This window comes from Triticum aestivum, chromosome 5B (assembly GCF_018294505.1).
Source record: "Triticum aestivum cultivar Chinese Spring chromosome 5B, IWGSC CS RefSeq v2.1, whole genome shotgun sequence".
In the NCBI taxonomy this organism is placed as follows: Eukaryota; Viridiplantae; Streptophyta; class Magnoliopsida; order Poales; family Poaceae; genus Triticum; species Triticum aestivum.
In genome coordinates, this window is record NC_057807.1 from 648,048,810 (window position 1) to 648,192,988 (window position 144,179).

General features: G+C 44.6%; 4 protein-coding genes and 3 long non-coding RNA genes across 24 annotated transcripts; 2 read left to right on the forward strand and 5 right to left on the reverse strand.

Moving 5' to 3' along the window:
* Positions 1–40,868: 40,868 nt before the first annotated feature.
* Positions 40,869–41,477, reverse strand: LOC123115172 (SKP1-like protein 1). Its single transcript, XM_044536410.1, has one exon. It carries the CDS (start codon positions 41,475–41,477, stop codon positions 40,869–40,871), a length of 609 nt encoding a protein of 202 aa, XP_044392345.1.
* Positions 41,478–45,268: 3,791 nt separating this feature from the next.
* LOC123113878 (basic blue protein-like) lies at positions 45,269–45,894 on the reverse strand. The gene is made up of 2 exons (XM_044535202.1): positions 45,726–45,894; positions 45,269–45,468 (listed from the first exon to the last, which is right to left on the reverse strand). The coding sequence occupies exons 1-2, from the start codon at positions 45,892–45,894 to the stop codon at positions 45,269–45,271; spliced, it is 369 nt and encodes a 122-aa protein (XP_044391137.1).
* A 2,093-nt stretch (positions 45,895–47,987) lies between these two features.
* On the forward strand, positions 47,988–59,241 carry LOC123113879 (uncharacterized). 6 transcript variants are annotated; one of them, XR_006456265.1, is made up of 13 exons: positions 47,988–48,463; positions 49,353–49,383; positions 50,761–50,917; positions 51,585–51,753; positions 52,287–52,441; positions 52,813–52,905; positions 55,541–55,754; positions 56,439–56,558; positions 56,767–56,968; positions 57,844–57,914; positions 58,317–58,444; positions 58,543–58,700; positions 58,834–59,241. It is a non-coding gene; the product is annotated as an uncharacterized lncRNA (long non-coding RNA). The 6 variants fall into 6 exon arrangements; XR_006456262.1 differs by having other exon boundaries at positions 47,989–48,463; positions 52,813–52,909; positions 57,839–57,914; XR_006456260.1 differs by having other exon boundaries at positions 47,990–48,463; positions 57,839–57,914.
* Positions 59,242–73,742: 14,501 nt separating this feature from the next.
* LOC123117380 (uncharacterized) lies at positions 73,743–75,264 on the forward strand. Of its 2 annotated transcripts, none has more exons than XM_044538148.1 (3): positions 73,743–73,965; positions 74,077–74,326; positions 74,408–75,264. In XM_044538148.1, the coding sequence occupies exons 2-3, from the start codon at positions 74,171–74,173 to the stop codon at positions 74,912–74,914; spliced, it is 663 nt and encodes a 220-aa protein (XP_044394083.1). In that variant the 5' UTR covers positions 73,743–73,965; positions 74,077–74,170; the 3' UTR covers positions 74,915–75,264. The 2 variants fall into 2 exon arrangements, with proteins under 2 accessions (XP_044394083.1, XP_044394084.1); XM_044538149.1 differs by having other exon boundaries at positions 73,775–73,843.
* Positions 75,265–83,227: 7,963 nt separating this feature from the next.
* On the reverse strand, positions 83,228–93,154 carry LOC123113880 (uncharacterized). 12 transcript variants are annotated; one of them, XR_006456267.1, is made up of 10 exons: positions 92,574–93,154; positions 92,226–92,470; positions 91,908–92,002; positions 90,263–90,357; positions 89,190–89,330; positions 88,915–89,096; positions 88,266–88,376; positions 86,593–86,679; positions 86,100–86,218; positions 85,449–85,978 (listed from the first exon to the last, which is right to left on the reverse strand). It is a non-coding gene; the product is annotated as an uncharacterized lncRNA (long non-coding RNA). The 12 variants fall into 12 exon arrangements; XR_006456274.1 differs by having other exon boundaries at positions 90,263–90,312; positions 90,415–92,002; XR_006456272.1 differs by adding an exon at positions 88,496–88,594 and having other exon boundaries at positions 90,263–92,002.
* A 9,354-nt stretch (positions 93,155–102,508) lies between these two features.
* LOC123113881 (calcium-dependent protein kinase 8) lies at positions 102,509–106,746 on the reverse strand. The gene is made up of 8 exons (XM_044535204.1): positions 105,789–106,746; positions 105,203–105,326; positions 104,801–104,944; positions 104,566–104,718; positions 104,273–104,388; positions 103,959–104,126; positions 103,635–103,868; positions 102,509–103,000 (listed from the first exon to the last, which is right to left on the reverse strand). Exons 1-8 carry the CDS (start codon positions 106,305–106,307, stop codon positions 102,851–102,853), a joined length of 1,608 nt encoding a protein of 535 aa, XP_044391139.1. The 5' UTR covers positions 106,308–106,746; the 3' UTR covers positions 102,509–102,850.
* A 3,623-nt stretch (positions 106,747–110,369) lies between these two features.
* Positions 110,370–114,021, reverse strand: LOC123113882 (uncharacterized). Its single transcript, XR_006456278.1, has 4 exons — positions 113,488–114,021; positions 113,123–113,205; positions 111,852–112,006; positions 110,370–110,745 (listed from the first exon to the last, which is right to left on the reverse strand). It is a non-coding gene; the product is annotated as an uncharacterized lncRNA (long non-coding RNA).
* Positions 114,022–144,179: the final 30,158 nt, after the last annotated feature.

Consider the following 144,179-nt stretch of genomic DNA (forward strand, 5'->3'; position numbering starts at 1 on the left):
TCTTTGGAGCCCAGCTGAACGGTCGGTGCAGGGGTCTGAGCTATTTGTTGTATTGGGGTGACGAGTGGAGAATTGGGATGCTGACTTTCCCAAAAGTCATCATTCATCACAGGCGTCGTGCATCCAATATCCACGTCTTCATCTTCAATTTCTTCAACACCAGCCTCTTCGGCTGTGAACTGAGGCATTGGCTAGGAAACAAGAGGCGTTGAAGGGATCGCATCCACTTCAATTTCTTCATCAATCTGCTCTGACGAAGCAGCGGAATGATTTTCTTCATCAGATCCGCTAGGGATCACATATTCTTCGCCAAAAGGAACAAGGTCCTTTGATGGCATGATGGAAATCGGAACAACATCAATCAGATTGTCAAACGAGCTTGTCATAGGCTTCATGTTCTTTGGAGCTGACGATTCTGAAGCAGCTGATGCTTTCCTTTTCTTCACTGCAGCTTGCTCTATAGCCTTGGTCTTCTTCACATCTGATGCAGATGGAAGGATAGGAGTTGGTGTAGGCGCGGGAGGAGCTGAGGAATCTGTTTGAATTTCCTCAGGTGCAACTGATGCAGTTGTCCTGACTTCTTCAGTTTCTTCAGGCGCACCACTAGTGGATGCCCCGGCAATTTCTTCAGCGGCTGGAATGGAGTCATCAGTCCTGGAACTAGCATTTTCTTCAGCAGGCTAAAAATCATCAGTGGTGCTGGCATGTTCTTCAGTAGGCTGAGCAGAGGCTCCAGCCTGAGGAACTTCTTGTTGCGTTGGAGCTGCAACATTGGTGAGCTTCTTAGACAGGTTGACAAATCTGACTTTGGTTCCTTGCCAATCAGAATAATAAGCATCGAAGTCATCGCTGAGGGCTTTGATTTCATACTGGATCTTGAGGAGTTCATCAGTTGTCATTTTGACAACATTTTTCCTCGGGAACTTCTCTTTCCTGAACTGAGCCTTCTTGATCTGCCTAGCCTTCTCAAATTTTCATTTTTCTTCAGTGATGAAATGGGTCAGCATGTGACTTTGGCCAGGAGTCAAATGAAAATCAGGCATAGGGGTGTCTGGATCCTTGTGCCAGAGATCAATGTAATCGAGGATCGCCCTTGGATCCAAAAGAAGTGGCACAGGTGTGCTTTTGGCTCTAGCGGCCCTTTCTTGTTTGTCTCTGATGATTTCTATAAGTTCATCATCATCAGCTTCATCGTCAGATGGCACTTGGAAGGCAACATGTTTCTTCTTCGGACTTGGCCGAGGACCTCGACCAGCCGTTGCCTTTGTCTTCAGCAGAGTGGGGCCTGATGAAGAGTTTGGTGCAGCTGAGGAACTCGCTAAGACACCAGAGGCAATAGAGATGTCTGCAGTCCTTTGGCACGTGGCCAGATGTACAGGTGCTGAGGACTTTACCGGAGCAGCTGAGGACTTTGGGGGAGGAGCTGAGGATTTTGGAGGAGCAGGAGCAGCATGAGGAATTGGCCGTGAGGGCTTTGAAGAATCTGGCCGTGAGGGCATTGCTGAGGAACTTGGCCGTGAGGGCACCGTTGGTGAAGCACTTGGCTTGTGAGCGGGTTTCTTTGCCATTGATTTTCTAGGCTTGACAGAGGCCTCAGTGGCAGCAGCAGTAGCAGAGTCTTCATTGAATTTCCTCACTGCTTCTTTGGCTTGTCGTGCCAACTTGGCTTGGCGTTTGGCCCATTCTTCAGGAAAATCCTCACCACGCTTGATGCTGGTGGGGTCAGCTTCTTGGACAGGTGCCAATAGAGCTCTTGGGCATGGAGGATTTAGTGCGAATTTCTTCATATACTTTGGAGTTACATACATGTACTCCCTCCATTCTCTTGCCCATCTCCTTTCAATCCTCTGTATGCGCACCTTGCGCTGATTTTTGTTTTCCTTTCCAAACATAGCCTCATCAGGTGTGCAATAGTCAGCATAGATGTCCTCAGATATTTCAAACACAGTCATGACCTCAGGCCTCTTTCCTCCTTTCTGTGGCTTCTTACCGCCTGCCATATTCTTCAGTTGAGGAATTTGAACAATCGAATTCTCTGAAGAAGTATGCAACTTTTCTTCGAGGAACGCTGCAAATGAGTTAAGTTGATGAGAACCTAGTGATTCAGCAGCGGACATGAGTACCTGTGAACAGAGTATAGTTGCGAGGAATTTGGAGAGGTCATATGCGTTCTCAAAAAGTTTTTCAAAAAGAACAAGTTTGAGGAATTTGACCAGATGAGCCTTGAAGAATTTCACTAAGCGTTCTTTGTCTTAGGTTCCAGAGTTGTATAGATCGAGGATCCACACAATTGAGGAATCTTGAAGAAAAATGATGCTTAGAGAAAGAATCAAGAACAGATGACTAGTGAGGTGTTTTGTGTGTGGGGATTTGAAGAATCAAACACCTTTGAAGATTTTGTAGAGAAAATTTGAATCAAAGAGGGCAGTAAAAGTAACTTTTAATTACCCTGGATGAAGAACACGACGAACTGAGAAGTGTAGATTTGAAGCTCGTCAGTTCAGATCTTCCACGCCCTAACTCGGCGGAGGAAGACAGCTACGGCGGCGGCGGAGTGAAGATTTCCGTGGCCGGCGCGAGTACAACGGCAACGAGGTCGAGGCAGTGAAGCTCTTCCTCACCGGCGATGATGGAGTAGCGGCGGCGCTAGGGTTTGAGAAGCTCGAGTGAGAGAGCGAACGGTCGAGCGGAGTAAAGGAAGTGAGGAAGGGAAGAGAGGTAATTATAGTCGCAGTGAAAAACTATTCGCCCAAAGATTTAGGACGAACGTGCCCCTGACCCTTCTCATTCGCTTGACATGTGTCACCCACGTACTGAAAAGTGGAGACCGTGTTAGATCATGGGTGAATAGATAAGTCTATCGTGGGATACGGAACGGTTTGAGCGGCAAAGCCGAAAATTTGGATAAGATAAGTTAAAAGTTTCGTTCACAATTTCTTCAGCTAAAAAGGACACAGTGAAGATTTTGAACGAGTTTCAAATAGAATGCACATGAAGAATTTGTGAATAGATTGGGTTGAGTATAGCATAGAGAGGGAAGGGTCCGATCACATTCACTTAGCAAAAAAAACAACTTGAAGAAATAGCCATAAGTGAATGTTGTAGATGACATAAACCCATATATATATATATATATATATATATATATAGCCAATGAAAAAACGACGGAAACACTGAAGATTTTGCAAAGTTGAAGAATTTTAAAAAAACTGAAGAATTTCAAAACTGAGGAAAAACTCAAATTGAAGATTTTTAAATTTGGTGGTGGCGTGTCCCACCGTATAAGAATGATGATTTCAGACACCACGTACAATTGTCGTACGGTTCTGAGAATCAAATTCTTCATTAATTTCTTCACACTTAGAGTGTTATTCTTCATTGATTGAAGAAAAACGTTTCTTCATGTGTTGCACATCTAAGTCATCAATTTTGCAAGTGTCAGGATGTGTGTCCTTTTCAAAGAACATTCGAAGATTCTAAGATATTTAGCTCACACCGCAACTTGCTAAATCTCTTCTCATCCAAGGGCTTTGTGAAGATATCGGCTAGCTGTTCTTCAGTCTTCACATGATCAATAAAGATGTCACCCTTCAACACATGATCGCAAAGAAAATGATGACGAATCTTAATGTGCTTCGTCTTCGAGTGCTGAACTGGGTTGTGAGCAATCTTGATGGCACTCTCATTGTCACAGTAGAGAGACACATTCTTCATGTTGATGTCGTAGTCCTTGAGAGTTTGCTTCATCCACAGCAATTGAGCACAGCAAGAACCAGCAGCAATGTACTCAGCTTCCGTAGTAGACAGTGATACGCAGTTTTGTTTCTTCGAGGACCAACAGACCAAATATCGTCCGAGGAAATGACAAGTACTAGATGTTGACTTGCGGTCCACACGATCACCAGCATAGTCAGTGTCAAAATATCCAATGAGATCAAAAGTAGAGCCCTTGGGGTACCATAATCCTAGTGTTGCTGTGTGAGCTAGATATCGAAGAATATGCTTCATAGCCTTATGGTGTGATTCCTTCGGTGTAGCTTGAAATCGGGCACACATGCAAACACTAAGCATTATATCTGGCCTGGATGCACATAAGTACAATAAAGAACCAATCATGGAGTGGTATACCTTGTGATCGAAGCCAATACCATTTTCATCAGTGCATACATGGCCATTTGTGGGCATAGGAATTTTGACGCCTTTGCAATCTTGCATGCCGAATTTCCTCAGAACATCCTTGAGGTATTTCTCCTGAGATATGAATATGCCATTGTGCTTTGACGAATTTGAAGACCTAAGAAGAATTTCAACTCTCCCATCATAGACATTTGATATTCTTCACTCATCATATAGGCAAATTCATCACTATAACGTTGGTCAGTACAGCAAAACATAATATCATCAACGTATATTTAGCACACAAACAGTTCACCATCATAAGATTTAGTAAAGAGAGTAGGGTCGAGTGAACCGGGTGTGAAGCCATTATTCATGAAGAATTCCTTCAAAGTATCATACCATGCTCGAGGGGCCTGCTTGAGTCCATAGAGGGCCTTGTTGAGTCTGAAGACTTTGTCAGGATTCTTTGGATCTTCAAAACCTGGGGGTTGAGCAACATATACTTCTTCCTCAAGCTTACCATTGAGGAATGCACTTTTCACATCTATTTGATATAAAGTGATATTATGATGGTTAGCATAAGCAAGTAATATGCGAATAGCCTCAAGTCTAGCAAGAGGTGCAAAAGTTTCATCGAAATCAATTCCTTCAACCTATGTGTAGCCTTGAGCTACAAGTCGTGCCTTATTCCTCACCACAAGGCCATTTTCATCTTGCTTGTTGCGGTAGATCCACTTTGTGCCAATGATATTATATTTGCGAGGATCTGGACGTTTGACCAGTTCCCAGACATTGTTGAGCTCGAACTGATGTAATTCTTCTTGCATGGCCTGAATCCACTCAGGCTCCAGAAATGCTTCATCTACCTTAGTGGGCTCTGTGATGGAGACAAAAGCATAGTGCCCACAAAAGTTAGATAAATGTGAAGCTTTTGAGCGTGTGAGAGGACCTGGTGCTTCAATGTCATCGATGATCTTATCAACTTGCACTTCTTTTGCAACACGAGGATGAGCTGGTTGTCGTCGAGGAACTTGATCAGCATTTTCTTCAGCACCATTTTCTTCAGCATTGTCTTTAGGTGCATTAGCTCAACGTTCTTCGCGTTCTGGAATGAATTCTTCAGCAGATTCTTCAGTAGGAATGACATCCTCAGTCACCTGGAACTTGATAGAATCCTCAGGTGCTGGTTCATCTATCACAGAAGGTAGGTGCTCTCTTTGCGAGCCATTAGTTTCATCGAACCGCACATCTACAGTTTCAACAACCTTGTGAAGAGCGTTGTTGAAGACTTTGTAGGTGTGCGAGTCCTTTACGTAACCAAGCATAAAACCTTCATGTGCTTTCGGTGCAAATTTAGCATTGTGATGAGGATCTCTAATCCAACATTTAGCACCGAAGACTTTGAAATAACTCACATTGGGTTTCTTGTTAGTGAGGAGTTCATAGGCAGTCTTCTTGAAGAATTTTTGAAGATATACTCTGTTGATGATGTGGCACGCGGTATCAATTGCATCAATACAAAAACGATGAGGCGTTTTGTATTTGAAAGTGCTAGTTATCGACTAGAGGGGGGTGAATAGGCGATTTTTATGAAAGTCTTCAAAACATGGAAGTTTCGAAGACAAACAATAGAAACGACCTAATTGATATGCAGCGGAAGATAAACTACAACAAGCAAGCCATAATCAAGTATGCAATAGCATTAACGTACGAAGACTAATAGTAGCTAGGTAGTAGGATCAGGATGGAAGATAGTATGAAGCCAATCAACAATAGTAGTCAAGCAATGAAGTCAATCAGATAAGAAGATAAGCAATGACTTCACGAAGACAAACTCAAAGTAAAGGAGGGAAGAGATAGAACCAGTTGCTTGTTGAAGACACAGAATTTGTTGGACCAGTTCCAGTTGTTGTGACAACTGTACGTCTCGTTAGGGAGGCTGAGATTCAACTCAGAAGACCGTGTCTTCACCTTATTCCCCTTGAGCTAAGGTCACTTAGTCCTCGCCCAATCACTCTGGTAAGTCTTCAAGGTAGACTTCCAAACCTTCACAGACTCCGTTCACCCGGCAATCCACAATGACTCTTTGATGCTTAGAACGAGAAGCCTAACCGGCTGGAGGATACACAGACCTCAAGTGTAATAAGTCTTCAGGTCACACAGACAGAAAGACTTCAGTGATGCCTAACACTCTTTGGCTCTAGGTGTTTGGGCTTTGTCCTCGCAAGGATTTCTCTCTCTCAAATGCTTCGAGGTGGGTTGCTCTCAAACGATAAAAACCGTATATTAACTCTGAGCAGCCACCAATTTATGGTGTAGGGGGTGGGCTATTTATAGCCACTAGGCAACCCGACCTGATTTGTCCGAAATGACCCTGGGTCACTAAGGAACTGACACGTGTTCCAACGGTCAGATTTCAAACACACACGGCAACTTTACTTGGGCTACAAGCAAAGCTGACTCATCCAACTCTGGATAAGATTTGCTCTCATTGTCTTCGCTCGAAGACATAGGATTTGGGTTGAGCATCACTTCAGTCACTTTGACTTAGTTCACTTGGACCCCACTTAACAGTACGGTGGTTCCTATGACTCAACAAAGAAGAAAAGGAAACAACGAAACCACACAGTCTTCGTGCTCCATAGTCTTCACGCAATGTCTTCTCGTGTCATAGTCTTCAATATGAATATCTTCTCATACCACCATTGTCGTCAATGTCTTCATACATTTTTAGGGGTCATCTTCGGTAGGTAAACCGAATCAATGAGGAACACTACCTGCGTTATCCTGCAATTCTCACAAACGCATTAGTCCCTCAACCAACTTTGTCGTCAATACTCCAAAACCAACTAGGGGTGGCACTAGATGCACTTACAATCTCCCCCTTTTTGGTGATTGATGACAAACTGGTTGAAGTTTTCAACGGGGATAAAGTATGTGAAATTGTAAATGATAGGAATTTGTCTTCATAAGTAGCAAGGGCTCCCCCTGAAGATGTGCATATAAATAATTTTGCTTTTGGAATGCAAATGCACATGGCAGGTTGTACTTGTGGAGATCCACTTCAACTTATGAAGATAATTCATCATGCATGAAATGATATAGCATATAGGATGACATGCATAATGAAACATGGACGTCTGCAGGATGATTTAAGTGTGGAAGTTATCATTGCATGTGGAAATGCAAATAAGTAGCAGACGACCATCAAGTTTAAGTGTTACAACTCAGAGAACCAAATGTTTCAAAACGCAAGAGTTGTAAGCACGAGGCAAAATATAACGCAACCGCCCATATGAACCCGCTTGAAGACTATCAACTCATACGCTTCTCCCCCTTTTGTCAGTAATGACCAAAAAGGTTTGAAGACATAGAGCATCTACTCGTCTTCTTGATGAGTAGGTAAAGCAGTAGGGTTGTCGTCGTTGGGTGGCGGTGCAAATGAACTTGGTGCAGTGTCGATGCGCGCAGTATTAGTAGGAGGTGGTGAAGTAGCATCATCTTCATCATTGATCACTCTGGCATTTACCGTTGCCGCGGAGGAAGAATATTCAGAGTCTTCAAGAGATGGAGTTCTTTGTAAGACAGCATTCCATGGAGGAGTGGAGTCAAACTGAAATCTTTCATTGAAGCCATCGTCTTGAAGATCTGCTTCAGCACTAAGCAGGGTCAAACTCTTCCATGATCACCGGCAAGTTTCGTGAGCAACAAAGGCATTCTTGGTGGCAAGGTTGCGAATGCGATTGACATCCACCAAGAGGCTTTGCATCTGTCTCTTGAGCCAAAAGTGATGTTTATCCTGTTTCTGATGAAGGGCCACAAGAAGTTCTCGATCATTGAGAACGTGAGAATGCTTCCGAGGCTTTGGGCAATGGTGCTTTCAGTGGCTTCAGTAGGTGCTCGATGAGGCAGACGAGTATTTCCAGCCAATGGATAGATTCGTGTAGCTGCTTGAACACCTTCAATGGGTTGAGTGAAGCTTTGGTGCTCGGCATTCTGAAGACAAAGAGGCTTCTTGGCAGGGTCAGGATAGATAGCTTCAACTGACATATCAACCTCAGGTAGAAAAATCACATGATTGGGAGCAGAAGGTTGATAGTTGATAGTAGAGTGTCGCTTTATGAGGCGCATGACCCATGGAGCATAAAACTTCAGACCAAAGAGATCAGAGCCGGAGGCAGCAAGTTGTCTGATGAAGAAATCTTGTGCATTGAAGCTGATGCCATTGAAAATGTAGAAGACCAAAGTCTTCATAGCTCCTCCAAGCTTTGCCGCTGATGAATGTCCTTTGATAGGCCATAGAGTCTGCCTGATGATGTGATATATGGTGCGAGGCAGATACTCAAGGTCTTCAACAAAGAACTCTGTTGGATATTCAGCATCACGAGGCAAAGGCTTCATCATGCTCAGCATCTGACTCATATTGGGTTCAGGCCTATGAAAGATGCTTTCCAGGGCATTGCGATGATGTTGACAGTCAGGTTCATAGAGTTCTCCGGGAGTGGACAGGCCTGTAAGCTCGATGATATCCATAGCTTTGGCTTCATGATGAACGTTTCTGGTCATCCACTCGAGAACCCAAGTCTTCGTATCTCTGTTGTAGCCGCGAATGTGCAGTGTGGCATAGAATTGAAGCAATAGTTCTTCATTCTAGTGTTCTTTATCTGTGACAAAACTGAGCAGCCCAGCATCACGAAAGCAGTTAAGTGCTTCTTCTAAGCAGGGGAGTCCAGTAATGGCTTCAGTGTCGAGGTGCATATGAGGGAAGATGCGCCCTTGATCATACAGAACACAGGAGTAATAGCTTCGCTGCGGATGGCTCCAGAACCGATCTGATGATATTCTTGGCTTCGTGTAGGGGTTCTTTGAGCTGTCAAAGAATGTGTTGTGGCTCTTGAAGCCATTTGCATTGAAAGACCCGACAGCGGTGGCAGTACCAGGAAACCTTGGCAGTCTTGGCTTGGGCTTCTAGACCTGAGGCCTATGCTCAATGTGATAGTCAAACTGAGGACCAGAGACATTAGGCGGAGGGACCAGAACGGGCCATCTTACTGTGATGAGCTCGCCATGGTTGTATGCTTGCTCAATTGTATAGGGCCTTGGGGGCGGAACAGGAGCAGTGGCAGCAACTGAGGCTTCAGGCTGCACAACAGGTGCTTCAGAAGCAGTAGCCTCACTAGCTTCAGGTGCAGTGGCCGCATTAGCTTTAGGCACACTGGTTGTTGCAAGCTCCACATTAGCTTCAGCCATGACAATGTCATCGGCTTCACTTGCGTTGGTTGTGGCAGCTTCAGGATTTTCAACCTCCACTTGAGGAGCTGGAGGGTCAGGCATTGACACGTTCACTTCATGAACTATTTCTTCAGGAATGGGAGGAGTAGAGACACGTTCTTCTTGACGTTCTTCATCGGCTGATGCAGCCGGATTGTCTTCAGCAGCAGGTGCTTCAGACGCAGAGACATTCACGGTAGGAGTGGCTTCTGAAAACACTTGACGTGCAACAGGTTGATGATGCACTTCTCCTTCTGGAACGCTCGGAAGAGGAGCTTGAGGCCTTGGTCCTTTGCGAAGCCTTTGAAGTACTGGCGACGCTTTTGGAGATGGAGTGGGCAGGCCCTCATCCTCTTCAGCTTGGACGGATGTTGTGACTTGTTGTTGTTGGGGAGTGTTGGGGGAGTCTTGTTCTTGCGGGCGATCAGCCCATGAATCATCCTGTGCAATTGGCATCAGAGGACGACCAATGCTGATGAGTTCGCTGTTCGTACGAACAGGCGATGATACCACATTGTATTCGATCTGAGGAAGAACTTCATCATCTTCAACATTGTCATGATGACCAATGTCTTCAGCAGCGGTGGGTTCAGCTGCTGGAATATCTTCAGCTTCAGGAGCCTCTGTGGAAGCAGGCTCATGAACAGTCATGTGAAGTTCTTGGGATGCAGATGCAGGATGAATTACTGAGATGGGTTCAACAAAAAGGGGCTCTGTGGGAGCAGCCCGATTCTTCTTGGTCTTGCGCTTCTTCTTGGAGGGCGTGGCATCAGAGGCTTCGGTATTCTTCCTCTTTCTGGCTTCTACCTCTGCAGCCCTCGTCTTCTTCTGTTCTGAAGCGGTTGTGGTGACCTTTGGCTTCGAGCCAGTCATGCTACTTGGGAAGATAATACGTGGAGCTTCTTGGCTTGAAGGCGTAGGCTGATCAGCAGGAAGCTTCTTCTTTTTCTTTGCTGCCATCCTCGAGTCAATGCCATGACGGCCAAGTGACTTGCGCTTCTCAGCCTCATTGTAGGCAAGCACACACTTATCAGCCAAACTCTTCATGCGCTCACGAGAGCCTTGAGCTTCTTGGCGCTTCTTCAGAAAATCTTCTTTAAGCTCATGCAGCATGACCTTAAAGTTCCTGACGTCTTGAACACTCAGCTTGGCCATATGCTTCTTGAATTGAGCCTTTTCATAATCAATCTTGTGCTTGAGCTCAATGATTCGTTGAGCGAGAGCCAGCTCAGAAGCAATGGCGCCATTGAAAGAGACGTTGAGGCCAATTGGAAGTTGTAAGTCTTCAAAGCTGACGTTTGGGGTGTCGAACCACTCATCAATGAAATTGTGGATGATGGCCACATCAAAGAGAGGCAAGTTGTTGAAGATTTCTGCTTCTTCCTTGCTCTTTATCAGCTGCTCAAGAGCATCATCCGCAAGATCTTCATCACTTGATATATCAATGGGTTCTTCACGCAGAATAGCAGCAGGAGTCAGAGCTTGATCAGTATGCCTGACAAGTTGTCTTTTCTTCTCCGTCTTCTTGGAGATACGAGATTGATCTTCAGACTGCACACTGGCTTCAGGAGGTGCAGTGGCCAATGGCTTCACACGAGAAGCTTTTGGAGGTGCGGCTGATGATGAAACCTTAACCTTCTTTGGCTTCTTCGGCCTTGGAGTAGGAGCAGGGGCTTCATCAGAATCAGCATCATTGTTGGAATGATCCACTCTGGCACCATGAACCAAGACGTAGGAGATGAGACCATCAAGGTTTGCAAAGGGGCCAATTCTATTCTCTTCAGCTTCACATGTCCCATCCTCACGGGGGGCAGAGGGACCAGGATTGAAGTCTAATCCCCATGACTTCTTGTTTTCCTTTGCTGAAGACATAGCAAACTGGAAGTTGCGCTTGAAGAGATTGTCGTCGCGACACCAGAGCAATGATGATGGGTCGGCTTCTTCAGGCTATGGCCCACGAACCATGCAAGGATAGAATTCTTGCGCAATGGCTTCAGCTTTGTTCTTGGGGGGAAGGCCTCGATAGAGAATATCACCCCAAGGGCTCTTGATATCATTTTTCTCTGCGTACTCCTGGGTGATGAACTTGTACTTGTACCACTGTTCAGCCCAATAGCATCGAATCCATTGGATTCGAGTCTTGCGCTGATTGTAATCTTCTTCGGGATCTATTTTATACATTTCTGCCAGATCCTCAGGCAGATCCTTCGAAGTTCCCCCACGACGCTGTCTGCCACCCTTCCTTACTGATTTTTCTGCAGCCATGAACTTCAAGCTGAATGGCTTCAATACGTTCAGAGGCTTCAGAGATTTACGCTTGCTGGTCAAGCAGGAACTGGCTTCAGGAGAATTGATATGATGCTGTAAGTATTCTACAAACGAATGCAGACTATGAGAACCAAGGGATTCTCCCACGGACATGTACCTGTGATAGCATTAGAGATGCGAGGGAAGGGGAAGAGGTCATATGCATTCTCAGAAGATTTTGAAGATAAATCAGTTTGAAGACATTGACCTCATGATGCGAAGACATTCACTTATATGTGGTGAGTTGGTTCCAGATTTGTACCAATCCATGAATAAGTACAAGTGAGGAATCAAACTAGATAGGAAATCTAAGTGAATAGACTAGGCATTATGAGATGCAAATAGAATAGATCTAACATTGAGTAGGCAGAAACCACTTTCGGTAAGTAGGATGAATCTATGAAGATCAAAAAGGTGGTAAAAATAGAGTTATAATTACCGCACGACGAACTGCTAGATGGGAAGAATGAGAGACCGAGCAGTTCAGCCCATTGTGCCCTAACTTGGCGACGGAGGACACCTACGGCGACGGCGGAGAGGACGATGTCCGCGGCCGGCGTGAGGATGGCGTCGGAGAAGTCGCGGCAGCTAAGCGCTTCGTCGCCGGCGTCGTCACGAGCTAGCGGTGGCGCTAGGGTTTTGACGGAGGTGGAGAGGTGGAAGAAGGATTTCTTTACCGCAGGGGACAAGTATTTATAAGTAGGTGAGAGACACAGCGCAATTACGCTGGTGCCCCTGGCGGTTCACATCTGAGGGGTACGTGGCAAGCATGCAACATACTTAGAATTGTCCCACGTTCCCACGCCCGCCAAGTATGTCGGATGTTCGTTCCAGCTTCTCCGGATATCGGCAATTTAGATGATTCATTTAAATAGGACTTGATGTTTTGTCTCTGTGTCTTCTGCTGACAAGGATGCAGAGAAGACATTCGACAGTTTCAATAGAATGCATATGATTTGGACAGATAGAGTTTGAGATAGTAAGCATAGAGAGATTAGGGTCCGATCACATTCACTTAGTTCAAAGTATTCAACAGTGAGGACATAGCTATAAGTGAATGTTGTAGAGGACAGAACACTAGTATATATATATGCAATCAAATCATTATAGCGCAGAAAAATCACGAAGATGAATTGAAACTGAAGACAAACCAAATGCGAAATCTTTGCAAAATAACGCCATGAGTGAAACACTTCAAACAGAGAAATTAGGTGGTGGCGTTACCCACCGTATAGGAAGTATTAGACCCAGACACGACGCACAATTATCGTGGCGCTCCGAAGTCAAATTCCATGTTAATGTATTCACACTCAGAGTGTAAATCTTCATTGATTGAAGATATACATTACTTTGTGTGTTGCACATCTAAGTCATCAACATGCATAAGTGTTAGGATGTGTGCCTGATCACAGGACATTCGAGGATTCCAAGATATTTAGCTCACACCGTAACTTGCAAAACCTTTTCTCATCCAAGGGCTTTGTGAAGATATCTGCCAGTTGCTCTTCAGTGTTGACATGCATGATATCTATATCTTTCTTCATAACATGATCTCTAAGAAAGTGATGACGTATTTCAATGTGCTTTGTCTTCGAGTGCTGGACTGGATTGTTGGCAATCTTGATGGCACTTTCGTTGTTGCAGAAGAGAGGGACTTGCTTCAGATCGATGCCATAGTCCTTGAGAGTTTGCTTCATCCACAGAAGCTGAGCACAACAGGATCTAGCAGCAATGTATTCAGATTCAGCAGTTGAGAGTGATACATAGTTCTGCTTCTTTGAAGACCAACAGACAAGTGATCGACCAAGAAAATGACATGTGCCTGATGTAGACTTGCGATCCACTTTGTCACCAGCATAATCAGCATCCGAGAATCCAACCAGATCAAACCTTGAGCCCTTTGGATACCATAATCTGAGTGTTGGGGTGTAAGCCAAATATCGAAGAATTCGCTTCACAGCTAAGTGATGCGATTCCTTTGGTGCCGCTTGGAATCGAGCACACATGCAAACACTAAGCATAATATCTGGCCTAGATGCACATAAATAAAGCAAAGAACCAATCATGGAGCGGTATACCTTTTGATCGAACTCTTAACCATTGTCGTCGAGACCAAGATGATGTTTGGCTGGCATTGGCGTCGTGTAACCTTTGCAGTCTTCCATTCCAAACTTCTTCAGACAATCTTTGAGGTATTTTTCTTGAGATATGAAGATGCCATTTCGTTGCTGACGAATTTGAAGACCAAGGAAAAACTTCAGCTCTCCCATCATGGACATTTGATATTGCTCTTGCATCATGTACCCAAACTCATCACTATACTTCTGGTTGGTGCAGCCGAAGATTATGTCATCCACATATATTTGGCACACAAACAGTTCACCATCATATGTCTTCGTGAAGAGTGTGGGATCGAGGGATCCAGGTTTGAAGCCTTTGCTCTTCAGGAAGTCTTTGATTGTATCATACCAGGCACGAGGAGCTTGTTTGAGGCCATATAGTGCTTTGTTCAGTTTGTACACCATATCAGGATGTTTTGGATCTTCAAAGCCAGGTGGTTGTGCAACATATACTTCTTCTTCAATCTTACCATTGAGAAATGCACTCTTTACATCCATTTGATATAGCAAGATGTTGTGATGATTAGCATAGGCTAGCAGTACGCGAATAGCTTCAAGCCTAGCAACAGGAGCAAATGTTTCATCGAAGTCAATTCCTTCAACTTGAGTATATCCTTGAGCCACAAGACGTGCTTTGTTTTTGACGACTTGACCATGCTCATCTTGCTTGTTTCGATATATCCACTTTGTTCCAATAATGTTATGCTTGCGAGGGTCAGGTCGCTTGACAAGTTCCCAAACATTATTCAGCTTGAACTGTTGAAGTTCCTCTTGCATGGCTTGAATCCATTCAGGTTCCATAAAAGCTTCAGCAATTTTCTTGGGTTCTGATATTGACACAAATGAAAAATGCCCACAGAAATTTTCTAGTTGTGTTGCTCTTGAGCGAGTAAGCGGACCAGGCGCATTGATGTTGTCAATTATCTTCTCAATTTGTACTTCATTTGCAACATGAGGATGAACTGGATGAAGAACTTGCTCATGTTGATCATTGTCATCATTGGAAGTATTGTCTTCGGTCTGAGCATTGTCTTCAGGTTGGTTTGGTGCAGAAATGATAAGTTCCTCTTCAGGCTATGCTTCAGAGGGCATGATCTCACCAGTTCCCATCAACTTGATAGATTCACAGGAAGGAGCTTCATCAAGTGTACTTGGCAGAATTTCTCTTTGTGAACCATTGGTTTCATCAAATCGCACATCCACTGTTTCAACGATTTTGTAGTGGAAGAGGTTGAAGACTATATAAGAGTGTGAATCCTTTCCATAGCCAAGCATGAAGCCTTCGTGAGCTTTGGGTTCAAATTTTTACTTGTGATGGGGATCCTTGATCCAACATCTAGCACCAAAGACTCTGAAGTAGCTGACATTTGGCTTCTTGCCAGTGAGGAGCTCATAGAATGTTTTGCCCAGAAGCTTATGGATGTAGACACGGTTGATGATGTGACAAGCTGTATCAATGGCTTCAGGCCAGAACTTTCTTGGTGTCTTGTACTCATCAAGCATTGTTCGAGCCATCTCAATGAGGGTTCTATTCTTGCGCTCTACAATGCTGTTTTGCTGAGGTGTGTATGAAGCAGAAAATTCATGAGTGATTCCCATTGTATCCAGATAAAGATCAAGCCCGGTGTTCTTGAATTCAGGGCCGTTATCACTTCTGATATGCTTGATCTTGATGCCATAGTTGTTCATTGCTCGATTGGCGAATCGTCTGAAGACATCTTGTACTTTAGTCTTGTAGAGAATTATGTGCACCCATGTGTATCTTGAGTAGTCATCAACAATGACGAAGCCATAGAGACACACCGTTGTTGTGAGGGTGGAATAGTGGGTATGTCCAAATAAGTCCATGTGTAGCAGCTCGAAGGGTTGAGATGTTGTCATGATGGTCTTCGAAGGATGCTTGGCCCTTGTCATCTTTCCAGCTTCGCAGGCACCACATAGATGATCTTTCTTGAACTTGACACCTTCGATGCCTATGACATGCTTCTTTTTGACGAGAGTCTGCAAGTTCCTCATGCCAGCGTGCCCCAGCCTTCGATGCCAGAGCCAGCATTCTTCTTCTTCTTCTTCTTCTTCTTCTTCTTCTTGTCCCACTGAGGACACTCAGAGATGTAGTGCCCAGGCTTCTTACACTTGTGACATGTTCTCTTCTTGTTGTCTTGAGTGGAAGCTTCATCGTTTCTTGAACTGGATCGTGAAGACTTTCTGAAGCCCTTCTTCTTGGTGAATTTCTGGAACTTCTTCACAAGCATAGCAAGCTCCCTTCCAATGTCTTCAGGATCGTCAGAATCGCAGTCAGATTCTTCTTCTTCAGATGAGGAAACAACTATTGCCTTCAAAGCACGAGTTCGGCCATAGTTGGGGCCATAGATATCTCTTTTCTCAGAAAGCTGGAACTCATGTGTGTTGAGCCTCTCAAGTATATCAGACGGATCGAGTGTCTTGAAGTCAGCACGTTCTTGTATCATGAGGGCAAGGGTGTCAAAGCAGGTGTCAAGTGATCTCAGCAGTGTCTTGACAATTTCATGCTTGGTGATCTCAGTGGCGCCGAGAGCCTGAAGCTCATTTATGATGTCGGTGAGGCGATCAAACGTGAGCTGGACATTTTCATTGTCGTTTCTCTTGAAGCGATTGAAGAGATTGCGAAGAACACTGATCCTCTGGTCTCTCTGTGTAGAGACACCTTCATTGACCTTGGACAGCCAGTCCCAGACTAGCTTTGACGTTTCCAGAGCACTCACACGGCCATACTGTCCTTTGGTCAGATGACCACAGATGATGTTCTTTGCAGTCGAGTCTAGTTGAATGAACTTCTTGACATCAGTAGGGGTGACACCTTCACCAGTTTTGGGAACGCCATTCTTGACGACATACCAGAGGTCGACATCAATGGCTTCAAGATGCATGCGCATCTTATTCTTCCAGTAGGGATATTCTGTTCCATCGAACACGGGGCAAGCAGCGGAGACTTTGATTATCCCTGCAGTCGACATAGCTAAACTCCAGGTGGTTAAACCGAATCACACAGAACAAGGGAGTACCTTGCTCTGATACCAATTGAAAGTGCTAGTTATCGACTAGAGGGGGGTGAATAGGCGATTTTTATGGAAGTCTTCAAAACATGGAAGTTCCGAAGACAAACAATAGAAACGACCTAATTGATATGCAGCGGAAGATAAACTACAACAAGCAAGCCATAATCAAGTATGCAATAGCATTAACATACGAAGACTAATAGCAGCTAGGTAGTAGGATCAGGATGGAAGATAGTATGAAGCCAATCAACAATAGTAGTCAAGCAATGAAGTCAATCAGATAAGAAGATAAGCAATGACTTCACGAAGACAAACTCAAAGTAAAGGAGGGAAGAGATAGAACCAGTTGCTTGTTGTAGACACAGGATTTGTTGGACCGGTTCCAGTTGCTGTGACAACTGTACGTCTAGTTAGGGAGGCTGAGATTCAACTCAGAAGACCGTGTCTTCACCTTATTCCCCTTGAGCTAAGGTCACTTAGTCCTCACCCAATCACTCTGGTAAGTCTTCAAGGTAGACTTCCAAACCTTCACAGACTCCGTTCACCCGGCAATCCACAATGACTCTTGGATGCTCAAAACGAGACGTCTAACCGGCTGGAGGATACACAGTCCTCAAGTGTAATAAGTCTTCAGGTCACACAGACAGAAAGACTTCAGTGATGCCTAACACTCTTTGGCTCTGGGTGTTTGGGCTTTGTCCTCGCAAGGATTTCTCTCTCTCAAATGCTTCGAGGTGGGTTGCTCTCAAACGACAAAAGCCATATATTAACTCTGAGCAGCCACCAATTTATGGTGTAGGGGTGGGCTATTTATAGCCACTAGGCAACCCAACCTGATTTGTCCGAAATGACCCTAGGTCACTAACAAACTGACATGTGTTCCAACGGTCAGATTTCAAACACACACGGCAACTTTACTTGGGCTACAAGCAAAGCTGACTCATCCAACTCTGGATAAGATTTGCTCTCATTGTCTTCGCTCGAAGACATAGGATTTGGGTTGAGCATCACTTTATTCACTCTGACTTAGTTCACTTGGACCCCACTTAACAGTACGGTGGTTCCTATGACTCAACAAAGAAGAAAAGGAAACAACGAAACCACACAGTCTTCGTGCTCCATAGTCTTCACACAATGTCTTCTCATGTGATAGTCTTCAATATGAATATCTTCTCATACCACCATTGTCTTCAATGTCTTCATACATTTTTAGGGGTCATCTCCGGTAGGTAAACCGAATCAATGAGGGACACTACCTGCGTTATCCTGCAATTCTCACAAACGCATTAGTCCCTCAACCAACTTTGTCATCAATACTCCAAAACCAACTAGGGGTGGCACTAGATGCACTTACAGTATTCATCAAGCATAGTGCGATCCATCTCAACAAGATTTCTGTTCTTGCGCTCCACGACGCCATTTTTCTAAGGAGTATAAGGAGCAGATAACTCATGAGTAATACCAAGGTCAACAAGATAGTCATCAAGACCAGAATTCTTGAACTCAGTTCCATTGTCACTCCTGAGGTGCTTGATCTTCACACCAAAGTTAGTTGAAGCCCTCGAGGAGAATCGTTTGAAGACTTCCTGCACTTCATGTTTGTAAGTGACAATGTGTACCCATGTGTAACGAGAGTAATCATCAACAATAACAAAGCCATATAGAGATGCATCATTAATGACTACTGAGTAATGATTAGGACCAAATAGGTCCATGTGAAGCAATTCGAATGGACGAGTAGTGGTCATGATAGTCTTCGCTGGATGCTTGGCCTTGGTCATTTTTCCAGCTTCACAGGCTCCACACAAGTGATCCTTGAGGAATTCGACATTCTCAATGCCAATGACATGCTTCTTCTTCGCAAGCGTGTGCAAATTCCTCATGCCTGCGTAACCAATTCGTCGATGCCATAGCCAGCCTTCTGAAGCTTTTGCAAGAAGGCACACGGCTGGTTGTGGTCCTGTAGAGAAATCAAGAATATACAAGTCTCCTCTCCTAAAGCCTTCGAAGACTTTGGAATTGTCAGCTTCCATAATCACAACACAATACTTGCCAAAGACAACAACCATATCAAGATCACAGAGCATTGAGACTGACATGAGGTTGTATCCTAAGGACTCAACAAGCATGACTTTGTCCATGTGTATGTCCTTAGAGATCACAACCTTACCTAGACCCAATACCTGACTTTTGCCTTTGTCAGCAAAGATGATATGCTTCAGATGTGATGGTGATAAGGGAGCATCCATCAATAGGTTCTTGCCACCAGTCATGTGATTTGTACATCCACTATCGAGGACCCACTCAGTGGCTTTGGGTTGATCATCCTGCAGACGAATTAGTGCAACTTACAAACTCATATACTTCATCAGTGAAGAATATGATATCAAATTCATCAGATGAATTTCATCAAAGAGTAAAATAGATATAGCAGTATGAGGACGTGTGAAATGAAAGTTCATTTCATCATGATTTGCCTGCGTCCTTTCAGGCAATTTTTGTCAGGCCCCCAGCAAATTCTTCAGACGTTAAAGCACGTCTGGAGACCTGACCCTGCGGAAGAAATTAGTTCTTTTTCTTCACCACCCACATCTGAAAGGGTGGCAAAGAGTTCATCACTCTACAAGCTCCATATGATAATGGTGGCATAGAAGCCAATCCATTTTGTTTCACATAAGAGGGGTTAGGGTAAGCATATGAATAAGCAGAGAAATTCTTTGAGGACCTATGAACATAATGGATTGAAGAATAATGCACATATTCATAGCCCTTAGCTCTACCCTGCGAGACAGAGTTGTTAGCACGATGATAATCATATGAGGACTTTGATCCTTTTGAGGAATTTGATCCACGTGAGGAATTTGGTCCGTATGAGGACTTGGATCCATATGAAGAATTTGGTCCATATGAAGAGTTTGATCTGGGGTTCCTATTCTTCACAGGTGGTGTCATGAGGACATTCACCTGAAGACTTTCAAGGCACTTCTTGGGAACCCAGATTTTCTTCATAGGAGAACCGTTCCTACAGTTAGTGCCAACATATCTAGCAAATACTTCACCATTCTGATTTTTGAACAGTTTATAGTTGGAGTCAAATGACTCATCAGAAGAATGAGGAGATTCACATGTAAAGCCAGATAAGTTAGATGGATCAATTGGAGGTCCCTTTGCAGCAACCCATGAGGTTTTGGGGTACTGCTCAGGCTTCCAATATGTTCCATCAGCATTGAGTTTCCTCTCAAAGGCAATACCCTCTTTCCTAGGGTTCCTCTTGAGGATCTGCTTTTTAAGCACATCACAAAGAGTCTGATGCCCTTTGAGGCTTTTGTGCATGCCTGTCATGTACAATTCCTTCAGCCCTGCATAGTCAGTGATACTAGCAATGTCCTCACATGAGGAATTAGTGATAGCAGAGGCAGGTGAAGAATTTGTAACAGTTGAAGCATTTGAACATTTAGGTGAAGAATTACGAGATTCACGTTCAATGCACTTTAAGCATGGAGGAACAAATTCTTCCTGAGAAGCACTGATTTGTTGAGCTAGCAATGAATCGCGCTCCTTCTGAAGATCTTCATAACTCACTCTTAGCTTCTCAAGATCTTTCTTTCTTTGAAGAAATTCATAAGAAAGCTTCTCATGATCAGATAAGAGAGTGTTATGATGACCTTGAAGGCTGTCAAACCTGGACTGAAGTCTCTGAAGATTTTCAGTCAGGGCTTTAGTGCGATCCATTTCTTCACCCAACATATCATCACTTTTGTCTAGCATGTTTTGGACCTTTTCAAAAGCCCTTTGTTGTTTTACAGCAATCTTAGCAAGTTTAGAGTAGCTGGGCTTGAGATCTTCATCAGATTCATTCTCACTAGATTCAGAGGAGGTATATTTGAGTACCTTTGCACCCTTTGCCATGAAGCAATAGGTGGGAGCGTCAGCCTTGTTGGTGAGGTCAATTTCTTCAGAGTTGAATATGGACTTGCTGACGAATGCAGTAGCGAGAGCCAGACTCGCCACACCAGACTCGGACTCCTCAGATGCCTCCTCTTCCTCATGTTCCTCAGCTTCAGCTTCAGAGTCCATTTCCTTGCCAATGAATGCCCGAGCCTTCTTGGAGCTGCTCTTCTTGTGAGATGAAGACTTCGAGGATTTTGATGATGAAGATTTTGACGATTTCTTCTTCTTCTTAGCGTCATCAGAACTGCAATCCTTGTATTTCTTCTTCTTTAATTCCTTTTCCAACTGAGGACAATCTTGAATATAGTGACCAGGTTTCTTGCATTTGTGGCATAGCCTTCTCTTATAGTCACTTGATGAGGAATCACTGCTCCTTGAGGATTTTCCAAAGCGACCACATCTTGAGAACTTCTGGAACTTCTTCACGAGCAGTGCTAGCTCCTGGCTCAATTCTTCAGGATCACCAAGGCTACTACCAGAATCACATTCAGATTCAAACACAGCCTTGGCCTTCAGGGCACGTGTCTTGCCATAGCTTGAACCATAGAGATCTCTCTTTTTAGCAAGCTGGAACTCATGAGTATTTAGCCTCTCGAGGATATCAGCGGGATCTAGTGACTTGTAGTCAGCACGTTCTTGTATCATCAGTCCCAGAGTATCAAATGAGGAATCAAGCGATCTCAACAATTTCTTCACCACCTCATGGTCGGTGATGTCAGTGGCACCAAGTGCTTGAAGCTCATTTGAGATGCCAGTGAGGCGATCGAAGGTTTGTTGAATATTTTCACTGTCGAGTATTTTGAAGCGGTTGAAGAGATTCGGAAGAACATCAACTCGAGAGTCACGCTGAGTTGAGACACCTTCATTTACTTTGGACAGCCTATCCCAGATAAGCTTAGCAGTTTCCAAAGCACTCACTCTTCCATACTGTCCTTTGCTCAGATGGCCACATATGATATTCTTCGCTTGAGGATCGAGTTGCTTGAATCTCTTCACATCGGTAGCGTTCAGAGAGGGTGAGACAGTGGGAACACCATTTTCCACAACATACCAGAGATCGTTATCAATTGCCCCAAGATGCATTCGCATCTTATTCTTCCAGTAAGGGTAGTCTGTCCCATCGAAGGTAGGACAACCAGCAGAGACCTTGATCATACCTGCGGTCGACATAACTAAAACTCCAGGTGGTTAAACCAAAATCACACAGAACAAGGGAGTACCTTGCTCTGATACCAATTGAAAGTGCGTTATATCGACTAGAGGGGGGTGAACAGGCAAATTTTTATGAATTCTCCACTGAGGAATTTGCCGGTAAGGAAATTCCTTAGTGAAGAACTACTTGCAGCGGAATAAGTACTCGGAAGTAAGCATAACAGAATACAGACATAGTCATCATGATGAAATGAAGACAAGCACAGAGTACAGAAAGCGTAATCACAGGATAACACAAGATGAAGACAAATAGACTGAAGAAATTGAGCTGAGGAAATTGAGGAAGTCTTCAGTCAAAGTCTTCAAACACAGATATGAACAATCACTCAACACAATAATAAGGAAATAAAAGAGTTGAGGAAATAAAACCAGTAAGGTTGGTGAAGACAATGATTTGGTAGACCAGTTCCAACTGATGTCTCAGTTGTACGTCTGGTTGGAGCGGTTGAGTATTTAAACTCGAGGACACACGGTCCCGGACACCCAGTCACTGAGCACGCAGCTCGGGACACCAAGTCCTCACCATATTCTCCTTGAACTAAGGTCACACAGACCTCGTCCAATCACTCGTGGTAAGTCTTCAGGCGACTTCCAAACCTTCACAGACTCGGTCACTCGGCGATCCACAATTCCTCTTGGATGCTCTAGACCATGACGCCTAACCGTCTGGAAGAAGCACAGTCTTCAAAGGTAACAAGTGTCGGATCCACGCAGGATCAATCTCTTCAATGATGCTCAATCACTTTGGGTTTGTAGGTGTTTGGGTTTGGGTTTTTCCTCACTCGATGATTTTCGCTCAAAGTCCTCGGAGGATGGGATGCTCTCAAATGACAGTGTCAGTTTCTCTCGGAGCAGCCAACCATCTAGTGGTTGTAGGGGGCAGCTATTTATAGCCTAGGGAGCAGCCCGACATGATAAGACATAAATGCCCTTAAATGATATGACCGTTAGGTGGATAAGATATTTTGGGACAGCTGGCGTGCAGCACAGCAACGGTCGGAAATTTGACTCTCAAATTCCTCAGGGCTATCATGTTCCTCACTGTGTAGGCAATCCGCACTGGCGAATTCCTAACTCCTCAGTCAGAACAAATTCCTCAGCGACCAGAAGAACTTCGTCTCTTGTCTCTGAAGAAATTGACTGAACTGTATGAGATTTCCAAAGGCTTCACTCGAAGGGATTGGTAGGTGTAGGATTTGAGTTGAGCATCACATGGAAATTTTTCCTTAGTATTTCCTCGACCCCCTTTAATAGTACGATGCTTCCTATGACTCAAGAAAGAGAAAAATGAAACAACGAAAACAAAAGTCTTCACGCTTCATGTTCCTCAAATGAATACCAAGTCTTCAAGGTCACAAAATTTCTTCACTTTCAAAGTCTTCAGAAAGTCTTCAGAATATCAAAGTCTTCAGTCGAAGAACTTCATTTTTAGGGGTCGACTTTCTCTGTAAATATCAAACTCCTCATAGACTTATAGACATGTGTACACTCATAAACACATTAGTCCCTTAACCTATAAGTCTTCAATACACCAAAATCACTAAGGGGCACTAGATGCACTTACAATATCCCATTGTCACCACAGATAAGCATGGCAAGACATACATCAAGTGTTCTCATAAAAGACTGATAAGATAACTTCAAAGGGGAAACTCAATTCATCACAAGAGAGTAGAGGGGGAGAAACATCATAAGATCCAACTACAATAGCAAAGCTCGAGATACATCAAGATCGTGCCATAGAGGGAACACGAGAGAGAGAACACAAGAGAGAGAGAGAGAGAGATCAAACACATAGCTATTGGTACATACCCTCGGCCTCGAGGGTGAACTACTCCCTCCTTGTCATGGAGAGCGCCGGGATGATGAAGATGGACACCGGTGATGGATCCCCCTCCGGCAGGGTGCCGGAACGGGCTCCCGAGAAGTTTTTGGTGGCTACAGAGGCTTGTGGCGGCGGAACTCCCGATCTATCTTGATATTCGATGGTTTTAGGGTACGTAGGCTTATATAGGCGAAAGAAGTCGGTCGGGGGGTGCTCGAGGGGTCCAGGAGACAGGGGGCCGCGCCCTGTAGGGGGGGCACCCCCTATCTCCTGGGCTCCTCAAAGATCTTCTGACTTGATCTCCAAGCCTCCAGGATGATAATCTTCCAAAAAAACACGTTGCCGAAGGTTTCATTATGTTTGGACTCCGTTTGATATTCCTTTTCTTCGAAAAACTTAGGTTCAACCGATACTAACCGATAGTTGTCGAAGAAGAAAGGTGAGATGCCTACCGGGGCATCCCCAAGCTTAGATGCTTGAGACTTCTTGAAATATTATCTTGGGGTGCCTTGGGCATCCCCAAGATTGAGCTTTTATGTCTCCTTAATTCCTTTCATGTCACGGTTTCTCTTTTTATCAAAAGCTTCATTCACAACAAACTCAACAAGAACTCGTGAGATCGGTTAGTATAAACCAATGCAAAACCTTATCACTTTCTACTGTAACAAATCACTAAAAATATTATTCAACATTGCATACTAAATGCCTCTGCATATTTAATACTCCTATCCTAAAATAGAATCATTAAACAAGCAAACATACGCAAACAATGCAAACATAACAGCAATCTGCCAAAACAGTACAGTCTGTAAAGAATGCACGAGTATAAATACTTCCCTAACTCCAAAATTATGAACTAAAATTCCCACTGTAATAAATTTATCATAGCTTAATATGAAAAAAGATTCAACATTATACCATTCTCTGACTTTTCTAGGGAATTTGTGCAACAGCGGTAAACTTTCTGTTTTCAAACAGCAACATGTATACTAGCAAAATAAGCATGGCAAAGGTTATCCTTGACTTTTTTTATTGAAACTAAAGATGCAAAACATTATTCTAACTAACAGCAAGCAAAAACTAACAAAATAAAATGACACTCCAAGCAAAACACATATCATGTGGCGAATAAAAATATAGCTCCAAGTAAAGTTACCGATGAACGAAGACGAAAGAGGGGATGCCATCCGGGGCATCCCCAAGCTTAGTTGCTTGGTTGTCCTTGAATAGTACCTTGGGGTGCCTTGGTCATCCCCAAGATTAGGCTCTTTCCACTCCTTATTCCATAGTCCATCGAATCTTTACCCAAAACTTGAAAACTTCAACCACACAAAACTCAAAAACAAAACTCGTAAGCTCCGTTAGTATAAGAAAATAAAACCACCACTTAGGTACTGTAATGAACTCATTCTAAATTCATATTGGTGTAATATCTACTGTATTCTAACTTCTCTATGGTTCATACCACTTAATACTAGCCATAGATGCATCAAAATAAGCAAACAATACAATGAAAACAGAATCTGTCAAAATCAGAACATTCTGTAGTAATCTGTATCAAACGTATACTTCTGGAACTCAAACAATTCTGAAATAAATTTCTGGACCTGAGGAATTTGTCTATTAATCATCTTCAAAAAGAATCAACCTAAAATCACTCTCCAATAAAACATGGCAGCTAATCTCGTGAGCGCTAAAGTTTCTGTTTTCTACAGCAAGATCACATAAACTTCACCCAAGTCTTCCCAAAGGTTCTACTTGGCACTTTATTGAAACAAAAGCTATAAAACATGATTAATACAGTAGCATAATCATGTGGACACACAAAAACAGTAAGGGTAAATATTGGGTTGTCTCCCAACAAGAGCTTTTCTTTAATGCCTTTCTAGCTAGGCATGATGATGGCAATGATGCTCACATAAAAGATAAGAATTGAAACATAACGGGAGCATCATGAAGCATATGACTAGCACCTTTAAGTCTAACCCACTTCCTATGCATAGGGATTTTGTGAGAAAACAACTTATGGGAACAATAATCAACTAGCATAGGAAGGTAAAACAAGCATAGCTTCAAAACTTTAAGCACATAGAGAGGAAAGTTGACATTATTGCAATTCCTACAAGCATATGTTCCTCTCTCATAATAATTTTCAGTAGCATCATGAATGAATTCAACAATATAACCATCACCTAAAGCATTCTTTTCATGATCTACAAGCATAGAAAATTTACTACTCTCCACATAAGCAAAATTCTTCTCATGAATAATAGTGGGAGCAAACTCAACAAAATAATTATCATGTGAGGCATAATCCAATTGAAAACTAAAATCATGATGACAAGTTTCATGTTTATCATTATTCCTAATAGAATACAAGTCACCACAATAATCATCATAGATAGCAACTTTGTTCTCATAATCAATTGGAACCTCTTCCGAAATAGTGGAATCTTCACTAAATAAAGTTGACACTCTTCCAAATTCACTTTCATATTCATCACAATAAGATTCAATATCCTCCAAAATAGTGGGATCAATACTACCTAAAGTTGACACTCTTCCAAACCCACCTCCATCAATATAATCATCATAAATAGGAGGCATGCTATCATCATAGTAAATATTCTCATCAAAACTTGGGGGACAAAAAATATCGTATTCATCAAACATAGCTTCCCCAAGCTTGTGACTTTGCATATCATTAGCATCATGGATATTCAAGGAATTCATACTAACAACATTGCAATCATGCTCATCATACAAAGATCTAGTTCCAAACATTTTAATGCATTCTTCTTCTAGCACTTGAGCACAATTTTCCTTTCCATCAAACTCACGAAAGATATTAAAAAGACGAAGCGTACGAGACAAACTTAACTCCATTTTTTTGTAGTTTTCTTTTATAAACTAAACTAGTGATAAAACAAGAAACTAAAAGACTTGATTGCAAGATCTAAAGATATACCTTCAAGCACTCACCTCCCCGGCAACGGCGCCAGAAAAGAGCTTGATGTCTACTACACAACCTTCTTCTTGTAGACGTTGTTGGGCCTGCAAGTGCACAGGTTTGTAGGACAGTAGCAAATTTCCCTCAAGTGGATGACCTAAGGTTTATCAATCCGTAGGGGGCATAGGATGAAGATGGTCTCTCTCAAACAAACCTGCAACCAAATAACAAAGAGTCTCTTGTGTCCCCAACACACCCAATACAATGGTAAATTGTATAGATGCACTAGTTCGGCGAAGAGATAGTGATACAAGTGCAATATGGATGGTAGATAAAGGTATTTGTAATATGAAATTATAAAAACAGCAAGGTAACAAGTGGTAAAAGTGAGCGTAAACGGTATTGCAATGATAGGAAACAAGGCCTAGGGTTCATACTTTCACTAGTGCAAGTTCTCTCAACAATAATAACATAGATAGATCATATAACAATCCCTCAACATGCAACAAAGTGTCACTCCAAAGACACTAATAGTGGAGAACAAACCAAGAGATTATGGTAGGGTACGAAACCACCTCAAAGTTATTCTTTCAGATCAATCTATGCAAGAGTTCGTACTAGAATAACACCTTAAGACACAAATCAACCAAAACCCTAATGTCACCTAGATACTCCATTGTCACCTCAAGTATCCGTGGGCATGATTATACGATATGCATCACACAATCTCAGATTCATCTATTCAACCAACACAAAGTACTTCAAAGAGTGCCCCAAAGTTTCTACCGGAGAGTCAAGAACGCGTGCCAACCCCTATGCATAGGTTCATGGGCGGAACCCGCAAGTTGGTCACCAAAACATACATCAAGAGGCACATGATATCCCATTGTCACCACAAATAAGCACGGCAAGACATACATCAAGTGTTCTCATAAAAGACTCAATCCGATAAGATAACTTCAAAGGGAAAACTCAATTCATCACAAGAGAGTAGAGGGGGAGAAACATCATAAGATTCAACTACAATAGCAAAGATCGAGATACATCAAGAGCGTGCCATAGAGGGAACACGCGAGAGAACACGAGAGAGAGAGAGAGATCAAACACATAGCTACTAGTACATACCCTCAGCCTTGAGGGTGAACTACTCCCTCCTCGTCATGGAGAGCGCCGGGATGATGAAGATGGCCACCGGTGATGGATCCCCCTCCGGCAGGGTGCCGGAACGGGCTCCCGAGAGGTTTTTGGTGGCTACATAGGCTTGCGGCGGCGGAACTCCCGATCTATCTTGATATTCGATGGTTTTAGGGTACGTAGGCTTATATAGGCGAAAGAAGTCGGTCAGGGGGTGCTCAAGGGGTCCACGAGACAGGGGGTCGCACCCTGTAGGGGGGGCGCGCCCCCTATCTCCTGGGCTCCTTGAGAAATCTTCTGACTTGATCTCCAAGCCTCCAGGATGATAATCTTCCAAAAAAACACGTTTTCGAAGGTTTCATTCCGTTTGGACTCTGTTTGATATTCCTTTTCTTCGAAATACTGAAACAAGCAATAAAACAACAATATGGGTTGGGCCTCCGGTTAATAGGTTAGTCCCAAAAGTAATATAAAAGTGTATAATAAAGCCCATAATCATTTAAAACAGATAATAATATAACATGAATGCTTCATAAATTATAGATACGTTGGAGATGTATCACCTATGAACCTTAATCTTAAATAATATTTGAAGTTTGTTATCTGTACTTCAAGTGCATGTCAAGTTTGTGCTCATATGGTTCTTGTAGCATGTTGTTTTGATGTTTGCAAAGTGCCTAGTTGCTGTTTTGGGCAGATAGTTGTTATTTCTTGTTTGGAGTGTGTTGCACCGTTGCTCCGTTTTGAGCATGCTCTATATGAAACTTGCTTATAATTGCATGTAGTTTCATCATGTCATGTTGAATCCTTGTTTTGAGTGTGTTTGCTTGATGTTTGTATGCATTTTGCATCAATGTCATGTTTAACTTGTTTTGCTCATATCTTCTAGGCCTTAACTCCGAATTAAATGAACTTTATATGTAACTTGACTAGATTTTCGCGTAGATCATCTTGGTGCATCTTAAGTTGATGTTTAACAACTTGAGCATAAGGTTTATTAAGATCTGGACCAATTTCGAAATTTGTATATGAGGACTTACCGGATTTGTTATATGTTATTTCCGGCCTCATTTAAACTTGTTTTGATGTGTTATTCTTGTTTGCATTATCTCTTGCCATGAGTAGCATCATATAGCCTTGTCAAGCATCATACTTGGTTGAGAATCATGCCATGTTTATGTGTTGTGTGTTTACCATGTTGTTTGCTTATTTCCGGTTGTGCTTCTTCTCGATAGTTCATGTTTCGTTGCGATCGTGACGATTCGTTCGTCTATACTTGGTTCGTCTTCGCCCGTTCGTCTTCTTCATGGACTCGTTCTTCTTCCTAGCGGGATTTCAGGCAAGATGACCGTTATCCTGGATCTCACTACTATCATTGCTATGCTAGTTGTCTCGATGCTATCGCTATGTCGCGCTTCCTACCACTTGTTTATCAAGCCTCCCAAATTGACATGTCGGCCTCTAACCTTTTTCACCCTTCCTAGCAAACTGTTGTTTGGCTATGTTACCGCTTTTTCTCAGCCCCTCTTATAGCGTTGTTAGTTGCAGGTGAAGTTGAAGATTGCTCCATGTTGGAACATGATTATGTTGGGATATCACAATATCTCTTATTTAATTAATGCATCTATATACTTGGTAAAGGGTGGAAGGCTCGGCCTTATGCCTGGTGTTTTGTTCCACTCTTTCCGCCCTAGTTTCCGTCATACCGGTGTTATGTTCCTTGATTTTGCATCCCTAACACGGTGAGGGGTATGGGACCCTCTTGACAGTTCGCTTTGAATAAAACTCTTCCAGCAAGGCCCAACATTGGTTTTACCATTTGCCTAATAACAACTAAAACTTAAATAGGGGATTTTCTCCGGACCCCTAGTATTTTTAATCAACCCCCGGGCCAGTGCTTCTTTGAGTGTTGGTCCAAACCATCAACCGCCGGTGACCGCCAGGGGCAACTCTGGATTTGGCATACCGGAAGTTTGGACAATTCGGTGTGCCCTGAGAGCGAGATACGCGCGGCTCCTATCAGGATTTGTCGGCACATTTGGGCGGTCTTGCTGGTTTTGTTTTACCATTGTCGAAATGTCTTGTGCACCGGGATCCCGAGTCTGATCGGATGTCCCGCAATGGAGGATTGTCTCCGTGGATCATGAGCTTATAATGGGCTAAGTTGGGACACCCATGCAGGATATAAACTTTTGAGAGCCGTGCCCGCGGTTATGTGGTAGATGGGAATTTGTTAATATCCGGTTGTAGAAGACTTGACACCAGACTCGAATTAAAATACCCAACCGCGTGTGTGACTGTGATGGTCTCTTTTCGAGTGGGTCAAGAAGAGAACACGGTGGTGTTATGTTTGAACGTAAGTAGTTCAGGATCACTTCTTGATCATTACTAGTTTGCGACCATTTGCGTGGCTTCTCATCTTATTCTTGTATTCGTAAGTTAGCCACCACACATGCTTAGTCGCTTGCTGCAACCTCACCACTATACATTCCTTACCCATTAAGCTTTTGCTAGTCTTGATACCCATGGTAATGGGATTGTTGAGTCCTCGTGGATCACAGATTACTACAACAACAGTTGCAGGTACAGGTTGCGATGTTCATGACGCGAGAGCGATGCTTGCTTGTTTTGAATTTATCTTCTGCTTCGTCATTCAGGGGATAGGTTCCTGGTCGACAGCCTGGGCTAGCAAGGTGGATGTCGTTTGAGTTTCTGTTTGTGTTTCATCCGTAGTCGGATGTTGTTCTCATGGATGATGCTTGATTTATTCATGTGGCATTTGTATGCCCTTTGTATGAATCCCCATATATTATGTAATGGTACGATATAATGATATCCACCTTGCAAAAGCGTCTCTAATATGCGCTTCTATCCTTGGTAGGACCTTTGAGTTCCTTTAGGATAGGGTTGCATATTGGGCGTGACAAGTAATTAGTACCAAGTCCTTTCTTTCAACATCATACATTACTTCCATGTTGGGATATATAGTAACTAGCGGTGTTACCCACGCATTTGCGCGGCTTGAATTGGATTATATATGTTATTTTAAATAAATATTTATGTTTTGAAAACTTCTATTATTGTAACTTAATTGCGTATGAGGAATTCAATTGCAGGTTGGGCCAAAAAATAGTTAGTTATACAGATATTTTAAATCAAATACATTTTTATATAAGAAAACCCCCATTAATTAAACATATGATCAAAGAATTCCCAAATTGATCCTACATATGCACAAAGAGCACCTTTATGTGCTTACATTTTTCAAGTATGTACATGTGGATTATACAATGACTGTACCGCTATGTTTTCTAGAACTTATTATAGAAGTTCATAGCATAGTCATCCCAAAATTATACAAATTGTGTTAGTATCTAGAGTATTTAACACTTTTGCATTCTATATGTTGAATTGCTCGTCTGTTTGGTCTCCAAGATTTTATTGCTAATTTTCCATCTCCTACAGGTGATATTTGTTTTTATGATTTAAAGTAGCAGTATAAATTCCAAGTTTGCTATTACTTGGGTGATTGAAAAATAACTAGTTTTAGTTTGGCACTAAGAATGATCTGAGAGCATTGAGATTCATACAAATACAAAAAGGTATGAAGGTCCTCATCAATCGGCTATAAATGGTTACTTATATATAACTATTTCTAAGTCACCAAAAAAATAACCGCTCCTGTCAAATTATTGCCTACATGATGGTACCCTGTGTCCCTGACTGAATTGTTTACCGATATATGAAACTCAAATAGCCTAAGATTTTAGATATCACGTGTTTTGCTATATTGCGTTTGTTATTTTATTTGTGAAAATCTTTTTTTTGGAAAAGTAGGTTGACCCCCGGCTTCTACATCTGGACGATGTGTGCATCCATTTTATTAATTATTCACGAAGAACTTACAAAATAATATATCAATATGTCTGAAGCCGCCATTGTCAGTGTGAAAACCGGTAGACCTCGGGGTAAGGGGTCTCGAGCTATGGATCTCGGATAGATGGTAACATGAATAAGGGAGACGATGTTTACCCAAGTTCGGGCCCTCTTGATGGAGGTAAAACCCTACATCCTGCTCTTGTTTATATCAATGGAGATGTATTGAGTACAGAGTTGATCTACCTCGAGATCGTGAGATGTGTTCTCACTCTGGGGCTAGATGAATGTGATTGTGTTGAAGTCCCCTCTACGGACTAAACCGTACGGCTTATATACATGCCAGGTAGGGTATCTAGGGTTACAAGGTCGATATCTAGATGTGGAGGCAGCAGGAGAGGTCTTTGAGTACACGTCAAGTCTTCGGTAGATATAGTCTTGACCTTGCCTCCAGCGTGCAGCTTCCGGAGTCCCTCTTGAGAGGAATGAGGGCCCACTGGCCCAGTCCGAGGAATACGGGCCGACTAGGTTAGTACCCCCTTTTTTAGGACACTGTTAGCCATCTTAACAACATCTATCGCTACTCCTATCCACTTGATGAAGGGGTGCAGACGATCTAAGCTGAATACACAGTCCTCTCACCTAAGCCTAACATCAAAAGACGGAGGCCCCAACGAAGCCACATACCGGGTCGGCATACACCGGCCAGACACACTTTCATAGGTCATCGCTGTCGTCTTCCACTGATCTATCTTTAGAGCCGGTACTGACGCATCGACCTTGTCAGGCCTGCCGTCGCGCCCCCATGGCGCAAGACAATACCTCCTCCCTACGTGTGTCCATCATCACACATCCATCGCCGAGACCCTGCCGCGCCACACCGCTGAAACTCCACGTCATCGATTGGTCACATGAAACGTTGCTCCACTGATGGAACCGTCCAGTGGTCCCTCAAGCCAATGTACACCTCCAAAAATGACACCCCCAAGGAGGGAATGACACAAGGGCGCCGCCGCCATCCGATCAAATGATCTTGGGTTTCCCCCGGAGGTAGTGGAAGGAGTTGGTAGCTTCACCTTGATAATGCGTTCAAGAAGGAAACAACGCCATTGTGTCATCATCACCGGTTTCGGCCAGCCGCTGAACTGCCGAAGACAAGATCTTCACCTGGATCTGTCGCACGAGACTCCAACCGACAGCGGTGCATTTGCAAAACCATCTTAAAAGTCTCGGGTCTGTCCGCCCAAATCCGACGATCATCCACAGCCACACAGCCACCGCTGTGTATTCCGACGCTTCAGCCACTCCCGAAGGGCGCCACCGCTGGAGCATGGAGGGGGGGCTGCCACCCCATCGCACCATGATAGAAGAGCTGCTAGGATGAATCCCGAGCACGCTCTTCACCATTTATGTACTATACGGAACCGGGGTCAAAGCCACTGGACCGTCGGAGAAACTCCGCCTTGGACATGGGTAACTCCACGTTGTGCAGTCGGGGACGACTTGGGCCTCACCGTTCGCCACCCAGGCACCCGCCACCGCGCAGCGACGCAACCACCCCAGCCAGGCCATGACTGGAGGCCACTGCCGCATGCACCCAGCATGATCTGCTCGGTCCTCCACGGTGTCCTCCCCACGCCGCCGCCACCGGCCTGCCACCAGATGACAACGTCGTCGCCCAAGGCCACCGCCCGGAGCAAGCCGCCGCGCCGCCAAGATCCAAATCGCGTCTGCGCCTCCTCGCGCAAGGAGATCCCGCCCCACCTACTCCACGGCGAGTCAGGGAGGGGATCCCCCGCCACCGCCATCGGCCATCTTGCGTAGCCCTATGGCGTCCTCTGACGGCGACGGAGAGAAAGGAGGACGGAGATGACGCCCGACGGCTAGGGTTTGGGGAGGCCCCAAGTCGCCCTGGGTGGGAGCGCCGCGGAGTGAAAATGTCATATACATGTAACCTAAGATTCCACTCTAAAGTTACAACGTGAGATTTTTATCCATCAATGTTTCTTGCCAAAAAAACTAGACTTTTTTGAATTTGTTTACTTTTTTTGTTGAATTTTACTATCCATCCGGGATCCAATGGTGTACAAGATGATTGAGACTTTGCCGAGATTTAACAAGCCCCTTAATTTATTCGAATGCTGAATATAGGCCATCTCTAGGGGAGGAGTGACGTGTCCTATCTGCACGACCTATCATGCCAACCCTGCCTTTGCCTGCCTTGGATTTAACCTGAGCATGAGCTCGAGCCTCGAGGTGCTTGCGAGATGCATGCCATCACGCCAACCCTGACATCCCACACGCCAAAACCCGCAAGGCACGCCATCTTCCAACTCGTCGGTTCACGCTGCATAGTCTATTTGCTCCTATTGTGAGAACAAAGGTTAGTAAAGCGTTCTATGTCGATATATCATTCTTGTGTGGGTACGCACAATAATAGGGGGAGAATCCTTTAACCATGTCATTTCATTCAAATGCAATCTTAAATAAGGCATGGGTTGTGGGGGAGTACCTTCCTGTCATTGAAATTGCTCAATATTGTATATACTTTATGAGTTTATCCTCTCAAGCATTGTTGTCATCCATGTCAAAAAGGGGGAGATTGAAAGTGCAATATAGCACTAAATTGTTTTTGACATCTGTGACAACTTCATTTGTGTTTCTAACCACATGCTCTAAGTGTTAACAGCCCTGATTAAGTCAAAGTGAAGCATGGATGGTTATTCCCTCTCTTATTGGAAAAAGGAAAAGCGGTGTGCTCAAGAAAAGAAGAAGTTCCATAAACTTTTCTTATTTCTTGAGTCCTTAGGGCAGCCGCACTATTAAGCGAGGGTGCATCATAAAAACATCCAGGGAATCAACTTACCTTCTCACATTGGTCTGAAAATCTTAGTGTCATGTTTCTGTTCAGGCCGGAACTTCTGGGACGACCGGAACTTCCGGGGACCGGAAGGTCCGGGAAGCTTCCGGGGTACCCAGAAAAACTGCACTTTTCGTGCAATCTCTCTGTGTAGCCCGAAACCTCTCCGGAACTTCCGGGGCGGCCGGAACTTCCGGGCGCCAGAACTTCTGTCCCCTGTTTCTGCAGCTTCCGGTGTACAACTGAGTGGTGCAAACTCTCTGTGTATCCCGGAACCTGGCCGGAACTTCCGTTCGTCGCCGGAACTTCCGGGCTACACGGAAATCTGCCTCCAACGGCCAGATTCCATCCCCACCTATAAATAGTCTTCTTCTTCCTCACGAAAGGGTTGACGACTCCATTTCTCTCACCTCCATTTTCAGACCTTGATTTCTTGGAGATCTCCCTCCTTAGCCAACCAAAGCTCTTGATCTTTTGAGAAGTAAAGGAGAAGTGCTCGATCTACACATTCACCAAAGCGAAAGTTGATTCCCCCTTTGTTTTTGTGGTGCATCTTGTTACTCTTGGAGGTTGGAGACTCCTGGCGGTAGGAGTGCTCCGATGAGGAATCAACCATTGTGATTACCCCCGGAAAAGTTTGCGAGGGTTTGGAGACCACCCCAAGGTCTACCACTAGTGGTTGAGAAACGCCTTCGTGGTGTTGTCTCAAAGAGAGAACATGGTGAGCCTTCGTGGCATTGGTGTGCCTTCGTGGTAACATCCACCTCTCTAAACGGTGACGTAGCTTCCCTCCAAGGAAGTGAACATCGGCATACATCCTCGTCTCTTGAAGTTGCGGTTATTCCTAACCCTAACTTCCTACTTGTGGTTACTTGTCTCTTGCACTTTCTTATATCATATTGTGCTTGCTTACTTACATACTTGTGTTACTTGCTTATCTTGCTTAGCACTTAGTACTACACTTGCAATTGTTAGGTTCACCATCATATTCCGCATTAGTGCCTAAAATTGCTAAGTAATAATTAAAAATTATAATTGTACCTATTCACCCCCCCCCTCTAGGTCCATCTCGATCCTTTCATAGCTTCACCTCGATAATGCCTTCAAGAAGGAAACGACGCCGTTGTGTCATCATCACCGGTTTCAGCCAACCGCTGAACTGCCGAAGACAAGATCTTCACCTGGATTTGCTGCACAAACTCCAACCGACAGCGGTGCATCTGCAAAACCACCTGAAAAGTCTCAGGTCTGTCTGCCCAAATCCGACAATCATCCACATCCACAGTGTCACCGCGGTGTATCCCGACGCTTTAGCCACTCCCGAAGGGCGCCACCACTAGATCATGGAGGGAGGGCTGCCACCCCATCGCACCATGCCGGAAGAGCTGCTAGGATGAATCCCGAGCACGCTTTTCACCGTCTATGTACTACACGGAACCGGGGCCAAAGCCATTGGACCGTCGGAGAAACTCCGCCTTGGACATGGGTAACTCCACGTTGTGCAGCCGGGGACGACTTGGGCCTCACCAGCCGCCGCCCAGGCACCCGCCACCGCGCAGCGAGGCGACCACCCCAGCCAGGCCATGACTGGAGGCCACTGCCGCATGCACCCAGCCTGATCTGCCCGGTCCTCCATGGCGTCCTCTCCACGCCGCCGCCACCGGCCTGCCACCAGATGACAACGCCGTCGCCAAAGGCCACCGGCCGGAGCAAGCCGCCAAGATCCAGATCGCGTCCGCGCCTCCTCGTGCAAGGAGATTCCGCCCCACCTCTTCCACCGCGAGTCAGGGAGGGGATCCCCGCCACCGCCGTCGGCCATCTTGCTTAGCCCTATGGCGTCCTCTGACGGTGACGAAGGGAGAGAAGGACGGAGATGACGCCCGGCGACTACGGTGAAAATGTCATATACATGTAATCTAAGATTCCACTCTAAAGTTACAACGTGAGATTTTTATCCATCAATGTTTCTTGCCAAAAAATTAGACTTTTTTGAATTTGTTTACTTTTTTTTGTTGAATTTTACTATCCACCCGGGATCCAATGGTGTACAAGATGATTGAGACTTTGCCGAGATTTAACAAGCCCTTTAATTTATTCGAAGGAAGTACCTATAACTCATCTAGATGAGATATAATTTGGTCTCATTCACTTTGAAAACAAGAACAAATACAATCCACGTCAGCACACACGCATCTTATAGCATCACATCCAATGACTGTAAAAGGTGAATGAGATCAAATTATATCTCATCTAGATGAGTTCTAGCAAAACTGTTATTTTTGAATGCTGAATATAGGCCATCTCTAGGGGAGGAGTGACGTGTCCTGTCTGCACGACCTGTCACGCCAACTCTGCCTGCCTTCGATTTAACCTGAGCATGAGCTCGAGCCTCGAGGTGCGTGCGAGATGCATGGCATCACGCCAACCCTGACTTCCCACGCGCCAAAACCCGCAAGGCACGCCACCTTCCTTCCAACTCGCCGGTTCACGCTGCCATTACTGCACCAGCACCAACCTCTCCCTCCTCTAGACTCTAGTGGTCTGTGGTCGATGCCCCGAGGACCTTAAAGACGGACAGGCACTCCACGCTCTTCCTCGCAACACTCCTCCTCCCATCCCATTCGCTCCACTGCTCTACTGCTCCCGGAGACGAGATGGCTGCCCGCACCACCGTCCCCTTGCTCCCGGAAGGGGCGACGGCGCTGCGGATTCCCACCGACCGCCCGGCCTTCTACGACATCTTCAAGGGGTACGATGTCTTGCCGGCCGCCACCGCCGTCCGCCTGGCCGTCCCGCCGTCGCAGACGCCCCGGTCCCGTCCGGAGCTCGCGTACGTTACGCTGCGCCGCAGTCCGGAGGAGGTGCTCTACGCGAAGCGCTTCGCGTACGCGTACATCACCCCGGGCCCGGGGACGGAGACGGCGCCCTTCATCCGCCGCGTCTTCCGCGCCCTGGCCCCCGACCTGCCGCAGACCTTCGAGGTCTTCCCAAGCTGCGGGTACGGCGACGCCACGCTCCGCTTCGGCACGCCCGCCGAGCGGGAGGCGGCCATGCGCAGGCAGCCGTTCGAGGTCGACGGCGTCACGGTGAAGCTCCTGCGGGATACCGAGAGCGTCCCCAACGTCCCCGACGTCTCCGAGATCGACTGCATGGCCCACGTCGCCCTGCACGACTACCCGGTCGAGCAGCGGACCGCCGAGGACATCGAGGACAACTGCCGGCGCTTCGGGTTCCTGCGCGAGATCGACCCGGCCTGCTTCACGGCGCCCGACCTCTCCACGGTCCGCGTCGTCCTTGAGCTCGGGCACCCTCGAGAGATCCCGCGCGAGCTCCGGATCGGCTACATGTTTGACGACTCCTCCAGCGTCGTCCCCGTTCAGATCGTCAAGGTTTGGAACTGCGCGCATTCCTACAACGCCCGGGGACGCTACGTGCGTCTCTTCCAGGCCCCGGCGGCGTCGGCCTGACCCTGACCTGACGGATGCGGGGTGCAGACTGCTTGCTCTGTTATCTGTTTGGTTGTGCCAAATCCATGCAATGGTTATGTTCAACTTCTCTCTAATTAGTTGGTACTTAGTAGTAGTTCTCGGTTATGGTTAGGCTCTGATTGTCTGTTCATGGCTCCATGCAATGGCTACTGGTTAGGTTTAACTTTTCAGTCAGCGTGCGTGCGTGCGTGTGTGTGTTGAATCCTGGATGGATCAAGGGATGATGACAAGTTGTTGCTGTTTATTAAAATTCGGGTTATTCTGATATTGGTGTTCGATGAATATAATGTTGCATGTTGTTCGGTGTCACAGTGGTTTTCAGCTGTGGATTTTGATTGCAACCTTGAAAGCAGGGTATTAAAATGGATGCGGTAATCTGGCGCCTCGATTTTTTTTTTAGATGATTTAGACGTACGCCTCGATTCTGACGTTAAGTTCTTCCGATCTGTAAGACTGTAACTAGAGGCTCACACAGAGGCCGGGGCGCAATCCTCCAATTTTACTGGGACGATATGTGATGGTGGTGGCGCACTTGTATATAAGCACTATAAACAGTACTACTTCAAATACACATTGACGCAAAAAATCGTCAAAGATCCGAGGACAACTAAAACACCACATTCCAAAAATTTTGTTCACATCCGGCAATCTATCTAGCACATTGTACAGCAAAAACCGCTGATTCTCCTACATAGGGATATGGGAACACTGCACACACTTGGGACGTGGAGTATGTGATCCCGAGCTCCAGTTATCCTGGATGAACAATAAAATTTAAATAGGTAAAAAATTAAATACATACTAGTTCAAAAAATAAATACATACTAGTTCTTTTTTCTTTTTTCTGCACTATGTACCATTCTTTTTATTCCGAGAAGATGTACATGTTATATGTCCGTCAAACCTTTTTTCTTATTGGGTTAGGGCATCTCCAAAGCTGATCCGCAAATATCTTTGGTATATGTTCGTTTTTATGTCTGGACATGATCCGTAGACATGATGTGGGAGGGAACCATCCAATGCTAATTACAACGTATCTGTTTAGAAGGAGAAAAAGTAGGTCAGAACCACGCATATGAGGGCATATTTGTATTTTGATGTCTCATTGGGAGAAAAGAGAGAAGAGAGTGAACATCATATATGGTTGGGAGGAGAGAGAATAGAGGATCATGCATGTGATTGGTCAAATGCATGTCGGACTCCGGCAAAGTCTCCACGTTTGTCTCAAGGATACTGGAATCTGTACATCCAAACTGCAAAGCAGACATATACAGATCTCCATTGAATGGCAAAAGTGGTCTGGACACTACTGTCCGGACATATAGTGAAGATTTAAGGGTACACTTTGGAGATTCTCTTACATCTTCTGTTTTCTTGTGTTTGAGGAATACATAGATAGAACATGGTGAGCCCTTTTTTTCTTTTGTTCATGCGAAGACAGCGTGTTTTGTTTAGTTCCGCCATTAAAAAGTATTATGACCGAATGATGCGACCATAGTCAGTGAACAAACACTTAAATGATAGCACAATGACTTTTTCTTAATGTGTATGGACATGATTGTAAAATCAATGAATTCTTAGCTAACTAAGCGCTAATTGTTCCTTTTTTATCAATACTTAGAGCATCTTCAACAGCCGCACAAAAATTTCGTGCCCAATAAAAGTTATAGCGCGCGCCACTGTAGTATTTTTAATGCGTCAGGACCAACATTGCTTTAGCAGGCGCCCAAACACGCACCCAAAAAAGCACGCAGTGCAAATTGTGAAGCGCGCGCAACCTAAAGCCTAAAATATGTTGCGTGCGCGATAGGGTTTTTCAGCGCGTGCTCAAAATTTTTAGCCTGCGCAATATTTTGCAACATCTGTTGGAGCTGTTCGGCGCCTAAAAAAACGAATTTTTAGCGCGGGAGCTCATTTTGAGAGCTTGTTGGAGATGCTCTTAAATTTACTCTCTTTTTTCCTATGATTATCCATCGAGGGGATCCAAAGCGAAGGACTACTGATGAGAAACAAGCATGTATCTAGAAAATCGAACTAAACCAACATGTCCACGACCAAATCACTCCTCCAAATCACCTCAACCAATCTCTCGTTGCCATGAAAAAAGTAATTTTTTTTTACGGGTGAATGAAAAAAGTAATTGCCATTGGATGGACTGTATAATTGCGTTTCCTTGTCTTTTCCGAGCCAAACAAGGAATTGTATATACTTGTTGTAACATAAAAACTAACCAAGACTGGTTTTCCTAAAAATCGTTCACAAACTGGTTTTTGGAAATCTCAAGTATAATCATTGATATCCAAACAACCACTAAAGACAAAGAAAGCGCAGAAAAACACCACTTCAGCTCGTGGGCGTAGTGTCAACTAAAACGCGCGCCCGCTCCGCACGATGAACAAATGATGTTGCTGCGCGTTAACAATCCAACGGTCACTAAATCGATTTGAAGCCAAATGAAATTCATGTCGACAGATCTTTAGCAAATTGTAGATATAAAATCGAAAACAAGGCTATTTCAAGATAGCCAAAAATATCTCAAATCACACGCATTAATCAGCTAAGGATGATGTTACCAATCAAAACATCCACTTGACAAATAACAATTCAGTTTCACAAGTACACGATAGGTTTCTTCTTGCATAATACAAAGTCTAAAAAAGAAAGACAAATAGTAAGCAGTAATTCAACGAAACAGTGACTAGCTAGGTGCTCCTATTTTTCTACTCAAAAGCCCACTGATTCTCCCTGCGGATCTCCGCCTTCTCCTCGGGTGTGAAGTCATTCTTGATGTTAAAAGTCTTGCGGATCTCCTCCGGAGTCTTTCCCTTGATCATGTCTGCAACAGTCTGGCAAGTGAGGTCGAGCAATCCCTTGATGTTGAGGTAGTTTGCAGCCAGGATGAGGTCGAAGAGGGTGGCCTGGTCGACCTTGACGAACTCGGCGTCAAAGCTCTTGAGGTCCTCGGCGGGGGCGGCGGCTGCAGTAGAGGTGGAGGAGCTGGTGCCGGATTCGGTCGGTTTGGGGCTGGCCTGGACGTGCTTCTTGCAGTACTCGATGACCTTGGAGAGGATCTTGGAGTCGACGTTGGGGAGCGGGATGCCGTTGTCGGCGCAGTCGTCTTCGATCATGTGGCGGATGGTCTGCAACTCCATGGCGACCGCCTCCTCGATCTGAAATTCCTCACCGTCCGAGCTCTTGAGCGTGATCATCTTCTTCTCGCCTTCCTCGGCCGCAATCGATCCGGACGATTGGGAGGCGAAACGAAACCCTAGCAACAACAAGACGTGGCGTCGGAAGAGCGAACGAAAGACACATGAGCTTCTTTGCATACGTGTTGGGATATAGGGTGGGGAACCGGGGATATTTATTGGGGCCGGGAGACGGTGCCAAGGGTGGACTCGGGGACGAGTCGGGGTCGTGCTCGTTCCGTATTCATCTTCGCCAGCAGGAGACGACTCGAGTAGGGCCCGGCCACCTCTAGTAGTTTCCGTTTCCATTTCGCTAGGGCGAGTAAGATCGCGGCCAAGTGTCGCCGCGCGTCATATCTGAAGCCATCGTGGAGATTTTTCATCAAAAGAGACCACCTGCCGGATTAAAATGACAAAAAAGACTACCCTTGAGTCAGGTTGACAAAAGACACCACCCTTGCCGTGGCGGCAGGCGCGCCAGCCGACACGTGGCACCTGCCGCCACGCGCGGAGGCGGCCGGCCCCGCCGCCACGCTGTCAGGCGGCCAGTGGCTCGCAACAGGATTCCAGGCCGGGGACGGAACAGGGACGGGCCCTGCCGCCAGCGTATGAGGCGGCCGCACTGCTACACGCGCGACGAGCAGGTGGCCCTTAGCAATTGGATGCCCGCTCCGTCGCCGCGTGTGGAGGAGCACCACGTTCGCTCGGCTAGACGCTTGAGTCCCTCGTCGGCCGTGAGTGCCTCTTCTCGCTCCCGTCTCAGGTCAATTTAGTGTTGCTGGCTTGCTTGCTGCTGCTTTAATAAGTCAATTTTAGGTCAACCAATCAGTTTTAAGTTGTGTCTTCTTCAGGGTACATTACAGATATTCCAAAGTTGCCATGGTTTCAGAGAACTAAATTTTCAATCTCACCAGAATTTCGCTATTTCAACTAAATTTGCCATGTTTCTATTTAGTTTCGCTGCTGCTGTAATCAATCGGTCAACCAATCATTTTTTATCTGCTATGCTTGTGTCTTCTTCAGGTGAACTAAATCCCTAATTTTTTATCTGCTATGCTTGTGTCTTCTTCAGGTGAACTAAATCATTTTTTATCTGCTATGCTATGCTTGTGTCTTCTTCAGGTACCAATAAATCGATCAACCAACCATTTTTTACACATGTCCTAATTTGGCGTGTTTTCAAAGAACTAAATTTGCCTTCTCACCTAAATCTGCCTTGTGAACTAAATTTACCATGTGTTTCGGAGAACTAAATCCCTAGAAAAAACTCATAAATTATCCATGTATTTATTACAGATTCCCAAAGTTGTCATGTCCCCAAACTTAGAAATATAAAATCTAATTCACGACAAAATATGAAGAAAAAAGCAGAATCATGTGTGGAGATCATTATAATCATGTTTTACTACCCGTGGCAAACTTAGAAGTATTTCTAAATTTTCACATGGCAAATTCATAACATTTTTTGTCTCCCATACATGGCAATTTTAGATCTTTTTGGCAACACTCCCATGGCAAGCTTTAGGATTTTTTTTCTCACTTAACCATGGCAATTTTACTTTATGGGTCATGGCAAATTTGCTTTCTGAAACATTGCAAATTTAGTTTCTGGACCATGGCTAATATTTTAACTTCATAGTTACCATTGTAGTAGACAAATGATTGCCCTCATGTTTTGTAAAAAAATTCAGTCGGGATTATGAACCAATTCCATGTATTTGACATATCATCCACTCATGATGATTTGTCACCGGAACTTCGGTTTTGACCATGCCAAATTTATTTTTGTTACAATGGAAAATTTTATATTTTGGACCATGCCAAATTTATTTTTTGTAGCATGGCTTTTTTACTTGGTGGACCATGGTTAATAATTTGCCATGGTAAAAAAAATTGTGCATAGAAAAAATGGAACATGTCATATATGTTACCGTGGTAGAAAAGTGTGGAACATGGAAAATTAGTTTCACAAACCATGGAAAGTTTCTTTGTTTATCACGACAAAATTTTATTTTGGCCATGGAAATTTATTTTTGTTACCATGATTTTTTTATATATATTTGGACCACAGCAAATTTACTTTTTGTACTATGGCTTTGTACTTGGTGGACCATGGTGAATACATTTTAGAACATGGCCATTTATCTTTTTGAAACATGGAAAATTTGTTTCACACATCATGGCAAATTTACTTTATGTATCATGGCAAAATTCTTTTTATTATCATGGCAAATTTGACCATCGTAATTTTACTGTATGTAGCATCACGGTCTTAGTATTTAGACCGTGTCAATTATATTAATTAGATTAGATAACAGCGGCAAATTACCCATGGAAAACTTTCTCATGTTTTAGCCATGGGCAAACTTAAGTTTCATACAACATTCCAAGATTGTTCTAATGGAAAATGATATTTTCCATTGTCAATGGTAAATTTATTGTTATTTCGACCATGCCTTTTTTTATTTTACACTGCCATGGAAATCTCTTTTTCCTTCTGAAATTTGCACGTAAAATCTTATTGTGCAAAATCTATGAGTTTTGTCTCACAAAAAGAACAGAGAGGTTCCTGCAGTCCACCTACTCCAGCGATGCTCTGGCGGCCGCTGTCGAGCTCCTCCACCTAATCCAGCAACGCTCCGGCCGTCCGCTTACTCCGGCAACACTCCGGTAGCCGCTGCCAAGCTCCTCCGCCTGCTCCGCCGACGCTCCGGCCGTCCGCCTACTCCGGTGACGCTACGGTGGCTGCCACCGAGCTCCACAACCTGCTCTGACGACGCTCCGGCTGTCCGCTGCCAAGCTCTTCCGCCTGCTCCGGCGTTGACCGGTTTATAGTTTTAATACATGGGACTTGCCAAAGGGCTCAAAAACTACAAATTTGAGGTATGTAGAGAATAATATATGGGGACCTATAATATTTTTTAGGGGTCAGCCGTTTTACAGGATCTATACAGTGCGTTTTACGGGATTTATACTGTAGATTTAGAGGTTTGACCGATTACAGCGTATCTACTAGAGATGCTCTAACTTGGATAGACGGTTCATATTTTGCATGCTACTACGGGAAACACCTCGTGTATTCCATTAGGAGGATGCTTTGGAAGAATTAATGGTGGAAACGTGTAGTCGTATACTAAGCTTTTCCAAATAGAAGTTGGTTTAACATTGTGTCATTAAAGCGAATCAACCTATGGTTGAGTTGGTTAGGTGGACAGTGATATCCCTAACCCACCAGGGTATAAATCCTGGTGCTCGCATTATTTCTGAATTTATTTCAGGATTTCCGGCGATGCGCTTTCAGTGGGAGGAGACGTTCCCGTCGACGACGAGGCGCCTACGGTGACTTCGTAAATTTCAAGATGATATGCGGGCTCAGTCTCTCGGATGTGCTCATAAGGATAGGGTGTGCGTGCGTGCGTTCATAGGGGTGAGTGTATGCGCGTGCATATGAGCGCTTGTGTTTGTACTAATGCTCAAAAAAAACATTGTGTCATTAAAACATGATGAAGGCACACTGCCGAGACAAACTTATTTCTTCTACTCCCTCCGTCTAGGTGGTGAGTAAGTCATCTTAGCCTGTGCACCGTGACCAAGGAGGAGGGAAAAACGAGAGACATTAATGTCTATTTGCTAATTAATAGTATTGCATGCTATGAACTAACCACTGCATATTGTGTTTGATAGTCTCAGGTCATTAAAAGCATGCACATCTCTCATCTTTTATTGGTTCATATGTCAAGAAACAAGAAACGAGATAGAAGTTAATGCATCGCGCCTAAGTGTTTTGGGATTATTTGGTTTTCATAAGATAACTTACACACCTAGACGGAGGAAGTATCACCGATTCACCATGAGAGCATGCAGCATAAAAGGCACGCATATGCGTGATACCTAATGGACGCATGTACTATCATGAGAGGAACCATATCTATCTATTCGACGGTGACGGCCATCTTCATGCCTTGCTCGCAATGACGCATAACGCTGCAGAGAAAGAAGGCTTTGCCGCCGGCGAGTTGGATGTGGTCATTGCCAGAGTCGTAGAACTTTGACGGGCCGACGACTGAGCACGAGTTGTAGTCGCGTTCTTCCACTTGGACCAGGTTGTGCATCGCTGGTTCGTACTTGAACACTCCACATGCATGAGTTAAATATTAAATTAGAGATCAGAAAATATATCTATATATCTATATAGTACTCCCTCCGTTCCTAAATATAAATCTTTCTAGAGATTACAACAAGTGACTACATACGAAACAAAATGAGCGAATCTATACTCTAAAATATGTCTACATACATCCATATATTGTAGTTCATTTGAAATGTCTAAAAAAACTTATATTTAGGAACGGAGAAAGTACAATATATCTTGCTATTTAGAGCTCTCACCGAGCACGTCACCAGACTGGAAGCGCTTTCCATTCTCCCAGCCGGAGATACCAATGGCCCACCCCTTGTCGTCGCCGACGATCCACTCCTTGCCATGGACGAGGGTGGTTGTGCAGCAAATAGCCAGAAGCAGCACCAGAATGGTGGCTACGATGGTTCCCCGTGCCATCGAGGGTGTTGCTCAACTTCTTGACACTACAGAAGATCACAAGAACAGCAAATTGGAACACTAGTCGATTCCTCAAGTGATGGCTTCCGTTTGATTCCTCAAGTGATGGCTTCCGTTTGATTCCTCAAGTGATGGCTTACTATCACATTGTCGATTTGTCTTATTTATTAAAGGAAGATTTTCAATTATTTGAGCAAAATCAAAAAATGTGATAGTATATGAAACATTAATCGGTAAACTACCAAATCCTCCAACATGTATACTCGGATCTAGTATTAATGGAAATGATCGTGGATGCATTTATTTTTCTTCTTTCAAGATTTGACGAATATTTTTTTCCTAATGCATTAGTTGTACGTACTATAAGATATTTATATCAGACACCAGCTAAATCTCTGCCGACTGATATTTAGCAAAATCTTATTCACCAGCATTATCATTGGATATTTATGCATCTAGGGCTGCCTTTTGTTGTGCCGGTGCTTTTTTTTTTTTTGAGACAAGTGCCGGTGCTTATTATTCGATCAACGAGGGGGGAGCGAGCTTATGGGCTTTTCTTTCTTTCTGTTCGCTGGGCTGTGTGACTGGTCACACGCTTTTTTCCCGTGTCTCAGCATTTGTTATTTCAGCGCAACGTTTATCCTGTCATGACCCTTTTCAATTTTCCTTTTTAGTCCAAATACAACTAACGTATGATCCATGCTTTTCTTTTCTTTTCTTTATTTTTTTTGTAGTTATACTTTTTGGATACACTTGTTTCTTATGCTATCATTATATTTAAAAAAGTTAAACTAAAAAAAAATCAATAACGTATAATTTCTTTCCTTTAGTTTATTATTTTGCAATGCTACTTCTTAGTACACTAAAGTTTCTTGTAAATTTTGGGTTGGCTAAAATTGTATTTACAAATTGATTTACTACTTGGATTGGCTCCCCTCTTTATTCTTTTTTTCTTGGGGAAAATCTTTGATCTCTCTTTTCTTTTCCGGGTGCACCCCTCTTTATTCATTTTGGGGGGCGGGGGGGATTTGGTCTATATTCTTAAACTTTCGGAGGTGTGTTACCATCCTCACAAGTGGCAGAGCTACAGTCGCTATACGATCCTCATATAGGTCAACATTCCTTACTTTTGTAAAAAATGCAGCGCGCACATAATATTTTTTTTATTTTTAGAGTCGGAAGCATAGATAAACAAAAACTAGATATATTGCATAAATAAAAAATGATACAAAGGTATTTTACATCGGTGCAACTAGATAGATAGTTCGAAAGCATAGATAAACTACGGCGCAACTAGATAGAAACTACTCCAAGTCGCTATCATCATCACCATCATCATACTCGTCGGTGTCGTTCGAGGTATCGAGCCATATGTCCAACCAACGATCATCGTTTTCATATGTAACCATTTTATGTTTTCTATGACTTCAAAAATAAATATCTGTAACCATTTTCGAAGTCAGCAGGAACAGGATGATGAATAGCATTGACGCAAAAAAAAGAGAGAAACTTTTCTATAGAATAAAGCGAACAGTTTGCGAGTTTTCTTCTACCCCCAATTTTCATATAACACCCCGCTGACCAAACCGGGGAGGTCCCGAAGCACGAGCGAGCTGCTGCCCCTGTCCATTCATGAAGAATTATTATTTTTTGGGTGCATCTGATCATATTTTCATGTTTTGCCATATTTTCGTCAATTTGTTAGTGTGCGCGACCGGCCTTTCGAGCGAGCTCGGCTGCCGACGTGTGCATGCCATGCCGGGAAGTGCATATAACATGTCCAGTGAAACATGTGGGGAAAAACTGACGGGCAATCATCAAGAAAGAAAGATGATGAATAGCATTGGACAGACCCTTGCTCGACCAAAAAACAAAGGGGGAAAGCTCGTCTGTTTGTTGGATTTAAGTGAACGGCTGAAAGTGGGTTCGATCCGTGGGAATGACGAGTCGACCAATCAGCCAGCGATGTGGTTGGGCGTCGATCCGCGTGGCTTCTCTCAATTTCTGACCCCGAAAATGAAAATTTTGGCGCGGGCGCGCTCTGACTGAAACTATAGTTTTGGTTCAAACCCAAACGAAAACGAAAATGAAATGAAAACCAAAAGCCACCCTCCCATTTGGAAGACGGAGCGAAACCCAAACCCCCAAACTCCTCCTTTCCGCCCGATTCCAACCCCAATCCAGCGGTCCAGCCGCCGCCCCCGCCGCCGGCCTCCTCTCCCCCACCCTCACCCCCACCGGCGACCTCCCTCCTCCGCTCTCCCTCAGTTCCAACCACGGATGGGGATGGGGATGGGGATGGGGCGACAGAGCCCGAAACCCTAGCCCCTCTCTTCCCCAATTCCACCCACGACCCACCCATGGATGGGGATGGGCCGGACCTGTTCCGGCGACGACGGCGCCGGATCCGCACCCAACTACGGCGCCGGATCCGCACCAGCAAGGCAGCAACGCGAGCGAGCCGGCAGCATCGTCCACCCCTTCTCCCAGCGCACGGGGGGAAGACGACGGCGAGGTGGGCCGGAGACATCTGCAGCATCTCCGACCTCCCTGCCGGCCGACGGCCAAGGTACGGCCTCCCCATCCTGCCTCTCCACCATGGCCTGCAGCATCTCCTCTCTCTGATTGCTTTGTTTCTCCGGATCCGATCTGCTCTATCTGCATCTGCGCCCGACCATGACCGCGGCAACGGCAAGGGGTGCTGCTCAAGATTGGGTGGTGGAATGCAGATCGGTGCGGCGAGAACGCCCAAGCTCTGCCCTATCTAGCTAGCTTTGTTGAAGCATCATTACGCATGCTAGCTCTTTTCGCTGATGAGACGAGACGCCATCAAGTTGTTGCCAAATTAGTTTGTGCGCGACCCAACTGATTTCTAGGGTCCCGGGCTCCTTAATTAATTCGAGCCAAGGGAATGGAGTGGACTGCTGCATCTGCATGTAATGGACCAGAATTGAAAAGAAGATGAGATGTGGCTGCCAAATGAAGGAAAGGAGCTGTCTGTCTGTCGTGGGTGGATCGAATCGAAGAAAGAAAGAAGGAAACCTTGTCCGTTTGATGATGAGAAATACTGCTTATATATATGTGCATGTTTGCAGGCATATGTCTATAGAAAGCCTTGACTTTTTTGTATATTACTCCCTCCGTCCCATAATATAAGAGCGTTTTTGACACTGCACTAGTGTAAAAAACGCTCTTATATTATGGGACGGATGGAGTACATGAGACCAGAATCACTTCCCTGCTAAAATTCCCTTGAACAAGTGTTCAAGTTTTGCTTTTTATGCATATAAAAACACCCACATGGATGAACCATTTTGGGATCTGCATGTATACTCATAGCTGTAGCACCTCTAGCCTTGCTCGGTTTGTTCACACGGGGGCATACTATTACTGCTTGTTTCACTGCCTAATTTGGAACGGAGGAACTAATGGTTCCATTTCTTATCTTTTTCTCCCAGGACCATCCCAAGATCACTCATGCCCAGAGAGGTGAGTAAAAGGCAGCAACCTCTTTTTTGCTGCCATTGCATGGCGCGGTGTACTCTCAGTTCGCATTGCCGCAACCTTAACTGGATATTTATTGTTCAGCATGCATAACGATGCTTCAATGAATCTAAGTATTGTCTAAAAAATCATCAATCTTGATGTTGTTGATTGTTTTTCCTTTTCATGAAATATATTAATTAAAAATGTCTGATAATACATCATTAATCTGCTAAGTAAACCACATGAATCTAATCATTTGGCAGCAGCATATTTCCTTTTGCTCAACTACATTATGTTCAATTTTAGACTGTCCAGATCTAGAAAGGATCCTGCCTCTGGATGTAGTATACAGTTAGCTGGAGCTGTAGGCCTTCCTCGCTTTCTTCACACAGGGACATATTAGTACTACTTGTATGATTGCTTTGGGCTGGAGGAACTAATGGTTCAGAATTGGGTGTGGTTAGTTTACTACTACAAGATAAATTTCACAACTCTGTAGCATACCCTGAATGCCATGAAGAACCATACATTGTTTTGACATGTGAATTGAAAAGTTGATAAGATGAGCCAGATGTGGGTGCAATGGCTTGAGTTTCATACTTCTTTAGCTGCTGTAGATCTACTCTGTTTTTTTCATCTGGTCTGTCTGTTTGGTTCACGATTGCGATGCAGAGTCTTCAATTCAAGTACATATATGAACAGATGTTCATTTGGCAATATGTTGCTCAGTGATGTACTAATATCGTTAATTTGCTAAATAAACTGCACAACTCAGTTGCATGTGCACCTGAATGTATCTAGACGAGCATAGAAATTACATGCATTGTATTGTTGTCTGCCAAGTAAACCACATGAACAAATAATTTGGCAGCAGCATATTTCCTTTTGCTCAGCTACATTTTGTTGCCATTGCATGGTGTGGTGTACTCTCAGTTCACATTGCCGCAACCTTGATTGGGTGTGCAAGCTAGCTAGGATATTTATTGTTCAACATGCATGTTGATGTTTCAACATATATACGAATCTAATTAATGTCTTAAGAATCATCAATTTGATGTAGTAGCTTGTTTTTGCTTTCACGAAATATATTAAAAGTGTCTATTAATACAACTAGAAATTACTAAATATGGAATCTCCTCTGAACTTGTAGCAGTTCAAAACACCATATATTAACTTGCTCTCTTCTTAGGCAGATAGTTGTGTTCACTATATGGATTAGCAGTTAATTTTTACCTTTAGTGGTTGTAAAAAAGAGCCCTTGTCAATCTGTCGTTGTTGTGCTGATGGTCTTTCTTCTAATTTTCAACACATCATGTAAGATGACCTCTACCACTTAGTCTAGCTTAATTAATTTGACAATTAAAATTATTATTTTTCCAGTGTGACCGACCGATCTGTGATTTAGTTGATTGCAAGCAGCAGGCAGGTGCCCTCCATGGACGGGATGAAGAGGACCTGGACGTGGGGGACCCCACCCATGAGCTCGACCATAAAGACATGGCCGAGTCTAACCCTGAGCTCGACGACGCTGGACAAGGTAAGATCCCAGCTCCCTTCTCTAGTCTCCTTATAACTGCTCCGCTTCTCTAGTCCAATTTCTAGCTAGACCACAGGCACAGTAGAGTAGCCTCAAAATGATTTTCGTGGTTGGCAAGGTTCCGATGTTTAAAGTGAGCTGAACGACACACAATATTCTCCTCTGCCCTCAGTTACTTTCACACAGGAGGTCTCTCTATGTTCTAGCAGTACATGTACATAAACGGACTTGTGAACTTGTGACAAGTAAATTACTCTACTTGGCATGCTATTATTTCTTTTAGGAGCAGCAGATTTATCAAGATAAAAGACAAACCCCAACTTGCCTGGTTAATTGGCAACGACCAAGCATATGTGTGTTTTGTACTCTTGTCATGATCTTAAGTTTGGACAAGTGAAGCAGTAGGAGCACATCTGTGTCATACATGTGTCCATTGTGATCTGCACTGATACCCTACCTAGATCATTTGCTCTTTTTTTTCCGGTGATGGCGATCGTTTTAAATAAACTATATACCTCAAATGTACAATTATAAATACACATACTAGGGAGTTTGTCTCTACTCTCTACCATGTGGTGGTGTTACTAGTGTACACATACTTGTTGGTTATAAGTTATAACATGTGCTTGTTGTTGCATGTTTCATGCTGATATGTGTTCTCCTTCAGGCAGGGACACAACCGCTAGCACCTTGGATGCCTACGAGGAGCTGCTTCGTTGAGGGACCGCACTGTCCTCTTCCTCCCAGATCGAGCAGGTCCCAGATCCGCGACGACCACAACGGTGCTCCTGGACGGGAGAGGAGGGCGACCATGCTTCGACCCGACACCATGGAAGGTCTCTCCCCCATCTCCTCTCTCTGTTCGGTTCATTGTTTTTCTCTTTCAGATTTGAGCATGAGCAGATTTCAGTTCTCTGTTAGTTTTATGCAACCTGAGAGTTGGACCGTTGGTATATAGCTGATATGCACTGATTTGGCCATGCATGTTGTTGATCTCAAGCAAAACCCACTTTATCCCTACTTAGTTACGTTGTCAGCCCCTTCCTTTCTTTAAGAATAGAGTGTAGTTGGATCCATACTACTATTGAGAAGCAAAGCAATCCAACCTTGATTTGTTTCATTTTCTAATTCTTCGTGAAATAGATGGTTGCAGAGACTCGATACATTATTGATGTAGCAATATGATTGAAAATAAACCTGCTTATGTACCGGACTGCCACTTCACCTTTGAACATCTTTGGTTTGTCGGATCTCCACTGTTAGTGTAAGGCATGCTTGTTTGGATGTTCAATTTTGTGTGTGAACAAATATGACTTAGACATGGTGTTGATCTCAAGCAAAACCTGATGATCCCTGCTTACTTAATCAGCCCCTGGAGCGCGTCAAGGTCCTTCTTCTCCTCCCACAAATGGTCAACTTGGTGCTGCTCCCTCTGCAGTGTAGGAGAACAATACCCATGGAGATTCATGGAGTAGGCTATGTCATCCTCTAACCACCATGATTGGCTGCTACCGGCGAGGCAAGGTAATCTTTTTTTTTTATTGTTAAATTCTTCGATTTTCGTTTCAAATCCTTGGACCAGTTGCTGGGATTGTATAGTTATTTGGAGGGACCTATTTTGTACCCAAGTTTAATTAGTAAGCTTCTGTAGTTGTGCATGTATCTTGTCCCTTTCGAGCAAATGAAGGTTCCATTATGAAATTTGACTACTAGAGCATGTGTCGGTTCAGTTTGCCGTGTACACGTTTGGTTTGGACAATAATAAAAAATCCGCTAACTTAAATGAATGTTTGTACTAGTATCAGTTAGTTAGTTTGCAGGGAGAGATGCATATCTGGTTTCCCTATGTGTATTGCTCACATGCTTGTCTTTTTCTTTGACTGTGTATGGCTCAGATTGTATGGTCGAGAAGGTCGGTGTTGACAACAGCGCTGAAGCTATGCGTCCTCCCCTACAAGCAGTATGGATCCGCCATGGCTGGACTAAGTGTATGTATGCTTCCAGTCCACAGTAAAGAGTTGTTCTTCTGTTTGTCTCTAGTCTTGATATGTCTCTTGTGATCATTGATACAGTCTTGATCCTTGTGCACGCTGTGTGTGTGTCCTGGATCAGCTGCCACGCTAATGTGCTGGTCGGTGTAATACTCCCTCCGTCCCAAAATAAGTGTCTCATAGTACAAAGTTGAGACACTTATTTTGAGACGGAGGGAGTATTATATTATGCTGGCCTGTTTACTGTTGGCTAGCTCGTTGAAACGGTGCCACCAATTTAAACGAACCACTGCCAACTGAGTTGTCTGAGCGATTGCACATTTGACCGCCTGGATCAGCAAGAGTTTTATCACTTGTATATGCTTTTTTGTCTAGTGGCAAGGGCATATACATGTTTGTACAAGCTTGCACTAGCATGTGTCCTTTCCGGTGTTGTTTTGGTTGACAAGTGTTGAGTATACGTATGTGACCTACCTAGTTGGCCCAGCACCAAATTTAAGTTGCTCTCGTGGCCTGTCTCCAGATTAATTTGCTCTTATTTTTTACTTCAGACAAACAATTAAATTCTGCGTTCATGCTCCTAATCTAACGGGTTTAGTACCCTTGAACATCCCCAAGATAAATTATAAATATGGACCATCATATTGCTCCCTGTTTTACTGTTGTTGTGCATTCCTTGCTTCTGTTAAAGTATTGCTGCTCACGTAGGAAAAATGGAGGGTCTCTCGTCCATCTCTCTCTGTCCGTTCAGTTTTTTTTTCTCTCTTTTAGACTTAAGCATCAGTAGATTCCAGTTTTCTGCTAATTTGCTTCAATCTGAGAGTTGAACCGGTGGTATATAGCTGATATGCAGTGATTTTGGACATGCATGTTGTCGATCTGAAGCAAAACCCACCGATCCCTGCTTAGTTACTTAATCAGCCCCTTCCTTTGTTTAAGAACAGGGTGCGGTTGGATCCATAGTACTACTGAGAAGCAAAGCATCCAACCTTGCATTGTTTTATTTTCTAACTAATGCTTGGTGAAATAGATGGTGCAGAGACTGGATACTTTATTGACGCAGAAATATGATTGAAAATAAACCTGCTTATGTACCGGACTGCTGCTTCACGTTTCAACGTATTTGGTTTATAGGATCTTTACTGTTAGTAGAAGGCATGCTTTCTTGGATGTTCAATTTCTTGTCTGAATAAATATGATTTGGACATGGTGTTGATCTGAAGCGAAACCTAATGATCCCTTCTTAGTTCTTAATCAGCCCCTCCCTTCATTTGGTAAGGAAAAAAAATAGGGTACTAGTTGGATTCGTCGTTCTACTGAGAAGCAGAGCAATCCAATTTTTTTTGTTTTAGTTTTCAATCAATTCCTAGTGAAATAGATGGCTACAGAGACGGCGGGGTACTTTATTGATGCAGAAATGTTGATGCATGCTTGTTCCTGTTGTCAATTGGATCATCTTCTGTAGGTTTCTGACATGTAGTTTAGGATTCACCATTGCATGGCTAATTATTATGTTGATACAATTTGTTTGCTTTGTAGACAAGCATGGCAATGTGCATAACTTCCTAAAAATTGAGCTTGTATTGACTATTGACTAGGTGTAATTAAGTACTCTACGCGTTAGATGAGTAGATGGCGATGTTGATGTGCTGTGTTAATCAGCACAATAGCATGTGAGTTCTGTTTGATTTTTGAGAGCTTGATGTTTCTGAAGTGAAAGCATATCTGGATCGGTACCATCTGCATGACTAATTGCAGGTCGGTGGTGATATCTTTGTGCGGCCTGACTAGTTGTATTGACTGCTTTCTGTAATTCTCTTATGTGCAAGTTTTTCTGGTTCTATTGGACCTTTTAAGTTTGGATTTATATTGTCACAACTTTCCTTGAAGTCTTGATTCTAAGCGAACCTGCATGTGTACCTGTTGTCGCTTGGACCATCTTCTTTAGGTTTCTGATGTGCAAGTTTATTTGGATCCATTGCACCTTTGCATGACGAGTTGTTCCGCTGATACAATGTTTTGGTAGGCGCATGGAAATAAAAATTAAATTTCCTGAAAGTTGAGCTTGTCTTGACACTTGACTACGTTTCATGTTGACATGTACATTGACGATATAGGAGTAGATGATGATGCTGGCAGCCACATTGGCGATACATGTTGACATGTCCTTCCTGTTAATTTGATCATGATTCTTTAGTTTTCATTGGTCAACCTGTCAATTTCTTTGATAACTCAACGCGGTATATGAGTAGATGATGATGCTGGCAGCCACATTGATGATACATGTTGACATGTACTTCCTGTTAATTTGATCATGATTCTTTAGTTTTCATTGGTCAACCTGTCAATTTCTTTAAGAATTGGGTGTGGTTGGATCCGTACTACTGAGAAGTAAAACATTCCAACCTTGCTTTGTTTTATTTCCTCATTCTTTTTGAAATACATGGCTGCAGAAACAAAGTACTTTACATATGATTGAAAATAAATCTGCTTATGTACCGGACTGCCATTTCATATTTCAACATGTTTGTTTTGTCGTATCTTTATTGTTTTACTAGTTCACCACGAGAATCCATGCTTTATTTTGTCAGTACAAGGCATGCTTGCCGCTCACTGTCTCGTTTGTCGCCAGGATTCAAGGATCTCCATTGGAAAGAATGTGCCAAGCAAGTAGCACATCAAGGAACCATCTGACCCATCCTAGCTAGGTGGCTTTGATAGGTCCAGGATACACGCAGGTCGTCGGAGAAGAATCTTTAGCAAGAAAGCAAGTCCAAGACACACGCAGCACTAGGATCTTGGGTTGTTGGAGAAGAGTCTGCAGCAAAAAAGCAACGAGAGACAAGGTACTCGGTGTTTTTCTGGACTGTGCTCGTTTTTGTATTATTTGTTCATAACTGAACTGAGGAGAGCCCACACCATTGTACTACTCTATCTCCTTCACCTGGACCATGGTGTATGATAGTTGTGCATTCCTTATTAGCTATTGCTAACGGTACCTCTATGCTAGTCATTCTCCCTCAAAATTAATTTTGATCCTTAGCAACAATACTATTTGAACTTCTCTTCTGCCTCCATGTTGCGTGACTGGTCATGAGCTGGATTCATTTTTAAGACTTTATAGTATAACATTTTAAACATTGGTACTGTTTGCTGAATTCATAAGGGTAATCCCAGTGCAATAGGTAGAATCTGATCTGAGATTGTTAGTGTTGCTGATTGACCAGAAATACGAAGAATATAGTAGCACCATTGATTGATTGGACCTGAACTGAATGTAACCGTGGTAAATACCGCATTTTATAACATCTACTTCTTCTTAGCTTGATAAAAAGCACAACCATATGAAAACAGAAGTAACACATTCTTCCCTGTTGCTAGTTAAGGGATTTGAGATTTTAGCACTTCAAGTTGCTCGCTGTTTCAAGTTGGGTCATGGCCATTTTATAACATTCACGGTTTTAAGAATGATGAAAGCACAACCATATGAAACTACAATTAACAAACTCTTCCCTATTGTATTGTAACAGATGGGAGATCAGGGGGGTACCTGCCTGCAATCCAAGGAGCAAATCGAGGCCACCCCTGTGACCAAGCAAGATGCTACAGTTAGAAGAGAACGGGCGCTCGCCTACGGATTCTCCCATTAGGTTGGTTTGGTTGCAGCAGATTCATGGCCACGTTATGTTTACATTGATGGTTGCAAATAAATCTGCTTATGTGCTGGACTGGCACTTGACATTTCAACAATGTTTGTTTTTGTCGATCTTTACTGTTTTACCAGTTCACTACTGGAACCCATGCTTGATTTCGTTAGCATAAGGCATGCTTGTCGCTCACTGTCTCGTTTGTCATCAGGATTCAAGCATCTCAATTGAAAGGACTACGCAAAGCAAACGACACGACAAGGAATCATCAGACTCATCCTAGGTGGCTTTGATAGGTCCAGGACACGCGGGGCATCTGAGAAGAATATGTAACAAGAAAACAAGTCCAAGACACAAAAGATCTTGGGTCGTGGGAGAAGAGTCGGCAGCAAAAAGTCAACAATAGACAAAGGGTACGCGATATTTTTCTGGGCTGAGTTCATTTTTGTATTATTTGCTTATAACTGAACCGAGTCAAGGCTGCAACACTGCACCGTTCTCTTCTTCACGTGGACCATGGTGTATGATGGTTATGCATTCCCTGTTGCTAGTAGAACCTCTATGCCAAACCATTTCTAGTTCAGTATTGGCAAACTATATTGTACATGGACAGCAATATAGGACAGAGTTGGGATCCTTTTTGCTAATTTTGACTAAATAATAATGTGCTCTTCGTATAGTTTCGGTCAATTCAAGGGAGCACTTTTACTCTCTATTATAACCCGCAAAAATTGACTTGATTCAGTCAGTTATGAGCTAACCAGTGACTTGTACAGTCTAACGGGTCCTAACTGGAGTTTTTCATCATGTGTCTTACTTGCTAGACTTGGATCAATGGAAGGGTTTAGTTTGTTGTAACCGGAGCTAGTAGGCATGGTCAGTTTGCACCATTGCTTGCTTAGTCCAAGTAAAAGGGCCTTGGTCCTGAGAAATATGTTTTTCCCCTTCTACTATTTCTGGTCTTTATGCAGTTTTTGCAGTGTCATCTCTCTGGCTCAACAAGGTTGTTAATGATTAGTGCCGAGTACCATAGTTTTTTCCTCCAGCTACGAGTTTCCTTGATTTTTATGTGGTGACTCTTTGTGTTCTGAGCATTCAAATTCCTTTGTGCTAATCTCATGGGATTTGGACTCTCTGATGTTGCTCCAGTAGCACTATTTGTAGAATTTGTTCTTTGTTTGCTCCTTTACATAGAATGACCATCTGTTCTTATGTCATGTTCATGTTTTGTCGTGGTTATATTTCATAACGAACTGAGTTGTGGTTATTTGATGTTTTGCCAGGACAGTTTCTATGAGATGCAACCATGGATATCACCTTGATTCTGCTTGACGCCCAGGACCAGGACACTGATGTATGGTGTGTAACAACAAACCTCCTTGTAGCTGTAGCTTTCCTCTAGTGTTGAGAACAAATAGAGTTGTGCTGAGAACAGGAAATTCTTCATTTTGCGTTCAACAATATAATTCTGCTCTCCTTTTGTTGTACACAAATGAGACACTCATGAATAGCAAGCAAGTAAGCAACCATCTTGGCAGCACCTATCTATTTCAGAGATTGATGTATTTATGTTTTTTTTTACCGTGTATACTATACAATATCATTCTTGTGTTACAAGTTCATTTGTGAAAGCTAGGCAATTTTTTCTTTAAGACATGCAAGTTTTATGCTTGTAGAAAATACTTGCTACAAATGAAGTCAACTATAATGACAGATTAAGCTTTAGTCTAACTGAATTGGTCCACTGGACTGTGCTTGCAGATCATGTTACTTTTGTGGTTACATGGACTGCTAGGGCTACCTGCATCTGCTCGTCCACTGCTCTGACGCCATGGTGAGACGTAGATCTTCCCCTGTTCCCACCCTAGCGCAGGCTGCTGCTCGTCAAGGTGGGTACTCTCGCCCATCATTGATTTACTCTTCTTTCCTTGCCTTCCATTCTCTGAAGTGCTCTTGGTTGGCTTGCCTGGTTTCCTTACCCACGCAGGTGCATGCCTGCCTGACGAAACCAACATCGATCACAAGTGGCCAACCCTAGCTACTGGCGCACACCAGGGTTGTTTGTTGCTGGCCGTACCCGACATGCACAAGTTTGTCTCTCCCTAGCTGCTCCAGCCCTCACTCCGCCGCTTGCTTTCGGCATAGGTGGTGGTTCCTCTCCTCTACTCCCTCGATTTATTTCTAGTGTTTTTTTTGTGATGTGCTGGTGTTGCAAACATTTCTAGTGTTTGCTTATTGGATTTAGCTCTCAATTGTGAACTGGCCTTGATTTATGCAGGCAGTTTGCTGTCTTCTGGTTGCGCGAAGGAGGCCATGGAGAAGTTGCCGCCGACCTATGGTGTGCACCAGAAGGTGAACTCAAGGAGAGTTTGATCTTCTCAGCGCCCTGGTGGTTGTGATTATCTATCTGGGTTCGCCAGGAAAATCACGATATTTTTGGGCACCCCGTGATTGAAGAGTGGATCCTGTTTGCTGCAATCTTTAATGGAAAACAGAAGTAGTATGGTGTAATGTGTTTCCCCATGGTGATAGGGTTTTTTGTTTTGGTCGTTTCTGGGATGATGCATATGTGGATAAATCTGAACGACATCCAATGACTGTATGAATAAGGCCGATCAAAATTATTGTCTGCCATTGAAATTAAGATGCAATCAAGCCAATGATTTTTTCTGGTTGATGATCTGAAGGACTTGCTGATTGCATAGATAATTTATTTGTCCTTGTTTCAAGATCCATGCCCATGACCATGATGGATATGTCACCAGTTCCATTTTCTTGTAAATGCTGGCTAGCATATACTTGCTTTGTTGCTCTTGAAAAATAATAGAAAAGAGACTGCCCATGCATGCCCATCAACACGAAGGAAGGCTTGAACAAAACTGTTACTACCTCTGTCTCGGTGAATTAAGTCATTTGGGTAGTTTTAGGTCGTTAATTTAACTATTTCAATATGTATTATATATGACAAAAAATATATATTTAAAAAGTACATCCGTGTAGAAATCTAGTGATATAGTTTTCCAGACATATAACACATATTTACCAAGACGGAGGTAGTACTTGAAACATAATTAACGAACTCTTGGAAATTGCTTTTTTTTTTTTTGTCATCCTTACAGAAACCTCGATAACTCAACTGACTTACTTAAAAAATGAATTATTGTTTTGACATCCTCAAAGAAACCATGATATCATGACTGACTTTAAATGTGTTTCTAAACAGCAGAGGAGCTTGAATTTGGCACAACATTTCATACAGGCTTTGTGAATCCCGTGAGAGAACCGTTCCACTTATCACCCCCTTTCCAGGAAAGTGGAGACGGCTACGCGCCTGTAAGTACGATCGTCACGCCATTAATCACCCTTTGGATGCGTAGCAGCCGGCCATCATTATGGTCACGTCCTTTTTTGTGTTTGGAAAGTCATGATTTCATTGAATGCACTAGGAATGCCCACCGGCCAACTATGAAGGAACTGGGCATGCTCTTTTCTCTTCACCGTGTCATCTCTTCTCTATATATATTAGAAATAGGCATCCATCCGCGTGCGGGTGTGCGTGTGACTTAGGCTGGTCACAATGGGTAAGAACATAAGCTAGTAACTTACACACTTCTCTAGACTATGTTACTACCTCCATAGTGGGTAGGAACATCTATGTACTGTCATGCAACGATGTATTTATTAGGTTATAGACTCATTGTTTCTTGGAGTGTGTGATGTTCCGGTAACTTAGCTAGTTACCACAAGCACCTCTCTCTTCATTAAATATGTGCCACATAAGCAAAGTTGTATTGAAGTGTGTGATGTTACTCCTAAGTTCCTCCCCATTGTGACCAGCCTTAGGACTTGCCTGTTAGGCGGCGGCGGCCGGTGAGCAGAAGGAGCCCGCGGAGCATGATCGGTGCCACTCGGTCTCTCAGCCGGTGAGCCAGTTCGTCTTCCCACTTGCGTTGATGGTTCGCTCGTCTGCCGTTCTTTGTCATCACCGAACAAGTTCAAGACTGCTGGATGACCACAAGCACGACGAGTAGGGCATCTACAAGCTGGACGTAGGCGGCGATCTGGACGGCGACCACGATCCTGACTCTGCCCGCCGTCTTCCTGATCCCGCGGTCATCCGCGTGGAGGTGCCAACCGCCGTAGAAGATCTAGCCGCGCGGTTCGCCGCCCTGGGCAGCTGCGTCATCACCACGGGCTCCAGCCCAAACACTTACGGCCTAAGGGAAGAGCACTACGGCTTCACATTGGTCTACGACACCCAGACGGCGGCGCTCTCGGTCGCGTGCAACGTCCCGAAAGGCCTGCGCGACGGCTTCCGCGAGGCCGTGGCCGCCGGGGGTAGGCTGTACGCGTTCGAGGACGTGACGGAGCTGCACGACGAAGTGGGCTGGGAGATGGAGCCCCTTCGGCCCTGCCCGGGAGGCATGCACTGCATGACCACGGACGCCGACGAGAGCCGGTGGTGCTGGCTGCCTTTCTCCGGCTCCTCGCGGTGCTTCTGGAGCGCAGACCCTGACTCGCCCCCCTTCTTCCCCGAGGCGATGGTGGCGCACGCGGAGGCCGGGCGCGCCATCTTCGTGTCCGCGAGCGGGTTTCACGACGACGTCCGGACCTTCTCCTACGACAGGACGAGCAGCACGTGGACGCGCTGCGGCGGCTGGGCGCTGCCGTTCGTAGGCCGCGCCGGCTATGACGGCGAGCTGGACGCCTGGGTGGGGCTCCACCGCAAGGGCTACGACACGGACGGGCACCTCTGTGTCTGCCGCGTTCCAGTTCCGACGAGCGACCTCGACCGGACCCCGCAACCGCAGTGGAAGGTCGGCGGGGAGAAGGTGCTCCTCCAGCACCCGGACTGGAGGCACGTCGACGCCAAGCTCGTGCACATGGCGGAGCGCGGCGAGCACTGCCTCGTCGAGCGCCTGCGACGCGAGGGGACGGACGAGAAAGAGCGCCTGCCCAACGGCGACGAGTGCCTGCTCCGACTGACCACGTTTCAAGTCAGGTACGGTGACGACGGGGAGCTCATCACGACCGCGGACCGTCGGTACGGCCGCTTTTACAAGGTGTCGAGGTACCGCGATGGCTTTGAGGTTGCAGCGTTCTGGATATGACTTGTTCAAATGGTTGATCAGTCGTTGATTAGTACTACTAGCAATGTCGTTGAAAAGCTAGTGGAATTGCGAGGTTAAACTCTGCACGCCGGCCGCTTTCAGTGTCACGTTCTAGCTGTCGGTAGTTTTCATTTTTCAACTGTTAAAGGTTGAATTTTGATGCTGGGACTATGACGTACCGGACGGAGGCCATGAAGACCTCCCCCAACGCGGCAAACCTCAAGAACAAGGCATGTTTGGTTTTGTAAATAAAGGTTCACGCCACAGCACCTTAGGCATGAATTACGGTAGTTGACATGGCGGGCGAGCGACGGGCAGGTCGACTGGTCGAAACCAGTCAAACTGACCAGAAAACGGTTATTTCTTATGGGAATGGGTAAAGGTCAGTCGATTGGATTTGTTTTTTAGGTTAATCGATTGTTTCCCGGCCGTTGGATGGCAAAGCAGCAGTCGTATTTTTTCTTCGACCCTCTAAAGAAATTGTTCGTTGTCTTCCTCCTCGCGATTTCGATTTGAACCCCTTCTTCCTCTGGCCACCCTCCAGCCCAGGCCGAACTGCCAGTCTCCTTTGCCCTTGGTCGACGACGCTTGCGCGACTGTCTCGACACCCCGCCCTTTCCTCACCATCGGGCTTGCCGTCAGCTCCGGCCATCCCTACAGGCGCGAGGCCCTCGCCGCCATGGCCTGCGCCGACGTTGCCGCCCTGCGCTCCGCGAGCGAGGCCGAGATGGACGCCCTGTTCGCCGTGCAGGGCGAGCTGCGCGTGCGGGGCGTGGCGGCGGACGGCGTGGTGCGCCGGGCAGGGGAGGAGGTGGACGCGTTGGAGCGGCGGCTGCAGGACGTGACGGTGGCCGCGTACGCCCTGGAGGCCTGGGTCGCGGCGAACCGGGCGACGGTGGCCGCGCACGGCGACGCGCAGGCGGGGGCGGCAGTTCAGCCCGCGGACGCGCTCTCGGTGCAGAGGCTCGAGTGCGCGGCCATGGATCTGGCGCTGGAGGACAGCATGTACGCGCTGGACGAGGCGGTGCAGGGAGGGGCCGTGCCGTTCAGCGGCTACCTCCGGAGCGTGCGCGCGCTGGCGCGGGAGCAGTTCTTCCAGCGTGCCCTCTGGACCAAACTTTGCTAGGAAGGTTTTTTTTTCTTCCATGGAAGCAAAACCTTCAGTCTTACCTTCAGATACAGAAAAATTCAGAGGCCTGATTTTTTTTCGATGTACTGGTACTAGATAGTGCGTTTGCTAGTTGTATACTGCACCTATGATGCAAACATTTTTTACTTATATAAAACAGAGATTGGTCAGATGCTGGGTTAATTAGGAAAAACAGTTCATATAGCCACTGCAGTAGCTGAAGCTAGGAGTGTTTTTTTTTTTGGTAACGGCAATAGGTTTCTGCTCTGCTCGAGCCTCTGGATGCAGCTTGTTGAGGAGGGGACCTGGTGAGCCACACCATAGAGGACCCAAACTCTGGAAAAAGGCAGGAGCCATGGAGAATGCCATTGTTGAGAGTAATTAGCCTAGGATCTTAGGTGTGGTGTCTAATTCTGTCTTATCGCCCAACAATCTGATTTGAGTCCTTGTATAAACCTTTTGCTCTCCTTCTATACAGATAGGATACGTCATGAGCCTACTAAGATAATAAGATACCTTAAAAGAGGTGTACTGAAAAAATAACCACCGTTTTAGAGTTTTGGACCAAGAAAAAAAACAGATCAGATACCGTAAACTACCCCTCCCCCCTATGGTGCAACGACCCCCGCCCTCGTGATCCTTGAGATCTGGAGGCACCCGAGGCTGAAGGCTTGGTTGAAGAGCAATTACTCTGAGATAATGAGAAGGAAGAGGACGGGACCGATGATGTTGTCATGTACCCTCCCAAGCTCCATGAGGGCATGAGCAATGGTAGCAGCACCAGGTGATGCCCCAGTGCACTCCATCTCAGCGAGAGAAGACAAGACCACGGTTGTGACATTGATTACTCAACGCTAGCCACCCTTCTAGTGGGACCCATCCTCTATTATTTACTCAAACAAGGGGCACAGGCAAGGTCATCCTAGCCACTTTCTCTTGCTTTTCCCTCTTTCTCTCGCTTTTGTCAGCCAAGAGACGGGTTCTTCTGCAGAAGACCGCTTTGGTCTGCAAGCATCAGGTTCATATGAGCTGGACTGTAGAATCCGACGTGGATAGCTGGAGCATCTGTCCAGAGTGGAGCGATGGCCATGCCCTGATGAAGTCTCCTGGCATTTTCTTCTTTATCAACGTTGAGCATGCTTGCCCTATATGTTATTCTGAAACAATATAAATCATTGTTTGGTGCATATAAAAAGTTCGATAGTAGGTAAATATAGGTTTGTCTCACTAGAGAGGAACCCGAGAACAATAGCAAAGACATCTGAACTTGTGAGGATATAGAAAAAAAAGCCTAATATCACAAAGCTAAAGCAAATGAAGATAAAGCCCTCCAGAAAGCGGGACATAAGCTGCAGGTATGCCCAAATTTTCTGCATGTCCTATTGAAACAATCTAAAGATAAGACACATCATCCAAATGGTAAGATTTTTAAGAATTGGAGGTAACGAGTCAAAACGAAAAGGCCAATGCCTTACCATCCAAACTATTAGAACCATCAAAAAAATAAGCCATGGTAATACATAGAAGTCAATAGGAAATGAGAAGTACATTAGGATACGCTGCAAATTGGACAAATAAAGCATACCACATGTAGAGAAAGTAATGGTGGAGCTATGTGAAGCATGAGAACCAAATCGATAGGAAATGAAAAGTACATTAGAATACATTGCAAATTGGACAAATAACGATCATATGTAGAAAAGTACCGGTGGAGCTATGTGATACATGGCGGCGACAAATAAAGCGGATCAATTTGGACAAATAAAGCAGTTGTATTCCCACCTGGCAAGGGATGGGTTGCCATGCTTCTTGGTTGAACGTGCGGCGACCAAGACCTCTTCCTCAACTACATGAAGGTTGACATGAGATACACTAGCGCCCAAGGGCTCGTAGATGCAGCAGAGGAAGTGAGGAAGAAGGCGATGACTGAAGAGAAGCAGTGCATGGACCAACACTATGGAAACCCAGGTAAGGGGATCTTGTCAATCGACATGCTGCTATGGGCAATGAAGGAGGCTGGCTCCGTCGATGCTGGGTAGAGGCAACGGTGGGCAACCCACCGCTACGTCGCTCTGGCACAAGCTATATCTAAAGTTAACGCAGAGGTGCACCAAGACGACGACGACTTACAGATCGTATCCCCGCCAGCACCGCAGTCTCGCTGCTGTCCTCCTCCCATCATCGACATCGATGAAGACGAAGACAAAGACGAAGAGGAGGTTCAGGAGCTGCCAAATCCTACCCAGGTCAAGCAAGAGGTACGACGCTTAGGATGCTTAGCAGGGCAGGCGCTAAGTGAAACTGGAACAGAATGTTTCAGTTTCGTCATTTATCGTCATTGTCAGTTATCTTCAGTGTTGTTCAGTGTTACTAAGTTTCAGGTCCAGTTTCAGTTTTAGTGACTTGAAAACATTGTTACACTATATGTGTTATCTATGTAATGCTATGTATGGTGCCTGCTATGTGAAACAGAAACTACCTTAATGCTATGTAATATGTGTGTGTTTGGATGTTGTTTAAATTTCATGCAGGAATTTAAGATACTCAAAACTAGCTTTCATCAACAAATTGCAAGTAGGGGATGCAACCATTTAGGATGAAAAAGACAGAAATAAACTTCATCATACTTAGATAATATGGTTCTTAACTTAGCATCAGGGCCATTACACCGAGCATAATCTTAGAGCATTACAGATTAGGGGCATTACGACACCCCACACCCAACTAAAATGATCTGAAACCATAGGCAGTCCATATCTAATATTAATACTAGGATGCATATCTGCATCAGATTCCAGTCCTAGGCAAGTTATATATAGGCCTCATATTTACTTACAAACCATAGGTACCACTTCACTCCATGACAACTTCTTTGATCTTGTCCAGCTTTTCTTTGCACCCATGACCAGCCTTCAGGAGCTCAGCAATGACATGCTCCAACTTCTTCTTCTCTTCCTTGAGGAGGTCTTTGTCCACCTCTATTTCCTTCATGGCCTTTCTTGTGTTATGGATTATATCTGCTTGACTCTGCAGGATGCACATCTGCTCTTTTTTCAGCTTAACCTTCTCCATTTAAATCTCAATCTTTGTCTGCTCCTCAAGTTGCTTCTTCTTCTCCTTCAGTTCATTTATTGTCTGGCTTGTGTAATCCATGTCATGAGATTTTTGTCCATCGTAACAAGTTGGATACGTCATCCACAAGCTGGTTGTACTGATTGCCCGGAGAATCAAGCTCCTTGTTCAGTTTTGCAACCTCTCTCTAATGAGCCTCATTGTCCTGGACTCTACCAAGGTTATGCTCATGATACATATCCCAGAGCTTGGTTAAGCACCTTTTCATAATTACAGGCCAAGGGGCATCTACCCACTCCACAATGCCACAGTTCACATCATCCTAAAAATTCAGTCAAGTTTACAGTGAGCTGACTAAGTAGTACTCTATACTACAATGCCATAGTTGCATGTTTAGTAAAGTTCTAGTAATCAAACAAATTCAGAAGAAGAAATCATAAACCTTAAACCAGTACATGGCTACACTAGCTAGCTCTATACTACAATTACAAAACATTGATCTGTTTCCAGAGCTCTATACTACACTTACATAATTCAGACATAGCAATGGTATTGCACTAAAGCAAAATTCAGAAAAACATCAACTAAACAGTACTATGTTTCCACTACATAGCACAAAATGAATCAATTACAGCCATCACAACCTAGTTTATTACCTCAGTAGCACATCCTATGCATCTCATGTCAGTGTCAGTGCCTTCAAATGCCACAAACTTGCTTGGCCACTGCCTGTGCAGGATGGACTACTATCAGATTCAACCACAAGTCCCCCAGAAACTTGGGTCTATCACAGGTTCAGGAGTTTGCTGCAGCAGCAAAAACATATATATCAACTACAACTCACAAATATGAACTTAAATGGAAGAAATTCAAAGTGTCTTCAAACCCTAACCCTGCAGAGGAGAGGAGAGAGTGAGCTGACTTACAAAGTACTCATCTGCAGGTTGCTGAACTCGCTCATGTACTCGCCATCGTCGGAGCTCTCGTTGAAAAAGGGCCACAACGGCATGCTCGAGGTGTCGCCGGAGTGCGAGGAGAAGAAGAGGAGAGGAGAGAGTGAGCTCGGGGAGAGCGAGAGATAGTAGGGAAGGCCCAAGCCGGTCGGCCAGTTTTGACCGAGCGGCGGCACTAACGGCCAGCAGACGCACGCCGTTAGCCGTTAGGGTGGTCGTCGACCAGTCATGTGGGCCAGCCCTATTGGACATGCGTTTAAAATGGTTGAAACGGTCATCAACACGACTTGATAGTTTTTAGTAACAAAATTAAAAAAATTCTTAGTTTTCGATCACTTTTTTAAATGTGGTAGTTCAGTGGGACGGCAACCCCAAATGTTATAGTTTTTTGTTAAATACTCGAGGAAGCTAGACAAAACTTTTGGTGGCGCTTACTACAAGACTTTTGGTACGGAAGTTATCCGATTGGTAATTAGAAACCTTATGAATTTTTCCGGTCAATCACTCTACCTATAAATCATGTTTGAAGTAAAGATAAAGAAGTAGGATATGGAGTATGTGATCACGAGCTCACAGGAGCTCGGTATCTGATCCGTCCAGAATAGCTTTGTGATTCGATGAATTAAATGAGTGTGGCTGGCTGCGGGTCCACATGAATTCCATACGTCACTCTACGCACTTGACCGATGGGCCCTGGCTTGGACGGACGTTTGGACGCCATGGACGGAGCGAGGCAGAGTTGTGGTTCAAGATGTCACCGGCGTCCTGATCTGTGGATCAGATCCGGTGCTTTCCGATAGTGGCGGCAAGGCACGCAGTAAATGCAGAAGTTGGGCGCTGGGGCAAGCTATCCCCTACCCAGTGAAGTTGGATCTTGCATTCTTCAAGGCGGGGAACCGGTGGAGAAATCTCCTGCGGGAAAAGGGAGTGGGCGGTCCAGCGTGTAGAAGACTATAGGATGCAACTCAATTGTATTCCATCGGAGTCGGTTACATTATATACAAGAGGTGTCTTGCATGACAAGCCAACTAACTCTACAATATCTCTAGAGATCAATCTATACAAGGCTAGAGATAAGAGGAGAATCAGTCGGAAATAAATACAAGGATATCACGTTTCAACACCCCCCCGCAGTCGAAGCGTCGGCGTCGTCGTCGGCGTCGGCGATGCAAAGACTGGAACGGAACTCCTGGAATGCAGCGGTAGGCAATCCCTTGGTCATGATATCGACAAACTGTTGGGTGGTCGGTACATGAAGTACACGGAGCTGACCCAACTGAACCTTCTCACGGACAAAGTGAACATCGAGCTCGATGTGTTTAGTGCGCTTGTGCTGCACCGGATTAGCCGCGAGATAGGTGGCCGATACGTTATCACAGAAGACCACAGTAGCCTTCGGAAGAGAAATCCGAAGCTCACCAAGAAGATGACGAAGCCAACAAGTCTCTGCAACAACATTGGCGACAGCACGGTACTCAGCCTCAGCACTCGAACGGGAAACAGTGGGCTGCCGTTTAGAGGACCAAGAGACCAAGGAGTCACCGAAGAAGACACAATATCCAGACGTGGAGCGACGAGTGTCTGGACAGCCAGCCCAATCCGCGTCAGTATAAGCGAGGAGCTCAGTCGAGGCGGATGCACGGAGACGAAGACCGTAGGTCGGAGTGCCACGAATATACCGAAGAATGCGCTTGACCAAAGACCAGTGGACATCACGAGGCGAGTGCATATGCAGGCAAACTTGCTGGACTGCGAACTGAATGTCTGGTCTGGTGAGCGTGAGGTACTGAAGGGCGCCCACAATACTGCGATAAAGAGCAGCGTCGGTGGCAGGCTGGCCGGCGGAGGCTGAGAGCTTCGGCTTGGCCTCAGCAGGTGTGGCGGCTGGTTTGCAGTCAGTCATGCCGGCACGGTCCAGAAGATCAAGAGCATACTGTCCCTGATGCAGAAAGAACCCAGTGTCATCACGTCGCACATTAATGCCGAGGAAGAAGTGCAATGCGCCGAGATCCTTCAGTCGAAACTCAGAACCGAGGCGACCAATGATGTCGCGAAGAAGATCCGTGCGGGAGGCAGTGATGACAATATCATCAACATAGAGTAGAAGCATAGCCACATGATCAGCCCGATGCAGCACGAACAGGGACGTGTCAGATGTAGTGCTGCGAAACCCAAGAAGACCAAGGAATCCGGCGATGCGCTGGTACCAAGCGCGCGGAGCCTGTTTGAGGCCATATAAGGACCGGGACAACAGACAAACATCATCCGGCCGCTGAGGGTCAACGAACCCAGTCGGCTGCTGACAGAGGACTCGCTCCTGAAGATGGCCATACAGAAAAGCATTGTTGATGTCGAGCTGATGGACGGGCCAGTGACGAGAAGCAGCCAGCTGAAGCACCACACGAATCGTGGCGGGTTTGACGACCGGAGAAAAAGTCTCAGAGAAGTCAACGCCAGCACGTTGTGCAAATCCTCGGACAACCCAGCGAGCCTTGTACCGATCCAGTGAGCCATCCGGATGGAGTTTGTGACGAAAAACCCACTTGCCCGAGATGATGTTGGCTCCAGGAGGACGAGGAACAAGGGTCCAGGTCCGGTTGGCGACGAGAGCATCGTACTCAGCTCGCATAGCGGCGGTCCAATGCGGATCACTCAACGCAGAACGCACCGATCGCGGAACCGGAGAGAGGGTCGTGACGCTGAGGTTGTGGTAGCGCGGGTTCGGCTGGTGCACACCGGCCTTGGCACGCGTCACCATATGATGGTGAGGTGGCGGAGGAGGTGGGCGTGGACCGCGACGCCGAGGCACCACAGCGACCGGCTCAGATGACGAAGAAGAAGCCGGCGCTGTGACGGGTGTCAAGGGCCCGGCCGACGGGGCCGAGAGGGTCGGCTCCTCCAGAGCCGACAGGGAGCCGGAGTGCGCACGCTCGGTCGGCGATGTGGGCGTAGAGGAGCCCGAAGAGCCCGGCTCCGCCTGAGCCGACGAGGCCCCTGATGGTCCGGCTGGGGTGGCGCCCGACTCCACCAGAGTCGGGGGGCGACGACCCAACGAGGCCGGGGGGACGGGCTCCTCCAGAGCCAAGAGGCGGGGGCCCGGCGTGGCCGGGGAGGCCGACTCCTCCCGAGTCGGCAGAGGGAACGCCGAGGGCGGCGAGGCAGCACGCGACGAAGGCGCAGCCGCGCCCGAACGGCGAGGCGGTGGGAGCGCAAGGGCTCCACGAGGCCTGCGAGGAGAGGCGTCCAGAGGTGGCGAGGGACGCGATGCAGCCTGCTGAAACGGAAAAACAACCTCATCAAAATACACGTGCCGAGACACGATCACACGATGGGACTCCGGGTCGTAGCAACGGAAACCTTTGGTGTTTGGTTGGTAGCCAAGAAAAACACAAGCGATAGAGCGAGGCGCAAGCTTGTGCGGTGTCGTGGCGGTGATATTGGGATAACAAAGGCAACCGAAAACATGAAGATCATCGTATGACGGAGGTGACCCAAATAAGAGGTGATGAGGGGTGTAGTTCCACCGAGGTTTGCAAGGCCGGATGTTAAGGAGAAGGGTAGCTGTGGCGAGGGCATCGGGCCAAAACCTCGCCGGCATGTGTGCGTGGAAGAGCAAGGCGCGAACACTCTCGTTAAGAGTGCGGAGAACACGTTCGGCACGACCATTTTGCTGAGATGTGTATGGACATGTGAGACGAAAAATTGTGCCATGAGAGGATAAAAGAGTGCGAATGGCGAGGTTATCAAATTCCTTTCCGTTGTCGGTTTGGAGGTGAGCAATGGTGCGGTGAAAGTGGGTGGCAACATAGGCGTAAAAGGCATGAAGAGAGGAAGCGACGTCGGATTTGCGGCGCAACGGAAAGGTCCAAGTAAAGTGAGAAAAATCATCCAAAATGACAAGGTAATATGATAAACCCGAGTTGCTAGGCACGGGAGATGTCCACACATCACAATGAATAACATCAAAAGGGAAAGTAGCAATGGATGATGAAGTTGAAAACGGCAAACGAACGTGTTTTCCTACGCGACAGGCATGACAAGTGTGTGCTGCCGATTTATTACATGAAAAGGGAAAAGTCTGCAAAATTTTATGAAGAGCGTCGGCGCCGGGATGGCCAAGGCGAGCATGCCAGAGAGACACATCGGCGTGGAGGGCGACGGGACCACTGCTTGTCGTTTGGCCACACGGGTAAAGATCGCCGGGGGAGTCACATCGGTGCAGAACCTTCCGGGAGTGGGCATCCTTGACAGAAAAACCATGTTTGTCAAACTCAACAGTAACAGGATGTTCACGAGTAAGAGTGCGGACAGAACATAAATTTTTGATTAAGGATGGAGACACAAGTACGTTATGGAGAGGGAGGGAAGATGATGAGAGAGGGAGGGAGGATGCACCGTGGTGGGTGATGGGAAGAGTGGATCCATCACCGACGACGATGCGAGAAGACAGAGGGTACAGGGAGACATGAGAGAGGATACCGGGGTTGGACGCCATATGAGCAGCGGCGCCTGTGTCCATGTACCAGTCCCCGCCGCCAGAGTAGTTGCTTGGGGAAGGGGCGGCGTGGAGGGCGGCTAGGAGCGCCGGGTCGTAGGTGTAGCCGGTCGGTGCAGCGCCGTAGGAGGATGATGAAGCAGCACCGGGAGCCATGGCCCCGGTGTACGCCGAAGAACCGCCGAGTCCGGGACCTCCGGGCGCGGCCAGGAGAGCCTGATGAAGACCCGGGCGAGGGCCAAGTATGCCCGGAGCGGGTGCCCGCGGAAGGGGCATCGAGTAGGCGTGCACCACCCCCGTCCAGGGGTTGTACCCCGTGAGCCAGGGCGGGGGCGCCGCGGCCTGAGCAGGAGCGGGCGGGGCCGCCTGGCGGGGCTGGGTGCCGCCGTTGCGGCCGCGGCCGTCGCGACCTCCCCGCCTCTTCTGGCGGCCCTGGTCAGGGGCGGCGGGCGGTGGTGGAGCCGCGGCGCGAGGAGGCTGCGGGTGGGCGGGGATGCCCTTGGTGGTGCCGGCGTGGAGGGCGGCGAGAGGAGCTTGCCGCGCCGCGTGACGAAGGCGCTTTTCCTCCATGCGAAGGTACGTGACCGCCTTGGCGTACGTCGGCGTGAGGAGGGAGAGGTTGGCGGCGGACTGGCCGAGGTCGGGGTGGAGGCCGCGAAGGAGGTTGGTGAGGAGGACGGAGTCGTCGATGTTCATGCCGACATCGCGGAGTTCGTCTGCAAGAACCTTCATCCGCGTGCAGTACTCGTCGATCGAAAGATCGTTTTGCTGCATGGTGAAAAAATCACCTTGGAGGAAGACACGGCGTTGGAGTTGATTGTCGAGGAAGAGATCGCACAGCCGTGTCCACATGGTGTACGCCGACGGATCGCGGGAGTTCACCATGTTGAAGAGGCCGGGAGAGATGGTGAGGAAGAGCCACTTGACGATGCAGGCGTCCACAGCGAGCCACTCGTCGTCGTCCTTCATGTCGGTGTAGTCGACGCTCCCGTCAACGTGCTCGATGAGACGGTAGGAGCGGAACAATAACGCAAAGTACGTGCGCCATGCGTTGTAGGACGGCGAGTCGAGGTTGAGGATGACCGGAACATGGTCCTTGATGTGGATCTCGTTGAGGCGATCGGAGGCGAACGTGGTGCCGGAGAAGGAGCCGGCGTCGGAGGCAGAGGGTTTGGCCATGGAGATGGTTGGGGTTTTTGGGTGAGAGGGGTAGAGCGGCGGCGGCTACAGGAGGTACAAAGGAGCGGTGGCGGCGATTAGGGTTTTGGGAGGGAGAGGTGGCGGCAGGAGGAGAGGGTGCGGCGGGATTAGAGGCTGCGGCGGCGGCGAGTGCTAGACGCGGCGGCGGCGGCAGGAGGAGTGGGCGCGGCGGTGGCTAGGGCTAGGCGCGGCGGCGACGGGTTGCGGAAGCGATAGGATCACGGTAAAACTGATACCATGTAGAAGACTATAGGATGCAACTCAATTGTATTCCATCGGAGTCGGTTACATTATATACAAGAGGTGTCTTGCGTGACAAGCCAACTAACTCTACAATATCTCTAGAGATCAATCTATACAAGGCTAGAGATAAGAGGAGAATCAGTCGGAAATAAATACAAGGATATCACGTTTCAACACAGCGAGCTCCCAGGTCCTCCGGCGAGCATGGAATTCTTGTTGCAGCCATTAAACAGGTTAGAATCTGCTCGCTGTGGCTCCGTTTGGCACGGTTTTGGATTAAGTTTTCAGCAATGATTTGATTTTGTCTACTGAATATTTTTGCGGAAGTACCACAACACTGCTAGAGAAGGTTAACGAGAACAACAACACCATGGAGCCTCTTCACTACCCAGTCATGGCGCCGGCGGAGGTTGAGCTGCCGGCCCCGGCGGCCTCAAGTGCAGACGGCCAAATCTGTGTTGACGGCGCCGCTCCAGAGCCGGCCAGTGCAGACAAGGGTCAAGGTTCAGAGCACTCTATAGAGCAAGTGGATCCAAAAACTCCGGGGTGGACGCAAAGGTATGAAGATTAATTTTACAGTACTGTTCATTTGCGTTTAAAGAATTCAGGGGTATCCTCTCGATTTGAGTTGCAGTGCACATACATAAAACAGAAGTGACTAGATTCATTTTAGATGGTTTGTTAAATTGTTCGCCAAAGCAGTAAGTGTATATTTAGAAGTTGGGATTGTATAAGAAGAACCAAGCCTGGATAAAAATATTGTTATTGCTCCGGGAAGAAGATGTCTTGCAAGTACAGAGTTAAACATAAATAATTTATAAGAAATAAACACAAGAGTACTGGAATAATAGATTTCACTAAATTGTGTTGCAAACATGATGCATTTTTTTGTTTGTGAGCAACAGTAGTTTATAGCTTAGTTAAACTGTAAAACCTGATGATTATGTGCTAATAATTTGCATGGCTTCCAGAGTGCTCCTTGCCCTCACAGGATCTCAGCCCTGGAGAGATCAGTCCGGCGATTTGCAGAAAAAACAGGAGACTTTGTCATTGTGCAAAGATAGGAACAAGTTTCGACACACTTGGTGAGGCGTACGATTTTTACAATTTATATTCGTGGGCGAAAGGATTCGGTATTAGGTAAGGGAAGAGCAGGCTAAATGTGGACCAGACAAATTGCATGCAAAAGATAGTCTGTGGGTGTGCGGTATGACAGATCTTTGAGCATTTTAAATATCTTTCCAGCTCACTATGAGAAAGTTCGTAGTGGAGTTAACTGAATATGTTTGACATGGACCATGATGTGAGCTAATCGCAGGGGAGACCGCTTACGTGAGCAAACATCGCAACTAAAAGACATGCTGGCAAAATCTACACACGAACTATGTTCAAGCAGTTTTGCCATATAGTATATGAGTGCGGAGCATACCAGATGGAAGAGATCGAGAAAGGAAAAACGTATATTACAATTCATACCGAGGCAGAGCGGCGGGAGAAGTGGTGAGGAATTTGATTGTGAATGCGGCCAGTTCGCACACATGCGGATGCTCTACAGCCATGTCTTGAAGGTACGTATGACCTCATATCCTGGTTGTTGCAAATTCATGCTGGATGAAAAAATTATGAACATGTATGAATTTTTGAAACAGGCTCTGGACTTTATTCTTATTAAGGAAATACCTTGGAAGCACATAGTGAAAAGATGGACTAGAGATGCCAGACACATCCTACTCCCTCATCTGACACAATATCAGAAGGACAATGCTCACAAAAATTCATTTAGTTATAGGCATTTCAATATGTCGATGCATGACATGAAGCTTGGCCGTATGGGGGACACGAGTGTTGAAGCATATACACATCTAATTTCTATGATCAAGAATTGTGCTGCTGGAATGACACCATTTGCTGAAATAATAAGAGACAGTCTTGGATTAGAGGACATGATGGCAGAGAATGGAGATGTTGTTAACCAGGTTCAGACACAAGTTGGTATTCAGTTTGCACCAAACAGAGTGGATAGTGTTGTTGGCAACGACGAAACAACTCGGCTAACGAGTCTGGTAATAGGCTGTCAGGATTATTACCTCTGGCTAAGAGGAAGGACATGGGAAGGCCTACGACAAGCAGAGAGAAGGCGTTTTATGAAGGTTTGAGTAAGAGGACAAGATTTTGCACGATTTTTCGGCGGCAAGGCCACAAATGTACAACTTTGCCCTGATCGCGGGGATGTCCCAAAGCAGGTGAGGAAACCTGCACGATGCAAAAGTTGTGGGGTGGACAAAGCAGCAGAACTCAGACTGAATAAATTACAAACTTAGATTGTTTCAGCATGACATATTTCTGTCATGGCCGGTGACTCATGCCAGAGCAAGCACAGGGGACTGGAGTGCTAATGTGACATTGGGAGCGTCAGTGTGTGTGGGCACAGCCGGTCCTTGTGCGTGTGAGTGTCGGGCGCTGGTGTGGTGTACGTGAGGCCCTGGTTAGGAGTCGTGTGTGGTTTGTGGGTGTATAAACACCCAGTCTTGTAATGTGTTTTGGTGGAAAAAAAGAAAATAAGTAGCAAAAGTCTGAATTCCCCTGTCTCCTTCTCTGTTCCCAGTCCCCTTGTCTTCTCCTCTTGAGGCCTTGTTCGGTTGCGGGTGAATCCGAGTGGATTGAAGGGGTTTGAGGGGGATTTAAACCTTTTCTAAGTCAAAATATGAACCAATTCCTGCCAATCCCCTCCAATTCTCTTGGGGAGAGGATTAACCGAACAAAGCCTGAAGCATATCAGGTCGGCTGTACAATTTCTTCCTAGTTTTAGCTGTGTTGTATCTCAATGGCCAGTAAATTCGTGGCAGCTAAAACAACAATGAGGCATATCGTGTCAGCCGAGCGGCTAGGTTAATTCACCCAGCGGTAAGCCTTCCTGCCTTGTGGATCAGCACGTATATTGCGTGCCTGCTGAAATGCACGGTTCAGGTCCTGATTTGAGTCCGAAAGACGAGCTCTGCGATGCACGGAGGGTGCCGGCTGATGAGTTGCTTGGAGTGGCTGCTGATCAGTGCCAAAAATGACGATTATGAATTCGCATAACCCAACCTGCAGTACAGATCAGAGTGGCGCACAAAAATATTGTCGTTATGACTCAGGATTTGAGTGGGTTTTATCATGATGCGATGACTGTAAAACTTACCTCTCTGTTAACGCACTTATAGAACCGATGCCCAGCGTTCGCTCCACCCCGAGCAATCCAGGTCATAAGCCGGTAGCCGCAGTTGGGGCACGGGATGAGGGGCAGAATCTCCTCCCGCACGGCGGAGGAAGATGAATTAGACATGAAGGACCAGGAATGGGAGACACCGGATAGCTCCAACGAAGATTGGAACCAGCAGCAGACCTGTGGGGATTTGTATTGGATTTGGCTCGATATGCAGAAGATGAGCCATGTCGGAGAAGAGCGGCATATAGGACGGACAGGCAGAAGACTAGTGCTCAGTCGACTGTCGTCGGCCATCGGGTGTTGTTTGTTTGATCTCTGTGTGCAATCTTCCTCTACCGTGGCCCAGGTTGTCCGTTGCTGTTGTTTTCCTGTGTGTGTTTGTAGCTGCACTAGGCTTGATTTGTGTCATTGTGCTTGGCTTGTGTCATTTTATTACTAGAATTTGCCGGTTTGTTGTGACACGGGCTGTTTAATTGGTTGTTTGTAGTTGGACTGCCAATAGCAGCGACTACACAATAGACAAAAAGTCGCTCCTCCTCCTCCAATAAATAAAGCTAGGGTTTCTGCCTCTCGCCGGCGCCGCCGCAGGTCCGTCTCGTCTCCGGTGGCCCTAGGGCTATGAGGGCGCAGTGGATCCTGCCAAGGGCCGGCGGGAGGGCTCCGTTTTCAGTCGTTTTTTCCTGTCTTGTTAGGGTTTGTGTCATGCTCAGGAAGGCGAGACGGCGGCGGCTCCCTGAAGATGGAATAAAGGTCTCCCCGCCTAGCCCCCGTTCCGGCGGTGCATCTAGCATCGTTGGTGGGCGTGTGGAGGTGTGTCTCCGGCGGATCTATCTTTGGTGGATTTGCTCGGATCTCGTCGTTGTTCGTCTGCGTTCGTGTGTCTTCGGGTTGAATCCTTCCAGCCTACGTTATTCTTCTTCGGCGGCGGTTGCTGTTCTGGTGCACTGGTCCTATGGGGCCTTAGCACGACGACTTCCTGACTGTCTACTACAACAAGTTGTGCCCGACTTCGGCGATGGAAGGGTGATGACGGCGGGGCGCCTTCGGCTCGCTTCAGTGCTTGTAGTCGTCGCTAGGTGGTCTACGGATCTGGATGTAATTTTTACTTCTGGTGTTCGTTGTACTGCCATGATTGAAGATGAATAGATTGGAAGTTTTTCGCAAAAATAAAAATAAAATCAAAGGGCCCTACAACCCCTTTTTTTACCAGAAGCTAAACCAGTTGCGCGTAAGTCACACACAGTGTTTAGATATACTAGGGAAAAGCTTATAGGCAGATGCTTACTAGTAGCGAGGGTTTATAACCCTCGCTATTGCTACTTACTAGTAGCGCGTGTTTTTACCCCTCGCTACTAATAAGTTGATAGTAGTAGCGTGGGGTTTTAACCCTCGCTACTACTAAGCGGTCTCTACCGTGCCCCCCGGGACATGCCATAGTAGTAGCGAGGGGTATAAACCCGCGCTACTACTAAGTTGATAGTAGTAGCGCGGTTTTATACCCCTCGCTACTACTAAGTACGAGGAAGGTGAAGTCCCCATATCCTCGGCCGAATCCCTCCTCTCTCCCTCACTCTCCCCCTCTCTCCCATTCCCCTTCTCCTCCCACTCATTCCCAAATTCGGTGACCTCCTCTCCCTCAACGTCTCCCGACGCGGACGATGGCCATGTCTAGGAGGAGGAGGTTGCCGCTGCCGGGTCCGGCACGGAGGGCGGCCAACGGGGGCTCCGCGGAGCTGGCCAAGGATGGTGGCGGTGAGAGCTTTGCTTCCAGCGACGCGCGACGCAGACTCATCTCCCACCACGCGATGCGCGCATCGCGTCCTCTGTTTCGGCGCCGGGGTCGCTGACTGGCTTGCGTGTTTGACGGGCTCTGCAGATTCCGATGCGGGGGAGGACGACAAGGAGGAGGAGCGACGGCAGCAGCAGGACGAGCACGCGCAACTTCATCTAGGTTTTGAGCGTCGCCTCCAACTTCGGCGGTCACCAGTGAGTTCCTCCTCCTACTCCTCTCTATCCCTCTCTTCCTCATTCAAATAATTTTCTCTTCTTTTGTAGCAGCAGTAGATGAGAGGTGCGGGAATGAGTTGGATTGGGAGCCACCATCACCATGGACAACTTCATCCCCTCCAGGACCAGCAACAACCATGGTTGGAGAGGACGATGACGCCCAGCAGTAGCAACCATGGATGGAATTTATTTATTTTTTTAATTCCCAATTAGTTAGTAGTAGCGCGGGGCCTTGACCCATGCTATAGATAAGTAGTAGTAGTGCGGGCGTCAACCACGCTACTACTATCAAAAGTAGCAGTAGCGAGGGTTATACACGCGCTACAGCTACAAGTTAGCTGTGGCGCCGTATCAGTAGCGCGGGTGCCCATGCTACTAATACACCCAAAACCCGTGCTACTGCTAGGCTTTTCCCTAGTAGTGTGTATTTCAGGCAAACAGTAATCTTTTATTCACTTCTTATATTTGAATGCTTCACAGGATGTACAATGCTTATCAGTTGTGTCCATGCTACCTCTTGAGCTTGCGTAGGTTTTCCCTTGAAGAGGAAAGGGTGAAGCAGCAAAGTAGCGTAAGTATTCCCCTCAGTTTTGAGAACCAAGGTATCAATCCAGTAGAAGACGACGCACAAGTCACCGAATACCTGCACAAATAATCAAGAACTTGCAACCAACGTGCTAAAGGGGTTGTCAATCCCTTCACAGTCACTCGCAAAAGTGAGATCTGATAAACATAGATAAACGGTGAAGTAAATATTTTTGGTATTTTTGGTTTATAGATTGGAAAGTAAAGATTGCAAAATAATAGATCGGAAACTAGCAAGATGTAAACGAGATTCAATATGATGGAAAAGATAGGGGTCATAGGTTTCACTAGTGGCTTCTCTCAAGATAGCATATATTATGGTGGGTGAACAAATTAGTGCCGAGCAATTGATAAAAAAACACATAATTATGATGACATCTAAGGCAACGATCCTGAACATAGGCTGAAGGAAATATGCCTAGAGGCAATAATAAAGTTATTATTTATTTCCTTAATTCATGATAAATGTTTATTATTCATGCTAGAATTGTATTAACCGGAAACTTAGTACATGTGTGAATGCATAGACAAAACATATAGTCCCTAGTATGCCTCTACTTGACTAGCTCGTTAATCAAAGATGGTTATGTTTCCTAACCATAGACATGTGTTGTCATTTGATGAACGAGATTACATCATTAGGAGAATGATGTGATGGACATGACCCATTCGTTGGCTTAGCATTATGATCATGTCTGTTTCATTGCTACTGCTTTCTTCATGACTTATACAAGTTCCTGAGACTATGAGATTATGCAACTCCCGAATACCGGAGGAACACTTTGTGTGCTACCAAACGTCACAATGTAAATGGGTGATTATAAAGGTGCTCTACAGGTGTCTCCGAAGGTGTTTGTTGGGTTGGCATAAATCGATAGGATTTGTCACTCCGTGTTTCGGAGAGGTATCTCTGGGCCCTCTTGGTAATACTCATCACTATAATCCTTGCAAGCATTGTGAATAATGAGTTAGTTGCGGGATGAAGTATTACGGAACGAGTAAAGAGACTTGCCGGTAACGAGATTGAACTAGGTATGATGATACCGACGATTGAATCTCGGACAAGTAACATACCGATGACAAAGGGAACAACGTATGTCGTTATGCGGTTTGACCGATAAAGATCTTCGTAGAATATGTAGGAACCAATATGAGCATCCATGTTCCTCTATTGGTTATTTACCAAAGACGTGTCTTGTTCATGTCTACATAGTTCTCGGACCCGTAGGGTCCGCACGCTTAACGTTCGATGACGATTGGTATTATGAGTTTATGTGATTTGATGTACCGAATATTGTTCGTAGTCCCGGATGTGATCACGGACATGACGAGGAGTCTCGAAATGGTCGAGACATAAAGATTGATATATTGAATGGCTATGTTCGGATACCGGAAGTATTCTGGAGAAGTTTCGGATAAAACCGGAGTACCGGGGGTTACCTGAACCCCCCCCCCCGGAAGCTATTGGGCCTCATGGGCCTTAGTGGAGCAGAGAGAGGGTTGTCCAGGAGGTGGTGCGCGCCCCCTTGCCCTAGTCCGAATTGGACAAGGGGAGGGGGCGGCGCCCCCCTCCTTCCTTCTCCCCTCCTCCTCCTTCCCCTCTTCTCCTTGTTGGAATAGGAAAAGGGGGGCGAAACCTACTTGGAGTAGGATTGCCCCCCCCCTTGGCGTGCCTCCTCCCCTGGCCAGCCTCCTCCTCCCTCCCTCCTTTATATATGGGGGAGGGGGGCACCCCATAGACACACAAGTTGGTCAATTTGATCTTTTAGCCGTGTGCGGTGCCCCCCTCCATAGATTTCCACCTTGGTCATATCATCGTAGTCTTAGGCGAAGCCCTGCGCAGGTAACTTAATCATCATCGTCACCACATCATCGTGCTAACGGAACTCTCCCTCGGCCTTAGCTGGATCTAGAGTTCGAGGGACATCACCGAGCTGAACGTGTGCAGATCGCTGAGGTGTCGTGCGTTCGGTACTTGATCGGTTGGATCGCGAAGACGTTCGACAAAATCAACTGCGTTACATAACGCTTCGCTTGCGGTCTACGAGGGTACGTGGACACACTCTCCCCCCGTTGTTATGCATCACCTAGATATATCTTGCGTGATCGTAGGAATTTTTTTGAAATTACTACGTTCCCCAACATAGGCATCACGTCTGTGTCAAGTAGACCGACTCCTGCCTGCATCTACTACTATTACTCCAGACATCGACCGCTATCCAGCATGCATCAAGAGTATTAAGTTCATAAAGAACGGAGTAACGCATTAAGCAAGATGACATGATGTAGAGGAATTAACTCAAGCAATATGATGAAAACCCCATCTTGTTATCCTCGATGGCAACAATACAACACGTGCCTTGTTGCCCCTACTGTCATAGGGAAAGGACACCGCAAGATTGAACCCAAAGCTAAGCACTTCTCAATTTGCAAGAAAGATCAATCTAGTAGGCCAAACTAAACTAATAATTCGAAGGGACTTGAAAAGATATCAAATCATGCATATAAGAATTCAGAGAAGAAGCAAATAATATTCATAGATAATCTTGTTCATAAATCCACAATTCATCGGATCTCAGCAAACACACCGAAAAAGAGTATTACATCGAATAGATCTTCAAGAACATCGAGGAGAACTTGGTATTGAGAATCAAAGAGAGAGAAGAAGCCATCTAGCTACTAACTATGGACCCGAAGGTCTGTGGTAAACTACTCATGCTTCATCGAAGAGGTAATGGTGTTGATGTAGAAGCCCTCCATGCTCGAATCCCCCTACGATAGGATGCAGGAAAAGGCCCCAAGATGGGATCTCACGGGTACAGAAGGTTGGGGCGGTGGAAAAGTGGTTTTGTGCCCCCCACTGATGTTTTTAGGGTATAAGAGTATATATAGGCGAAGGAACTAGGTCAGGGGAGCTACGAGGGGCCCACGAAGGAGGGGGCGTGCCTACCCCCCTGGGCGCGCCCTCCTACCTCGTGGCTTCCTTGTTGCGTCTCCGACTTCATATCCAAGTCTTCTGGTTTGCTTTCGGTCCAAGAAAGATCATCGCGAAGGTTTCATTCCGTTTGGACTCCGTTTGATATTCCTTTTTGGCAAAACTCTAAAATAGGCAAAAAAAAAAAGAAACTGGCATTGGGCCCTCGGTTAATAGCTTAGTCCCAAAAATAATATAAAATAGCATATTAAAGCCCATTAAACATCCAAAACAGATATTATAATAGAATGGAACAATCAAAAATTATAGATACGTTGGAGACGTATCAAGCATCCCCAAGCTTAATTCCTGCTCGTCCTCGAGTAGGTAAATGATAAAAACAGAATTTTTGATGTGGAATGCTACCTAACATATTTATTCATGTAATTTTCTTTATTGTGGCATGAATGTTCAGATCCAAAAGATTCAAGACAAAATTATAATATTGACATAAAAACAATAATACTTCAAGCATACTAACAAAGCAATCATGTCTTCTCAAAATAACATGGCCCAAGAAAGCTATCCCTACAAAATCATATAGTTTGGCTATGCTCTATCTTCACCACACAAAATATTTAAATCATGAACAACCCCGATGACAAGCCAATCAATTGTTTCATACTTTTGATATTCTCAAACTTTTTCAATCTTCACGTAATACATGAGCGTGAGCCATGGACATAGCACTATAGGTGGAATAGAAGGGTGGTTGTGGAGAAGACCAAAAGAAGAAGATAGTCTCACATCAAGTAGGCGTATCGATGGGCTATGGAGATGTCCATCAATAGATATCAATGTGAGTGAGTAGAGATTGCCATGCAACGGATGCGCTAGAGCTATAAGTGTATGAAAGCTCAAAAAGAAACTAAGTGGGTGTGCATCCAACTTGCTTGCTCACGAAGACCTAGGGCATTTTGCGGAAGCCCATCATTGAAATATACGAGCCAAGTTCTATAATTAAAAACTCCCACTAGTATATGAAAGTGACAACATAGGAGACTCTCTATCATGAAGATCATGATGCTACTTTGAAGCACAAGTGTGGAAAAAAGATAGTAACATTACCCCTTCTCTCTTTTTCTCTCATTTTTCTTATTTGGGCCTTCTCTTTTTTTATGGCCTCTTTTTTCGTCCGAAGTCTCATCCTGACTTGTGGGGTAATCATAGTCTCCATCATTCTTTCCTCACACTAGATGACCAGTTGCGCCAATGGCGCAAAGGCCGAAAGCAAGCCATGTATTGAAAGACTGTACATTAATATTATTCGGACACATATTGAAATGATAAACATTAGACAGAGTGATCGCTGCATGTTTGACCATGGCGCAAAAAGCGAGAGCGAGCCAAGCATTCAAAGCATGTATATGAGATTGATTTAGAATCAACTTAAAGATACTTATATTCCATTACATGAAAGCTTGATGCTTAAAAGAAAATAATCAGATCACTTAGCACACATTGGCTTTAAAAGACAAGCTATATTAGCATAGATGGAGGCCGAGAGAAAGCCATGTATTAAAAGAGTGTACATTGAAGATGACTTTATCATCTAAGCAGTACTTAATGGTGGGTTTGTTTGGTGGACTGTCATTGCCCAAAGCATGAATGCGTTCCATACCATCGTCCAATCCCCAGTAATACTTATTTATTTCCTATAGAATGTCCTATGATTGTAAAGTTGTATCGTCAAGACAATCTCCAACATATCTTATCTATTGTAGGGTATGGTTTAGATCTAAAGAAAAACAACAGAAAAGAAACGCCTACAGAAGAGTTCAGATAGTTACATAACACCTCAGTACCTTGCTGGGCATTCCAGTGTTCTATGCAAACACACTAATAAACAAAATGTTCAGTGAAAGATGCGAGCCACTTTGCTAAAAACATAGTCATTGAATGGAGTAGCAACCAATCCTTTTAGTCTGCTAGTAGATATGCGTCAACAATTATGATTCTTTTTGTACATCTCCCTTTGAAGCATTAGCACAAGATTGAGAAATAGAACCATATTTTCTCAGCGCTTTGAACCCTGGTTTCAGAATGATTCTCCAAATACAAATGTCTGGAGACAACAACAGAATGAACACAAAACGGTTCAGTACTAATGGAGGGTCCTTTACTTAAATCAGGACAAATCCAAATCAAATATACAAAGATAATACAAAGACCAAACTCTGCGGCTATTGTTTCAATGCACAGTAAGCCGTATCTTCTATAAAAGTGTCCCGATACAATTGGTAACGAACAATTTGGTTCCAAGTACACAAGTAAAGGAAAAGGCAACATTCTTATTTTTGAGATATTAACAATAGTTTCTACAAAAGACTTATATATACCTAAGTACAGGAGGTACCTAGTTTCTACAAAAGGCTAGAGGAACTACATCTTCGGAAAAAAAAGCTAGAGGAACTAAAGCACAACTATCCATTGCTGCAAAGTAGAAATTAGAGGTATAAAAATATTATTCTTTGGGTGGAATATTAATCAAAGTAGCAATATGCAAAAGTAAATAAAAAATACTGGGATCATTTGCAATAACAATGTTACTAATTAGAGAGATTAATTATACTGCAAATGGATAACTAATATTAATTATCGAAAGAAGCAAATCTTTGATGCACCGTATGTAGTCCGCTTTGAAATCTGTAAAAAGACTTGTATTTAGGAACGGAACGGAGGGAGTAGATGTTTAGGTATGATGTTCATACATGGCCCTATATATTACATTGATGGTAGGTTCATATTGCAAAATAAAGGCATGAGATCAATTCATGATATAAGCGAAGGTACATAGGCAGAGATGTGCCATAGAAATAGCTTTGGTCACCCAGCTTATGGTAACTAAGATCAGGTAGAGTCATTGCTGTCTATGTCATCGGTATCGAAATTGACCTCATCGTGGAGAAGGAAAACACAGGAAAAATAGAGGGCATTCAAACAAAGAAGAAGAATAGAAGTGTGCTCTTACATAAGTAGAACCCACAATATAACTATACTGAAAGAGGGCATATAAGTGTTGAAGAAAATATACGACGATCAACAAGCATACAGGGAAATGCTGGTACAGAACATGCCATTGATGGTAGGTTCAATACATAGCAAATGCACATATTACAGTGGATAGAGAAAGTTATCTAAGCAACTAACTAACACAAGTGATGCATGAAGTTTTTAGAGCGGGCAGAATACATAGAGGTTGTTTGGTTTGAGACTAAATTTGCCAAAGCTTGCCACACCTAAGGTTAGGCAAATTTGACCAACTTAGGTGTGTGTTTGGTTCAAGCCACATCTTAGGCAAGCCACACTATGGTCCCACATCACATACACACAACAAGTGTGGCAAGATTCCTTTAGGCTTGCCAACTTGTGGCTCTCATTTTGAAGAACTAACCTTAGGCAAGTTTGGCAACATTGTATGGCAAAGTGTGGCATTCCTAGGCCTAGAACCAAACAACCCCATAGTGTTCACAATATACTGGGCTAGAGCATAACAGAGTGTCTTAACATTAATTTACTGGCTCTGGCAATCACATATAGTTAGTGTAGCCATCGCCCATGTCATCATCGGAACCTTCACACAGCGAGAGACATGTAGTGAAGTGCAGCCAAAGTATCATGAATCTTCAGGAAACGTTTTAGATGCGATGCAATCTACCTGATATGGTTACCTTGGTTAAACATGATAGATGAAAAACCTCTAACCACTAATCATTGGCAGCATGCTAGTATTTCTCAGCTCAAATATTCCACGCTCTTGATTGATGTTCTGATCACAACCAGTGTCTTTGACTGAATGATTAATGTTTAGGAACCACTACTAATATAATCTCTCAGCCAAAGCTTTGACAATACCATCTGAAGAGTCCAAGGAGTGCTTGAGCAGAACTATTTAGTCACACATTCAATATCATTGATCATTAAAGGTAGCAAGGAATAACCATTTTTTAAACTTCACCAGGTACCACAAAATTCAGAGTAGTTCAGTGAGAGATAAATAGATTATCATCTCTACCTTTTTTGTACAAAGCAAAGTTGGCCATTTTTCCATGTTCCTGAAATTCTTTTCACAAAAAGATTAACCCCAAAGATTGAAGAATCTGGCTAAGGTTCGAAGAGTGGTTATGTATCCCAAAAAATGTTTATGCATATCTCCCACTCTTAGTTTGATTAAAGATGTATACATCTGTTGAGTGCAAAGCTCCTTCAAAGACATACAGTTCACTGGATAATCATCAGATCCCTTGTCCCTCCAGAGAATAATTGTGTTGTCTTGTTTTGGGAAGGCCATGGTTGTAGACAACATTCATGAATATTAAGCAATGCACTTGGGAACCATGCTTCCTCTGATATATCTGATGCTTGTAGGATTGATTTTGGTTCTTGTAGAAACTTCATGGAGAGCTCCTCTAGGACCAATTTCCAGTAGACCTATGCAATGATCACCTAGGTGGCTATGTTTACATTAATCATTAAGAAGAAATGAAATTTTGAACTGGTATTCTACTTGTCCACCTTTACTATGATTCCATGAAGTAAATTGCAAAATTACGAAGGAAAAGCTGACCTCCTGATTGAACGGCGAATTTGTGGAAGAGGCCAAAGCTTGAAATTGGATCCTTGGCGTTCCTAAAAGCTTGGGCCCATTATCTTCCATCACTCTCCAAGATTCAGTGAAGATTTGCCCTGCATATAGACAATGGGGCAGCATAACAGGTGATCAGGTAACTGACAATAATCTCTTGTGGCAAGTGATACAAGTTCACTTACTCAGCTCGAATGTCGTACTCAACTAAAATAACTTTTTCTAAGCTGATTATGTGCCAATCAAGAAAGTGAGTTAAGAACACAAATGTACATAAAACAGAGGAAAAATCATCAAGATACGCATCAAAGAGTGTTGACGTATAAAGATTCTAGTATCGCATTTCAGGAACATTCATAACTTGGTCCATTCCAATGACCGTGTACATCCGATAAAAAAAACTCCCATCATGATTGCTGAGAACGGCTATCCTTCTTAACAAAGATCTTCTCCAAAAAACGTAGAAGACACTAACCTTCACAACAGATGCGAAGTCATCATCTAAGATTATAATGTCGGAGCTTTCTCTAGCAACTTCTGTCCCTGACATGCACATAGTAGCCTATACAACAGATCAAGCATTAGATATAAGAATAAAACAAAAGCTTCTGCAATATCAAGATAAATATATTAGATATGTAGTAGACAAGGCATAGTCTGATCTTCTCTGAAACTCGGTTATATTATTGATATAATGGAGTACCAAGACAAATATCGGGATACAATTATGCTTATATCAAATATCCACAAAATGAACTATGAAAACACATTCCTGGCATATATTATGGGAGTGTCTAATCAACAGAAGTCTGTTTTTAATTTTGGTTCAGGCTGTTTTTTTGTCCATTGTCTGGTCGACTCGTGTACATACTTGTTTTCTCTTCATATAGTAGTTTTGGAAAAAAAATATCTAATTTCATTTGGAGCTCAGGTCGGATTGACTTTTTGCTCACAGTTTCCAGCGTCCCACCCGGTCCAGATTGCAACCCACCCCTCCCCAAACAAAAAAGAAGTGTGAATGAGCAAGGTAGGCAGAGGGGTGTCGTGCTGATTCAGAGCATCTGGCCCTGCCGCATACATCGCCAATACCCCTGGGCAATCTACAAAGGTACCTCCCTCTTCCCCTGACTCTTCTATGATCCTACATCCACGTGTCACCATTTTTTGAATGATATCTAGTCTAGAACATCACTGAACTGAACTCCATAGAAACTGAATTTTAGTACAACACCTGTGAAGTCCTGCAAACCACCGCGCACATTACATATATATGGTTTTCGCTTTAACAAAAGAGCCCGACTGAAAAGTTCCAAACAACAACAGCAAGCTGGCTATCTAGTCTAGAACATTCTTCGGCAAAAGGGGACTACACAATTTAGTCAACAAACTTAGTTTAGAGGTGTAAATGTATGATGGCAGCGCACGCAATCCTTTTTGGTAGTCTCTGGCAACTAAATTTCGAATCATGGCATGATGGCAAGCAAGGAAAAGGTGGCAATTCATCACCAGTACCAAAATTCTCCATAGCCAGCTAGCTTTTATAGCTTCATGCCAACATTGGCCAGCTCCTTTAACATGCAGTAGAAACGAACGATTTAATTTACATTGTACAGTAAATCTGCATTCAAGTTTGGAAGTAGCACAGACCCTCATGTAAGGAGCAGAATAAATTTACAAAGAACAATCAGGCGCTTTGTATCTGAAATCGGGACCAACCTCTAAAATCTCTATATGGTGTTGTCCTCAAGAAATAGAAAAGTGAGTTATATACAGGGAGCATGTAGCAAAAGCAAGCCAGTTACTTGTTTCAGATGTGCGATCCTTGCTGAACATATAGCCAAAGAAGTAGAATAACTACCCATCACTAAAGTTTAAGTAGACTCTCTGATTTTTCTGGCCGTGCAGACATGTAAATATTTAGCAGATATGTAGACTAAAGTGTCAACTATAACACACTGTCCGCAATTGGAAGCAACATAATCAGTCTAGAATAAGCATTTGTAGCTAGATATATTACTTGTTTCAAGATGATTGCAATTTCTTTTAGGAAGAGAATCATAGCAGGAAGTCAACTATAAATTGGCAAGAAGTTGATTGTCCAGCAGTTTTTTCCGTGGTTGATTTGGGGCAAAAACGGAGAGGCCGTACCAGCTGCACTTCCTCATCTGTAACTTCCCGACACTTGTTCTTGTTTTGAATCATCTAGGCTGGCTATATTCGCTGCTTGAAGCACAAGTTCTTGTCTCTTTCTTGAGCCCTCTACATAGATAGAGGAAAACCAAGATGTATATTCCATCAGAAATCAAAATATCAACCTTCACTATCACAACCAGCCACAGAAAGTTAAATTGGAGAGCAGAAAATTTCATTGAACGAACCAGAGATGCAGTGTCAACTTTCTTAAATTCCAGTTAAGTTTTTTTATATATAAAAGAATACTATTTCAGAAGTGCTGAAAGAACCACTGGCTACTGGACCTGAATAAAAAATGTAGCAGAAAACAGTGACGTTACACATGGATTTGTAATCAGATCGTTATTGTAGCCGAAATAATACCTTGCTTCATAAAACATATATGATTATTGGCCTTAGATGTTCTACCCATCCTTTTTCCACCTCATGGAGAAATGATGGAAGCAGTACATTAAATCAAAAACCAAAGTTAGAACGACAATGACTTTTCTTACTAAAACTCAACATAATGATGATCTTCCACATAGATCTTGAAAAATAAATCAGCCATGTGACCAAGAAATAGCGAAAAAGTGCAGAAGTGCGTATGGATTGGTGACTGTACCTCTTACCCTGTCAACAAATTAGAGCAAGATACTCGGCTTGCAAAGGTACAATACGTCGCCGCGCATTCAGCTGAGCTCACCCCCTTGAACTTGCAAGATGTGTGGGAATCCCACAAGAATGAAAGGCCTCATAGATATCCTCCTTGCTGAATCTGGTGCCAGAAACAGCAAGTTCCTCACACTGAAATCAAGTGTCGTCCTGAGATTATGAACACCAAGGGATAACAGGAGAGAATAAAAGCAATAGGAAGAGGAAAAGCCACTGCAGCCGCACCGTAACGGATGTAGACGGCGACGACAACGAGGCGTACTCGACCTCAACCACCGGTTCCGACGTCAACCATCTCCATCTCTTGCGGTGTGGAGGCAGCCCAACATCCACTATTATTTGCAACAAACCTTAACTGGCCAGCATCTAAAATAATTGCCATATCGGCAAGGAAGGAACGACCAACACAAAGACACATTAGTTTGTATACACACGCATATAAAATAAAACAAGCTGAGAAGGAATTAACAAGCTATAGAAGTACATGTAGCCATTCAATTTTTATCAAACAAAAGAACAGTTACAATCATAGTTTGCTTGAGTTGACTGACAAATATCCTTGAGAAGCAATAACCCAAATACTGGACATGGAGAAAATAAATGTGGATTCATACTATAACAGCTGAACGAAAATCGAGCAAAATGTATCGCCATGTTGAATAGGGCATAGAACAGTATTTTCCATGGATTAGCTCATGAGCATAAATAGGACACGTGTTCCATTCAACAGAAGATGTAACTAATTTAACATCCATACACATGTATTACAATTTGTATTATATGATGAATCCCCTTTTCACTTTATTCGATCCAAAGAGGGCCAATGTTTTTTCATGCTAACAACTTCCATATAGCAGGGTATGTACCTCGCGCAACACACATGTTACAAATTATTGACAGACATAATCAACATTTTTTATTATTAGTCCTACAAAGGACACACTGAAGAAACTTTTCAATGTTTATTACAGCCCAAAGAGCACTATCATGCCTGCCTTTTAGCCTCCCTTCAGCTGACCCCACTAATAAAATGAAGGTATCTTTTTAGCTAGGAAGTTCAGTAATCCATGTCAAGGAAAAAACAAGCTGAGGTATCAGAACGCCACTTGGATCAATCCTCTTGTTAGATAAAGATTTGTGTTCTCTCCATGAGACATCATAGTTAAAACTGTGTGAGTAATACAACATCTCTTAGATTTGTTTTTATGTGGTTGATTGTAGCTAAGACAAAATGGCAACATATATATAGTTGAACTAAAGAAAATACCAAACCCTCTAAAAAGGATATGGAGATTGACCTGCAGGGAAGACCATAGCATCCATCTAAAAGGAATAAGGTGAGACCAATCTGGAATCGAACCAACCAAATGTCATTTTTTCTAGAAGTTCCCAACTGTACAGAAAACATAGTGTTATAAAAATGTCACATCTGATGAACAAAGAAGTTTACCATACAGTAGGGTCTAAAGAGTTATTCTCCTCCATGGTACAAATAAGATCAAGACAAATAGCAGTGTCAATGTAAAGATTAGCTTCCGAAGGAGTGAGATGCATAATTCATTGATATGTCAAAATAAAAGGTCACCGGGAGAATGCAGGAAAATATAAATATAAACATGCAAAGCTCAGTCAGCACCAAGGAAAGGGGCAGCAAAGATGTACAACTGCACAGACGAAAAAAGAAACTATACGACAAATAAGAGCTCCATATTCTACTAAAAAGTAAAAAGTAATATCTATATATGCACCAAGGGCAATAGGGTGTCATTTTAAACAATGTTCAGAATGAGGGCTCTGATGAAACTTTTAATGCCTACAGCAGACACATCTAAACTGAATTTTGTTTTATTTTCTGTAACTAAGAAGTTGGAAATTGGCAATCATGTATATAGATTAAGGAAAAGTAGAGTAAAAAATGGATCACAGTTATGCTAGCAGCAAAGCATTCTGGAAATGAAAAGAAAAAAGGGAAACACAAGTTAGATCATTTCAGTCAAGTGCTGCAAGTATATCTTTCAAGCTTCGAAAAAAGTAGATACGGATCAAAAGAGGCTATCGCATCATCCTGATCATTAACACCAGAACCATAATTTTGGATTTCAAGACAAATAGCAGTGTCAATGTAAAGATTAGCTTCCGAAGGAGTGAGATGCATAATTCATTGATATGTCAAAATAAAAGGTCACCGGGAGAATGCAGGAAAATATAAATATAAACATGCAAAGCTCAGTCAGCACCAAGGAAAGGGGCAGCAAAGATGTACAACTGCACAGACGAAAAAAGAAACTATACGACAAATAAGAGCTCCATATTCTACTAAAAAGTAAAAAGTAATATCTATATATGCACCAAGGGCAATAGGGTGTCATTTTAAACAATGTTCAGAATGAGGGCTCTGATGAAACTTTTAATGCCTACAACAGACACATCTAAACTGAATTTTGTTTTATTTTCTGTAACTAAGAAGTTGGAAATTGGCAATCATGTATATAGATTAAGAAAAAGTAGAGTAAAAAATGGATCACAGTTATGCTAGCAGCAAAGCATTCTGGAAATGAAAAGAAAAAAGGGAAACACAAGTTAGATCATTTCAGTCAAGTGCTGCAAGTATATCTTTCAAGCTTCGAAAAAAGTAGATACGGATCAAAAGAGGCTATCGCATCATCCTGATCATTAACACCAGAACCATAATTTTGGATTTCTGAAGTTGCAAAATACTTTCTGGAAGTTCTTGTATTGTTAATTCACATTTATCCTACAACGTCCATAGATTATACAAAAAAATGGAGAAGAAAAAACAAATGAAAACATACAAATTCACATTAGCAAGACAAGCGGTAAACCTGCTCAAAGGTAGTCATCATCAACAATTCTAGCTTCAGTAATGACAACCAACCAGCACATATATCCATCCATGATACATAAAGGGGGGAAGTAAATTACCTTGGATGAGAACAAATTAATTGTCAGGTTGCTGCAGCTGCCAAAAATGCCTCAGCTTAATACATGGATTCTGTCAATGCAACTCACATTGTCACCTAGGTACACAAAAATAGACAAAAATAATGCATCAATTAAAAGGAGCCAAAACAAGCAGAGCAGATCATCATATCACAAACAAAAAAAAGAGGAAAGTCACTGGAATATAAGTAGAATAAAGTAGTTGGCATTCATATAAACAAATCTAAATAAGGATAAAATAAATCATAACATCAAATTGCAGGAACAAACGTGACTTTGCTTGAGACAGAGTGAATTCACCTTATTGTTCTTCACCAAACTCTTCCTTGGTATTCTTCCTCTTCTATTCTTTCTCAGATCTGCACACATCGTGCTTAGGAAAAAAATAAGAAATCAAAATCAGATTACTGGAGAACTGGGGGAATCAAAAGGGAGAGGAAGATGGAGAGGATTTATATGTGCAGCCTGGATTCTCCGGACTCACAGTCCTTCCCCCACCTCTGTCCTCCTCACCTTCCCAAGATCCTTCACACCCACCATAAAAACTACACACCCAAATCCTAAATTAATTTAGAGAGGAAGGAATCAGGAGGAGGAAGTTACATAGGGTGGAGCTCCAAGGAGGCATTGAGTCGTTTCCTTGCCTACCTCTCGAGCTGTCGCCTCCTCATCCATCCGTCCTCCCTGCCGTTGCCAGGAGATGCAATCGTCGCGTTCTCCTCCGTCCAGATGCGCTATTGCATCCCGCACTGACCACCTGATCCAACGGGTGGGCACTCGCGATGATGGTGACAAGGAGAAAGGAGGAGAGACAGAAGTGGCGCCGGCTGCTGGAGAGGATGAACGGGGAAGGAAAGGTGGCGGCGAGGGCATGGCTAGGGTTGGTGGGGAGGAGGAGGCGGGGATTGGTGGGCTGGATGAGGATGGGGGATTGGTGGGTAGGAGGATGCGCGATTGGTGGGGAGGAGGACGCGACCGACGCAGTTAATATTTTGTTCACCCAAACGCAGGGACACACACAAAGCACGCACACTGCCAAGCTCAGGCCCGCGAGAGCACAAGGCCCACCCGTCATCCGCTTGAGCAAGAAAGAGTAGCGTCAAAAGAAACAGGCCGTGGGATTATTGACAGCGCGGTAAAAAACCTCCAGCAAGGTAGATCGAGCGAGCGAGATCGAAAGCGGGATGCAGATGCCCTCGCTAGGCAGGTAGCCTAGCAGGGTTTATATGTTCAATATCTTTATCTTTATTATTACCTAATAATAAAGTAAATTGTGTTTTTTTCGTCCATCATGGTATTTTTTAGAAAAGTCCCTCCATTTCAGAGAATTCAACCCGCGGTCCTATTTTAAGTTAAAACGAATCGTTTTTTTATATTTTACACAAAAGTCCCTGTGTTTTGTTGAAATCAACCCGCAATCCGAATTTAAGTAACACCGAACCATTATTTTACATTTTTCAAAAACCTCCCCTGATGTTTTAGGTAATTCATTCGCGGATCATATTTAAGTCAAACAATGTTTTTTAAATCATACATATCTTTTAAACCGTAACTCCGATTTGAACATGTTATACATGAAATTTGATTAGAAAAATATGTAGAATATGAATATGAGATTATTTTCACCTGTTAAGTATTTTTAAATATTTTTTTGGAATATATTTAAGTCAAATAAATGATTTTCTAAATTATCCGTATCTTTTAAACCGTAACTTCGATTTTAACATATTATATATGAAATTTTATTAGAAAAATATGGGGAATCTAAATATGATGTTAATTTTACCTATTAAATATTTTAAAATATCTTGGGAGCAAACTTATAATTTATAGCGTAAGATCCGTTTTTCTTTCATACCGGCGGCGACCCGGATTGCAAGTAAACACCCCACTATAACAATATAGTGAAAAGAAAACACCGATAACTACACATGCATACCTCTGAAAAATGTCGCATGGGAAAGCAACAGATTTCTCATCGCAAGAGTGAGAGAAAGTGAGAGAGAGAGAGAGGGAGGGAGAGGGAGGAGAGAGAGAGACGCCTTAGGATTAAACATATTCAAACACGTTTTTTTGTTTTGTGTGAACACCGAGACCATCGCCGGCGAGGGTGAGAAGGAGGATAAGCGGCAACACAAATATGATGCCTCGCAAAAATAAAAGAGATGGACCTATTGTGGTCTTGGGTGATGGTTGTTGGGTTAAGAGTCTGTGTTATGTTTTCTCTCCCGTTGCAATGCACGGGCTTTTTTGCTAGTGCAACTAAACAAAAATGCCATAGTTGCACATTTAGTAAAGGTCTAGCTGCGCACGGTTTTTCGACATGACATGTAACTGATGCGGTGCTAAATATGAAGCCACATCAAAATCACATCAATTGCACATCTACTAAACCTCCTGTTACACATGGTTTTCAGACGTGCAACTGATGCAACGTTGGATGTGCAACTACACCGAAAAGCCTCGGTTGCATTTATGAAAGTAAAAGAAATCACAGTTGCACATGGTCTTATGAAGGGCATGTCACGTCCCCACGATGGAGGCACGACGAAGAGGCGGGATACGGTGGATTACCACGATTGAGGAAGAGATTGGGATGAGAAATCGATGAAAAGAGATGAGAAAAGTGAGAACCGGGAAGGTGAGGAACAGAGAACAGGAGGTCAGGGAGTCCAGACTCTATTCATTTTCAACATATCCACGTCAGGGTTACAAGTCTACTCCATCCGTTCCTAAATATAAGTCTTTTCAGATATTTCAATAAGGATTACATACGGATATATATAGATATATTTTAGAGTGTAGATTCACTCATTTTGCCCCGTATGTAGCCCCGCATTGCAATCTCTAAAAAGACTTGTATTTTGAACGGAGGGAGTAGTATTTATGTTGATCCTAGCCAGCCAACACAAAAGCAACACGCGGCCCATCACGTAGCCCGAGTCCAGGTTACAAATCATGTGGTGACAGCCCACAGCTGGGGTGTCACAAGGCAGCCGAGGCAATGTGCCAAGTCATCTCTAGTGGTCCAGCTCGGCTTGTGCTGCTGCAAGAGCAAAGCAGGCTCTTGCAGAAGAATCCACTTCCTCTTAACAAAAAGGTTGCATTCTCTTAACAAAAAGATGAAACAGAAAGGGCCCTGGCCGAGTTTTTTTTTGAACCGGTCGTACCCCTTTCCATTTGCATTAAACGGAAATACAATAGTTCTAGACATAACCAGGAAGAAGGGAAAGAGGGTAGCGAGTTCAACGCACTGCCAGGAAACCCACTATGCCCGCCCGCCATCAAAACAAGCACTATGGGGCATAAACTTGACAACACCACTTAGTTTTAACAGATTACAGAACCAGACACAAAATAACATGATAACTAGACATATTCCAATAAAGACGTCTGAAGCAGGAAGCCATGACGAAGCGCAACCGAATCAATCACCAAGGCAGCACTTCTCCAGTGTCATCCACCGTGTGTCTAGCCTCGCACATCGCCATCAGCCTGGTTGTGCTTGATCGGATCATCTCGGCTCTTTGACGTAGCTTCACTGATTCTTCCTTAGTCTGTAGGCCTGCCCAATACAAAAGAAAAGAACAAGCCGAAAACACAATCTCAAAAGGATATTTAATCAACTTTTTCTCAAAGGTAGCTCTATTACGTGCCAACCATATAGCCCAGGTTGCAGCAGCCAAGCCCACTGTGTAAAATCTGGACCCATTTGACAGAAACATATTGCACCACACATAGTATTGCCAAATGTTATTAGGGCAAAGCTCTGTCCCTAATACCACCCTAATGGCCCTCCAGGCCACTCATGCCATAGGGCAGGAGAAGAACAAATGGGAAGCTCTTTCCAACTTGTTGCAGAAAGAACACACAGGATTCCCTGGCCATTTTTTTTTTCATCACTGATTGGTGAGCACTGCATCTTGGGCCATTTGCCACAAGAAGACCTGAATTTTAAGTGGAAGCTTTGCTTCTCAGATCCACTTATAATTGCAACCACTGAGAGGTTTTTCCAGCCACAAGAGGGCCCTGACCGAGATAGCGATCAAACAAGCACGTGGGATCACTGAGGCCTATTTGTCAACCTTGCAGCAAGACATGTACGGATCATAGGCCCGACAATTATATATACTTCAGCTAAAGGAGCAACCTGTTGGTTCACCAAACCCCAACACATTCTCCAGATCTAAAGGGATCCGGTACCCAACCACCGACTCCTCCCAGGATTGCGTTATCGATGGCAAGCCAGGAATAGTCAGAACCTGACTTCCGTATTTGAAATCACTGCTTATACAAAGTATTGGGCATACAAAAATATTCTGTAGTATTAGCAAGAGGAGGAAGGGTTATTTGGCAAACTAAGGGGCCGTTCGGAACCACTCCGCTCTGTAAATCCGCCGCGGAAGGGAGCGGCACGCAGTTCAATTTTAGCGAGCGGCGAAAGGGGTGCTCCGTCCGCTCCACTCTCTGGCGGAGGAGCAGAGGATTCTCGAACACAGCCTAAGCATAGGTCAGATGGCTAGGCTCCATGTAGGGGAACATGTTCATTCAGATTTAAGTGCTCACAGCGATGATGATGATGATGATGATGATGATGATAGGTGCGCTCACAGTGATGGTGAATTCTCTACTGTGTTTCTGAAGAATTCCCACGCACGACCAAATAACCCGTCACAGCAGAAGCTTGCATCTATTTGCCGTGTCGTCCAACAAACCGGAACCTCTGCGTTCCACAACGCCGGTTCGACTAAGAAAAAACATCAGCACTCAGCAGCAAAGGTGAAAAGCCGAAGCTTCGGCGCACAGGGTGATGAGTGCAAGACCAAGACTCCTCCTCTGTTAAGCATTTCCCATGCTACCTTTGTACATTTTACACTGCAAACGATTTTACTTACAAGCTACGATCTTCTTTACAAGCAACAAACGCCAAGAATCAAGTGGTAGCTGCATTTACCGTGTGAAAGAAACAAAGAACCGAAGGAAAATGAGAATCTGACGACAAAACCCCGGCACAGCGAAACAACACGACACTCGATGGTCAATATATACCCCGCCCGCGCCTCGGGGCGAGGCGATCATGATCAGTAGCTCTGCCCAACAGAGCACCTGATGTAAGAAACGGAGCACCTCGTATGTTTCTTACATCTCTGCTCGGTCTACTTCTGGTCGTCGCTGATGGACCCGTCCTTGTGCAGCTTTAGGCTGAGTTTGCTGAACCTCTGCCTCGAGTACTGCCGAGACGCCTTCCTCCAGTCTGTCCCCGCCTTCATCATCACCGCAAACTCGTCGTAGCTTATCTTCCCGTCCTGTAATGTCCAAAGATCACGACACGGACATCGATGTCAGGGTTGAACTTAGGGGGTTTGAACAAGTCAAGCTTGCAGCTTTCAACCGCAATTTGCATATTACATCATATCATTATTATATTGTCCTTGTGACCTGGTCTAGCTGGTATGTCGTTTACTTTGCAATCTCTAGTAGTGCCTGGTCTAGCTGATATGATTAACATCTTTCAACACAGTTTTCTCTAGGAACATATCAAAATTAACATATGAAAACAATAAGCGAGCTATTGACCTACAACATAATTTGCAAAATACTACCAGGACTAAGTTCATGATAAATTTAAGTTCAATTAATCGTATTACTTAAGAACTCCCACTTAGATAGACATCCCTCTAGTCATCTAAGTGATCACGTGATCCAAATCAACTAAACCATAACCGATCATCACGTGAGATGGAGTAGTTTTCAATGGTGAAAATCACTATCTTAATCATATCTACTATATGATTCACGCTCGGTCTTTCGGTCTCCAGTGTTCCGAGGCCATATCTGCATATGCTAGGCTCGTCAAGTTTAACCTGAGTATTCCGCGTGTGCAAAACTGGCTTGCACCCGTTGTAGATGGACGTAGAGCTTATCACACCCGATCATCACGTGGTGTCTGGGCACGACGAACTTTGGCAACGGTGCATACTCAAGGAGAACACTTTTATCTTAAATTTTAGTGAGAGATCATCTTATAATGCTACCGTCAATCAAAACAAAATAAGATGTATAAAAGATAAACATCATATACAATCAAAAATATGTGACATGGTATGGCCATCGTCATCTTGTGACTTTGATCTCCATCTCCAAAGCATCATCATGATCTCCATCGTTACCGGCATGACACCATGATCTCCATCATCTTGATCTATATCAATGTGTCGTCACATGGTCGTCTCGCCAACTATTGCTCTTGCAACTATTTCTATTGCATACGATAAAGTAAAGCAATTATTTGGCGCTTGCATCTTATGCAATAAAGAGACAACCATAAGGCTTCTGCCAGTTACCGATAACTCGGTTACAAAACATGATCATCTCATACAATAAAATATAGCATCACGTCTTGACCATATCACATCACAACATGCCCTGCAAAAACAAGTTAGACGTCTTCTATTTTGTTGTTGCAAGTTTTACGTGGCTGCTACGGGCTGAGCAAGAACCGTTCTTACCTACGCATCAAAACCACAATGATAGTTCGTCAAGTTAGTGTTGTTTTAACCTTCTCAAGGACGGGGCGTAGCCACACTCGGTTTAACTAAAGTTGGAGAAACTGACACCCGCTAGCCACCTGTGTGCAAAGCACGTCGGTAGAACCAGTCTCGCGTAAGCGTACGCGTAATGTCGGTCCGGGCCGCTTCATCCAACAATACCGCCGAACCAAAGTATGACATGCTGGTAAGCAGTATGACTTGTATCGCCCACAACTTACTTGTGTTCTACTCGTGCATATAACATCAATGCATAAAACCTAGGCTCAGATGCCACTGTTGGGGAACGTAGTAATTTCAAAAAATTCCTACGCACACACAAGATCATGGTGATGCATAGCAACGAGAGGGGAGAGTATGTCCACGTACCCTCGTAGACCGAAAGCGGAAGCGTTAGCACAACGCGGTTAATGTAGTCGTACGTCTTCACGGCCCGACCGATCAAGCACCGAAACTATGGCACCTCCGAGTTCTTGCACACATTCAGCTCGATGACGTCCCTCGTACTCCGATCCAGCTGAGTGTCGAGGGAGAGTTCCGTCAGCATGACGGCGTGGTGACGATGATGATGTTCTACCGTCGTAGGGCTTCGCCTAAGCTCAGCTACGATATTATCGAGGAGGACTATGGTGGAGTTGGGCACCGCACACGGCTAAGAGATCAATGATCAATTGTTGTGTCTATGGGGTGCCCCCCTCCCCCGTATATAAAGGAGTGGAGGAGGGGGCGGCTAAGGGGGGTGGCGCGCCCTAGGGGGGAGTCCAACTCCCACCGGGAGTAGGACTCCCCCCTTTCCTATTAGGAGAGGGAGAGGGGAGGAAGAGGAAGGAGGGAGGAAGGAAAGGGGGGCTGGCCCCCTTCCCAATTCGGATTGGGCTTGGGGGGGTGCCCCCTCCCTTGCTCCTTTCCCCTCCTTTCCACTAAGGCCCAATAAGGCCCATATACCTCCCGGGGGGTTCCGATAACCTCCCGGAGCTCCGGTATTGTCCCAATCTCACCCGAAACCTTTCCGGTGTCCAAATATAGTCGTCCAATATATCGATCTTCATGTCTCGACCATTTCGAGACTCCTCGTCATGTCCTTGATCACATCCGGAACTCCGAACAACCTTCGGTACATCAAAACACATAAACTCATAATATAATTGTCATCTTACTTTAAGCGTGCGGACCCTACGAGTTCGAGAACTATGTAGACATGACCGAGACACGTCTCCGATCAATAACCAATAGCGGAACCTGGATGCTCATATTGGCTCCTACATATTTTACGAAGATCTTTATCGGTCAAACCGCATAACAACATACGTTGTTCCCTTTGTCATCGGTATGTTACTTGCCCGAGATTCGATCGTCGGTATCTCAATACCTAGTTCAATCTTGTTACCGGCAAGTCTCTTTACTCGTTACGTAATGCATCATCCCGTAACCAACTCATTTGGTCACATTGCTTGCAAGGCTTATAGTGATGTGCATTACCGAGAGGGCCCAGAGATACCTCTCCGACAATCGGAGTGACAAATCCTAATCTCAAAATATGTCAACTCAACAAGTACCTTCGGAGACACCTGTAGAGTACCTTTATAATCACCCAGTTACGTTGTGATGTTTGGTAGCACATAAAGTGTTCCTCCGATAAACGGGAGTTACATAATCTCATAGTCATAGGAACATGTATAAGTCATGAATAAAGCAATAGCAACATACTAAACGATCAAGTGCTAAGCTAATGGAATAGGTCAAGTCAATCACATCATTCTCCTAATGATGTGATCCCGTTAATCAAATGAAAACTCATGTCTGTGGTTAGGAAACTTAACCATCTTTGATTCACGAGCTAGTCAAGTAGAGGCATACTAGTGACACTCTGTTTGTCTATGTATTCACACATGTATTATGTTTCCGGTTAATACAATTCTAGCATGAATAATAAACATTTATCATGATATAAGGAAATAAATAATAACTTTATTATTGCCTCTAGGGCATATTTCCTTCATCATCGACCTGCCATGTGGGCCAGCCCTATTGGAAACGCATTTAAAATGGCTGAGACGGTCATCAACATGACTTGGTAGTTTTTAGTAATAACAAAATTAAAAAAATTGTTAGTTTTCTATCATTTTTTTAAATGTGGTAGTTCAGTGGGACGGCAACCCCAAATGTTATAGTTTTTTGTTAAATACTCGAGGAAGCTAGACAAAACTTTTGGTGGCGCTTACTACAGGACTTTTGGTACGGAGGTTGTCCGATTGGTAATTAGAAACCTTATATGAATTTTTCCGGTCAATCACTCTACCTATAACCCGCAAAAAAATCACTCTACCTATAAATCATGTTCAAAGTAAAGAAAAATGAGTACCCTTAAAATAAAATAAAAGGAGCGACTAGTGCTCAGTCGCGACTGTCGTCGGCCATCGGGTGTTGTTTGTTTGATCTCTGTGTGCAATCTTCCTCTACCGTGGCCCAGGTTGTCCGTTGCTGTTGTTTTCCTGTGTGTGTTTGTGGCTGCGCTAGGCTTGATTTGTGTCATTGTGCTTGGCTTGTGTCATTTTATTACTAGAATTTGCCGGTTTGTTGTGACACGGGCTGTTTAATTGGTTGTTTGTAGTTGGACTGCCAATAGCAGCGACTACAGCAAGAATAAATCAGAGGACCCTACAGCCCCTTCTTTTTTTTACCAGAAGCTAAACCAGTTGCGCGTTAAGTCACACACGGTGTTCAGATATATATGCAACTAAACAAAAATGCCATAGTTGCACATTTAGTAAAGTTCTAGTTGCGCACAGTTTTTGGACGTGACCTGTAACTGATGCGGTGCTAAATATGAAGCCACATCAAAATCACATCAATTGCGCATCTACTAAACCTCCCGTTACACACGGTGTTCAGACGTGCAACTGATGCAACGTTGGATGTGCAACTACACCGAAAAGTCTCGGTTTCATTTAGGACAGTAAAAGAAATCACAGTTGCACATGGTCTTATGAAGGGCAAGTCACGTCCCCGCGATGGAGGCACGACGAAGAGGCGGGATACGGTGGATTACCACGATTGAGGAAGAGATTGGCATGAGAAATCGGTGAAAAGAGATGAGAAAACTGAGAAGCAGACTATTCATTTTCAACATATATCCACATCAGGGTTACAAGTCTAGTATTTATGCTGATCCTAGCCAGCCAACACAAAAGCAACACACGGCCCATCACGTAGCCCGAGCCCAGGTTACAAATCATATGGTGACAGCCCACAGCTGGGGTGTCACAGGGCAGCAGAGGCAATGTGCCGAGTCATCTCTGGCGGTCCAGCTCGGCTTGTGCTGCTGCAAGAGCAAAGCAGGCTCTTGCAGAAGAACCCACTTCCTCTTAACAAAAAGGTTGCATTCTCTTAACAAAAAGATGAAACAGAAAGGGCCCTGACCGAGATAGCGAGTCAAACAAGCACGTGGCCTATTTGTCAACCGTGCAGCAAGATGTGTACGGATCATAGGCCCAACAATTATATATATTCAGCTAAAGGAGCAACCTGTTGGTTCACCAAACCCCAACACGTTCTCCAGGTCTGAAGGGATCCAGTATCCAACCACCGACTCCTCCCGGAATCGCGTTATCGGAGGCAAGCCAGGAATAGTCAGAACCTGACTTCCGGATTTGAAATCACTGCTTATACAAAGGTACTGGGCATACGAGAAGATTCTTCAGTACATATTAGCAAGAGGAGGAAGGATTATTTTGCAAACTGAGCGTACGCCAGATGGCGGTTCCATGTAGGGGAACATGTTCATTCAGATTTAAGTGCTCACAGCGATGATGATGATGATAGGTGCGCTCACAGTGATGATGAATTCTGTACTGTGTTTCTGAAGAATTCCCACGCACGACCAAATAACCTGTCATCACGGCAGAAGCTTGCATCTGTTTGCCGTGTTTGTCCGACAAACCGGAACCTCTGTGTTCCACGACGCCGTTCGACTCGGCAAAACCGTCAGCACTCGGCAGCAAAGGTGAAAAGCCGAAGCTTCAGCGCACAGGCTGATGAGTGCAAGACCAGGACTCCTCTGTTAAGCATTTCCCATGCTACCTTTGTACATTTTACACTGCAAACGATTTTACTTACAAGCTACGATCTTCTTTACAAGCAACAGACGCCAAGAATCGAGTGGTAGCTGCATTTACCGTGTGAAAGAAACAAAGAACCGAAGGAAAATGAAAATCTGACGATAAAACCCCGGCACAGCGAAACAACACGACACTCGATGGTCAATATATACCCCGCCCGCGCCTCGGGGCAAGGCGATCACGATCAGTAGCTCTGCCCAACAGAGCACCTGATGTGAGAAACAGAGCACCTCGTCTGCTTCTTGCATCTCTGCTCGGTCTACTTCTGGTCGTCGCTGATGGACCCGTCCTTGTGCAGCTTCAGGCTGAGGTTGCTGAACCTCTGCCTCGAGTACTGCCGGGACGCCTTCCTCCAGTCCGTCCCCGCCTTCATCATCGCCGCAAACTCGTCGTAGCTTATCTTCCCGTCCTGTAATGTCCAAAGATCACGACACGGACATCGATGTCAGGGTTGAACTTAGAGGGTTTGAACAAGTCAAGCTTGCAGCTTTCAATTGCAAATTGTAGATTACATCATATCATATTACATTTATCCTTGTGACCTGGTCTGGGTGGTATGTCGTTTACTTTGCAATGTCTAGTAGTACTATTCTTGACTGTCTGGTATGCATTTGATCCTCAGGGGGGTTGAACAAGTCATACATGTTGCTACTTTCAACTGCTATTTTCATTATATCAAATCCTGTTAGGTTAAACGTTATCCTTGTCTGGTTGGTATGCCGCTTATTTTATGGTGTCCACTACTACCATTGACTGTCAGGTATGACTTTGATTTTACAAAATCATTATCATAGGTGCAATGATAGCAATTGCCAACACTTTAGGGAATCCTTTAAAAGAACAAGCCTTGCAGCAACATTTGAATCCTGAACCAGCGGCATGGGTCATGCATGTGGAACCATTCCATAAACTAATATTCAAATCAGTTTTCAGTAGTAGGTTGGTTTCAGTTTTCAGTAGTAGATAAGCCATTAGCATATGTTCTGACTTCTGAGAAAGATGTTGTACAGTTTAGTGGGTTGTGAAGGTATGAGAGGGCTGACCTTGTCTGTATCTACATCATGAATGATGCCATTGATAATGTCTTCATCGCAAGCTCCATCCACCTCATCAGTCAAAGCCACTCTTAGCTCTTCAATCTCTATGTACCCACTCTTGTCTTGGTCAAAGTATGAGAAGGCCTTTTGGATATGTTCATCATTGCCTATTTTTCTCACATGGATAGACACCGCAACGAATTCTCCATAATCAAGGGTACCGTTTTTATCAACATCAGCCTGCAAAAGCAATGTAAGTAACTACCTTCAGACCTCTCAAAAACCAGACTATTTTTTATATGTAGTAGAATTTTTTGTTTTGTAACTCACAGCATCCATCAACATTTGAAGATCTGAATCATGCATTTTATTTCCAAGTTTACGGAGTCCAGCCTTGAACTCCTCAAAGGTTAGTTGGCCCTTATTGTTTACGTCCATGCTATCAAACATTTTCTTTATGTCAGCTACTTCTTCTAAAGACAAATGCTCAGCAATCACCTGCAAGGGTTAAAACATATAAGTTGATTTAACTAGAGAAATCCATTTGAAATGTGACTTTTATTTGATGACATTAATTCTGCATAAATGTTTTTGTTCAGTGAGGATGTAGTTGGAACTTGGAACCAACATGTAATGAGTCTTACCCTTAAGGCTTTCTTCTTTAATTTGTTCATTGCAGAAAATTGCTGCAGTCTTGCTCGGACAGTATCGCCAAGTTGAATGTCAGGATTCTTTTTGGAATCATGTAACCATGGATGCTCTGCACATGCAACCAACAATGTCACAAAAGAAACAGGAAAATTGCCTTATAAATGCAATTGGTTTAACAGGGACATACCCATATAAGATAAAAGGGTAAAATTCACCATTGAAATGAGAGTGAGGGAGCACTATGTATGCTGTTACGCAACGGAAAAGGAAATGCCATAATGCTCACCAAGTACTTGTGCTGCAGTAAGCCGTGTGATTGGATTTGGATCCAACATCCGCCTGACAAGGTCTTTAGCAGGCTCAGATACTCTGGGCCATGGGTCTCTTTTGAAATCTACCACAGAGCGTATAATTGCCTGTGCTACTCCCTGTTCAGTTTCTGCACCAGATAACAGGAATTTGTAAGGAGATTTGTAATTTTCCCGGAACATACATTCAGTCTAATCCAGGAGGTTAAGTACCTGCCCAAAATGGTGGCACACCACAAAGAAGTATGTAAAGTATAACTCCTGCACTCCAGACATCGATTTCGGGGCCATAATTGCGCTTCAAAACCTCTGGGGCCATGTAGTATGGACTGCCTACAATTTCACTGAACCGTTCACCTGCATACAGAAGCCATCATCGATGATGAGTAACCCTTCAGTTCTGCGGCAAAAATGTCATACATATATTCTCAACAAACTGTACTTGGGAAATCTATTATATAACTTAATAAGAGTTCTAATGTTTGCTTTGAGAGGCTTGAAATTACTACATAAATCAGAGAAGAAAAATGGGAAGATCACATCGCTTATTTTAGCAAATCTAGATCGTAAGGTGCAAAGGTATGTTACTGAGCACCAGGTGTCTGTTGATCATACCAGGTCTGAAGAACACAGATAGCCCAAAATCAATTGCCTTCAGAGGAGAACTCTCCTTCTTGTTTGCATATAAGAAGTTTTCCGGTTTGAGGTCCCGATGGATGACACCATTTCTGTGGCACATCTGTCACCATATAATAGCAAAGCAAGAGTACATGTCAGATACTCAGATGTCACAAAACAATCCAATAATGCAAGAAACTGATGCAAACTCATGATGCAGAGCCTGCATGAACATATGCTTAGAAATCAGGATACTCCTTAAAGCAATTTCACTACTTGCCAGTTCGGTTACACATTTAACACAAACGAAACCAATCCCCAAGGTTTACCAGGTTATCGATCCGGAACAACTGAACAACTAAATTAAGTTCTGAAGCTCAGCTAAGATGAAAGCTAACATGAGTTCCTCTTCTTTACTAGTCTATATACTAAATTCATGAACACAAAGCTGCCAGTGGTAGCAACTACAACTATTAACATAGGTTGAGCAATAGGCAACAATTCTTCTCATGATTGAACTAATATATGGCATAGCAAGCAGTACTAGTGCTTAGTAAGCAAGAGAAGCAAGGTGCCTTGTTACCTGGACGACCTCGACGATGGTGCGGGTGACGGCGGCGGCGGCGCGCTCGGTGTAGTGTCCCCGGGCGACGATCCGGTCGAAGAGCTCGCCGCCCTCGCAGAGCTCCATGACGAGGTGCACGGCGTCCTCGTCCTCGTAGGCGGCGCTGAGGCTGACGATGTTGGGGTGCGGCGGCATGTGGCGCATGATCTCCACCTCGCGGCGCACGTCCTCGACGTCGACGGGGGTGCGCAGCTTGCGCTTGGAGATGGACTTGCAGGCCATCCGCGCGCCCGTGGCGGCGTCGGTGCAGAGGTAGGTGACGCCGAACTCGCCGCGCCCCAGCTCGCCGCCCAGCACGTACTTGTCGTCCAGGTCCCGGCCCGTGGGGTCCCGCAGCACCACCAGCCCCGCCCGCGCCGGCGGCGCCCCCGCGCCGCGGTTGTAGGCGACGGTGTAGGGGTTCGCCTTGGGCTTCCTCCTGTCGTTCTTCCCCCGGCCGCCCCCCTGCGTCGACGGCGCGCCGCAGCAGTTGCCCATGGCGCCTAGCTACGGCCGATCTGGGGGCGGACGGCCGGCGGCGAGAGCTAGATTCAGCGGCGGCGGCGGCGGCGGAGAAAAAGAAAAGGGAAATCGAGGGAGAAATCCCTGCGCGGTTTGTACGTAGCGCTGCTGCCTGGGAGGGGGCTGGCTGGGAAGGCGTGCGGGCTGGGGCGGGGAGTCCGCGGACGCCGGCCGGCCGGCAGGCTGGCTGGCTGGATGCGCTCCACTTCTAGAAGAAGCCAGCCATGAACCGCGGGCCTTTACCAGGAAGCAAAGATGAAATCTTTGTGGGTCGCTGGGGATGGCAATGATGGTGGCATGAGGATCCGGCCTTTAGGGTGGAGATTTTGTGCGAATTTGAGAGGGGTTAAGTTAACTAGGAGTAGTATAGCACGGGACGGTGTGAGGAGGAGGAGGAGGATGATGATGGGGCGGGCAGTTGGTGCCGCGTTTCTAGAAGTTGGGCAGTTATTGTCCGGGAAACAGCACAACCGCCCTCGTTTTTTGCTTCAAAAGTCCACGCGCATGGAATTTCCATGCCATGTTCTGATGTTTCCACACTATAATATAATGCTAGCTTTAGTGGTTTATAACTTGAAAATGTCGGCTAAAACGATGCCCCTGCCTGTAGAAATCTTTTTTAAAAAAACTTAGAAATCTCTCTTTTTAAAAGAGGATCTTTGTGGAGTGGCGTGAGATTAGTATAGGATTAGCGAGGGTGCTGTTTTATAGTACGACCGTTTTTTGTGCTAATTCGATTGGTGGTTAGCTGGCGGAGGCGCATTGGACTTGAAGGATAAAGTAAAGCATAGGTGTGAAGGAGGGGCGGATAAAGTAAAGCATAGATAGCGAGATGAGATCCTCCTGATGAGCCTGCCCCGTTCGTCACGCAGTTCGCGGATAAAAATCTTGCTACGGACGAGTCGTCTGATTATTCTAGCGGTAGTTTAATCTCATCTCCAGTCCTCCTCTGACCGGAGGCGGGAGCGGCGTTGCTTGACGAGATCAACGCCATACGAGTGACTAGGTAGGTAGGTGTGCAGGAAAACGGAAGGTGGTGGGGTTGAGTTCAAGTTCAAACTTGACTCCACAACGGCCGCGGGAAAAAATCAGGTAGGTAGCGAGTTTATGCTTGAGGCTCTCTTCACTCTCCGGAGATGGAAAAGGAAAAGACAATTTCGTGCTTTAGTTCACTTGTGTCTGCGTGTACTGTGATCTGAGTTCGTTCCGTTGCATACTGTAATAGAACAAGTATAATAAGATGATGTGAGAGGGCTGTAAAACTTAAAATAATATATTGTTGCTGGGAGAGAAGAGAAGCGGGCTACTAACACCCGGCTGTAGCACGTGCTTGTGAAAGAAGTAGATGGGTCATGTATCGAGAAGTAAGCTATTTATTCGCATCTGACTATTATACTTGCCGGCTATAAGCTTGGCTATAGACGATGTGGCAACATCTTATAGCCCGCGGCCGGTTAACCATGTTCATGGTAGTACTAGTCCACACCAATTAATGACATCTTGGTACTAGTCGGTGTTTTCGTAATTTTCTTGAAAGGGATCCTCCGGTTCTTGCTTCTTCCGTTTTTCTTCTCCTGTCCTGGCGGCGAACGAACTGGCCGGCCGGTCAGCTACGATGCACGTACGTAGGTAGGGTAGGAATGTAGGATGCCAACGCGCCGCTCATGTCGTGTCTGGGCTGGACGTGGCAAGTTCACGAGCCGAAAGGGCACGTCGACCAAAACGGCCAGGCGCGCGCGGTTGGTTGGATCGGATGGAGATCCGCCGCCGTTGGCTCGTGGAGACGGAAATGCGAAAACGGAAAATCCCACGGACACGGATGTCCCGCGAGACACCTGCGGTAGATTTGGCTGACGGGCGACTAGGGCGCCATGCGGCCGTGCGTAGCCTCCTGGCTCTAGCGGCGCGTGCCGTCAGCTCGTCGGAGCAGGAGATCCCCGGCGACGCGTACGGCGTAACCCTGCCCTCCTAGCCAACTCATCAACTGCGAAACTAAGAGCATCTCCAGCCATTCGGCCCCTCAATGGCTTGAAATAGCGTCGTCTGGGAGCGAACCGGCGATAAAATCGGCTTGGAGGCACGTGTTTCCAGCCGACCCCCCAAGTTCGCCCCCAGCCGTCGATTTCGGCGCAATTTGGCCCAAATGCGGCCCACAGACGGTGTGTTTCGGTACAAATTCAAAAAAAATAAAAATTATCACATAGTTCATCACAGAAATCAATACAAATTGAATAGTTCAATGAGTCCATCTAATAGTTCATCACAGATACTAATTTGCATTGCTGGCGAACAGGCCGGCCAGAGCGATGAGGACCATGAGGTGCTCTTTGTCTTGGATGTCGGCCTCGGCTTTCTCCTCCAGCAGCGCCGCGAATACCTCCTCGTCGTTCGAGTCCATCGTTGAGCAGACAAGCCACCGAACACCTGGCGGGCGTGGTAGGCACGCAGGCGCCGGTATCCCCGCTTGCGTGGCCGGAGCGCCAGAAAGCTCGCCCAGCAGCGTGATGGAGGATGCCGCGGCGAACCCTCTCTTTTCGGTAGGGAAATGGCCTTCCTAGCGGCGGTGGGCAGGTGGGCGTCGCTGGGATCGGCACGGCGGCGCAAGGGGTAGTGCGCGGGCGAATCTGGACGTGGGAAAATCCTTTTTCGCCTGACGGTGGTGGCCCATGCGCCGTTTTTCCCTTCCACCGGAGCCCCCAAGCGTCCCCACAGGCGGTATTCGGCGTCCTGGGGGCCGACTGGGTTTTTTTTCCGGCGCCGGCGTAAAAAAACTCATCCTGAGGGGCTGTTGGCTGCGCGAATAATGGAGATGCTCTAAGACTACACCGGAAGAAAGCTACTCCCTCTATCTGTATTTATAGTGTCAAAAATGATCTTATATATTATGGACGCAGAGAGTAGCATTTTACCTTCGATAACCAACATTGCGCCAGGTTCTTCTTGCATGTTGCATCCATCGATGCTAGCTGCAACAGCTTCAAGGCCTACTTAGGCCTCGTACATTGGGAGATGCTTAGGAAGATGCTTAAAAAAATAAACCGGATTTTTCTGAAGCACCGGTGGCTATTTTTATAGGAGAGACGCTTAGTTAAGCGTCTACCCTGTACAAATAAGCATCGGTGCTTAAGGAAATCTGGTTTATTTCTCTAAGCACCTCTCCTAAGCACCTCCCATTGTACAAGGCCTTACATGTCATCACTTGACCTACATTGTAGCCATCAGAATGTGTATTTCGGTAACCCTGTCATGAAGGAAAGAAACTCGCTATGTTCTCTCATAAAAGTGCTCTCTTTTATCCACCAAAAAAAGGTTCTCTCGTAAAAAAAGAGTGGATCTAATGATGAGAGGCACAAGGATCCTTGGAGTCCCATAGCTTCCAAAGAATGGTAACATTCACCGATGGCTAGATGTCGTTGTAAGGACGTATAGAGTTTGGATGTCCCAAACATGTTCAAAACCTGGGTGGAATCAGGGCACTGAACGAAGATGTGAAGAGCATCCTCGAAGGGGACATCACACCTAGAACATGCGGTGTCGAGGCCGATGGTCTTGCGGAAGAGAATGACCTTGGAGTTGAGGCAATCTTTGAAGAGTGTCCATATGAAAGATCTGAATCTTGATGGGCACCCTCGAGGACGAAATGATAGTGGTGATGTGGTTCTCCGTAGTCTCCTTGCACTACAAGAAATCTGTTAATACGTGACGGATACAATCCGTCACCGACCTGTACAAAGTTGTCATGCAAGGGCATACGTGACGGATTTCAAATCCGTCATGTATATCGCGTCATAATTTGACCACTGCATGCTCCATGACGGATCATCCAAAACCGTCACGAACCATGACGGTTCTTAGCCATCATGGAGCATCATAATGCAACGGCGTTAACTTGTCTACCACATCATCATCTGATGTGGGATCTGACGTGGCAGCCCATGTAGTAGTCAGCCCATCAAATCTTTTGGCCCACTAAATTTCAGCTCAATGCAAGTGTCGGCCCATATAGTAATCAACCCAATTATTAGAATTTAAATATTAAGATATGGCCCGCTAATTTCAATCCAGTGACATTAGCCCATCTCTCATTTCTCTTGGTCCATGAAAATTTAAGGCAATAAGAATTTGACAAAAAATATCTCATCTCATTAAAAAAGAAAATTACGTAATACTAAATACAATAGATAATACCTATACATGAGCAAAAAAAGACCCAAATAAGATTAATTTTACAAGCACATCTTGAAGACCACTATGCTGCTCCACAACCAGCATCGTAGTCATCAAAGCGAGGCCCAACGCTCGTCGGACGTCAACCACAAGTCATCCAACGTTCCTAGACATTATATCCACCCCTCCACACCAAAGTCGTGAGAACAAATGTCTTCGTTGCTGAAAATGCTCCATAAACCAATATCTGCCATGTGATGAAAAATATGTCACATTATAAAATATTATAGCCAGTACGTTAAACTAGAATTAACTTAGTACTCCCTTTGTTCCTCTTTTTAGAGATTTGAATATGAATTACTCCCTTCACTCATTTTGCTCCGAATGTAGTCTATATTAAAAATTTCTAAAAAGACTTATATTTAGGAACAAAGGGAGTACACGTAATGAAGTCATATATTTTTTTCACTCCCGCAATGCAAAGTAGTGCAACAAAATCAATCATGCTATGAAAACATTCTGAATTTCCTATGATGCAATCTCATGTGCTACGAAATATAAAGTATGTGAAACTCAGAGAAAGTATAAAAAGTCAAGGGGAGAACTTCTGTACCCACTATAAGAATAAATAACATAAGTAATACTTTTATTCCGGTAACAAAGGCAAACATCAAAACAAAAAGGAAACAAACCCTTTTTCATCTTAATAAGGTTAATATGCTACAGGAGAATAATAATATCATGGGTACTTTCCAACAACAAAGAGGATACTACCTTCTCATACAACAGAGAGGATACTTGTTTCTTTTGTATTAACAAGACAACAATGGAAGCATAATTAAAGGCCACATCTATTCAAGCAAACATATAGTTACTTGAAAGGAAATTAAAATCCAAGTAACAATAATACCATAACAATATAAACAAAATATACACTTACAGTTCTAAGATGCTGATGATAGAAGTACAATTTTTAGGTTTGCTCTCAAGTACTACATATACAGATCTGTAAAATAATTCCATTCTAGCAAGATAAAGTGGCAGCTGAATTTGTATCTAACAAGCTCGACTTCCAAATTAACTCCCAAAGGATGAGTACCAACACAACATGAAGACCAGTGCATGTTAGAAAAAAAATAGCTACATCATATTATGTGGATTAGCATTAGCTTGCCCCGATTAAATAACGTGTAATAGTGCAAGAGAATCAGACCCGCAAAACCATCTGTAACTAATCAAACTCACATCTCAGAAACTGAATCCACCTCTAAACTGAACCAAAACATGATTTGTATTCAGATTGCAAGTGTCATCCAGATTTGGGGATAAAGTCGAGAGATGGGAGAAGCTCACCACGCTAGGAGGGAAGGAAGACGCAGCCATTGGTGAGCTTGTCCACGCGAGGTAGGACACAGGGGCCAAGCGGGTGCTGGACTTGCTGCTCCATCTCCTCCAGCGAAGAGAGCTCGTCGGGGATGGCCGCTTCGAGGAGGGCGTCCTGTACACCACTGGATGGGTGGAGAAGGCAATAGGCATTAGTAGCACAGAAATCAACCCTAATAAATAGTTCATATTTGACAACACAAGCAGCCTTTCCAATATGATGATTCTCAAGAAAGAGAAAAACATTATCCAAGAAATCAAGAAACAAAAGTGAAATGCTAGATAGCAGCATAACCATTCATTCAGGGAACATAAGAGGTGGCAAAAGCAGCAGCAGGTAATCCTTATAACTAGAGGCTAAGCATCCAGAGTTGGCTATAGTTAGCTACTTCATAGCAACTAACACCGGCCAATAAAAAGTAGCACAAGTACTAGATACCTATGAGGGTGTGAACTTGGTGCCAATCAGTTGGCCAACCTTGTGGATATGGAGATCTTGTTTGTACCAGTACAATTAGCAAGCAGTTGTCTATTATCGAAGCCATTTCATTTGCAACGGTATCATAATAAAAATGTAATGTAAAATCCTGGTGTTGTCACTAGCACTATAGCAACAGTACTTATCAGAAATTACATTAGCTTCTTAAAAATGGAAAGGAGGAATTGCATCCTCAATCAAGTATGCTGGCAATCAAGGCCGGTTATGAGATCTCAGGGGCCCGAGGCGAACTAGAAAACAGGGCCCCATACAAAGCATGGCACCAAAACGAGTGATTTATATCGACCAAAGGTGATATATATTGTTTTGAGGAGCTTTATCGTGAACGATAACAAGGTGTAATCCATTTGAAAAAAAGGTGTGAAGCTGATATATGTACACAATGTGATTGAAATTCATGTAAAGAAGAACAGTGGTATTAGATCTTATGGCGTTTCTATTTTTTGTTGTTGGAAGTTAGACAGATGGAAGACAATAACTTATCTTTTGCCAAAATCATTTTCCCTTAGTTCTGGTACAAGTTTGTAGTATTTCTACAGGCACAATCCGACATTCTGACTTGGACCAATCTAACAAAATGAGATTAATGTTGGAAGCTGATATAAATACAGTCAGAGGATTGACCATGGATTTTCAGCATGAATTCATCATAAAATTCGCCTAGCTAGAATTAACAAGTCCTGACCCAAATCATACACAAAATCAGCGGAAAAGAAAGCACAGCAGAACCCCATGTTGTTACCTGGTTGTCAACCCAACAGAACCCCCAATCAGCCAATTAGGCAGATAAGTATGGCGCACCAATTAGCTGGCTGTCGCAGAACCCTATAGGCAGATAAGCATGGCGCATCAGCAATCAGTCGTACTGTTTGTTAAAAGAGTATTTTGTCCATGTGTAGAAGCAAATATAGAAACTGATCTTGATAATATTTGGCATACCGCATACCCAATAACAGATTAAGGTGCATATTTGATAGCACAAGCAGCAATTTTTCCCCAAAATTAAAAATAAGATTACCAAGCTACAGACTAACCACATCCAGCACAAGCAATTTGTCCCATCAAATGTTTACTAACGGCAGTATAGGCACAACAGCACAACCTTACCTAGCGCCATGGCCATTGTTCAGGGGCGGGGCATGCTTATGTTGTACTGGCGCTTCTCCTTGGAGTTTGAGGATGAGGAGCAGCACACGCACTCGCCGCAGCTGTCGTCGAGCAGGACAAGCCACGGTGCCCACCCTCGTCCCGGACGGGCGGCTGCAGGTGCGCCGCGTCCATGGATCCTACGGGATGAGGTCCTCCGTGCTGCCCTGCTCGAGGTGGACCATCAGGAAGCGAGGGCGCGCGTGGGGGCGCTGTAGACGATGGAGAAGAGGCGCCATAGGCGGCCGTAGAAGGGCCGACGATGAAGGCGATGCCGGATGCCGAAACCCTAGCACGGGAAGTGGTTTTGGGAAAGCAGTTGAGGTCGAGAGGGGGAAATCTTGCCGGAGGGAAGGATGGATCCGAGCGAGGCGAGCTCGGTGGTGTGCTCCACCCCGGCAATATCCGCCGGAATCGCCCGAATCGGGAGCGGCGGCTGTGGCGGCTGAGGGAACGGAGGAGAGGATGGGGGTTAGGGTTACATGGGTGTGGACTTTGGATTAAATAGGCTGGCTCGAAATTTTTGCCACCGCCCGCGTCAGCGACTTAAAATTTTGCACGTCCACGCGCTCTCGAAACTTCTGGCGCGTCCGCTTTTTTATTTTTATATATGCATATATACTGTTGACTACATTCAACTGACATATGGGCCAACCCACCAGCCACACACTACACATCAGTAGGAGTCATCGGTGACGGACTGGATAATGTATAAAAAATCGAATGGCTTGACCGAGTAAGTTGATTTGTGACCATTTTCATGACAGTCCATCATGTCCATCATAAAAGGGCTACCTTCTTAGGTGGGCAGTCACATTCTATTGATCCACGACGGTTTCCATGACGGATAGTAGAAAACCGTCATCACCGGTGACGATTTCTGAGAACGTCATCAGAAATCCGTCACGTATTAACAGGTTTCTTGTAGTGTTGGAGAGTAGTGAGTAGGCGTTCTAGGAGGAGAAGGGCAACCGTGATTGAGGAACCTTTCACCCTCGGCAGCATTGTGATGGAAATCCTGCAACAAAGAGAACATCATACCTAGTTCCAAAGAGGCACGACGATAATGTGACCCCGCGGTTAGACAATAAACCATTGTGTGTGATATATGCTACTAGAACTGTTGTTTTGATGGTGTGGGACTATAAGTAGGGAAGAGATGTAGCTAGAGGTTGACATAAAAGTCAAGTGTCTGTTCAAATGAAAGTGGAATTGCTCTCTCGCTATGAAGTTTATAGAGTGTCACAGGGTTGGAGACACAGTGTGATGAGAACTAGTGGCTGCGGTGCCAATGGCGGAGCTTGAGAATAATTCAAGAGGGGGCATTAGTCAAAAGGAACCAAGTTAATAGGCAAGGAGGGGCTAATTTATAGTTTAAACACTAATTAGCCTCATGATGTAGCTTGTTCTTCAATGGATGCAAAAAATAAGGGGGGGGGCATGGCCCTTGTTGGTCTCCACTAAGCTCCGCCACTGTGCGGTGCGCCTTGGACGCGCCTCCTATGCGGTCCTTTGCGCACCTCCCTTGGTGGAGTAGTTGTGAACATGCATATGCGTGCCCAAATTAGCTTAGTTGTTAAAATATGAATAGAGTTAAGACAAGCTTGGCAGAAAAGTATTCAATCATCAGGCATAGTAAGGTAATAGGTTCATATTATCATATATGTGACAGTCTTATAAGATGGATGATAGAGCACAACATTGAATTGAAATCAAAGTCTAATGCCTCGTGAATAGTTAGAATGAAGCATCCGAAATTGTCTTTTTTACACAAGCCATCAAAAACGTCGTTTTCACTGAAACCTTGTGCACGCACATAAAATGTCTGGATATACACGTGGAAATTTTGTTCCAAATTTTTCAATCTTTCGAAATGTGTATTTCGATAATGGGTGCATATGCACATAGAAGCCAAAGGCAATTACCGACCAGGGAGTACTTATTTGCATCTGACTATTATACTTGCGGGCAATAACCTTGGATATAGACGATGTGGCAACATCTTATAGCCAGTAGTCGGCTATACTGTTAACCATGCTCATAGTAGTAGGCCCTGTTTGATAGCAAAGTACTTTCTAAGTATTTTGAAAATACTACAGTTTTTGAGATTATCATAGTTTTATTTACAATGAGTTGTTTGGTTGCCTCTAAAAACTGTGCTTTTAATATTGTAGTATTGGACAAACTGTAGTTTTTTCTCTGCATAAAAAAAAGAACCCCAACCCTCTTTTTTTAAAAACAGAGCTGCTGAATGCTTAAACGCGACGGCTAAACAGCAAATTTACAGCGTTATGCGGCAACAACCAAACAGATTCTATGTATTGTGAATACTCCAAAATACTCTGTTTTGATAAAACTATGGTATCTCACACCTACATGCAAAATTATAGTAGTTTTTGATACTTTGGTTTATATAATACTTTGCTATCAAACACAGCCGTACTAGTCCACACCGATTAATGACATACTGGTACTAGTCGGTGTTTTCATAACTTTCTTGAAAGGGATCCTCCGGTTCTTGCTTCTTCCGTTTTTCTTCTTGTGTCCTGGCGGCGAACGAACTGGCCAGCCGGCGAGCTACGGTGCACGTACGTAGGTAGGATAGGAATGTAGGATGCCAACGCCCCGCTCATGTCCTTTCCTTTCCGGTGTCTGGACTGGACGTGCCGAGTTCACGAGCCGAAAGGGCACGTCGACCCAAACGGCCGCGTACGTGCGCGCGCAGTTGCTTGGATCGGATGGAGATCCGCCGCGGTTGGCTCGTGGACACGGAAGATGCGAAAACGGAAAATCCAACGGACGCGAGAGTCCCGGGAGACACCTGACAGGCGACGCGGCATGCGTAGCCTCCTGGCTCTGTCGGTACGTGTCGTGTCAGCTCGTCGGACCAGGTGATCGCCGACGACGCGTACCCGTACCCTCTTAGCCAACTCATCAGCTGCGAACCTAGGCCTCCAGTCCACGGGAAGAAATCTACTCCCTCTGTCTATAGTGTCAGAAATGATCTTATATTATGGAACAGATGAAGTAGCATTTTACGATCGATAACCAACATTGATCCAGCTTCAAGGCCCACTTACACTTCATCACTCGATTTACATTTGCAGCCACCAGAATGTGTATTCCCGTAGCCCTATAATAAAGGAATGAAGCTCACTATGTTCTCTCGTAAAAGCCCTCTCTTTTATCTAGCAAAAAAAAGGTTCTCTCATAAAAAATAGTGGATCTAGTGACGAGAGGCACAAGCATCTTTGGAATCCCATAGCATCCAAAGAATGGTAACTGTCACCGATGGTAGGTATCCTTGTCAAGACCGTATGGAGTTTGAATGTCCCAAACCGTATGGAGTTTAAACCTGGGTGGAATCAAGGCATTGAACGAATGAAGATGTGGAGAGCATCCTCGAAGGGGACGTCACACCTAGAACATGCGTTGTCGATGACGATGGTCTTGCGGACAAGAATGACCTTAGAGTTGAGGCGATCTTTGATCAGTAGCCATATGAAAGATCTGCATCTTGATGGGCACCCTCAAGGACCAAATGATAGTGGTGTTGTGGTTCTCCATAGTCTTCTTGGAGAGTAGTGAGTAGGCGTTCTAGAAGGAGAAGGGCAACCGTGATTGAGGAACCTTTCATTCTCGGCGGCATTGTGGATGAAATCCTGCAACAAACAGAACGTCATATCTAGTTCTAAAGAGGCATGGCGATAATGCGATCCCGCGGTTGGACAATAAACCATTGCGCGTTGTTTTGGTGTTGTGGGAGTGTAAGTAGGGAAGAGATATGTAGCTAGTGGTTGACACAAAAGTCAAGTGTCGGTTCAAATGAAAGTGGAATTGCTCTCTCGTTATGAAGTTTATAGAGTGCCACAACGTTGGGGAAACAATATGATGAGAATAGGTGGCTGAAGATTCAAGAGGTGCTCCGGGAGACTGGGTGATGACTTTGTTTCATGTTGCTACGGCGCGACGACAAATGTCTTTCTTTTAGCTTAGTTGGCTCTGGTCTTTTTTCTTAGTCCGCTTTCTCGTTATGTCTCTAGTTTAGAGCGCGTGTGACAAGGTTCATTATGCACGCAGATAACAATCTGAGCTACGATACTTGTTCTATCCGATGGTAGTACAATGGCTAATCATGTGGTGTGTTGCAGTTTAATCCTATGCATGAACATCTCGACTGCATTGAGTGAACTGCGTAGTAGGCCTTAAACTATCTCAGATGTGTCACATAGATCCTCTTCTCTTTTTTCTTTTGAGGGATGTCACATAGATCCTCGAACTATGAAAAGTGACATCCAGGCCCTGGAACTATTTTAGAGGTGTCACGTAGATTCTAAAACTAGTTGTCATATATGTACACACTTACTGCACTTTGAGAACCTGAATGACACATTTTATAGTTCAAGGACTGATGTGACACCTTTAAAACAGTTCGAGGACTTACGATACACTTCACTCATCTGCACTTCATCTGGAAAACCGGACATATAGTGTTGTACGCAACTACGCATAGGGCACCCATAACAATCTAAACGTCTAGTCGTTTGATTATTCTAGCAATAAAATGTCTAGTCGTCTGCTGACCATGAGCGGCGTTGCTTGACGAGATCAGTGCCTGCGTGAAGGAAAGCGGAAGGTTCAGTTGGGTTGGGTTTGGGTTGGTTCAGACCCCTTTTTTTTCGCGAGAAAGGTTCGGATTGTAGTCGAGAAAATCCGAGTATCAGCGGGCAATGGAAAATGTATAGTGCTAGAGCATCCACGGCCGGGCGCCCCAAATCGGCATCAAACGTTCCGGGCCGCCCGTCAGGTCGCTGACCGGTCACGATTTTTAATCGAGACGGACGCCTCAAACGTCGGGTTGACCCGCATCCCTTTTATCCAGTCCAAATATATGGCGGATATGGGGTGGCCCAGGCATGCCCGGCCGCGTCCGCCTGACAAGGCCAAACCACCACCGATTTCACGGTTGTCCCACAAAAAAACCCCATCCGACTCATCGCTCTGAAACCGTAACTCACTCACTCTCCTCTCTCGCTCCGTCCTCTCCTCTTCCCGTAGCGATTCCGATCGGATCCGGCGCAATTTCGACCTCCGAGAGCCGCTCCGACTCTGAGCTGGATCGGGACTATGAGCTTGCCCTTCTCATCGTCTTGGAGTGGTCGAAGATGGAGACCGGGGGCAACTCTGAATCTGCAGCCTCGCCTTACCGCAGCTTCCCTGTCGGCGCAGCTCGGACGCCGGCACTGGCCCCTCCCTGCCCGGTCGCAGCTCCGACAGGCGGCCTGCATAATCCGCGCCCTCCCTACGCCATCGCCGGCTGCTGCTGCTGCAGCGGTGGTTGCTTGTGCCCGCCCTGCCGGCCCGAACACGCAAGCCAGAATCAGAGGCGTGTGCCACCCGCCACGAGCGGCGACGAGAAAGGGAGAGGAGGGAGGCGGAGCAGTCCATGCGCCGCCGCCACGGGATGCAGGCAAAGCCCGACGAGGACGCACGGCTCCTTGAATGGTCTACCACTGGTCGCTTACGACCGCGGAGATGAACGCGCGACGGCTCCATCGGAAGAACACCAAGACGCTTCGGATTGCCATTGAGCAGTCCGAGCGCGAGGCGTCGGAGGCAGCGGCGGAGGCAGCTCGGCTCGCGAAGCTATAGCGACAGCAGGACAGGGAGGTCCGGCGGCTAAAATGGCTCGTCATCCTCTCCGACTCTGACTCCGACGACTCGGACAATCCGTCACCAGCCGCCGACGCCTACAGTTGCGCCAGCGACCGGAAGGGCAAAGGGCCGGCGAGAAAGTGGTGAATCTCCTGCCGTCTTCGTCTTCAGTTTCTAGTTTTTAGTAACTTAGTTTAAATTTGTCTGTCGTTTATGTGAATTATGTGAACTTTGACGATCTTTTGAACATCCGTCGGTGATCTTCTGGTGATAGAAATTTGCATTGCCCTGTTCGATTCTATGTTTGTGTGATGATCTACATTCTTTTTTATCTATGTTGCATGTTAGTATGGATACGAGGGGCCGTATATGAGATACCTGTATATGGACGACAGGATTTAAAAGTTGCCCGGTAAGTGTCCGCGGACGCGCCCGGATGCATCCGTGGGCGTTTGAAGTGCCGGATTTGCAAAGTCTGGCTGTAGATACTCTTATGTGCTACATCAGGTTGGTGGGTAGGTAGCCACGGCAAGTTGAGACTTGAGAGTGGACTTTTACTCTCCAGACAGAGAGGGGAAAAGAAAAGACCGTTTCGTAGTTTAGTTCACTTACTTACGTTTGCGTGTAGTGTTTGATCTGAGTACTCCCATTCAATGTCATGACGTGTCCATGTTTATAGCGGAAAAGGATGCATTTTTTCTGGCTGCAATGGAGGAAGGAAGGTTCCCATCTTTGTCTCTGTGGCGAACGAACTTTGCCGGCCGGGTCGGTCGCGTGTGACGCGCCCGCGTATCCGCTTCAAGAAAGAAGAAACGAACGACGGCGCAGGTAGGCAGGCAGGTAGGCCACCAACGCGCTCGCTCGCTGCTGTCTTTTCCGGTGTCTGTAGTCTACTCGGGACGTGGCGAGTTCGCGAGCCGATGGCATGTCGACCAAACGGCCGTTCCAGGCTTTTTTGCGCCTAGAAGTCAAGTTGGAAAATGCAACTGGCGTACGTCTCGGGCGCCTTTGGGAAACGCACGCACGTTCCGTTGGATGCATCATGCATGGATGAACCCGGTGTCGTTGGTAAAAAGTTGGTTCGTTTGCATCTACCCGTACCACGTACGGTCTAGAACAAGAATCCCACGTGGTGAGCCTCGGGTGTATCTCGGGGAACACGTGCGTAGCTGGGGTCGATTCGGCACTGCAGCCTGCAGGTGACGGGTGACACGCTAGGTAGCCCTCGTGGCTCCGGCGGTACGTGCCATGAGCCCGCCATCTCCTGCCTTTGTTCTTCCAGCTCTGCTTCACAAACAATGCTCTTAAAAGGGAAAATGACACCGCAGTACCGTCATTGTCTGATATGAAAGATCAGATCCTAAGGTTTTCCCTGGAGCAGCACGAGTGGGTCGATAGTAGTCACACGACAATGCCTTCATCAAGGTAACGACACAGAATGCCGTCATCACCTGCCATCGGCTCGGTTTTCACCCGCAACTATGTCTTCCCGGCTCGCAATCGGAACTAGATGACGGATCTCAAGATCTAACCATCCAGCCTCATGCCGACCACCTCTGACGGAGGAGATAGCCACCACCGCTAGCTGCACCAGCCAGGTCAAATCTGACCGGAGGCACCGCCGACCAGTCAACCATAGCCACATCCCCTCCTGATCTGCCCTCCCCACGAAGTCGTCGGAGCATCACCGAACCGCCAGGAAAGACGAAGACCGAAGGACGATCTCGCGTCGCCAGTCCCTCCAAACCCCGGGGTTGCAGTAGATCCCCGTCGTCCCCATCACCGGCGATGCCGGGCTTAGCCGGCGCACGTCTCTGGGGACGACGAGGTGGAGGAGAGCCCTGGAGCGATCGAGGGAGCCCTGGAGCGATACGAGGGGGAGGGAGCGATCTGATATGATATCTCCCCTCACATCAGGGCGAGTTGAATCTTCCCGGGTGGAATCAGGGCACTGAACGAAGATGTGGAGAGGATCCTCGAAGGGGATGTCACACATAGAACATGCAGTGTCGAGGACGATGGTCTTGCGAAAGAGGATGACGTCGGAGTTGAGGCAATCTTTGAACGGTGCTACATCAGGTCGGTGGTTCACTTCTACACTGACTGCTTGGTGTTAGCTTCGGCGGCAGGGTCACCAACATTGTTTGCTGCTCCAGGACATTGGGAGAATAGACATCTCCTTGCCGCGATCCAAGCCTCTCCCTCTTTGAACTGCAATTAGATCACTCACATCAGCAGGAGCAACAATATAAAAGTTGATCATCCGGCTCGGTTAGCTCTTCGCACCCAGAATAGATCCTTGGTCGTCCGTTGCTTAGCACACAAGCAGGTCAAGGTCCTGCCAAGGACATTCTTTCTGTTTCTAGCGTGATTCCATTCACGCTACTTTTTGTAAAATGCACATAATCTTAATAAAGTCTTTATGTTAAAAAAAAGGCCGCTGGATAGGTAGCTAGCACTAGTACAAATCGGAGCTTTAAAACCGGTTCGTAAGGGCCTTTAGTGTCGGTTCTGCAATCGGCATTAAAGGGTGGAGACTAAAGCCCCCCCCCCCCTTAATACCGGTTCGGCACGAACCGCCACTAAAGGCCCATCACGTGGTGTGAGCTCGCGTCGTGGTATGAGGGACCTTTAGTATCGGTTGGTGTTACCAATTGGTACTAAGGGTTTTTTTAATTTTTTTTGAAAATTTTGTAAAAAATATTTGATATTTCAATTTTCAATTTTCTGAATTATTTGATGATTTAGTCTTTAATCACCCCTCTTAACTGCTCAAGTGTGGATCACTCATTCCAAATCGTCTAACTTCCCAGCCAATCACCCATCCTCTCACTCCCCCAGCCTGAGCACGCTTAACTTTGGAGTTCTATTCCCCCTACTTTCTAAGTGTGCACTTGTTGTTTTCCTGACAAATGTAAGCTGTCAATCCTATTAACCCTCAGCAGTTTAGCTTGAGCATTAGGTCACACATTTCACCATTTGAGTTTGGAACTATTATTCTAAAAAACAGTTAGTAACACTAATATTTCTTGAATAAGTTTTGACCACAGTTTGACTATAGTTTGACCAGATTTGACCAAAATTTAAAAAATTGAAATAATTATTTAGTAACACTAATATTCTTGAATAATTATGTAGCAACATTAATACTTGTTGAATAAGTAGTTTGACCATAGTTTGATCAGATTTAACCAAAATTAAAAAAACTGAAATTTGAGCATATCTTTTTTTCCTTTTGGAATTTGAGAATTCTAAAAAATTGCAAACAGGCCATAGGCGGTCAAAATCAGATTCGGATTTTCGTGCTGATTTTTTTGATATATCATACATTTTTTCCGACATCGTATGCAAAAGTTATAGCCGTTTTACATTTCCCTACACTTTTTGCAAAACATGTCCAAATTTGAGTTTTTTAATTTTCCTAACTAGTAGATGTAGTAATATAACTACATCTGGAAGAATTTTATTTTTTAAAATTTTTATTTTTTTTTTGTATTTTTTGAAACTGAAATGGCGATAAGGGGGGGGGGGGTTAGAGTTTGAAAATTGCCCTATAGTCCCGGTTTGTGTCTCCAACCGGGACTATAAGTCAAACCCCTTTAGTACCGCACAAACCGGTAGTAAAGGTTCAAAACAAACCGACACTAATGATATCATTAGTACCGGGCCAAAATCGAACCGGGACTAATGTGTCTCACATTAGGTCCTTTTTCTACTAGTGTAGCCACGGTAAGTTGAGACTTGAGAGTGGACTTTTACTCTCCAACCAGAGAGGGGAAAAGAAAAGACCGTTTCGTAGTTTAGTTCACTTACTTACGTTTGCGTGTAGTGTTTGATCTGAGTACTCCCATTCAATGTCATGACGTGTCCATGTTTGTAGCTGAAAATGATGCATTTTTTGCTGCAATGGAGGAAGGAAGGTTCCCATCACATCTTTGTCGCGGTGGCGAACGAACTTTGCCGGCCGGGTCGGCCGCGTGTGACACTGTGACGCGCTTGCGTTTCCGCTTCAAGAAAGAAGAAGAAACGAACGAACACGCAGCTACGGAGCACCTACGCAGGTTGGCCGCCAACGCGCTCGCTCGCTGCTGTCCTTTCCGGTGTCTAGTCTAGTCGGGACGTGGCGAGTTCGCGGGCCGATAGCACGTCGACCAAACGGCCGTTCCAGGCGGGTGTCCAACGCGCGTACGTGCCCGTTGTCTCGTTTGCGCCTAGAAGATGGAAAATGCCACTGGCGTACGTCTCGGGCACCTTTGGGGAACGCACGTACGTTCCGTTTGGATGCATCGTGCATGGATGAACCTAGCTGGTGCCGTTGGTAAAAAGTTGGTTCGTTTGCATCTACTCCTCCCACGTCCGGTCTAGAAGAAGAAGATGCAAAGAATCCCACGGGAGTCTCGTGTGTATCTTTGGGAACACGTGCGTAGGTAGCTGGGGTCGATTTGGCACTGCAGGTAACGGGTGACACGCTAGTCGCTAGGTAGCCTCGTGGCTCCGGCGGTACGTGCCATGAGCTCGCCGCCCGGGCGGGTTACGGCGACCTCCTACACGTGCCCTCCTATAGCCCACCCGCCAGCTAAGAAATTGGGTTCCCTATGATGAGACGAAAGCTAAAAGTTTGCAACCGCTCCTTTCGTAAACTAATATAAGAGCGTTTAGAATACTAAAGTAATGATCTAAACGCTTTTACATTAATTTACAGGGAGAGTACGAGAGTACATCTTGAGCCAGGTTCTTGCATCCATTTTTTCATTTTGAGGTTCTTGCACACATTGATGCTAGATTAACCATCGAATCAGGGTCGTACCAGCAAATCAATTGTCCTTTTTTTAGTAGCGCGGCACTTTGTTGATCGACGATGTTCATAGGAATAGTTACAATGTTAGGGCATCTCCAACGGCGATCTGCAGATTTGTTTAATCCCAAAATAACATTGGTGAAGGTCATGGCAAAAAAAAAAACACTTCAAATGCTTCTGGAAATAGCAAATTTTGAGTGTCAATTTTGTTTTTTTGAATGTTATTTCAGGATGAAAAGTTCCAAGCAGTGAGAACATTTGTCAAAGTTTGCACAAAAAAAAATTATTTACTATTTTTCTTATTTTACTGTTCATTAGTGAGCATATGAGCTCAGGACTACTCCGCGTCCATAAGAAAGACCATCTGGTGGTTTTAGTTCACTTGCGTTTGCATGTACCGTTTGATCCGAGTTCGTTCTATACCTGAATAGTCCACACACATTTAATAGCAGCAAGGAAGGAAGGTTCCCATTTTCCTTCTGTCATGGTGGCGAACGAACTTGCCGTCCGGTCCGTCGCGTGTTTGTGTTTCCCGTTCCAGAAAGAGACGAATGAACGCACACGTGTACACGCGTACTACGATGCCAGCGTGCTGCTGCCGTCTTTTCCGGTTGTCTGGACCTGGCGAGTTGGCCAGCCGGTAGCACGTCGACCAAACGGCCAGGCCCAACGGATCCGTTTGCATCTAGAAGAAGATTAAAGGTTTTTTCTTTGGGAGGTGCTACACGTCCGCCGGCTGATTTTTTAAAAGATCAGCGGGGTCGTTAGCTGCAGATCCAGCGTCATCAAGCGGCTGACCGGCATTTTAACTTTTGCAACATAGATTATGTTGCAGAATTTTTTGCAGCAGAAATCATGTTGCAGAAACGTGAGTAGAATTATTATTTTTTGCAACATAATTTATGTTATAGAATATTTTCTACATCAGAGCTGCGGAAACATCTGTAGAGTTTTTTTTCTTTTTGCCAAAAGGTCATATTGTATAATTTTTTGCAAGAGATGTTGCGGAAATGTCAGTTGTCTTATTTATTTATTTACAACAGAGATCGTGTTGTAGATTATTTTCGTAACAGAAAATATGTTGCAGAAGACGAACAAAGAAAAAAGACAAATGGCACTCAGTTGTTAGCGACTAAGGGCATCTCCAGCCGTTGGCCCCCCCAGGACGCATACAAATCGCCCCCTGGGGGCGAGCCGGCGATACACTGGCGCTGGAGGACGGTTTTGCGCCCAGTCGTCGCCCCCAGCTCGCCCCCAGGCGCCGAAATTGACCCACTTTGCTGCCCAATTTCGACGAATAAACGGCCCATATGGGCGAAAATAGGCCCATATTCGGCGTGGTTTCGCCGTGTCTCGGCGTTCAATTATCAACACAATTATTCCTTATCACATATTTCATCACAGAAAAATCAAATACTTCAACAAAATACTACAACAACAAATAGTTCAATACAAATTATATAGTTCAACAAATAAAAACTCGTATTTCATCACGCGGCGTCCCCCTTGAGCCTCCATAGGTGCTCAATTAGATCTTTCTGCAGTTGATGATGCACCTGTGGGTCTCGGATCTCCTGACGCATACTGAGATAGGTAGTCCAAGTTGCCGGTAGCTGGTGATCAACTTCGGTTAGAGGACCCTGCCTGTAGTATGGTTCAGTGTCAAACACTGGGTCTTCTTGCTCGCTCTCGATGATCATGTTGTGTAAGATGACACAGCAAGTCATGATATCCCACATTTGATCTTTCGACCAGGTCTGAGCGGGGTACCGAACAACAGCGAATCGAGATTGGAGCACACCAAATGCCCGCTCGACATCCTTCCTGCAAGCCTCCTGAAGCTTCGCAAACCAGACGTTCTTGCCTCCTGCCACAGGGTTTGAGATCGTCTTCACAAATGTCGACCATCTCGGATAGATGCCGTCAGCTAGATAGTACCCCTTGTTATATTGGTGCCCATTGATCTCGAAGTTCACCGGAGGAGAATGGCCCTCAACGAGCTTGGCAAAAACAGGAGAGCACTGCAACACGTTGATGTCATTGTGAGTTCCTGGCATACCAAAAAAGGAGTGCCAAATCCAGAGGTCCTGTGTGGCTACCGCCTCAAGCACCACACTGCAACCGCCTTTGGCGCCTTTGTACATCCCTTGCCAACCAAATGGGCAGTTCTTCCATTGCCAATGCATGCAGTCGATGCTTCCAAGCATCCCAGGAAATCCTCTTGCTGCATTCTGGGCTAGGATCCGAGCAGTGTCTTCCGCATTGGGTGTTCTCAAGTATTGTGGCCCAAACACTGCCACCACTGCCCGACATAACTTGTAGACACACTCTATGCTGGTGGACTCGGCCATGCGCCCATAGTCGTCGAGTGAATCACTGGGAGCTCCATATGCAAGCATCCTCATCGCTGTCGTGCACTTCTGGATGGAGGTGAATCCAAGAGCGCCAGTGCAATCCATCTTGCACTTGAAGTAGTTGTCGAACTCCCGGATGGAATTCACAATCCTGAGGAAGAGCTTTCGGCTCATCCGATAACGGCGCCGAAATGTTCTCTCGCCATGAAGTGGAGCATCGGCGAAGTAGTCGGAGTAGAGCATGCAGTAGCCTTGCAGACGATGCCGGTTCTTTGCTTTCACCCGCCCCGGCGCCGAGCCACCTCGACGCGGCTTTTCATTGCTCGCCAGCAGCTGGGCGAGGGCGGCGAGCACCATTAGATGCTCTTCTTCCTGGACGTCGGCCGCGGCTTCCTCCTCCAGCAGCGAGGCGAGCTCTTCCTCCTCATCCGAGTCCATCGCCATGACAGTCAAAATGCTGAACACCTTGCGCTCGGTGGGCGTGTACCCGCCGTTAAACCGCGCCTCCGCGGCCGGAAACGGCGGTCGGAAACGCCCAGCTGCTGCGGGAGGTGCTGCCGCGGCGAAGCGCTGGTATTTTCCGGCGGGGAATGGCTATCTAGCGGAGTAGGCCGGCGACCGTCGCCGGGATATAGCTAGTGGTGGCCGAGGGCGCAGGGGGTGCGAGGCGAGTCGGGGGAAGAAAACCTTGACTTTTCCCCTGTCGGTGTGGGCCAGGCGTGCTTTTCCCTAGCGCCGGAGCCCCCAACGGCTCCCCAGCGCACCGGGTTCGGCCTGTGACCGCCGGGCGGAAAAAAGGTACGAACCGGCGATTTTCGTCGTCCTGGGGGCGCGACTAGGCCGTTTTTTCGGCGCCGGCGCCGAAAAAGTGGCCTGGGGGGGGGCTGTTGGGGGCGCGGCTGGAGATGCCCTAAGATAGGAAGAAAAAGAATGAGCGGTGACAAGATCCATGTGAAACGCGTGGTGTGCATCTCAGGCGGCGGATGATGGCTGCAAATCGGCCGGCCGAAAGGAATCTTCTCCCTTTCTTCTCGTTTTGAAATTAATAATTCTATTTTTTTTCTCTGAAAGGTTAGAACATCTGCAGCCAGACTTTGCAAATTCTACCCCTCAAACGCCCGTGGACGACCCCGTCCGTGGCACTGACCGGGCACTCTTCATATTTCCTTTTCCATATACAAGCCTCTCATACTTATTCCCTAAATCCATACAAAAGCATGCACTACATACTACATTCTATACTACTCAAATTTCGTCGTTGTCGGCAACGGCCGGAGCCACCTGCGCCGCCTCCATCTGTTGCCGATGGCGACGCCTGGCCTCCTCAACCGACTCCGAGCGGATGGAGTTCAGGATGGCGTGCTGCTCCCACGCCCATATCCTCCTCCATCGTCGGCGCCTCCTCCTCCCCCACATCCAGCGCCGGCGCCTCGTCCTCTTCCTTCGCCTGCTCCTGCTCCTCCTCCGCCGGCTCCTGCTCCTCCTCCTCCTTCACCGGCTCTTGCTCCTCCTCCGCCGGCTCCTGTTCCTCCTCCTCCTCCACCGGCTCATGCTTCTCCTCCTCTTCCTCCTCCCCCGGCACCTCCTTCTCAACCTCCTCAAAATCCTCCTCCGGTTCCTGAGTAGCCTCGCTTCCCTATGGATCCGGACATGCTCAAGGAGGAAGAGACAGTGCTGGATCGTGTAGTAGCAGGCGGCGTGGGGGCATGGCTAGGCTCGAGGGGCGGCGGAGGGAGGGAAGAGGCGGATGTGCTAGGGCTGGTGGCGCTGGACCCCGTGGGCACTACTGGCTTGGCCACGTACACCGGTCCTTTCGTTTTTGGGAACATTTAGTTCAATTTTGTTTCCCTTTTTAACTATTGCGCCTTCTGTGTCGGTGGTTGTCTTCGGACGAGCCATGGTGTGGAGTTCGTACTACGTTCTCTGTAGCGAGTTGTAGTCGTGTTGTAATCTAATTCTGCCTTATATAAAAATATGATACGCCTTTGTCATACTCTTGAAAAAAACTATTGCGCATTTATGTTTTATTTTCTAGTTTGCTTTTATATTTGATGTATTTTTTTAAAAAATATTCTGAATATATTTCAAATTTATGATTTAATTAAAAAAATCAGGAACGTAGTTAGAATTCTTAAATATTTTTCTATTTTTTTCTTAATACTTAAAAACTTATTTGTGAACACTTTTCAAATTAACAAACTGTATAACATTTGTTAACATTATTTAAATTTACAAATAGTTTTCAAGTTCACAGTTATTTTTAAAAATGTGTGAACATTTTTGAAAATCACAAATAAATATGAAACTCTTGAACATTATTTTGAAATCATAATATATTTTTCATATTCGTGAAGTATTTTAAAGTTAGGCAAATTATTTGAAGTCACAAATGTTTCTAAAATTTGTGAGCATTTTCTGGAAAATTTTAAAAAGATGCTAAATTTCTTTTTTTTTGAAAGTTTTAAATTGAAATGTTGGTTTCAATAGTGTAAAGTGGGGGGGAACTAATCTATGGTTTGGATGGTGAGGAGAACAGCGGTATCCCCAGCCCACTAGGGTTCAAGTCCTTCGATCCCACGAGAGTCTCGGGAAACGGCATATCTTATTTGGCGCATATGCGCCCGCAGAGAGCTCCTGTTCGGCGCCTTAAGCGCCTGAACAGGTATGTCGCCTCCAGGATTCTAACTCTGATCACCACATCGTTCTTCCAACTGGGCTAACCACTAGAACCACTAATCATTTGTGATTGATGATAACGCTAAGTATATAAGACCAAGTGTGTCCGTGCTATTTATTAATCACTTAGATTTATTTTAAACGTGAATTTGAAAAGGTTCATCGACTTGGCGACAAAAGTTCATCATCTTGAAGAAAAGTTCACAAATTTTAAAAATCTTCATCATTTTTTAAGAACAGTTCACAAAATTAAAAAAAGTTCATCGATTTTCACAAACAGTATATGCAAAACTGAAAAAAGTTTATCCTTTTAGAAAAAAGTTCATTAATTTCAAAAAAGAAATCATCAATATTGAAAAAGATTCATGGATTTTAACAAAAAAGTTCATTGAATTTGAAAATTAGTTCTTTAATTTTGAAAATAGTTCACAAATTTGAAGAAAAAAACATCAATTTTGAAAAAAGTTCATCGGAATTAAAAAAAGGTTCATCAAATTAAAAAAAGGTTCATCCTTTTTGAAAAAAGTTAATCAATTTCAAACAAGAAATCATCAATACTGAAAAAGGTTTACCGATTTTGACAAAAAAGTTCATCGAGTTTGAAAATTAGTTCACTGATTTTGAAAAAAGTTCACAAATTTCTAGAAAAAAAGCATCATTTTTGAAGAAAAGTTCAGCGGATTTGAAAGAAGTTTTTGGATTTGAAAAAGGTTCATCCTTTTTTTAAAAATCTCATCAATTTCGAAAAACAAATCATCAATATTAAAAAAGGTTCATCGTTTTTAACAAAAAAGTTCATCGAGTTTGAAAATTAGCTCACTGATTTCGAAAAAAGTTTAAAAATTTGAAGAAAACAGCATTAATTTTGAAAAAAATCATTAGATTTTTAAAAAAGTTCGTTGGATTTGAAAATGGTTCGCCTGATTTGAAAAAGTTCATCAAATTTGAAAAAAGTTCATCCAATATGAAAATAAATCACAAATTTGAAAAAAAGTTCATCAAAGGTCAAAAAAGGTTCATCGAATTTGAAAAAAAATCATGAATTTGAAAAACAAAGTTCATCAAAGGTCAAAAAAAGTTCATCTAGTTCAAAAAAAGTTCACTGAACAAGGAAAGAGTTCATCAATTTTCTTTAGAAAAATATCATTTAATTTCAAAAAAGTTAAGCAGATTTGAAAAAAGTTGAACGAATTTAAAAAAAATCATCAAAATTTGAGAAACATTTTGAAAAAAAATGTAATTTTGAAGAAAGTTAACGGATATTGAGAAACATTACGTGGATTTTAGAAAAAAAAAAAACTAAATGACAAAAAGAAAAGAGAAAAAGTAAGTAAAGAACAAAAGGGAGAGAAAGTGGACTAGTATTTACAAGAGATGCTGTTACCGTGGTGGTTAGTGTGCTCCATGTAGGACAAGCCAAGCGCAGGATCAAATCATCTCGACCCCGCATTTTTTGTTGGTTTTGCTGGTTTTGAAGATAAGAAATGATTTCTATACTTTTAATATAGTTAAGGGATGAAAAATATACTTATCCCATAAAAGAACCTACACAAAACCAAGGCCTCCCATGCAGCGTGAGGCTAACCACCAGACCAAGTGCCTACACACACTAGTGCTCTAGGAGAATGCCGTTTTGGTTCTCGGCCTCCATGAAGGCCGACTTTTTTATAAAAATCAAAATTCGAAAATTTTAGTTTTATAAAAATCTTATTTTTTTGAACAAGTAAACAAGAATGTGAGGCGTATGTGTGTAAAATTTTAGGATGAAATATTTTAAAATGCGACTTGTAAAAAAGAATCATGGTCTGAAAGGGTGAATAGTATCATGTATTAAAAAAACCAGATTTATATTTTTTGCACGGCCCTCATTTCAAGCTATTTTGTCCTGAAAATTTATACACTTGTGCACTATGCCTTCATCTACTTATATATATTCTTTAAGAATTTTTTTAAATGTAAGAATATGAATTTTCATAAATTTTAAATTTTGCATTTGAAGGCCTCTATGGAGCTCGACCTCCAAAAGCAATTTCTGGTGCTCTAGTCACTATATTGCACGAGCCACGAACCTCCACAACACTATGGGGCTGTTTGGTTCTAGGTCTAGCATTGCCACATTTTGCCACATATTTTTGCCCAGCTTGCCTAAGGTTAGTTCATCAAAATAAAAGCCACAAATTGGCAAGCCTAAGAGAATCTTGCCACACTTTTTGTGTGTATGTCATGTGGGACTCAAGTGTGGCTTGCTAAAGGTTTGGCTGGAACCAAACACTTGCCTAAGTTGATCAAACTTGCCTAACCTTCGATGTGGCAATCTTTGGCAAAGTTAATCACAAACTAAACAGCCCCTATATCTTGCTTCTGTTCAAACAAACATGCTCTGGTTTATTCGTACATGCTAGCTGCCTTGACGAGCGTGCGTGCGTGCATGCATGTATGTTCGTGACCATATGACACGTACTAAATCAACACTAAGAATCATTGCGACGATATCGATTATTAGAGTATGGCGATAGTACAAATAGAAACAGCAAAAGCAACGAGAATGAGACCCAAACTTGGCTAGTACTCGTACATCACCAAGAATACCGCATCTAGATTCTCAGACCATCTTCAACAGGCGCGTGGTATAATCCTTTTACAATATTAAAATACTCTTTTTGCGCGCGGAAGCGATGAAGAGGTTTTTCAGATGCACAAAAACACGGCATCCAACCGGTGGTCCTACTTGCAGCAGCACAGATTTTGCAGTGTGCGCGAGTGGGTGCACCAAATACCCAACTCGCCATGTAGTTTTCCCCAGCGCGTTGAATCTTGCTTACCGCGTGTAAGATTATAGCGCGGCGGCTAGAGCTACTTTCAGTGGCGGGCGCGCTATATAGCCGTTTATCTAGGACACAGCTTCGCATCTGTTGAAGATGCTCTCACAAATTAACAAGAACGCATCATTCTCCTTAGAAACAAAGGAAAAAAAAGAACGTATGCTTGCGTTCGTGCGGGGTGGGGAAGCCACGAACGCGCACGACAGGAAGCAGAATCAGTGGATGGCAGGGTGCGGACGTGGGACGCGGGAGTGAAACCTCCTAAACCGCGACCTTTTTTTTATAGATCACCTATACCGCGACCTTGGAACGGCCCAGGTGTGGGCCCCCCCCTGTTTTTTCCTTTTGTTTTTTGCTTTTAAAATAGTTCGGAATTTCAAAACAAAATAGAATTTCAGAAAATTTCCACTATTTCAAAACAATGTTCATGAACTAAGAAAAATGTAACAATTTCTACAAAAAAATGATACTTTTTAACGTTATAAATAAAAATCATATATTTGATGAATAAAATTTAAATTCAATGATTTTTTTATAAAATCATGAAATTATTCTGAATTTGATGAAAAAAGTTGAACTTAAAAAATGTTCACCAATTTGAAAAATGTGGTCAGATTTCAGAATGTTCATGAATTTAGAAAGGAAAATGGAAAAACAGATGAAAAAACGAAAAATTAAAGGTGAAAGGAAAAACATGAAAATAAAAAGGAGAAAAAATGAAAGAAAAACCCCCGGTTTTGGAAGGTTCTAGAATTTTCCCCAAGCGCCCTGGTCGATCGCTCCTCCCCTTGTTGTTCGCTCGAGCAATGAACGTTTCCTCTGATTGGCTCATGCTCCAATGTTTAACCATTGACCCGTTGACTTTGAAAAAAGTATGGATCTAAAATAATTATGAATTTAACAAAACGTTTGTGAATTCAGAAAAATTGCATGAATTTCAAAAGGTCATGAATTCAAAAAATGTTCACAATAAATGAAAAAAAATCATGAATCTAAAAAGGCCGCGAACTTGAAAAAAATGGATGAATTTGCAAAAAGTTCATGAATTTGAAAATTTTCATAAATTTTGAAAAAAACTCACCAAATATAATAAAAGTTCATCACCATAGGAAAAAGTTCATTGATTTTCAAAAAAATAACAATTTTCAAAAAATATCACATATTTGAATAACGTTAATCAACTTTCAAGAAAAGTTCAATGGTTTAAATAATCTTCCTCAATTTTAAAAAAGTTCAGAAAGTTTGAAATGTCGTCAATTTTGAAAAGAAGTTGATCCATTTTTAAAAAATTCACAAATTCGAAATGTTCATCCATTTTGAAAAATAGTTCACAAATTTGGAAAAAGTTCATCCATTTTGAAAATAATAATTGAATTTGAAAAAAGTTTGTGCGTTTTGAAAAAATAGATAAGAATAAAAAAGAAAACAAATAAAACAATAAATTGAAGCCAAATAAAACCTTTACAAAACCCGATTCTGAAAAAACCGAAAAAATGACCGGAAGCTTCCATAAGCTTCCCAAAACCCGTCTGGGAAGCTCCTAGAAGCTTCACAACACCCGATCAAACTTCCCCGCTTCTCGGCTTACATGGACCAGCCCGTTCGGGTCGAGGGTGTGTGCCGGTTTACAGAACCTGAGGCCTTATGAATAGATTTTTTAGGGGTAAAACCAACTTTATTCATCAAAAGCCACATGAAGTGGGATGCGATTCTGGTTATAAGGAATGCCAAACCATACTTGGCGACCAGAACCTCTAGAAAGGGAAAATTTCGCTAGACTGTCTGCTTCATAATTCGCAGCACGACACTCAAAAGTAAATTTACATTGCACCATAGCAGCTTTAAGGTTAATCTCACTGATTATAGCTCTATATCTCCCTCTAGCACTTCGGCCAATATCTGACACTACCTGCTTGCAATCTGATGCAATAACAAAGTTCTGGATATTCAAGTCTTCCGCCAAGCAGAGAGCCTCGCGGCACGCCACCGCTTCTAGTGACGCTCGATCGAGGACTCCCTCCAGAACCAACGCAGAGGCCTCAAGATAATTCCCCCTCATCCCTACAAACAGCATCAGCCAATCCTCCTTTTCTTGCGAGAACACCTGCATCAACATGTATTTTGCAGTAACCAGCAGGTGGCCTCTTTGGATTCTGTCGTTGTTCCCGTGTTGGAGCCGCAATCAGTCTTGGGCGACGATTTCCATCATTGATAATGCCGAGCTCGTCGATAAACTTGTTGATGAAGATATGTGTCTGATGGGGGCTTTGGAAAATTGCCTCATGAATGGCTTTGCGACGGGCATGCCAGATCGACCACATCGTAACCTCCAAGCGGACAAACTTATCATGTGGCAAGCTCTCCATCAAGGTAAACAACCATGTTTTAGCATTAGGCTCTGTGGTACTATGATTTTATGTGTCAACTCCTCATCACCCAATGTCCAAACACTCCGCGACGCGGTGCGTTCCAACAAAGAGTGTCGCCACGAGTCCTGTACCCCACAAAAGCCGCAATGGCTCGAGTCTTCCATATGGCAATGCGTCAGTACGTCATTCATTGGCAGCGACTGCTTGGATAATCTCCATAAGAACATTCGGACCTTGCCCGGAACTTCAGTTTTCCACAGTGATTTCCACGCTCCCTTCTCCGCCCTAGCACTAGAAGGGTCTGCCATTCCCTCCAGCCATGCCTCTCTGCGATGTCTGGTTGCAATGATCATCTTATAAGCCGACTTCACTGAAAAATTGCCATGCTTTTCATAATGCTAAGCCCAAAAGCCTGATAGGTTCCGAGTGCATAATGGAATTCCCAATATAATCTCTGCATCCATCGGCATGAAGGCGGACTGTACCACTTGCTTGTTCCATGACGCTGTAGCAAGAGTTATGAGTTCAGATACCATGGTAGGGCGATTTTGAGTCAGACACCCAGACAGCCGAAGCATTTCATCCCTTGACAGCCAATTGTGTGCCCATATGTTAGTAGTAGCTTCGTTGCCAATGCGTTTAATCAACCCTTGCTTCAGAATATCTCTTCCTTGCACAATTGCTCTCCATATTTGACTAGGTCGGCCTCCTAGCTCAGCATCAAGTATATCAAAGGATGGATAATAGATGCTCTTTAGCACAAGAGCGCTTAATGTGTCTGGGTTTTGCAGCAATCGCTACGCTTGCCTTGCCAAGATGGCGAGGTTGAAAAGCTCAAAGTCTTTGAACCCGAGCCCCCCCCCCCATATCTTTAGGTTGCGTCATAGCTTTCCAAGAGACCCAGTGTGGCTTACGCTTTCCCTCCTTGCTACCCCACCAGAACTTCTTAATAAGCATGTTTAGGTGTTCACACAATCCTCTTGGTAGCTTAAAGCATGACATATAAAAACAGGCACTGCTTGGGCAACTAATTTAACTAGGACTTCCTTGCCTGCTGTTGACATGGTGCTCTCTATCCATCCCTGCACCTTACTCCATAGACGGTCCTTAAGATATTTAAAAGCACCATTTTTTGAGCTTCCAACATCAGACGACATCCCCAGGTACTTCTCATTCAGAGTTTCATTGGGGACATTGAGTATTTCCTTTATTTCCTGTCTCACCGAGTCTGGCACTCCTTTGCTAAAAAAGATTGATGATTTTGAATAGTTGATATGTTGCCTAGTTGCCTGACAGTAAGTATCTAGAACATGGTACACCTCGTTAGCCCCCACACCATTTGCCTTGAAAAATAGTAGGCTGTCATCAGTGAATAGGAGATGGTTCACCGGTGGCGCAGTAGGTGCTACCTGTATACCATGCAAATTGGATGACTCAGTTTTAGATTTTAAAAGGCACGAAAGACCCTCTGCTGCTAGAAAGAACAAGTATGGAGATATCGGGTCCCCTTGTCTGATCCCTCATGAAGGGATAAACTAGTGAAGCTTCTTCCCATTGAAAAGAACAGAGAATTCAACTGTTGTTACCAAACCCATGACTATATCAACCCATCTGGCTCTAAAACCAAACTTTAGCATAATGGCCTTCAGATAATGCCATTCTACCATGTCATATGCCTTCACCATATCCAGCTTGAGAGCACATGATTGATTTTTCTTCGCTTTATTCCTCTTCATAAAGTGAAAGCACTCATAGGCTGTGATTATATTATCTCTGATTAACCTGCCCGGTACAAAGGCTGACTGCTCTTCTGAGATGATGTCAGGCAAAACCAACTTCAATCTATTGGATATTACCTTTGAAGCAATTTTGTATAATACATTGCACAGGCTAATTGGGTGAAACTGTGATAGGAGCGTTGGGTTTTTTACCTTCGGAATAAGAACCAACATTGTTTCATTAATGCACTTGGCAGATTATGTTCCTTCCACAATTTTGAGAACCACCTGAGTGAAGTCCTCGGCGCACACTGATACGTCTCCAACGTATCTATAATTTTTGATTGTTCCATGCTATTATATTACCCGTTTTGGATGTTTATGGGCTTTACTTTACACTTTATATCATTTTTGGGACTAACCTATTAACCGGAGGCCCAGCCCATATTGTTGTTTTCTTGCCTATTTCAGTGTTTCGAAGAAAAGGAATATCAAACAGAGTCCAAACGGAATGAAACCTTCGGGAGCGTGATTTTTGGAACAAACGTGATCCAGGAGATGTGGAGCTCAAGTCAAGGAAGCTTCGAGGAGGCCACGAGGCAGGGGCGCGTGCCCACCCCCTCTGGGCGCGCCCTCCACCCTCGTGGCTCCCCTGACCGACTTCTTTCGCCTATATATCTCCATATACCCTAAAACCATCAAGGAGCATAATAGATCAGGAGTTCCGCCGCCACAAGCCTATGCAGCCACCAAAAACCAATCGGGACCCTGTTCCGGCACCCTGCCGGAGGGGGGATCCCTCACCGGTGGCCATCTTCATCATCCCGATAATCTCCATGATGAGGAGGGAGTAGTTCACCCTCGGGGCTGAGGGTATGTACCAGTAGCTATGTGTTTGATCTCTCTCTCTCTCTCGTGTTCTTGATTTGGCACGATCTTGATGTATCATGAGCTTTGCTATTATAGTTGGATCTTATAATGTTTCTCCCCCTCAACTCTCTTGTAATGGATTGAGTTTTCCCTTTGAAGTTATCTTATCGGATTGAGTCTTTAAGGATTTGAGAACACTTGATGTATGTCTTGCCGTGCTTATCTGTGGTGACAATGGGATATTCACGTGATTCACTTGATGTATGTTTTGGTGATCAACTTGCGGGTTCCGTGACCTTGGGAATCTATGCATAGGGGTTGGCACACGTTTTTGTCTTGACTCTCCGGTAGAAACTTTGGGGCACTCTTTGAAGTACTTTGTGTTGGTTGAATAGATGAATCTGAGATTGTGTGATGCATATCGTATAATCATGCCCACGGATACTTGAGGTGACAATGGAGTATCTAGGTGACATTAGGGTTTTGGTTGATTTGTGTCTTAAGGTGTTATTTTAGTATGAACTCTATGATAGATTGAACGGAAAGAATAGCTTCATGTTATTTTACTACAGACTCTTGAATAGATAGATCAAAAAGGATAACTTTGAGGTGGTGTCGTACCCTACCATAATCTCTTCATTTGTTCTCCGCTATTAGTGGCTTTGGAGTGACTCTTTGTTGCATGTTGAGGGATAGTTATATGATGTAATTATGTTATTATTGTTGAGAGAACTTGCACTAGTGAAAGTATGAACCTTAGGCCTTGTTTCCTACCATTGCAATATCGTTTACGCTCACTTTTATCATAAGTTACCTTGCTGTTTTTATAATTTCAGATTACAAATACCTTTATCTACCATCCATATTGCACTTGTATCACCATCTCTTCGCCGAACTAGTGCACCTATACAATTTACCATTGTATTGGGTGTGTTGGGGACACAAGAGACTCTTTGTTATTTGGTTGCAGGGTTGTTTCAGAGAGACCATCTTCGTCCTATGCCTCCCACGGATTGATAAACCTTAGATCATCCACTTGAGGAAAATTTGCTATTGTCCTACAAACCTCTTCACTTGGAGGCCCAACAACATCTACAAGAAGAAGGTTGTGTAGTAGACATCACACACCTCCTAATGATGCTGAAAAAATGTGCTGGGTAGCCATCCGGTCCAGGTGCCTTGGTGGGGAACATTTGGAACAGAGCTACTTTCACTTCATTCTGGCTATATGGAGCATTAAGGAGTTCGTTCATCTCTTGTGTTACTTTCGTTGGTACTGTCTCTAGGACTTGCTCCATATTGTGAACTCCTTCTAATGTGTATAGATGCTGATAGAAGGCAGGGGTCATTTCTTCCATCTTCGGTATATTCTCTGTTAACTGACCATCTGGTTTTTGGAGTGCTTTTATCTGGTTCTTCCTCCTCCATCGGCTCGCCCCGAGGTGGAAAAAATACGTATTATTGTCTCCGTGGATTAGCCACTCCACCCTTGCACGTTGGCACCACAAGATCTCCTCCCTATGAGATAGTTCCGTTAATTTGTCCAGTATTTTAATTTCTGCATGCGTTGGCCCCATCCGGATAGGGTTCGACCTCAGCTCCTGTAGCTCCCGCTTTAGCCGCTGTATCTCCTGTCGTACATTCCCAAAGTGGGATCCGTCCTAGTTTGTCAAATCATCAGACATCGTTGCTAGCTTGTCTCTTATTGTCTGCACAGTTTCCCCTCCAGAGCTGGTCCATGCATTCTCCACTACCGGCGCTAGGCCCGAGTCCCTCTCCCATGCAATTTCATATTTAAAGTGACGTGGGGTCCTTCTGCATGCATACTCATGCACGTACTGGACGTAAAGGGGGACATGATCGCTTGTTGCTACCATTTTATGCTCCAATGTTGCCGTTGGGAATGCTATTGTCCACGCCGGATTTGCAACTCCCCGGTCAAGCCTCACCCTTTTGTATGTTCTTCCAGCGACTTTTTTCTCGAATGTCCAAGGGTTGCCCGTATAGCCAATATCTGATAGCCCACACATATCAAGGGCATCTCTAAAGGCGTCCATTTGGGCTTGACTTCTATTCCCCACTTCATCATGGTCATGCGCATACACTACCTCGTTGAAATCACCTAGGACTAGCCAGGGTACATCGCTTGCGCCTATGATGCCCCTCATCATGTACCATGTCTTGTGCCGTTCATTCACCTAGGCTTCTCCATAGACAAAAGTAACCCTAGTTCCGGCGTCAACAAGATCGTTAATAATTGCATCTATGTGATACTATGAGTAACCAATAATCTCGAGATTTTTTTCTTCATTCCAAAAAACCCCTAAACCACCACTTCGGCCCGAGCTGCTTACAGCAAAACTCTTATTAAACCCTAAAGAACCATCCATATTCTTAACTCTAGAACCCTCTATTTGAGTTTCAAGGATACAAAGTACAGAGGGGGCAAACTGCTTCGTCATCTCATGAAGCTCACGAACTGTCGCGGGATTGCTAGCACCGCGACAGTTCCAACATAGGAGGCTCATTGCGCTTGGCGTGACCCCCCTGGGAGGCCTGCCATACACGCATCGTTTTTGTTTAAGGCCGTGTTCTTCACATTGGCTTTGTCACTTGTTGTAGAGGCTACTTTGTTCCGCTTCGGCTCCTGTTTTGATGATGGGCTCAATGGAACTACCAGAGGGGGCATCAACAGAAGCTTGTTTGCAGCAACTACAATCGTCGTCTTCCCCACTGGTGCCATTGGGTCAGTTGCCGCATCACCCCTCTTTCTGTTTCCATCCACCTCCTCCATATAGATGTCAGAGTCCATTGAGGTATTCTGGTGTTCATATCCGCGCCCCTTCCTCTGCTAGCTTGACCTCTGCCTCGGCCCCCTCTAGTGTTGCTACCTCCCTGTCATCGTCCTTCTCCTCGACCTATTCCTGGCCCTCTGAACCATGTCGCTTTCAAATCTTTGAACACGAGCGCCTTTGGGGGATGGACTCCGTCACCACACTCCTTGGAAAGATGACCCAAGTAGCCACAAAGCACACACTAGTCATGGAGTCACTCATACTTCACCTAAAGATAAGCCGCTGAACGGTGTCCTTTTTCTTGATCACCAGAGAAACTGCGTTCTTGGGGGGGGGGGGGGGTTTGTGACGTCAATTTAACGCGTACTCGGACAAAATTACCTTCAAAGTCATGTGAACTTGGCTCAACATAGATGAACTCGCCGACTGTTGCAGACAAGGCCTTGATCTTGGAGAAGTAGCCTTCTGGGAAATCATGGATCTGAATCCATATATCAACTTTACTGAGCTCTATCGTCGACGACTTAGTGAAACCATCATACGACGCTAGCACCACCGTCTTCCCTTTGTATGCCCACGGTCCTTCCTCCATCACATGTTCCCAATCTCCCAGGCAGCCGAATTACATTGTGTACAAGTTCTCCTCGAGCGGCTTGATCTTGACTTCCTTTGCCAGGTCCCAAGCCACCCTCATGTTCCTATAGAACCAGAATTGACTACAGATTTTCTTGGTATGAACCCTAGCAATGATCATCCATCGAGTCGCCTCCTTTGGCAGTTCCTCATCTTCCATAACCACGTCATCAAGTTCATCTTCTCTCAGTCCTAGCTCCTCCATCATCGCCTCTAGGTCAGAGAGGGGCGCACCCGATCACGACCCCAAAGCCGATTCATCCATTGTACTCTTGCCCGAGAAAAACTGTTCGTGGGCGGGGAAACCCTAGCTGGCCCTTCGTCCCTCTCCGTGAACCAACAAAGAGAGGAGGGGAGGGGAGGTTGGTTCTCGACGGTAGCGAGGAGCGAACGATTGCCGCCGCCGCCGCCGAGAGGAGAGAAAACCCTAGCAAGAGGGGAGAGAGCTGTGTAGGCGGCCCTTTTTTCGCCTTATGAATAGATGCCCGAGGAAACATGAATGGGCAGCCTCGCTTGACTGGGTCGGGCCAGCGTGCGGGTGACCACTGCCTGTTTTTTCAATTGGTTTACTGTTTTTGTTTTTTGCTTTATATATTTTTGCTTCCAAACATTCTTTTGTTTTGCTTTATATACATAACAAAACACACATTACATAAAACATTAAAAAATGTTAACCAAACATTTAAAAAATGTTAAATTTGTATAGAAAAATGTTAATCAAATATTTAAGAAATGTTAATCAAGTATTTAAAACTATTTTAGCAAGCATATGAAAATAATTAAATGTGTACAGAAAAAATATATACACAAAAATACAATGGTATGATAAAAATGTTGATGGTGTATGTTCAAAAAATTATATGTTGATGGTGTATATAAAAATGCTAAAACATGTATAAAAATTATTCCTGGTGTATACAAAAAGAATATAACGTATTAAATAAAAGTAGACATAAAAAATATTTTTCTAAACGTTAATTCTGCATTTCAAAAATGTTAAACATGCATATAAAAATATTTTGATGTAAACGAAAAATATACATTGTGTGTGAAAAATGTTTAATAGTTATTAAAAAATGTTCACCATGTATTAAAAATTGTTGACCATGTAGTAAAAAATGTTAATTTTATATTTAAAAAAATGTTAAATTGGTTTGAAAAATGTATTATATAGATAGCAAATAGTATTGTGTGTATGGAAAAAAGAAACAGCAAAAAATATATACTTTCAAAAAAATGTTAATCATGTATTTAAAAAATATTAAACCTGTATATAAAATACGTTTCTAATTTATATGAAAAAAAACATGTGTTGAAATTTTTTTTAATGAAAATCGACGAAGAAACAATGCAAAGTGAACGAACCCAATAAAAACCAAAAAAGGATAAAAAGAAAACAACAAATGAAAACAGAGAAAATCAATGCAAAAGAATGAGTAAAGTGAAAACCAAAAAGAAGCAAAGAAAAACAAAATTCGATGTAAACCAACCAAGAAAACAAAAGAAATGTAAAAAAAAGTAAAACCAAGAAAAAAACAAAGGAAAAGATAACTGGTGAAAAAATAAAAGGAAAAAAATCCATAGTAGGGTGAACAACGAACTACATAATATGAACGAGCTGCGTTGCAAAGGCGGCCTATATGCACACGTCCTTGAGGCGAGATAGATGTTATCCTTGCTATTAGTGAGATATAGTATTCACGATGCCCTTTTAGTCACGCGTCCTTGAGGCGAGATGGATGCTATACTGGCTATAAGCGAGATATAGCATTCACGAGGCCCTTTTAGATGATAAGTAGTACTACTAATTTTTTTGGACCACTATTTCCGTGCATCAGGGTCAGTCCATTGGACCCATCCCTAACCCTTTTTACAAATGATTCCTCTGCATCTTCACACAACATTAGAGGAATATTCATACTATTCATGGTTGGTCGGTATACCTGGCCATGGGAAGCCCGTCCCGGCCGGCCCGGCCCGAAAAAGCTTGACCCGGCCCGGCCCGACGCTGCCCCCGGGACGGGCTCGGGCCTAGATTTTGAGCCCAAGGCCGGGCCCGGGCCCATCGTTTTTGCGCTTTCCTGAAGGTCGGGCCGGGCCGGCCCAAAGCCTGACGGGCTTTTAGGTGTCCAGGCCGGGCTCGGGCCCAAAAAATAGGCCCATTGGTCGGGCCGGGCCGGGCCCAGGCCTGGGTTTTTTGTGTCAGCCTTGGCTAGGCCCGGCCCGAGGTATGGCCAGGTATATTGGTGGGTAAGTCTTTTTAAAATCTTAAAAACATTTTCTATACTTAGGACTAAAAGGTTAGGACCTACAAATGTTTTTTTGTCAAACATTTTCTAGAACTCTGTGATGGTGCCATGCTGCCAACAATAGGCGAAAACCCCGAGCTAAGAATCCGGATATGCTGTCGTTTGGAGGCATCGTCTTGAGATTCTGATACAACTACTATTTTGGGACCTTCTCTAGGTAGAAGACATGTGAGTTTGTTTTCGAGGTTCAGGCGACTACTAAGGAGTCATCATTTTTGGAGTTTTGAACAGTCCCCTCTTAGCAACTTCTTTTTTGTGTAGGAACCTGCATTTGATTATGCCTCCGTCTTTAGATGACAATTTGGATCGGGGATTTGATCATCGAGATTCTATGATTCATTTCACAAGACGGTGTCAGGCCGACATTCTTTCTTCCCATGGGTTGGGGAATGTGCAGTTTAGGCATGAAGCTAAGATGAGCTAGGTGATGCTTCCTCTGAAGATGATTGTGGGTAGCGCTCTTCCTTGCCCTTTTTATCTTTTTGTCTAGCTTTTGCGTGGGTGTGTGCGTTGGTTGTGTTAATCCTTGATGCTTTTGTTGCAGAGACTCGTTTTATCTATTTGATGATGCATAAATAAAATTACATATTAGAAAATACAAATCCTGATAGAAAGTTTCTTTTTGCCATGTAGATTGCAAAACTAAAATGCAGTAAGTCAGACATGAAGTACATATTGAGAGGTAGGGCAGCCTCGCCTGAATGGGCTAGCCTAGCTTGCGGGCGACCACTGCCTTGTATTTTTCTATATTGTTTCTTGCTTTATTTTTGTTTATAGCTCCAAACATTCCATTTTTTGACGGGAATACTTCCAAACATTCTAAAAATGCACATAACAAAACACACTTTACAAAAAACTTTTGAAAAATAATTGTTAACCAAGCATTAGAAAAGTGCTAATCAAGTATTTGAAAAATGTTAACCAGGCATTTGGTAAATGTTAAATGTGAATTGAAAAAAACGTTTGTCATGTGTATTAGTATATGAAAAATATATACAATGGTATGAAAAAATGTTGATCCTGTATTTAAAGAATATGTCAACATCTATAAAAATGTTCCTAGTGTATAAAAATATATAAAACATACATTAAATAAAAATAGACATCAAAAACAGATTTCTTTTAAAAACAAATATGCATTTAAAAATGTTAATCATGCATATATAACGTTGTTGATGTAAAACAAATGTGCATTGTGTATAAAATAAAATGTTTATTGCCATTTAAAAATGACCATGTATTTAAAAATGTTAACCATGTATTAAAATATGTTGATTTTTTATTTGAAAAATCATAAACTTGTATTAAAAGTTGTATTATATGGATACCAAAAAAGTACAGTGCATATGGAAAAAAGTAGACATAAAAATATAAGTTTTCAAAAAAATGCTAATCATTATTTCAGAAAATGCCAAACGTGTATATAAACATGTTCCTGATGCATATAAAAAATACATGTGTTGAACAAAGAACAAATCAATGAAAATCGACACGGAAACAAAGAAAAATGGACAAACCTAGAAAGTTAAACAAAAAAATGAAAATCAATGCAAAAGTATGAAAAAGTGAAAACCACGAAAGAAACAAAGAAAACAAAAGGTGATGAAAACCAACCAAGAAAGAAAGAAAAATGAAAAATGAAAGAAAGAAAAGT

Bases quoted from the DNA above. Each gene is read 5' to 3' on its own strand.
- LOC123113878 (XM_044535202.1), bottom strand. From the start codon at position 45,894: ATGGCACGGGGAACCATCGTAGCCACCATTCTGGTGCTGCTTCTGGCT. The intron at 45,469-45,725 runs GTGAGAGCTCTA...ATGCATGTGGAG, and splicing joins CCAGTCTGGTGACGTGCTCG to TGTTCAAGTACGAACCAGCG.
- LOC123115172 (XM_044536410.1), bottom strand. From the start codon at position 41,477: ATGCAAAGAAGCTCATGTGTCTTTCGTTCGCTCTTCCGACGCCACGTC.
- LOC123117380 (XM_044538148.1), top strand. From the start codon at position 74,171: ATGAGTGCGGAGCATACCAGATGGAAGAGATCGAGAAAGGAAAAACGT. The intron at 74,327-74,407 runs GTACGTATGACC...TTTTTGAAACAG, and splicing joins TCTACAGCCATGTCTTGAAG to GCTCTGGACTTTATTCTTAT.
- LOC123113881 (XM_044535204.1), bottom strand. From the start codon at position 106,307: ATGGGCAACTGCTGCGGCGCGCCGTCGACGCAGGGGGGCGGCCGGGGG. The intron at 105,327-105,788 runs GTAACAAGGCAC...ATATGGTGACAG, and splicing joins CCATCGTCGAGGTCGTCCAG to ATGTGCCACAGAAATGGTGT. The intron at 104,719-104,800 runs GTACTTAACCTC...TATCTGGTGCAG, and splicing joins TGTGCCACCATTTTGGGCAG to AAACTGAACAGGGAGTAGCA.